Below are 144,179 nucleotides of genomic sequence, written 5' to 3'. Positions count from 1 at the left end.
GCAACGTCTAGTGCACTAAGACAGACAGAATTTCAGCCACAATGCAGAAGTTCCCCCTTTCGGCAGCACTTGTACTTTGTGCAGCATTTGGCAGTTTAATTTTCCTTTGGGGTGTTTTGACACTTGAAAAGGGCGGAAGGGGAAGAAGACAGAAGACAAAAAAAGAATTAAGTGTCCACCCACAGTGGATCTTCCAGACCAGTTACAGACCCTTGCAAATACGGGTTCCCAAGCAGATTGGCCAGATCCTTGGCCTTCACAGAGTTCAGGTGTCATCATCACAATGGTAATGATAAAACACCTTCCAAACTCTGTGCTGGGCCAATGTCACTGGCAGCCGGGGCTATGTCCCTCCTATGTGGACAGAGACGTATCCAGGTGAGTCCCACTAACATTAATGGGAATCCAATAGCTAATCCCCACACATGGCTAAAGACTCATTCTTCCCTCTCTTGCTTCCTGCCACCAGTAACAAGAGCGCAGGGTAAATGCACAGCTGGGACTTCTCACCTTATTCAGTTTTAGAATTGCCATTTAGCTGTAAGAAAAGGCAGCGGTGCCACACAGTGCAGTCCTGGGAATGAGTGATACTTGAGTGTATGAAAGACTCATTATTCACTAAAGATCTGTAATAATCCCCTAGACATTAGCTGAATGGCACATATTTAACCACGCACCAGCGCTGTTTGGGTTCCAGAGTGGCTCACCCACGTACACAGTGGAAGGACAGGCTGGGGTATAATTTCCAGCAGCTCACGTCTGCAAACACATTTTAAACATGAGCAAGCAAAGGGCCCCATTGTATAACCCTCCTGCTGGGTTTGCACTTCATTCTTCCATGCAATCTCAGTTTTCCACCTGTCAATCAAGCTAAGGATTCTACACATACAAGCACCCTACTTACTGATCCATGCATTACTGACACAGGCTGCACCCCAAACCCAGGCATCACCCCTCTTGTATGCTCTTACTCAGGGCTACTCGCACCACTGGCCAATGCCCTGTTGCACAAGAAAACAAGTCTTCAACCAATGATTCCTCTTAGCAACATCTCCCAACATCATCTCTGCTTCCTGCAAGCACTAAATTAGTGGGAAACCAAGCAGATAATGAGAAAGGAAAGTTAAAATAAATAGGGATTTATTTATAAATAGGGAAAATAACTCACTGGGGAAAAAAAACACTAAGGAGAAAGTTATTCATTTCCTACCTGCATGTCCAAACCATGAATGTAGAGGACAACAAAAGCACAGACACTAGTGGTCAAAGAGGGTGGATTCACACAGGGCCGATTGTGGGATCTGTAGGAGTGGCACAGGATTTTTCATGGCATTTGCAGAGAAATCCGATGCTCTGCAAAGCCTGCAGAGCGAGTCCTGCTATACCTTGGAATTCTCCACCCTCCTTGGCCAGCAGTTGACTGGCCACAGAATGGGATACAGTCTAGCCTGGCACGTCTAAGTTCCTGGCTCCAATGCAGTAGGTTGGTTCAAAAGCTGTTATCAGACACCTAATCTGGGGTCTGCCCAGGCAAGATTTCAGAAGGTTGGAAGTGAAACCAAGAACAGCTTCAACAGAAGGCTGGAACTTTGGGAGTTATATTCTTTCTGCATGCACACACACACACACACACACACTCTGGAAAGGGCCTTCCTTGGACTGAGTTAAATATAGGACACGTCATTCAGGGAAGGCAGAGTGGGGGCAGGGCTGTTCCTCGTTAGGATTTGGGAGGGTGGCAGGAGAACACAACCCATGGCAGCCCAGGTGAAAGATGCCGATGTTGTTCCTAATGTTCCTTTGGTGCTAAATTAACACTATGGCTCCACTGATTGCATGGCTCACAGAAAGGGCCAGTTTCATGCGTATCAGAGAAACACACATTTTTTAGTCTCCTTGCTCTCTGTCAGGAAACTCCACTTATCACGCATTCATAACTTCACCTTTCCAAGGGGGGCCAGCTACGAAACCAACTGGACTATGCACATTCTATTAAAAAGGGAGTCTCCTATCAGTCCCCAGAAGGTTGATGTGAGGTTCTGAACCTCTTAGCAAAGCGAAGTGCTTGTAACTCCCTGGGCGCAGCACTGACAAACCCTTTCAAACCGCAGATGCGGTGACAGGGCTCTTCAGTGCTGTCCTCAGCTGATGTAGGAAGGCGGCTCCTCTCACGCTGCCGGCAGGACGCGCGCGAACTGTGAGACGTTTGGCTCTGTGAAAAATCACATCACTGGGAATCATTTTTCAGAAAGAAAAATTGAGGAAAATCAATAGTGGCTTTTCCGCCTTCTGCAGCAGCTACGTGAGAAGCGACACAGGAATTTGCTGTATCCTCCTAGCTTGGGAATAGACGCCAGCCCCCACCAGCCCGCTCTGGAAGCTGGATAGGACTTAGTAACTTGAACTGCAGCAGAGCAGGGAGAAGGAGGGGAGGTGTTTAATCCTGCTCTCCACTCTCGGGAGCCATGTCTTTGTTAGTAGCATTTATTCATATTTCTGTGGCACCCACAGGCCCCAAACGAGCCTGAGCAAAGACGGGCTCTGCCTGGAGAGCTCAAAGGCTAGGATTATGGCAAGATACCACAGGTGGTCAGATAGACAAACATGGGAGGGGCAGCTTCACGGGAGCCACTCCAGCTTTACACCAGTGGAGTAACAGAAGAATCTGGCCCCAAGACCCCAACAATAAGCTTAAAAGCATTTTGTTGCCAAACCTGACAGCTGGGCCAGGTGCCTCTCGGAGTATGGAGCAGCGTCTCCATCACTCACTCTCTCTCCTCACCGGATTTGAGGGCAGCCACTCCCCCCAAGACTGGCCAGGCGGGCAGGCGAGCTGCTGCACCGATCAGGTGCTAGGAAGCACTAAAAACACAGCAGGCACTGCCGGCCAGAGGAAGCCTGCCTGCATTAGCTCTGCCAAGTTTGCCATCTTCAGCTGCTTCGAGCCAGAGATCCAGAATCCCCCGCTGAACATCGCTTCCCCCGACTGCACGGGCAGCAGCTGCCTGGCCAGCAGGGCACTCTTCAGAGGGCAGCAGGAGAAATCCCAGAGCAGGGGTCTGGCAATTATTTTACTCGGGCAACAAGACAAAGCCATCCATCCGGACCCACGGAGGTGAGAACAGACAAGAACAAGCAGATCTTCTCGTAAATGCTGCCTCCATTTCCAATATCCTTAAGTCAGAACACCACCACCACTGGCATGCCCCGTTTAAAAAAAACAAAATGCTTTTGCTCTCTGGCTGCTATAGTTATGGACATGTGACAGAGCTATAGTTATTCTGTACTGTATGGCCATTGCATTACCTGGGCTATATTAGTATTGAGCGGCTACAGCTGCTGTTTTTGCAGAACTCATTAAATATTAAACTTAAATGATGCCAATATTATCCGCTGTGAAAACACACCCCAAAGAGGCTGACGAAACACAGCGACCATTTTAATTATTTAGGCCGTGCCATAACTGCCCCGGCGCTTTAACTCAAGAAGCGATGAAGAGAAACGACAGGCACAAAAGCTCTCCTCTGAATAAACGGAATGTCCTTTGCAACAATGCAACGTCACGGGCGACCTGAGTTCGGGCCCCTTGACCTGTGGGCCAGCAGGGGCAGCTGCCAAGCCCCAAGGAAGGGAGAGGTCCCGATCATTTTAGGCTGAGCTCTGGGCTGGTGGTGTCTTCCTCTCTCCGCAGCCGCTCTGAAAGAGACTGTCAAGAAATACCTTCTCTTGACGTGGGCATTTCTCCAGTAGCCCCTTAGGACACTTTGATTCTGCAGCCGGGAGTAATCAAACAGCTGAGTGAGACTGCTCTCCTCTGTAAAGCACTCTGAGATGCACAGATGAAAGGATCTCTGTAAGAGCCGGTATTAGTGTTATAATAAAGCAGCTTATTCCCATCTTGATACATGCTGCAAACTGCCATATACACAAATGTGTTTCATGTGTGCCTAGAGAATAGAATCACCCTAAGGCTGCAACAGATTCCTCACAGTCATTTACTTTAAACTACTTCCAGTCCAGACAAAATAGCAGCTAAATAGTGCTGGGGTAGGCAGATATTAAGTTACATCTAACTAAATTCACCAGGTGCAACCTCTTCTTTCTGTGGTTCACATGAGTCTGAATAAAGATACAGTGTGTGGAAGCTGCCAAGAATACAAACTTGCCTTTTGTTTGTTAGTTTGGTTTTGGAGGGGAAGGCCCAGAAAAAGAGTAGAAAGAAATTTTTAAAAATGACAGGCTTTTAAGAAACAAATGTTCCTTATTTCAAACATAGAGGTGGAGAGGAGGCCTTCTTTACTGCACGTGGCTGCTAACCAAAACTGCCGAAGCTCTGATGTGTTTGAATGCAGCGCCCATTGCAGCAGTATCAGGGCACTGGAACAATTCAGAGACATCACAGCCTCTCAACCAGAGGCAACCAGTTCATGTCTCTACAGAGCCAAATCCTGCATCCCTGCAGTGTTCATGCTCCCACTGCGGGGAAAAGGATCTGAAGATTTTCACCCCTATGCCTGCTCTGAAATGTAATTAACAGGCTGACTAAGCCAACACAAAGGTGAATCCAAGTGATTTTAGAGTATAGACCATTAAGAGTTTTTACAAAAGCCCATTTTCACTTGCAACAGATTATTGCCTGCTTCAGAAGGGTCCCTATTTTCAGCTCTAGACAGGGAAGGGAAACCCATTCTCAACACCACCATTGTAACCAGCACACGCAGGGAGCCTCATCTCATCCTCACCTGTCCACGAGTGTGAGATGTCACCTACGCTGCAAGAGGAATTCAACGTGCACACTAGATAAGTGGCGAGTCCTTGCTGGCTGAGGAGCACACTAGCTGTAGGAAAGTCTTGTCAGAACCAAAGCTTAGGCTGACATTCATTTCTCAGGTCGGGTGGTCTAAACTGCAATCTACACTGCAGAGGTGCTGTGAATATGCTGACGACAGCAAGAATAGCTGCAGGCTTGTATCTGATTACCGGAGCATTTAACGATCGAGATACACACAGGAGTTTATGGCAGGATGTTCATTTGTGCACACATCGCACTAAGATTATCGGTGGCATGTATTCTTGTAATCTGTACCACCTGCCTCATGGGCTGTGTTTACTTGTGGCAGACTCTGCGTCTCTTGGGTCAGAGCAAAGGCTACCACACACCTCTGAGTCCTTGTTTCTACCCTGGAATCCTTGCTGGAGCCTGGACATTGCCTCTGGGCAAGGCCAACACCAGACAAGCATCATGGAAGTTTTTGTGAGTCTAGAGGGACAATTCCTGGAATCACAGGAGTTACAGATGGAAATGACCTATTAGATCTTCCAGTCCATCTCTGCAAATACAGGACTCTTCCCTATTGTACCTCTTCTAGTGTTTCCTCTAGTTTTACGTCCACGAACTGGCAGTACTTTTACCCCTTCCACTGCAAAGTTATTGGCATCAGTAATGTTGGGCCCCCCTTTGCACAGTGCTTTGAGATCTACAGGGGAAACAGATTCATAGTCTAATCAAGGCCAGAAGGGACTACTAGAATCATCCAGTCTGATCTCCTGCAGAACACAGGCAGTGATTTCACCCAGTTACCTGGTGTTGAGTCCAATAATTGAACATGCGATACAAGTATTATTCATATGTTGTTCCGCAGACCAAGAGAGCTCACTGCTATTAATATTCGTAAACACCCTCCTTCCTCCCACCAATAATTCCTCTACCTCCTTGGCGGACTATCACACCTCACTTGGATTTATCCAAACTGTACATCCTCAACTATATTTATTCTATACTCCTCAGCCAAGCCCCTCGTCTGAGTATCTCTGAGCTCCCACTGGTTTGCCAATATTTCCCAGCAACGCGATGCCCAGAACTGACCCCTGGGCTAGATGTGATTGCACCAGAGCAGCACAGAGCAACCATTGGCTCCTTCCTCCATGCCAGGCTGTCTCTTCACATGCAGCCCCCGGTAACCTGGCCTGCTTGGCAGCCACCCCACAGCACAAACTCCTGTCTCACTGCTCGCCTGCCATCACCCCAACGGTGCGCGCAGCATTTCTGCTTTCCAGCACCAATGTTCCAATTACTCCCCACTGCATTCCTCTCTCCTCCCCATGTTCAGCTCACTTCACTGGCTAGGTTTTTAATCTTTCCATGCCCCGTTTTTTATTTCTCTCTCCTCAAGCATATTCTCAAATGCTCCCAATTAATATCACTGGTACATTTCATTAAGATGCTGTTCACCCTCTTCTAGATCATTCATGAAAATGTTAAACAAGACCACCCCTAGCACTGATTTCTATAACACTAGACAGCGCCCCCCGATTCAATACATCCCCAATTAGCATTGCTCTTTGTTGGTGGCCTTTTAGTCCGTTTTCAATCCACTGGAGTGTGTTATGTGATGAACAGAGCAATATGTGGATTAAAACCAAACAGAACCACATTTAAATGCCTAATTTGTTTACCTCCCACCCTGCTTCCCAAACAATAAACCTTTACATTTTACAGTTATTAAGGGAAATCTGAGTTGCTGTTATTTGGCTCCAATGAGTTAAGTCCTTGAGGGAGGAGTAATGAGAGGAAATCAGTAAAGGGAAGTTTTAAGGCAAGAATGAGGCTGTAAAAGAAACACCCATGGAAATGATAGAAACCCCATTGCCTGAATCCTTTAATGCTAGATCAGACAATAGCCAGACTGTGTAAAAGAGGGCAGTCCAGTGCAATGGGAGGAGGACAGTCTAAAAAGGCCTTTTTAGCATCTAACTTTTCCAATTCTGAACCATGTCTCTGTGGTTATGAATAATTCAACCCTGCCTTCCCAAGGGTTCAAGATTCAATAATTTGGGAGTGAAAATCAAGTGCTGGTTGATATGCTGCAGGGACCTGCAGAAATTAGAGTCTCTGCTTGTTCTGTATAAGAAAGCTTACTAATAGTGCCAAACACCATGCTGTTTGGTCGTGAATACAGAGCACTTCCTGCGAGACATTTCAGACCAGCTAGTTTAGTTTGAACAGGGTGAGATGGAGCTGGATGGGAAGTGTCCTTTTTCCATTTGATGGCTGTCGGTATTTCTAACACACGCTGTTCTCACATACATGTCTGGAGTGTTAGGTTATTTTGCAGCCTTAGCTGAAAATGAGTCAATTATTTGGTAATGGGACTATAGGATCAGAGAAGGTAGAGATGGAAAAGACCTATTAGAGCATCCACTCCAGCACCTGCACTTGCAGAACAGAATCCCTCATCAAAAGCTGTAGGCCACTGACAGCGCCATGGATGCGCCGGACCTGCCAGTTCTCTTGGACAGATGCGGGCGATGTGCCCTGCTGTGCATGCAGCACCTCCTCCCACTCGGTCACTTCGTTCCTGCCAGCAAACAAAGGATGGGAACACACCAGAATCCTAGTCCCCTCTCGGAGGCAGACACGGTCCCTGCCGCAGGGACGAAGCCAGGGCCCCTCACCTGCCCAGCCGCAGCGGGGACAGAGAAGTACAAACCGTTTCCAAACATTTTTTTAAAAATCTCTCTCAAAAGTGGCTAAAAACCAGTTTCGGAAGCGAAATCCAGCAGGTTACTGACCAGAGGGATTTTCTACAGCGAGGTGCCTGAGCTCCTGCAAGCATGAATCCAGCACGCCCTGACAGCCCCCGATTGACATCACTGCAGCTACAGCTGGGTGGCCGGAGTGGGAAGGGAAACAACCCGGCCAAGCCCCGACAAATCTCCGGGGCTCGTGGAGGAGGAAGGCAGCCGGGGAAGCGCTCGGGTTCCAGGCGGGGGTTCCCAGGCGGTAGTCGGGCTGTCCCAGGCAGCCAGCCCCAGGGCACAGGGGCCGGGCGAGTGAAGTCCCCGGGGTAGCCCGGTGCCCAGGTGTGGGCGGAGCCCCGGGCAGGTGTCCAGGTGCACGTGCCACCCCAGAGGGGGGCAGGGCTCGGCGCACCCCCCAGCACCGGGGGCGGGGGGGCGCTGGGTGTCCCCGCCTGTCCAGCGCCAGGGGCGGCCACTCCAGCCCCGTGCTACGCGGGGACGCGCTCCCCCGGCTGCAGCCCCCCGCCCCCGATGCATTCCGCCCCCGAGCCCCGGCGGGCTCCGGCTCTTACCTGGCGGGGCTGGAGCAGCCCGCAGCCCGCTGTCCCGGTGGCCGGGCTCCCGGCTCGGGGCGGGGCGGGGCGGGCAGGCGCATGCCTGGCCGCGCTCCCCGGCTCCGAGCTCCTCCCGCGCCGCGCCGGGGCGGAGCGGGATTCCCCGGCCGCCCCCGCCTGGCTGGGACCCGCGGGCGGAGCGTGTCCCCCGCCGGCTGCTGCCCACGCGCCGCCCGGGGCCGGGCTCTGCAGACACGGGGAGCGCGGCCAGGGGCCCCGGGGCTGCGGGAGGAGCCGGGAGCGCTGAGAGCCCTTGAACCGGACTGTAACCCGGGGTGAGGGACCCCACCAGCCGGGGGTGCGCAGCGCCCCAGCGCCCCCGTCCCAGCCGCTGTGGGTGGGTGGGTGGCCGCGCCCCTAGTCCCCGCCCCCCACTCCCAGCTAGGGTGACCAGATGTCCCGATTTTATAGGGACAGTCCAGATATTTGGGGCTTTTTCTTACCTAGGTGCCCCTGTGTGTGTCCAGCGAGGGTTGGCCGGGGGGGAGGGGGCAGCACCCCAGTCCCAGCCCCTGTGTGGGTGTCCGTCGGGGGGTGGCCAGCAGTGACCTGACTTGGCCAGGGGCAGGGCCCAGCCAGGGCCCGGCTGCATGGGCAGTGGAGGGTGCCCTGGAGTCTCTAGGAATTAAAGATTCTGTCTGGCGATGGCACCTCCCGGAATACGTCCAACCACAACCGGCCGTGCCGGCTCGAAGGGACCCGTGTGCTGGGTCCCACCGGCGGGGACCACGGGAAGGGCAGCTGGGAGTGCTCTGCCTTGTCACACGGACCACAGGAAGCTGGGGTTTGACTGGAGTATCCCGGTTAGAAAGACACCCCCGCCCCCCATCTGACAGTGCATTTATCGCTCTTGGCTATTCCAAGGGCTGCATGACCCTGAGGGCACTGGGCCATGTCTCCAGCCCTCAGATCATGCTCACCTGCGAGCCTGGTGGAGGCCGGATTTAGTGGTCTCTCCCTGTGGAAAATGATCAGATTTCCTCAGCTGTCAAATGTAAATCAGAGCAGAGCCCCTCACACTTCACTGTGTCCTCAGAGCATCCAGGGGAGGCCAGGCCCTTGGCCTCATTATCCCCGGGGGAGGGAGGCACAGGGAGATTAAATGACTTGCCTAAGGGCACACCGGTAGTCACTAGTGCAGGGACGGGAACAGGGATCACCCAGGTGCCAAGACAATGGAGCTAAGCCTGGGCCATCAGCACCTCTGAAGCAGAAAAATCAGCCAGGGAGCCTAGACCAGCAAACAGAGGCAGTGTCCTGCAGGGAGCCATTCTGCACTGTCCCTGCACGGGGACGGGGACACAGACTGGAGGAGCTGACAGAGTTTTTCCATGTGGGTGGCTCTCCCACAGCGACGCGTGAGGACAGGGAAACAGCAGGTAAAACTGGCAAGTCCAAGGCAAGGTGACAGGAAGCTGGATAAACCTGCACACAGTACCCAGCTTTGTAAACCACATTTGCCTGGCTCTGACCCTTCATCCAGACACGAGAGGTGCTAGCCATCCGCCTCTGGCCACCTTGTCTAAACCCCCAAGCAGACTGACCACACTCCAGCTGCTTGTGTCTCCAGTTCTGGGGAGGCTGGAGGGCTCCATGCAGGAGCTGCTGGAACTGTCATTTGAGTCCCAGCCAGAGTCATGGGGTCGGAGTCCGGCAGGGAATCAGTGGGGCTAGTTTAGTGGGTCAGGTGAGCAGGATTTGACCACATTTAATGCCAGGACTGGAGCACGGAGGGGAACTAGCTCGGCTGAGGATGGTGGTGTGAGGTGCTGAATCATGAGTCAGTGTGTGGATTATACGTCACAAGCAGATTTGAATATCATTCCCCCATCACCTACCTGCCAAGCCCAGCCTGCCACATTTCTCCACTCAGCTGAGAGCACCCTGAAAACCTGCATTATGTGCTGCAGACCTGCTGCTCTAGGTGCGGGGAGGGCAGGGGCTTCACAAGAGAGAGAGATTCTGCATTGAAGGCCACATGCTTCCAGCCTACCGACGCTGGGGTTTCTATTGTATCTGTCACTGTGACCAGCCCTAGTACACCCCTCTAGGCAGAACTGCTTGGGGGCAAGGGTGTTCGGAGCTGATTTCACCTTCTCTCCTCTGCTGTTTTCCTGCTGCAATTCAAAAGTCCCCAGCCTGCTAAGATTGGAAAGTGAGAGCTTGGCTAAAGCTCCCATGGGAGAGCCCGTAGGGGTGACCAACGCAGCCCACTGGAGCTCATCACAAAGGGGAGTGAGTCGAGAAGAGGATGGTGATCCCTAGCTAGTCAAGACTCTTCATCTGGCCTGGGTAGAAACCCTCACACCGAGCCCAGGCAGGCCCAGGCTTTGATTTATTTTGTTTCTCTCTCAAATACAGCTAGTGCCCCTGGGGCGTTTCTCCTTTTCCTGCCCACAGCATAACGAATTCACTCGCTTCCTTCCTGCTCTGGAGCGGCAGGAGCCTGATTCCCTGGATGTTCAGCAGCTTAAACTGTCTGCCAGTTGGCGACTGATCGAAGCAATATGTCATTTAAATAGAGAAAAGCGTCAGCAAAAAGCAACAGCTTCATCGCTACTAGCCAGTGTCTCCAGCTCTCTGGGAATGCCACCCCTTCTCGAGGAAGCCATGCCCAACCTCCCAGGAGCAAAGAGCATGGGCTCGCAGTGGGTTTGCTGTTAAAGGCTGTTTATAATGGACTGGAGGGAAGTTGGGAGCCTTCCTTCAACGTAACTTTCTGACACAACCCTATAGCAGGAGTGTGTGTTCTGTGAACAGGGAAAAGCAGTGTGGATTGTTAGTTCAGCTCAGACCTGCTCCAGCTAAGGCAGTAGCAAAATGTATTGAGGTGTGAACAGAGAGAAACTTGAGAGGGTGAGTTTAGTACCTACCTGTTTAGATCATGGGTGGGCAAACTTTTTGGCCTGAGGGCCACATCAGGTTTCCGAAATTGTATGGAGGACTGGTTAGGGGAGGCTGTGCCTCCCCAAACAGCCAGGTGTGGCCTGGCCCTGGCCCCTGCCCCCATCCAACCCCCCCTGCTTCTCACCCCCTGACAGCCCCCCTGGGATCCCTGCCTCATCCACCCCTCCCTGTCCCGACCGTGCCCAGACCTTCCACCCCTGACTACCCCCCGCCACCCCATCCAACCCCTCCTCTCCTTCCTGACTGCCCCCCCAGGATCCCTGCCCCATCCAACCACCCCTTCTCCCTGACTGCCCCCAGAGCCCCTGCCCCAGACTGCCCCCCTCTGCCCCATCCAACCCCCCCCGTCCTTCCTGACTGATCCCCAGGGACCCCTGTCCCCATTCAACCCCCCTATTCGCTGCCCTCTGACTGCCCCACCCCCTATCCACACCCCCGCCCCGTGACCACCACCCCGAACTCCCCTGCTCTTTATCCAACCCCCCCCAAACCTCCTTACCACGCTGCCTGGAGCACCGGTGGCTGGCGGCACTACAGCCCGCGCCGCCCAGAGCAGCAGGACAGGCAGCCACGTTGCCCGGCCAGAGCCAGACACGCCACCATGCAGCACAGAGACCGGGTCAGGCCGGGATCTTCAAGAGCCCCACCGCCCAAAGCATTGCGCCGGCGGCACAGCGAGCTGAGGCTGTGGGGGCGGGGGAACAGCAGGGGAGGGGCCGGGGGCGAGCCTCCCGGGCCAGGAGCTCAGGGGCCGGGCTGGAGGGTCCCGCGGGCTGGATGTGGCCCACGGGCCGTAGTTTACCCACGTCTGGTTTAGATCTTGGAAGGACTAGTAAAGTATTAGCTCACTATACCATGCAGGTGGCTGGAATAGTCTATTTTTGGAACTGGTCAGAAGACAAGAATATGGACCCAAATATTTGTATTCCTCTTCACACAGGTGAGCCCACTGACTGGTTTGGGCTTTGCTCTGAAGATGTGGGCTGGGGAGAGGGAAAGCTATCTGGCTTCATGAAATGTGCCCCATGAAATTTGGACCATTGTAAAATTGACATTCGTTTCTATTTCTGGGTAAGTTGCTGAGAAGCAGGAGTTACCTCTTCCTGCTGAGACACAGGAGACTTGGTATATTGATGTCCCACTACTTTGTGTGTGAGCCACTTTACATAAAGCTTGGTGCAGCATGCACTGGTAAAAGGCTTAACGGCTTTGCTAATCAGGCTCAGGGCATTCCTACGGTGAGCTGGTGGGCAGGGTCACCTGCCAGGGAAGGGAGAGCAAGCTCCAGCCCTCAGTCCTTTTAAGGCTCTTCTGTTGGGCTTGTTTTATTGTCCACACAACTATCCCTGAAAAAAGGAAATCAACCGAGAAACAGAGCAACAATCCCTCAAGACTTTCCTTGCTTCAGCCCGCCAGCCAGGAGCGGGCAGAACACATGGTTCTTCTGCCCTTTTACATTGTGCCCCAACCAGCCATGTGACAGACACCCTGTTAACCCTTTACAGGCTGCAGCACTTTTACTATGCCCATGTGTATTTATATAATTTTATTCTGCCGGTGAAAAAGACCTTGGGCACTAGTAGAAGTCCACAATGCGATCACTTTATCCTAAACTGATGCAAATCTACATTTGTGCAGATTTCGCTCCTGTTTTCTGTTTTGCACTGGTGTTGCCAGTGGTGAAAACTTTTTGCACAATATAGGCCAGAGGGTAGAGAGCCGCTTTGTCATGGAATAAATGCTCTTTACTTCTCTTCAGCTGCTGTCATCTCGGTCCCCTGGCTTGCAGAAGGTGCATTTGCAGGGAGATGGTAGACACTAGTACTGGTGCAGGAGCGAGTGATGCTGGTCTATTGAGCACAGACACATTTTGGCAGAAGGCACACGGCTTGTGATGACTTTCTTCCCACATCCACCAAGATCCCTCCCTGGTTTATTTCTATTTTTCACTTTCCTTCCTCAGAAGCCCCACACTGCAATGGCATTCCTGCTGAACTTGGCTGCGGGAGGCCTCTGCTCAGAGGAAGTTGCTCTTAGAGCAAGCTGGATTACTGCCACCCACCCAGTCAAGGTCAAACCCTTCACACCATGCTCAGGCCCCTGCAGTCTCAGGCAGACGGCGGGTGGGTGGGACACAGCTTGGTCTCTGCACTCTGAACTTCTGTTGCACGCCAGTGGCATTATTGCTAGCTGCCATGGTCAGGACTTTCCTGATTCTGTACCCAGTGTCTGCCTGCTGAGCAGGAGTGCTGCCCTCCTCCCTGGCTCCTGCCTCGTGCCCCCTCATCCTGTAATNCTGAGCAGGAGTGCTGCCCTCCTCCCTGGCTCCTGCCTCGTGCCCCCTCATCCTGTAATAATGCTGTGACCTTTCCTTTATCTGGTTGTCAAGGTATCAACCGCTTTGCGTCGCGTGGCAATCGATGCAGTTTGGGCTCCAGAAGCTGTGTCAGTCTGCGCTAAGGGATTCTAAGTGAATACTAATCCAAATGCTGCTAAACATTTAATCCGAATTGAAAAGCTGACAGCAGTCTGTGTGCATCGGCTGAACCCTCTGCGCCACGGCTGGAGCAGGCAGGTTATAATTTCGTCATTTTATTGAACAAGGTATAGCAGTTACCCTGCTGGAGGCAGAGCCAGTCCCTGCTGGACTATGTGGGAACCTAGAATACTTCAGTTTGTGAAAACGAAGCCCCTCCTTCCCGGGCAGCTGAATGCCCACAGCAGCCAAATCTGCAGTGGGGAGAGGGACGTCTTGCTGATTAGAGACAAAGTGAAGTTGTGGGTTACTAGCAATATTTACAGGCTTGGTTCCCGTGAGAAGAACGGTGCAGCAGTGATTTGGGTTGCTAACTGTCAAAGGCAGCTGGAGTAGAGCAATGGGTACAGGATGGAACTGGAAGGGACTCATAGACACCATATACTGACAAACCCTCTTATAATCAGACAAAAATTAGTGTGCGGTCAAGACCCAGAATTGAACATGTAACTGAATGTAGTGGCTTGGAGAGGTTCCTCCCTGTCTGCGTTAGAGGGAGGCCACGCCGCCTTATTATGCCACCTAGCGGCGGAGAGCTGATCAACAGGGGACCAGCACTCGTAACAGGCTGGGGCAGGCAGCAACACCCTCAGCCTCCGGCTACTGGGCAGGGCCGAGCAATACCAAAGCAGCCTCTGGCCTAGCTCCATGGCTGGGGCAGACAGCAGACAAATGCAGGGCCTAGGGCTTAAGGGGAGTAGGCTGCCACCCCAGCAGTGGGGTAGGCGGTAGGGGGAACTGGGCCCACCCTACTTCACTGGGTTCCAGCCCAGGGCCCTAGCAGTGGCAGGGAATCCCAACACTGGGACAGTGGCGATCCTGCCAAAACACACTGACCATGGTTTCAGCAATACAACCGGACTAATGTCTGGTTTCCCAGGGCTACTTTCTACCCCTACTTGTTTGTAGGGCTTCATTGCTCATGGGCCCTCAGACTCCTCGGCAGTTCCAGCAGCTCCTCCAGAGGCAGGGGTGGATACAGCTCAGGCTCTCGTTCAGGGGCCAGTAGCAGTGTCCAACTCCTTCCCTGGCTCTCCCCAACAGAGCCAGAAGCCCTGCCTCTTATACTTCCTGTTTGGCCCCTCCCCTTCCGGCACAAGGAGTGGCCTGGCTTGGCTCCACCCACCAGGGGGTGGGGAGTAGTTCCTCCCTGTCTGCCTCACTACACTCAGGAAGAATATCTAATTGAACATTCAGATGTGAGTGTGGTGACTGGCTAACGAGCCTAGCTACTGTCCCAGCCCTTGTAAATCAGTGACCAGGGAGATAGAGCCCAAGGGGCCAGCCTGGACAAAGCCATGAATCACAAAGGCCTTGTGTCTCGTCCATGCTCGAACATCAAGAGCAGGGCAGTAGGAATATAGTACTGACCACCTGCCCAGCATGGTGATGGGGACTGTGAAATGCTCAGGGAGATTAGAGAGGCAACAAAAACAGAAAACCCAGTAATGGGGATTTAAATTATCCCCATATTGACTGGGTACATCACCTCAGGATAGGATGCAGAGATCAAATTTCTATACACCATTAATGACTGCTTCTTGGCGCTAGGGTGAGCAGATGTCCTGATAAAATTGGGATTGTCCTGGTGTTTAACTCTTTATCCTGCGTCCTGACCGATGTACGATCAGGACGCCATTTGTCCCCCTATTGTAGGGTTGCCAGGCCTCCGGCTGGTGTACAGCTGACAGGCTCCCTACGTGGCTCCGCCCAGCTCCCCAGAAGTGGTGACATCTCCCTCTGGGTCCTAGGCACAGGGACAGCCGGGGGGCTCTGTAGGCTGCCCCTGCCATGAGCGCCAGCTCCGCAGCTCCGATTGGCCAGGAACCACGGCTAATAGGAGTTGCGGGGGTGGCACTTGTAGATGAGGCAGCACACAGAGCCACCTGGCCACACCTCTACCTAGGACCCAGAGGGAGATGCCAACAGCTCTGGGGAGCTGCCTGAGGTAAGCACCACCCAGAGCTCACCTCCTGCACCCCCTTCCCCAGCCCTGAGGCCCCTCCTGCACCCAAACTCCCTCCTGGTGTCAGCACCCCACACCCCCCTCCTGTGCCACAAACCCCCTGCCCCAGCCCTGAGACACTCCTGCTTGCAGTGGGGGCTGCAGCTGTGGCCATGTGCCCTGCCCTGGGGCATGTGGCGGGGGCCGGGGCTGTGCACCCACGGCTTGTGGCAGAGGCTGGAGCCAGGGCCGTGCGCCCTCCTCCCCATGGCTCTGGTAGGGGCTGTGAGCCTATAGCTGCCCCCTCCTCCTCCCCACACTGGGTCGTGATATTTTACTTTTGCGATCTGGTCACCCTGTTTGGAGCAGTTAGTCCTGGAACTAAGAAGGGGAGAGGCAATTTTGATTTAGTCTTAAGTGGAGCACAGAGTGTGGTCCAAGAGATGAATATAGCTTACCCACTCAGTAATAGCACCCATAAAGTAATGTAATTTAACATAGTTGTAGGAGGGGAAATACCAAAGAAACCCACCACAGTAGCATTTAATGTCAAAAACGAGAACTACAGAAAAAACGAGGAAGCTAGTTAAAAACAGTCAAGTCTGCACGTTGGATGGAAACTATTTACTAACACACCATAATAGAGGTTTCAACTAAATGCATACTCGAAATAAAAAAAACCAAACAAACAGTAAGAGGACCAAAAAAAACCAAACAAAAAAAAAAGATGCCCCCATGGCTAACCAACAGAGTAAAAGAGGTGATCAGAGGCCAAAATACATCCTTAAAAAACACTGGGAGTCAAATCCTAGTGAGGAAAATAGAAAGGAGCATAAACTGTGGCAAGTCAAATGTAAAAGTTTAATTAGGCAGGCCAAAAAAGAATTTGCAGAACAAATAGCAAAAGACAATAACTAACAGCAAAAAAAATGTTTTGGTAAGTACATCAGAAGTAGGAAGGCTGCCAAACAATCAGTGGGGCCACTGGACAATACAGGTGCTAAAGGAGCACTCAAGGAAGACAAGGCCATTGCAGAGACGCTAAATGAATTCTTTGCATCAGTCTTCACTGCAGGGGATGCAAAGGAGATTCCCACAACTGAGCATTCTTTTTAGGGGACAAATTTGAGGATCTGTACAAGATTGAGGTGTCAGTAGAGGAGGTTTGGGACAAATAAGGGCAGATATGATCAAGGTCTATAAAATCATGACTGGTGTGGAGAAAGCATTATTTACCCCTTCATGTAACAAAAGAATCAAAGGTTACCTGATGAAATTAATAGGCAGCAGATTTAAAACAAATGTAAAGAAGCATTTCTTCACACAGCGCACAGTCAACCCATGGAACTCATTGCCAGACAATGTTGTGAAGGCCAAAAGTATAACTGGATTCAAAAAAGAATTAGATAAGTTCCTGGAGGACAGGTCCATTAATGGCTATTAGCCAAGATGGTCAGGGTTGCAGCCCCATGCTCTGGGTGTCCCTAAACCTCTGATTGCCAGAAGCTGGGATTGGACGACAGGGGATGGATCACTCAATGATTGCCCTGTTCTGTGCATTCCCTCTGGGGCACCTAGCACCAGGCATGGTTGGAAGACAGGACACTGGGCTAGATGGACCATTGGTCTGATCCAGTGTCCCCTTTTTCTGTCCTTTATCTTTGTGATGCACTTAAAGGCAAAGTTGACCTTTTAGAGGTTTGATATGAGCCAGAACATGTATTTGGTGCTTAGTTTGGGCTTCAGCACAAGCCAAAGAATATATGGAGATACACCTATCTCTCTCATAGAACTGGAAGGGACCCTGAAAGGTCATCGAGTCCACCCCCTGCCTTCACTAGCAGGACACCAAGTACTGATTTTGCCCCAGATCCCTAAGTGACCCCCTCAAGGATTGAACTCACATCCCTGGGTTTAGCAGGCCAATGCTCAAACCACTGAGCTCTCCCTCCCCCAAAGAAGTTACTGCTGGTGGCCCTGAGTAAGCAGCCTCACTAGCTTGCAGGCTGAATTCTTGCCTGAGACACCACCTGTTTCAAGGACATCACTGTCGGGTGCACATCACCCAAGATAAATGCTAAATGTCACCCCACGCTGCTGTGCCCTCTAGCCTAGAGCAGTCGTCACAGCTGCCACTAGTCTCCTCACCTGCACATCAGGCCGTTTGCTGCCTCTGTACAACTTGGGAGGATGCAGATTTTCCCGAGCTGCCGCCTGAGGATGGAAAGGGTTTGACGTCTCTTTGGCGCTGGTAAAACAGAGGTTCCAGGACACTGCTGGTTATTTCATGTCATTTCCCGGGTAGTCCTAGAAGTCAGGCAAGAATTTCTTTCACATAAGAAACTTTCCAGCACAGGCTTCCAGATCGTTAGCAGAACAGGGCTTCCTAATCTCATTGCCCAGGAAAAACAAGGCCTTGAACCAAAGACCCATTCTGCGAAACCCAAGAGTTTTCGACGTTCTAGAAGCTTTGCAAGCTCCAGAATAGGATGAGGGCTTCCACTCCATGGCCTGAGGGCATCTCCCAGCTGCTAGAGAAAAGCCTTGCGAACATCTGCAGTCACCACAGTGATATTAGTCAGTATTTTAATAGCGGTCAGGAGTTCAGCTCGCAGCTCTCTAGGGGAGGGGAAGGAATTTGTTGAGTCTATTATAGATGTCAGTCCATATCTGGTCCAAAGAAACGTAATAAGGCCATCTATCCTGGAGCCTGCTTTCCATGTCAACCAAGCTGAGATATTCAGAGAGATAGACACTTGACTGATGAGTCCCGAACATCATTCAAACAATGGGTCACTCACTGTTTGGCAGCTGTCAGAGGAAAACTTTCTTTCTTGTCTTTTTGCCAGCCCCAGGCTTGTGTTCCTGGTGATCCCACTGCAGTCACATGCCACATCCTGGAGAGGATTGCTCAGGATGTTTGCCAGACACGTTGCTGCTGAACAACAACAGGAAGGTAGGGAGCACTTGCTTCCCTGCCACGACCACCCTGCTGCTGGTGCAACTGGGGGAGGTGCCCACAGTCCGGGGCCTGATCTGCAACCCAAGAACGCAGCAGGCTCAGCCCAGTATTACAGGCCAAATCCTGCTTGCCCCTCTCTCTCACTGGCTTCAGTGGGGTTATAAGGTGAGCAGGACGTGGCCCTACGCGGGTTAAAAAGAGACGTCCTTGCAGACAAATGAGGATCAGGGCAGGGAATTGACATGCCCTAGAGCTGATGCAGCCGTCGGCCTCTATGACAGAGCTGCAGTAACTACTGGTCCCAGGCTGCACTGCTCGGATCAAGAGGTGGGATCTGTAGTCTCTCTGGACTGAGCATCCCCATTAAATACAAGATCCCACACAATCCACTGTAGAGCTGCATTTCACGTTTGACCTGTCAACAGCACGTAGGTGATTTACCAGAGCTCACAGCGCCAGTCCTCGGCTACGCAGCTCAGAGCGGCTGGGTGCCGTATCAATCTGGGCTGCTCAGAGACAGGGAGATGCCTCTTCAAAGTTGCTGCAATGCACAGCACTGCTACTAGGTGTCACGCACACACCTGTGGGATGTGTGGCTGAATTTGCTCATGGTTACTTAGGGGTCATGGACACTTAGCCAGTCCCACTTGTGTGTGCTAAGGTTCTGCACAAAGTCCTGGGCATTACAGACACTGAGTGTTGAGTCTGGGCTTGGGTATCCATTTTTCACGCTCCAAGGCCAAGGTTGGGGTCGTTCTGGTGCCAGCCAACTTTACAGCTCACAGTGAAGAGCATGGTTCGTGCCAGACTGCATCTGTCCCTACTGATCTACTACTACTGATCTCCAGGGGCCACATCGGTGCTTTGAGAGGCAGGACTTAGCAGATGATTCATTAAGTACAAGGCGAAGGACTCAGCATGAGAGAAGCATAGAAATATTGAGGGATACCAGAGAGCAGGTGCAGGACATGTGCGGTTGAATCAGGAGTGTTTGTGACATCCGAGATGCAGTTGGATTGTGTTGGCAAATCTATGGTCCGTCCTGTCTAAGCAGAACACGGTGCTTCAATGGACACTCGTGAAGACCTTATTTAAACGAAAGTTTGAATTCTTTTTCCTTGGTTTAGAATTTTTCAGAAGTTTGGAAAAGAGGACGCTTCCCCCAGATGGAAGGGTTAACCTGGTTAACCAACACTGTTCCCCTCCCCAGCGAGAGCCGCGGGGGCTGGAGCCCCAACACCGGCCGTTTCTTTACTTCTTCTATAGGGAGCAGCACCAGGCCGAACGCCCTTGTTAGCGGCTTGCTGCAGGACGGGAGCGTGCACTTGCACTGGGATTGCGCCGTGTCCCCCACGGCGGCAGCGTCACCACTACATTATTCGTTAAAGGTGGATTTTGCTTAAAGAACTAGCTCATCAGAGGGGAGATTTTCCGCCAGCGTCTGATCACTTTTACCCAGGACACGCCAGAGGCCTTTGAAACGTGTCTTCGTGTGAAGAAACTGTTGAGTCCTGGAGTCGCTGGACATGGGCAGCCTTCTGCTAGGACAGAACATTCTTCTCTGAGCAGCAAACCTGCCTGAAGCATTCCTCTAGCTAGAAGGCTCTCCAAGCCCCCCCCCCCCATGTTAAACAATTTCAGTCAGGCCCATAAGGCCTAAGAACTTTTATGACACTGTTGACCTGTCCGGAACAAAGGATGTCGCCATTTCAAACTGGAGGGCACGTGCTCTAAAGACTGAGGCCTTTCGACAAAATCCAGCAGCAAGAAACATCCCGGCACATAGAGATGCTGTTTTGAAAGACTAGATTGTGCCTTTTGCCGAGAAAGTGACGAGGTCTGAGCCCCGAGATGCTACACGCCAAGGGCTGCTGCAGGAGAAAACAGGCACCAGGCGCCAGTTCAGCTGCTTGTTAAACATCTGGAACACGACAGATGCAGGATAAGAACCCGACTAGAATGGTGCAAAGGTGCTCAGGCACCCAGCTGTGCGGGGGAGGGGAGCCATGTAAGTACCTGCTGAGATAAAAGGGGGTTAACGATTTCAGAGAGGGTTAAACCCTACCTAAAAAGGAGGCTTCGCTTAGCAGGTCACCCATAGTTCCCTAGCACAGGGGCCTTAATTTGATTGGAGACCTTTAAGTTGGGCTTGGTATAAATAGCATAACTAGCAGTGGGCAGCCGCGGAGCATTATTCATGTAACAGACTGACATTTACGAGTCACACAGCTCTCCCCCCCGATGAATCACAGGAGATTCGGTCCGATTTGGGGACACGTCGCATTAGGTGATGCTAGAGCAGCAGCTGCTATTAGAAGCAAATCCCGCTCTCTGTGATTCTGCACAGAATTACGAGGGGTTCTGTGCCGCATGCCCAGGAGTTCTGCCTCTACCCAGCCTCCCCCTGCAGAAAGAATCCACTCGCATCCTCCTGAATCCTGTCGTGCATTGGCTCTTCCAGAGCCATGGAAAATACCTCGAGTGAAATCCTGTGTCGTCATGAAGCTGGCAGCATTTTTAAAGCAGCTGGGTCCAACCTTTGAGAATGCAGTCTGCTTCGAGGGCTTCTTGTGTCAGCCCGGCCGCCTCATGCTCGGAAGCTTTCAGAAGATGAGTGGATTTCTTTTCCCTTTGTCTCACGCTAGCTGTCCCAGGCTGGGTGCGGTTTGCCTCTGGCAGTGCCATCACTGCTGTTCTCAGGCTACTCTTTCCTCAGTCTGCATCTATGGGAGTAGGTTAAACGCAAATAGAAGAGAGACGTGCTCCCTGCCGGGCCATTATATTCCTGTTTCAGCTTGTTCAATGCTGCTCCAGCACCTGGCACTGCACTGGATTTATAAAATGCCAGCACTTGGACTTCTTGTCCCTTTGATTTCTAGTTTGAAGGCTGCAGCCTGTATTTTTCCAGGGCCTGTCACTGTTACTTTTGTAGTTTAAAGCAAAGGAACCAGGCTATGTAATATGTGCAATGAGCCAAATTTATCCTTGGTGTAATTTCACTCACTTCACGGGAGATACAGGCCAGAGATGATTGTGTCTCCAGGTTTAGATTTACTGTTACCAACAGGCTGGCTCTTTTTTATCCTCAGCACCGTGTTCTGCAGCACAAAGCATTGCGTATGTTGTGTACTGGCAATGGGCTGGTTCCTGCAAGGTGCTTTCCTGCTTTTGCATTGTTACCATTATTTACTGATTTAGATTTTGTTCAGAGTCTATCCCAGAATTAGGCTTTATTAAATCTACAGCATCTTGAATTGCCCATACCAGGCAGCCCAACCCAGGAATCCCCACACTAAACCAAGCTCTCCGGACGGCCCACTCCCCAAATCCCAGAAAGAAAAGGTGAGTTTTGCAGCCTGCCTAGAAAACTAACAAATCTATTTGGATGACACTTTTCCCAAATGCAAGAACTGTTATGGGTCAATAGACCCGCTCAATACGTAGTGATTAACCCCCGTTCTGCAGCACAGACACAGATATTTACAGCGTACCATAGCTCCTGTGTCTACTACACAATCACCCTTCTCTGCAACAGCGAGACATGCTGAACTGCACAAGCCCTGCACTGACCGGTGATCCTCCCTCGAGAGAGCAAGCTTTAATTTAATATTTCCAGGCCCTCTGGAGAGGGCTGTGTCGGTTCCAGACATGCATCAACTGGCAATTTTATCCTGAGGCATCTGCAGGAAAATATTGACATCTTAGACGGCTCGTTCTGTTCTATTCAATTCCACAGAGCCCAGTGCTGCTTTCCCCAGCACTCTCTCTGAAGCTTTGTATCTCCCTCCCTTAATTCATGAAGTGTCCTGGCTTCTGGTTTATTTAGTAACCAGCACTGAAACCTCATTTTTTCCAGAACCTGCTATAGCTATTCAATGGGGTCTTTCCTCCAAAGGCTCAAACTGCCCCAGCCTAGTGAGTGTGCACTAGCCCTGAGCCACTTCCGAGTCAATGCACACGAGCACAAGGAGAACCCGACATTTCAGGTCTGCAACTCGGCCAAGGATCCCAGCTCCGTCTGGCTGATCCTAAACGAAGCAGGTGAGAGCAGCGGTGAGCGTAGCCACGTTCTCTGTTCTGCTCCTTCCTGCATCCACGCCAACCTTGCCATAGCCTCTTGCACTCCTAGGCCAGGCACTGCACTGGCCTCAACAAATCCTTATCTATCCTAGGGATTCACCCCCGTTAAAACCTCACGGCCTCCTTCCAGTGCCTCATGACAGCCATGTTCCACTGCATTTATGGAGCTTCTTCATGTCTGCATCCTTTAGTCCACTCGCCTCGGTTGTTTGGTCCAAATCTCATGGATCTGGACTCGTTCAAAGGCTTTTCCAAACCCAGGACCGCAGAGCTCCCACCCAGGTATAGGACTCCACAGGCAAGCGATGAAATGAGCCCAAATGAACCAGGTCCTGCTTGGCCTGTCCAGGGGTGGCCATGGCCGTCCCTGGGACATTCCTTAGATTTTAAGAAAAAGAAAATCATGGGAACAAATACAAATCAAGTAAGACAGGTGTGTTTTAACTGCTGAGTTAACTGGGCATTGAAAACATGCATGGTAGCAGCTCCATCTGCAAACAATAACCAGGTGCTATTGCATTACACGAGTGCCGTCCAGGCCCAGAGAACAGCATTAATACTGAAATTACAGTAAGGTAACTGTAAATACTTCCTCACTTGCTTGCAGATGCTATTAATGCACCAGATATTGGCTGTCATTCAACAGAACACCTTGTAAATATGCACCATTCACAGCACTCAAACTAGTTCAGTTAGTGGAGTCAATCCCATTGCTTAACCTGTAATGTGTTAACATCCCTGAGGGCTCGCCCAGCCTTGCTATTTGGGTGTTGATCTTACTAATCCTTGTATAAAGGGGACAATCACAGGTTACACAGCAGCTCAGCTTGTTGTCTAGTTTTGTTTCGTATGAAGCTTCTGAATAAATCCTGGCTCAACAAAGACGCTGCTGTATTTATCTGGAAGGATATCTGTATCTTACCCCAACTGAGTTAAAGAATCCACTCCTTTATTTGGCCAACCTGATGGCATGTCCCCTTAGGTCCCTGCTCTCCACTCCGGGTCATGCTTTGTGCAATATGGAATGATTGCCCCTAATGGCAAAGCGATCAATCAATGTGGAACCTACCCAGTTTTTATACCGAAAATTCATTCTGAGGAAAACACATGATCAGTCACTTTGTAGAAAGCTAGCAGGTGTATCTGGGACAGCTATTAAACATTTTGGTAAACTGTTCAGTGATCACCAGAGAATGAGAAAACCCTCTTCTCCAGCCAGAGATCTAGATAAGGACCAAACATATTGAAATGAAACATTAAACAGCCCTGAAACCCAACTGTCTCGGCTAAACTATTTTTGATGTTAAAGAAAAATCAAGTGAGATTTCTCTTCATCTCCCGCCCCTCCTTGTTTGTAATTTACCTGGTTCTCTTCACTCCCCGGCTCTGGCTGAACGCCAACAGGCATAAACAGCCCCTGTTCAAACAGGTCTGAAGATCTCTCATGATGTTCACTCTTTGCTCACGTTTAATGTTGAATTGGGATGGAATTCTGATGGCTATAGAAATGATAAATCCACTCTTAACAAGAGCTCTGGAGTCCCCATCTCAAATTGCTAAAGAAAAATGCATTAGTTTAGGACAACAGAAAATCCAGGGCAACATTCATTGCCAAGGAAGCCAAAAAGTTGGATGGAAGAGTCTATCCAACATGAGAGCTGGGCCACTTGAGATGAATGTACAATAACATGAAAATACCAAAGTGATATTGGTACTTGCTCCACAAAGTAATGCTACTGTATTTCAATTGGTTTAGGTCATAATTTAACTTCTGACTCATTCACTTTAATTGGCATACAACTTCTATACAGCAGTACCTCAGGACTCCATAGAGCAGTGAGATTTAGTGTGCTATAGACTTTAAGGACGTGCCAGGCTTTCTTGTGTAACCCGTACTAAGTATTTATATGGGCCATAAAAATTTGCTCTGACCTGTGACTCCCTGTGCAATTGATGTACTAGTCATTACCTCTGTTCATAATTCTGCTATTACAGCGCTCTATATTAACATCAGGATGGTTCATATCCTTGATCAACCGGACAAAACAAAATATCCAGTAATTTCTAGGAATGTATTGCAGACAACTTTTGGTTTCAGAAGGTGGAGGAAGTAAGGAGGGGGACAGCCATTTTAGACGTAATTCTGACTATCAGGGAGAAACTGGTTGAGAATCTGAAGGAGGAAGACAATTTGGGTGAAGGTGATCACAAGATGAGGATTTCAAGGAAAAGAAGGAGTGAGAGTAGCATAAGGATTTAAAAAAAAGCAAGGTCGGTGAGGTAATATCTTTTATTACTCCAACTTCTAAAGTGGGTCCAATAAAGACATCACCTCACCCGCCTTGTGTGTCTGGGACTAACATGCCTACAACACCACTTAAAAAAGCAGACCAACTCAGAACTGGTAGGTCAGGTCCCAGGGGAAGAAAATCGAAGGGAGAAAGGAGTTCAGAAGAGGTGGCCGTTTCTCAAAGAGACAATATTAAAGGTGCAACAGCAAACGATCCCAATATGAAGGACAGATAGAAAGAATAGTAATAGGGCACTCTAGCATCATTCGGAGCGCTCTAATAACCTGAAAATCAAAAAGGAATCCTATAAAAAGTGGAAACATGGACAAATTGCTGAGAAGTACAAAAGACCAGCAGAAGCATGTAGGGACAAAATCAGAAAGGCTAAGGCACGAAAAGTGTTACACCGAGCAAGGGACATAAAAGGCAATAAGAAGAGGTTCTATAAATACATTAGGCACAAGAGAAAGCCAAAGGGAAGTGTAGGTTCTCTACTTAGTGGGGAAGGAGAGCCAATAATGGACAACATCAAGAAGGCTGAGGTGTTTAATGTATATTTTGCTTCAGTCTTCACTAAAAAGATAAACTGTGACCAGGTACTTAACAAAATAAAAATAAACAAGGAAGAAGGAACACAGCTAAAATAGGGAAAGAAGAGGTTAAAGAGCATTTTGATAAGTTAGCAGGCCCCGATGAAATTCATCCTAGGGTATTTAAGGAACTAGCTCAAGCAATTTTGGAACCACTAGTGATTATCTTTGAGAACTCCTGAAGGACAGGTGAGGTCTCAGAGGACTGGAGAAGAGCAAACATAGCACCTATCTTTAAAAAGGGGAACAAAGAGGACCCAGGAAATTATAGGCCAGCCAGCCTAACTTCAATACCTGGAAAGATACTGCGACAAATTACTGAACAATTGTTTTGTATGCACCTAGAGGATAACAGGATTATAAGTAATTGCCAACATGGATTTTTGTCAAGAACAAATGCCAAACCAACCTAATTTCCTTCTTTGACAGGCTTACTGGCCTAGGTCAGTGCTTCTCAAAGTCGGGCCATCGCTTGTTCAGGGAAAGCTCCTAGTGGTCCGGGCCAGTTTGTTTACCTGCTGTGTCCGCAGGTTCGGCCGATCGCGGCTCCCACTGACCAATGGGGCTGCGGGAAGCAGCGCAGGCCGAAGAATGTGCTGGTCGCCCTTCCCGCAGCCCCCATTGGCCTGGAGCAGCGAACTGCAGCCAGTGAGAACTGCGATCTGCCGAACCTGTGGATGTGGCAGGTACACAAACCGGCCCGGACCGTCAGGGGCTTTCCCTGCACAAGCGGCAGACCAGCTTTGAGAAGAACTGGCCTAGTGGATGTGGGGAAGCTGTACACATGCTTGATTTTAGTCAGGCTTTTGACACAGTCCCACATGATATTCTCATGGACAAACCAGGGAAATGTGGTCTAGATAAAATTACTACAAGGTGGGTGCAAAACTGTTTGAAAGACTATTCGAAGAGTAATCGTCAATGGTTTGCTATCAAACTGGGAGGGGTACTTCAGGGATCTGTCCTGGGTCCAGTTCTAGTCAATATTTTTCATTAATGACTTGGATAATGGAGTGGACACTATTCCTATAAAATCTGCAAAATTTACTTAGGAAGGAAAAAATCAAATGTGCAACTACAAACTGAAGAATAACTGGCTGAGTGTACTATTGCAAAGGATATGAGGGTTATGGTGGATTACCAACTGGATGAGTCAACAATCTGATGCAGTTGCAATAAAGGTGAATATTCGGGGGTGTATTAATGGGATTGTTGTAGGTAAGATGGGAGGTAACTGTCCCACTCTACTCGGCACTGATGAGGCCTCAATTGGAGTCTTGTGTTCTGGGCGCCGCACTGTAGGAAAGAAGTGGACAAACTGGAGAGTCCATAGAAGAGCCCTCCCCCCCCCAAAAAAAGGTGATAAAAGGCTTACAAAACCTGACCCGTGAAGAAAGTTGTATAAAACTGGGCATGGTTAGTCTTGAGAAAACATTGGGAGGGGGGGGAGACACACACTTGCTAACAGTCTTCAAGTATGTCAAGAGAAATTACAAAGTAGATGGTGATCAATTGTTCTTCATGTCTACTGAAGATAGGACAAATCATCAGCGTAATCTGCACCAAGGGAGATTGAGGGGAGATATTCGGAAACTCGCTCACTCTCAGGGGAGTTCAGCTCTGGAGCAGGCGTCCAAGGTTGGGGAATCCCCACCACTGGAGCTTTTAAGAATCGGTTACACAGACACCAGCCAGGGCTGGTTGAGGTTTACATGGTCCTGCCTCAGCGCAGGGGCAGGACTAGATGACCTCTCGAGGCCCCTTCCAGCTCGACATTTCCAGGATTCTCTGACTGGCGCACACACCTGCCAAGGCTGGGTGTTTTCACCTCTTTTACCTGGTTTATTGAGGAGATTAGAGTTATAATTTCGATGCAGCTTCTAATGGGAGCTTCTTAACCCTTAACCACAACATGTAATGACGCTAATGAATTCCACAGGGATTAGCCCAAGACACTCAGCATGAAGAGCACTGCACATTTTAGTCCCGTAGCTTCTGTTCAAGGGGCATTCCCCATTCAATTCAATGGGCACGTTAACCCAACTATAACCCTGAAGAGAAAACTCCTGGCACACCGCCTTGGAATAATTATTTAGGCCACACACAATTTCTGAAAAGAAAATTGACACCCTATTATTTTCTTCAACTGACGACCGACCAACTTTATTTATGTCACAGTGCACCTTAAATAACTTCGATGTGCACATAAATATTACATAGATTTGAATGGAATGACTTGAGAGTCCCATACAATACTGAGTAGCATTTATACTTGAGTATTATAAATAAGCTTTGGTGTACATATTTTAGGACATACTGTAGATCAACACTGCATTACAAAGCGTCAAGGCCCTGTGTATTCTTTGCTATGCCCGTTGCTTTCTGTGCCACTCTATCGATGGCAGACTGGAGCCATTTTATTGAATTGTGTCGGAATAAATAATACACTGTGTACAGTAACCTAGTAGTATTTACTTGGACATTAAATCCAATTTTATGCTGCTCCTACATATTCAATGTGCTTTTAAAAACTGATAACTGTACTGCAGAAATTGGCCTTTGGGAAGCTAGCATGGGCCTTTGGCATCCAGAAAGGCACAGCAGTTTGCCTGGAATTATGGAACAAACATATTAGACTGGATGTTTCTGCTAAACTGATCAATAGTTTAACAATTCAAAAACTGATTTAAACTGGCATCATTACGGTTCAGATTTAACATTCAATTGTGACAAACGGTGGCACAGCTCAGACTTCAGAATGATTGTTTCAGTTTACGTGTGAACGCAAAAAGACAAACACTCCATCTCAACACGAGTCACATCTGAAAGGCTCACTTCCTTAAAAAAAAAAAAAAAAGAAAGTTTATCTTCTGGAGTACAATTCTGCAGCACAGAGTGAATTCTGCATCCATTTGCACAGCTACAGGATCAATGAATACACAGGGCTCTGCGAACACTTCACACAACACTAGTGAAAGGTTTGTTTTATTTGTCCAAGTAAATATTTCTAAAGTGGATATGTTTATTTCTAGGTGGCTCTGCCGTAAATATTTAGGTCCAAGATGAAGGGTCATTGTTGAGTGAGCGGTTGCATCTGCACCTGCCTTTTGGCTTTCGTTTGAAGATATCTCCCTTTTCCGTCTTCAAAACGCCTCTTCTCATCTTCAGTTTCTACCTGTTGATCAGAAAAATCAGAGACTTGAGTATTATTTCTGTTCTATTTTGGATGCTGGCTAGTCTGACAGTGAGCTCTTAGCCGACTTCATAACAATTCAATCAACATTCTAGTCCCCCTTCCAGCCTGGAAGATCCCAAGGACTTTGCAAACTACGGGACGGATTCGGATCTCAGCAGCACCAGGGCAAATCTAGGGTAACTCCACTGAAGTCAAATGGAGTTACTCCCATTTACTCCAGCATAACAGAGTAGAAAGTATCGACAGGAATCCGATCATCCGCCCCAGGTAGAACAAGCACAGGAAATGGCTTGGAGAATTTATGCAGGAATTTAATTCAAAAAAGCTTTTCCATGAACCGTGGGGGTGAGAAATGAGTGCACTGCAAGCCAGAGGTAGCAACAGACAGTCTCTGCCTGGCAGACATGCTTATTTCTCCACAGTTCAGAGATAGAGGATATTCAGCAAACTGATCTACAGCCAACAAGTGCTAAAAGGAGAGCGCCTTCTTAAAGAGACGCTTCCAAGTGAATCGCACAAAAACCGCAGGAGCAATGGAAGGTGCCGGAGTTTCATTAAGTACAGCCCGCAGCCTCCCATGCAGGCAGCAAAGACACTTTTGTTGGAGGGGAATGTTCTGTTTTGAACTAAGATCTGTGGCCCTTCATTGCTTTTTAAAAGTAGATCACCAAATCAAAGCCCTGGAAATCCTGCAGCCGCAAGGAAGCCAGCAGCCTGTGATTCCTGAAGTTAAAAGGCAGCGAGAGTGCAGGTTTGTCAAATGTTACAGGGAATTCACTTATTTATGTACAGAAGTGTTTGTTAAGTGGGTTAGCCAGGAAGGTAAATCAATTTCTCAGACACGTATGGCAGCTTTTAATTTCTTAGCCAAGCACATGCTGCCAAGTCCCTGATGGGATAACATCTTCATGGCCATTCATTTTATAAATTACTGAATGTGTTACACTTTAGGTACAATTTACATGGTTTTATAACCACTCTGCAGAACACTTGGCTGTAAGTAACCCTGCTAATATGATTTGGATGAACAAATTCATTTCAGAATGAAGAAATGCATCAGCAAAGTTCTAAACGATTTTGGGTTACAATCAGAGGCTAGCAGCAAGAGACTATTAAAATCATATTCTCTCTCGTTTATATAGCACCAGGCTGAATGTTGCACTTCTCCAGACAGAGCCAGGCACAACCCCAGACTTTAGGAACTTGCAGTCCAATGACTCAAGCCTGCAAACCCTTATGCACATGTGTAACTTAGTAGCATCATCAACCCATAATGCCTCCCCAGAGCCCCCACCTCTGGCTCCATCAAGTCCTTTAGGACCTTATGGCGCGGTCCACCACATTGATGTTTCTGCTATTGGCTCTACCAGAAACAAGTCAAACCTCTTGGAGCCCAACAAACAGGTTTGTGTACAGTGAAAATATCCTGCAGGAGCTAGGAGACCAAATCAGAGCAGGGAGTTTACTCCCAGATGTTTCAGGGTAAGAGGCTATTGGTAAAAATGACTAGACAGCTTTTGAAGGTACCATTATAGCAAATCCTTCCTCCCATAGACATCTCAAACTGTTCTCTACATGCCCCCAGGTCCAAGCTGTCCATGCCAGGCAGTGTAACAGCAGCTCCAGCGCATTTCAAACGTTGGGGTGAGTTCTCTTTTGAAACGCACGCTAGAACCACATATCTGGAGTTGGTTTTTCCAAGTCGCTTTATTAAGATTTTTCCCCCTTCAGTGTTGTCTATGGGATGGGCATTTTCTTCAGGCTGCTATGTCTGGCCTGGCCCAGTAAATGGGAGTCGAGAGTGGGGCAGAAGCAGGTCGCTTATTTATAAGCTATTGAGTAAAAACCCCTTAAAAGCTTTGGCTTAAGTTTTCAGCCGAAGGCTGATCTAGGCTGTGTCTCTGCAATCCCTTGTCACTTGGATAAACTCATGAGCTTTCCCTCAAGGCTACATCTGCACTGCACCCCACTTTCAGCGGGGTAGCTCCACACCGCAGTGAGAAGCAGGCTAGCTACACGTGCCAGGGAAAGGCTCTGGCAGGGGGGAGGCTGAGCCTTTCCCCACTGTGGGAGTCTTTCCCCCCTGCCAGAGCTGTTCCCGATGCCATGTGCTTTTCCTGGGGTGGGCAAAGGCTCCAGCAGCAGGGAGACAGCAGGACACTACCCAGGTGAAAACAGCCATGCGGATGGGCTGCACGGCTTGGGCAACTGGGGACCACGTAGGTTACAAACCCTTCAGGCGTGTCTGTATTCTACTTGCCTAAGTTATGCCTCACCGTCTACACTGCTACTTAAACTGGGGCTCGGGGCTTCCCAGTACACGCTCTCCCTACCGCCAAAAAAGGTGCAGTGCGGGTGTCACCCAGTAACCAGTGAAATCTCAGACCGGAGTCTCACCCGGCTTTCCCAAGCAACGTACTCCACGCCAAGAGTATCCCAACACCATGTGCAGAGACAAATCTCACATGCCAAGTGTGCCATGGCAGAAAAATCTGTCAGTGCCAGAGACGTGCAGGCCAACCCTTCATGGCTTATTGCAACCGGCAAAGGGGATGTTCATGGATTACATGTATTTATTATGCATCATCTTGGGCCTGTTTTTCAGTGTGACTGGATTGTTGCTTTCGAGGATGCGCCTTGCGGAATCATTAGCCTACATTCATTGTAAACAATGGGAAGCTTTTCCTAGCAATACAGGTAGTAACAGCAACTAATTGACAGGACAGCGGCCCTGGGAAAGAGGAGAGAGACGCTTATTTTCTGCGTGGGCTCTGCTCTCCATTACTGGCTTTCCTGGCTGTAAATGACAAACAAGTAAACAAACATGACTAATTTAGCTGAAGTGCTCTGGGAAGTGAACACTGCTGCACTTGCAGGGAGAACCACTCCTACAGCAGCTTGAGAACAATTAGAGTCACCCACATCTATTCAGAGAAGGAAACTGGATACATCCCTGAGCACTCGGGCTGGAGTGTGGGAAAGGCTGCAGGGCAGCCAAACATGGGTGTCACCATTACAGGGCTAGCTGCAGCTCTGTCCACTCAGAGCTCCGGCCTTGTGCCTTCACCTCTCCTGGGGTGGAATGACGGGGTTCTCCCACTTTCAGACCAGGCCGCGGGCTGCAAAGCGCCCGGTGCATACACCATAGATACCCAGCAGAGCCAGCTGGACTCAGTACCTGCAGTTCTTCCCGTCTGGAGCTTGTGACCAGCAGTAAATGCAGGGGCTCGCCATTCCTTAGCAGAAACTCTAGGCAGGTCTAACTTTCCAGACACCCCAAACTCCACAATCTGGGTTCACTTTTGCTCTCCTCTGTCCTTAAATCCAGACAGCAGCCCTCTGTCTCAGGGCTTGAATACACAAGGGTTGTGTCAGTCTATCTTACGTTGCTTGGGGTGTGAATAAGCCTCTCTTGGGGAGGTGGTTTTATTACGCTGCTGACAGCATTATTCTGTTCTCTGCACAACTGGCGCTTCTAGTGTATACAGGCCCTTAGTTTCCCAGGGTGGGACCTGTTGCCCCAAACCCGTTTCCTCACGGGGGTAGAGTCAAAGCAAAAGGCTCCTGCATTGACTCAAACCACCCCCTGGTATTTGCTGAGAGAGGTCTTATCTCAAGTCATCGTCTTTCCTTCCTGTTCGGTTCCCAGCCCCCCCAGGGGTTTAGTCCAGGACAATCATACAGTAAATATCCCATGGACCAGGTCAAAAAACAGTGTTCTTAGCTTATTACACAGCAGTGCCACCTCTCCCCCAGTGGGAGCCAAATTAAGTCCTGATTTCAGTCCTTTGCCACCAGCCTCATCCGTCTAGCAATTGACTGGACATATCCCTGTGTCTACGCTGCTAATAGCCATTGTGCCTCTGATGGCCACTTACAATTACTTCCCTCACCTCGCCCCAACCTGGGAGGTTGCTAGGGCCTGACAATGCGATCGGGGCAGCACCCTAAGAGGCGTGCCTTCTGCCCCTGCTGCCATCAGCAGTCTGTCAGGGGACAGGTGGGGGAAAACAGAAAGGCCGGCTCGCTGCAGAATCTCACTGGAGAGACCTTGTGTTGCTCTTAAGTCACCGTGTGAGGATTGATGGGAGCCAGCACAACACGCAAGGGCAACAGCAGCTACTAAACACCTTCACAATCTCAGGTAGCTGTTACTCCAGAACCGTTGGGCTGCCCCAGGGCCAGGAGGCAGTGAGCACACAGCCTGCGTGGACAGACGAGCATCTGCATGCTGCTCACCAGGAGACTACTGCAGAACCAGCAGAGAGTTTGAGTTAATGCTGAACAATAAGCGACCTCTCCCCTGAGCTGAAGTTGAGGGGATTAGCCTCCGAGCAACCCTAGAAACATTTCTTCCTACCGCTGGTATCTGAATTATGGAAGGAACTGCCAAGGGCAAAAATCAAACCATGAAGCATCAGTTCAAGGGGGAACTGGAGGCGACTGACTTCACTGCACAGGAAAAGAAACTGCATCTTTAAGGGGAAAATAGTGCACGAGTTTCACAGCGCTTAAGGGTAGAAGGGACCATGAGATCATCTAGTCTGATCTCCTGCCTTTCACAGGCCATAACATGTCACCCCGACGTGGAGCCCAGTGAGGTTTGTTAAACTAACACAATTTAGTCAGCAGGAGAGTAACTGTTGTGTGTCCCAGGCTGAGAACAGGAGAGATTGAGGCCTCAGGAACAGCAAGGGCTCAAATCAGGTGAGATATGCATTGAGGATCCCAGCCTGTGACCCGGGCCTCCCATTGCAGAGGAAGGTGAAAACCCCCAAGGGTCCCTGCCAATATAACCTGGGGGGAAATTCCTTCCTGACCCCAAAACTGGCAGTCAGCTGGACACCGAACATGTGAGCAAGACACCAGCTGGGCAGCTAGAAATAGGATTCTCTGGACTAGCCCAGACCATTGGCCTACCCCAACTGGCATTCTGTCTCTAGCTGTGGACGATCTCGGATGTTTCAGAGAAAGGTGGAAAAAACAACTACCCAGATTGCAAATGTGTGTTTTGGGAGGGGAGGGGGGGAGAAGAGAATTCCTTCCTGACCCTTGCAGGTGACATGCTGAAGCTCTGAAGCTTGAGACTTCAAGGTAGGGTGACCAGACACCAAGTGTGAAAAATCGGGACAGGGGGTGGGGCGTAATAGGAGCCTATATAAGCAAAAGACCCAAAAATTGGGACTGTCCCTATAAAATCGGGACATCTGGTCACCCTACTCCAAGGCCAGATGGGACCACCACAAACATCCAGCCCACACCCATGTCCACCGTCCCCAGACTGCAAACCTCTCCCAGACACAACTTTCGGAAAGATATCTAATCTTGTCATAAAGACTCCAAGAGCTGGTGAGCCCACTGCCTCCCCAGTAAACTGTTCCAATGTTTAATCACCCTCACTGCTAGCAAGCTGCATCTGATATCAAAGTTGAATTGAATTTTCTTGTGCCTTTGTCAGCAAGGTTGAAAAGCTTCTCACTATCAGATCTCTTTTCCATGCGTCAGCAGCACCTATGCACCACGATCAAGTACCTTTTAACCTTCTCTTCAGTACACTGAATACATTTAACTCCTTAAGCCTTCCAGCCCCCGGATCATTTTTGTGGTCCTCCGCTGAACTCTCTCCAGTATCTCCACATCCTTCTTGAAGTGTAATCCCCAGAACTAGACACCGTATCCAAGCAGCAATCTTACCAATGCTGTGTATGGAGGCAAGACCACTTCCCTACCTCGATTCGATGTTCCCTTTTTTTAAATACACCCACGGGCCCCATTAGCCCTTTTCGCCACAACACTGGACTGAAAGCTCACGGTGGGAGGATTATCTACAATGACACTCAAATGCTTTTCTGACTCATTGCTTTCCGAGACAGCCTTCCATCCTGTATCTATAATCAGCATTCTTTGTTCCCCGATGCATTTACCTTGCATTTGCCTATATTAAAGTACATTTTATTGGATTGTGCCATTTAACCAGGTGATTCAATTAATTAACAGTACGCTGTCCTCCTCCTAGAAACAGCCCTGATTATTGATACTTCTCTATAATCATCTACATTTTGGGATTGTCTGTGAGACAATTTTTAATCCATCTAATGTGTTAATTCCATATAATTCAAATTTTTTAATCAAAGTATCATGTGGTATTAGGGCAAATGCCTTGGAGAAACCCAAGTATGCTATATCAGCAGTTACTTCAACAGCCAGATCATGTTTTATTTAAGAATATAAGGTGGGAACAGAAAAGCACTCAGATGCACAAAGAACAACGAAGACTCAGGAGAATAGTGTATGGTCCCACCTGCATGACATTAGGATTTTAACATCAAAGACACTGTTACCTCTCATAGGCGACTGAGAATCACAGGACCTTGAAGGCTTATAAATTAAAGTTCTAACTAGTAATACTAATGGTGGGCATCTGTTACCAACCCCCAAATTCCCTCAACTAGCACATGGCAAAAATTCAAAGGCAATGCAGCACATGGTGCAATTGCCTGGGAGAATCAATTAAAAATGTATAATCCTGAACTACATGGGAACAATGCAGATTAATTATTGAATTGCTGCCCGGAAGATATACATCTGTGTATCTGCCAGTCAGGTCCAGGAGCTGCATCTGACATGGCTGCTCTGGGCCTGCCAGGAAGGGGCACGACTCTGCAGCTGAGACATATGGGGCTGAGATCAATGTGGAATGTCAGAGTCACCCACCAATGACCCGAGAGTGACTCAGAACGCTGCTATCTGCTACAGCACAAGGGGACTTGTCATTCTTTTGCTGTTAAAAGCATCTTCACCCACATATTTTGCTGATGTAACATCTGCCCACACTGCCCCTAATGACCTAGTGTGGAAACTAAATCATGCTTGATGGAACACCTGGAGGTGCTAACTTTTTGTCTCATTTCATTCAAAAGTTAACACCAACTCCAACCACCATTTTGTTTCTCTCTTTGGGCACATTTTAACACACACAGCAGGGCAAGTCCCATATCAGATATAAGGTGAACTCTACAGGTTTTAAGAGTGACTCAGTGGAGATTTGGTGCAAGCACCAGAATCACCTCATCGGCTAAAATGGAAACTCTGGCCTTGGGGTTGCCAGTAGCTCTAGTTAAACTGTAAGCGCTTCAGGGCAAGGACAGGAGGATTGCCACAGAGCAAGAGACATGCTTCCTACACAAACTGCTGGCTAGCCGCAAACATCTGACCTGGAGTGGCAAACTCTGATTCCCTTGCCCGGTAACATACCATGCTACCTCTGTGCCAGAGTCAGCCCAGTGCACTCCAGCACTAGATGGATCACATTCACATTCTCTGCAGTACACAAGGTTTTTGAGGTCCCTTTCCACTGGACAGAATAATACGGATGTAAAAACCAGCTGTTTTATACAAACAATTACCAAGTAAGCGAGAACATTCCTTTCCAGAGCAGATGCTCATTACCGGGGAGCCAAAAAAACCTGGCTCCCCTCTGGATTCCGCATCCTCCCGTGACGGGAGTTTCCGCAGCGCTTCTGAAGCGTCTGGCACACGGGGCCAGCTATACTGCACTCCAGCAGGCTGCTGTTCCAGAGCTGCGTACGCACCTCGACAGGCACCACGGAAGGCCGAGTTTGGGCTGGCTCTCAACTAGTAACATGCTCTGGCTGGAGTGGTATTGGGGGGGGGGGGGCGCGCAGAAGGACACGCAGCCAGGGTACAGCTGAGTCCACACTACAATTTTTCAGACTTGAGGGGAAAAAGGCCTGAGGTGGTGGTAGCTTGGCCTACAGCTGTATCGAGTGGGAGCTAAGGGCCTGAAAATTCCCAGTGCAGGCTAGACCAAGGTCTTCAAAGGCAGCAGGCCGTTTCGTTACTTGGACCCAATAGAGGGAAAGACAGCAGCCCTGCCCTGGCCAGAGCCGCCTGTTTCACCTTGCTGCCCTCCAGGGAGATGGGGGCCAGAATCTGCCCTGTGGGGAGGAGGAGGAAGCTTGGCCTGCGGCACGGACTACATCCTGTTAGCACCTGTGGATATTTTACATTAGTCAAGTGACACTCAGAAGCCACCACTTTGCTGCTGCTTTTCTCTTGCTATACTGACAAAATAATGGGAGATGAAGTGCCACCTCGCAGCCACCCACGCTCCAGCTGGCTCCGGGAGGCCACTCCCCTCCTCCCTATAAAACACACGCTTTTTAGAAGAGACATGCATTTTTAGAATGCCAAGTACAGCTGCAGAGAAAGCAAGCGAAGGAGTCTCTGGACAAGTCCAAGTGTGTCTGGCTAACAGTCCCATGCCGCAGAGAGCACAGCTCATCCCCAGGGCTCTTCATCACAGACCATCTGAGTTGGCTACCATTTGGCAGTTAGGCAGTAAATATACCAGGGAAAAGTATGGGAGGGGGTGGATCTCAAAGTAATACATGGAAATCTACAATTTCACAGACTTTAAGGCCAGAAGGGACCATTATGATAAACTAGTGTGACCTCCTGCATAACACAGACCAGAGTTTCACCCGGTGATTGCTGCATCAAGCCCAACTATTGATGGACAAGTTACAGCATCCTGTAAAGAGCAGACCATCTTGACTTAGACTCCAGGTGGCTGGATTTACCACCTCCCTAGGTAATCTGTTCCAATGGCGGATTTACCCTCACTTAAAAATCTGTGTCTAATTTCCAGTTTGTCAAAGTAAGGGATGGGTAAAATACAGAGCTGCACAGAAAGGCTACAGAACTGCCCACAGTCACAGGACCTAGTGCCAGCAATGGGATCAGAACAAGGGTCCAGACCCAGATGCTGCCCTATCCACTTAACTAAGCTGCCAGCCAAGACTTCCAGACAAGCCCGGGCTGGAGGTTCTAGCGTCTGTTGGTGCTGCCTCCTACAAAGGTCCCTTGAGAGTGCTGTTCAATGCTCCCAGCTCTGCCCCAGGGCTGGAAGGCAGCCTGCTTAGTGAGCGCAGCTGAGTTTGGCCCAGAATTCTCATCTCCCAGATGGTCTCCAGCCTGACCCCACTGCGTGTGGGTGTAAGACTAATCGACAGTAGAAAACACTGTTCTCATTTTCCAATAGGAAACTTGCAAACAAAGCGCTTTGGCATTTGCCTTTCCTGTGCGCGATTTGAGAACACACTCTGATAACTTGGCACATGAAATAAGTAATGAAGTTCACAATTAGCAGAGTCAAGAGCCTGTCTGTTTTAGAATTAATGGCTGTCTAGGCTGATCAGGGCTTCCAGGGGTGGGCAGAACAATTTCCTGTAAGCCTGACAGTTACAGACCTCTTTAATTAGTGAAGTCATGCAGAGAAACCTCACTTGAGTTTATAATGGGAAACATAAGGCGTCTCTGGATGATAATGAGTGCAATTAAAACTTGTGTCCAGATTATTTCAGATATTTAACTGAGAGGGCACGCAAGGCACTGGCCGAGCTCTGCAATGACTTGCACCCTGTGCAAACCTGCTATGCCAGGCAAGAGGCAGGGCAGAATTTAGCCCTATGGCTGCAAATCTGTATTATCACGAGGCACGTGAAATACACGGTGATATCAGCGTTCGGGGGACATAAGCATGCTAGTGATGGTTAGCTGCTGGAAGCCACCATTCCCAGCCAGGACCTATGTGAAAAACTCCGGGCAGAAACTGCCCAAGAGCTTTTGTTTAGCATGCGGTAAAATACCCACTCGTGCCCCTCTGAGGGACAGCAGAGCAGCACTGGACAGTAGATGCCACATCGCTGCCTGCTGAGGCACCAGAATGGACATGGCCGCACCTCTTATAGGAACAAGGGCTAATGAGGCAACATGGAAGATGCTGGAACTCCCTGCTAACGACATTGCTGCACAAATATCCCATTCCCATCACTGTGTAAAGGCTGAATTAAATTGTTCGTATTGGGGACTTTCGAAGCAGAGAAAGAGGCTGATCTCACCATCAACCCAGTTCTTAAAATAAAGATGCTCCTATGAGTGGTAACTAATCTCATATGCCTCATCAGCAACTCTTTTTAAGAAAAGCAGACCCCTGTGAGCAGCCAATGGAGAGAATATGCTGCTGAAATATAAACTCCCACAATAATGAAGTTGTTATTTATATTTCACAAAACAGGCTCCTAATCTGAACACTAAAACCCAACAGACCTTCTGCTCCTCTTCTGGGGTTTTGCTAAAGGAGCCCTGCTCTGAGCTCTGCTGTTGCTGGATGAACGCACCGGTAGTGCTATGCAATGCTCACTTACAGCACTCATTGCTCCTAATCACACCCAAAGAGCCTGCAGGAAGAGAGTACATCTTCTCCAGAATATTTTTATTTTTAAAGTAACGTGCTATGCATGTTTCCAAGGTGGTCCCGCTATCAACAATCCCAGTGGCTAAGCACAGACCAGCGAAACATCTCCTCTTGGGACTTGGAGGAGGGATATGCTGCACATTAAACAACCCAAACACTAGCCAAACAATCCCAGGTGGTTAGTCTTGAGTCTGGGTGGTTAATATTTCTTTTCATGGGCAGAAAGAGACCAAATATGGGCACAGAGTGAAATCCCCCCAAAGCATTGCTTAAATCCCACATGAACCCTCCAAAGAGGGTTTAAGGAGAGCATGGGTCACGTGCAGGCCCTCTGCAGAGTGGGTAATTCCAGCTATTCATCAAGGATAGGGAATGTCTGCTTAGGGGTCTGTGCCAGGATTGGGAGTCAGGGATCCCCAAAATTCTAATCCTGGCTCTCGGTGACAGACACTGAGGCACTCGGCCATCCAGGAAGTGGGGCTAGTAATACAGACCGGCTGCACAGTGTTGGTCTTCTGATCAAATCAGAGAATGGTTGTAAAGTGCTATATAAATGCCATCTATCCGCTCGATAATGACCGTTTGCTATAGAGACTTGAGATGACTGGTGGGGAGAGAAACGGGGAAGGGAGAAGGATCTATTTCCTAAAATGCTCTTTTAGAACGCTCAATGTTCCTAAGTCAGCTACATTTTAAAAAGCCTGTTTCAGAAATTTGAGGGCAGCCCTCTGCTGTATCATGGCACAGGTCAACAGAATGCAAAGAAACTAACTTGACAGAAAAAGGCAAATTCATCCAAATGAAGCTAGTTGGTGCCTAAAATCTCCACAGTTGGTATAGAAGTATTTTCCCTGTGGGAAAACACTGAAAATGTCTGTGCGAGGACCGCCATATCCGACACCCCAGTGATGGCACAGTGTGAAAACACAAACACAACTTGAAATGGCCCCTTTACAACGTAACAGGACAGGCTCATTAGAGCTGGCTGTGCCTCGACAATCTAACAGAAGCTTCATGCGCCCTAGTTGGTGGATTTCATATGAATGCAATTCCTACACAAGTCATATTCTTGATGTATTTTGACCAATGTCTGTTCACGTCATTGGCAGAAAAGGGCCACAGCCAATGATTCTACAAAGGTACTAGCTTCCTGGAAGTACAAGCAGACAAAACTCAGCTTAGGGCAGAAACTCCCTTTCACTCACCTCTGGTGTGCTTCTGTATCATAGAACACCATGAGATCATTCCCCGATTCTCCTCTCACCTTGGGGCAACTCCCTGACTTCACTGGAGGTACTCACTCCTGACGTACACCACTATGGACATGTTCCAATCAAGCCGCTTATAGCTCACTGAAATGCTGGATTTGGGCAGTTTCACACAGCCCCTGAACAGGATTTTAATATACAAGCACAGTGACAAATCTTTTATTTTTAAATCTCAGTTGGAGAAACCCCTCTCAGTTCTGCCTAGAAAGAATTGGCTGATAAAGTACCTCACGGAGCTGCATCCTTTAATGTCCAGCAGGAGCACCACCTTTGTGCAACTGCTAATCAGCATAATTTTAGGAGACCCATTGTGGGTGACAGTGTCAATATAGATAAGGTCACCATTGCATACGATTGCGCATTAAAGGCTTTGCTATGTAAAGAGGTAAAGACGATCTGTACGAGTTGATGGTTTTGAGGGGTGATCCTGCTTCATATGCCCTTGTCTACTCAACATTCTGCAATCCAGAACTCAGGCAGGCAGGATGAGTACGGTGCTGTCTCCCCCACTATCTCTCACGACAGCCAGCTATGCTTTTCCAGCTGGGTGGGGGAAGGGCAGACTATTAGAACTCTGAAATCTAATTAATTGGCTGTTAAGAGTAGTTAAATCTGAGGTTAGAGATGGAAAATAAGATCTGAACAGGACCAGGAAGTTCACATATTCTGTAAAACAGCACTTCTTTTAAAAGTATTAAATATGCAAAAAGAACTTGAAGTAGGAGATCAGTTAGACAACATCAAAAACAGCCTGGGAATCGTTTTCTGTGGGTGTTGATCCAGGCATCAGGATAATGCTCACGGTAGCACAGAGCAAATCATGAGCTTTGTGATGTCAAAATTCTACTAAGTTCCTCTAATATTCAAAGGAAGAAGTTCACAGAAAGTAGCACATTTCAGTCTAGTAACATTTGCATTCCTTCAATGATTCAGCAATTGGAAAAAGATCTCATGGAGTTTAATTTCAGCTAAAGACGGTAACCAGAACAATGCAAAGGTCTGAAGCAAAAACATCAGTGCAACGCTCTGCAAGCAAACCAGAGGGGATTTTTGCAGCCCATTAAGATAAAATTGACCCAATTCTCCCCTCTCACACACTACTTTTCACCAGTGTAACACCACTGCAGTCAGTGGTGAAAATCTTACGGTTCATTCTTTATGCCATACAGTCCTCTACCCTCTCTAAACTGGGCAAGTTAAATCTGCAGTATTGTATCTTCAAGAGGCAAATACATGACTGCAGGATGTCTCGCTACCAGATACTGGAATGTGAGTGTCTAGAATTATATAAAGCCTCTAGATTTAGAGACTGGGAAATAAATTCTTCACTCATTGCCTTTTCTTTCTGATGGACAGGATCACTGAACTGAAAGATGTACAGCTGGCCAGACTACAAACACTTACTGCCCCACAGAAATGGAGTCAAGTATCAGGGGGTAGCCCTGTCAGTCTGTATCCACAAAAACAACAAGGAGTCCGATGGCACCTTAAAAAGACTAACAGATTTATCTGGGCATAAGCTTTCGTGGGTAAAAAACCTCACTTCTTCAGATGCAACTGAAGAAGTGAGGGTTTTTTTTTACCCACGAAAGCTTATGCCCAAATAAATCTGTTAGTCTTTAAGGTGACACCGGACTCCTTGTTGTTTTTATAGAAATGGAGTGTGTCTATTAGTTTTTGTTGTTCATACTTTCTAGCTCTGACTTTACAAAAGCCAGAGCACCCAGGAACTGGTACAGGTGGCTCACCTGTAACAGCAGTGACTCTGTCTTTCCCCTAGAGGGCACTCTGCAAGGCACAGACAAGGAAATGCCTCACTGATCACATGCTGGTGTAATTCTATTTGAGAAAAGAGATTCACTCCAGATTTAAGGGTAAGATATGATCAGACCCTCAGATCATTTCACTTCATTTTATAATAAAGTTCATTTGCCATCACTAGCCTGCAGCTTTTCAAACATTTATTACAGCATTTATATTTCCATCGTGATATTCTGACACCTGCAAGAAATTAGGATGGATGAGATGCTGAGAGCTCCACTGACCTCCGACGATTGCTAGTGCAGAACTACAATATGTCCTCACTTGGGAACCTCCTTTCATTTGCTGCTGGAGGATTTCCCTTCAAGCCCAATAAAGTTCATCGGGAAGTACATGCAGTGAGGTAACTGAAGCACTACAGAGACACACCTTATGGGAACGGAAATCCCTGCAGGCACCAGACACTTTCTGTCCAAAAGCATACAAGCACCATATGATTGATACTTGTTCCTAGTAAACCTGGGCCCAAAGCCTACAAGACTCCTTGCAGTACCCAGTTCCAGCGGGAACAGGACTGATCGAAACCAGCCCAAGATTACAGCATACTCCAGTCACACCCCTCCCCACCTCCAAAATCCCCCTGGATTGGGACTGGGGGTTGTGGTGCCAAAACCAGCTCCAGGCGGTCTGACAGAACCCTCCTGGTAGGGGAACGCTCAGGAGTCCAGACCTGGCAGCGTACTGCATGCTGCTACGGGAGGGCAAGAGGCATTATGGGGTGCAGGGTCACAAGCCAGGCTGACAGCCAGTGCTCCAGGTCTTTTTCAGCAAATGCAGACTCCACACATCTCTCGTTTTGTGGTGCCTGCCCGAGGCCCAACCCTCCATGAGCATGGCTGGCTCCGAATGAACCCAGGCAAGGTGAAAGTGATGTTTGGTGTCCCAGGACACCAGGCGAGTGTCATTCAGTGTCCAACCACCCCACGCTAGGTCCCCTGCTCCAAGCTGCTGTATAGCAAGTTACGAGGTGAGACAGGCGTTTCATTGCTTCCATTTTTTTGTCTTTCAGATAAAACAAACAATATACGGACCCTACAGAAACCTGCCCAGAAATACTATACAGGACCCCTTACACATGTATGTGATAATAGTGATAAACAGAGACCCTCATACCTGTCAATATACAGCTCCACTCAAAGAAAGCATTAGAGAGCAGCAGCTATCAGGAAGTAAAGCTTCTTCCAAGCAGCACATTAAAAATGTATACAACAGGCAAATACAGGTGTGTAAAATATATCAACACTACTCTGCCGGCTAAGTTATAATTAGCCGACAAAATGCTGGAGTACAGGAGGAGATCTACACGGACTAAAATATTAAATCAAGAAATAACTCCAAGTCAGCAGTGCTGCATTATGTGTCAGCAAAGAACCACGGATCAGGAGAGCTAAAAATAGACAGGACGGCTGGAGGAGAATTGACAGTAGCGAATGGGGAAGGGGGTGCTTCGGCATCAACGCACAGACATGGATGAGCTACAGCTCGGGAGGTTCCAGGGGCCAGATTCCTCGCTTCATTCAGACATTCAAATCCCTACGTAAGCTTTTACAATTAACAAGGGAGGAAAGTGAATGAAGCTGAATTCAACAGATTCTCAAAATGTGAAACAATGTTTATATTTCAATCTATTCATTTCGAAGGTTGGCAAGACAGATGCTTGCTCTGGAAACTCTTATTTACGCTTATATTTTTCTGCTGAATAATTGAAGGAAAGAGGAAGGAAAGAGGTCTTGTTGGACAACAAAACCCTAAGGACAGCACATAGAAAGCTGACGTCTATAAGATATTTGGTAGTTAATGAACAAGAAATGAAAAGCTTGTAACCTTGAAGCAACGAGCCGAACATTTGTTTTTAGAAGAGACATGTACTGAAGTGCTGTTTAAAGGCTTTGTGTTAGTTAAGTGTTTAGTAAAGACAAACCTCCCCATAGCATTTCAAGTGAAAGGAACAGCTACAGACACTTCTAAATCCCTTTGTGCTGCAGCAGCGACCCTCCAAGGAGCTCTCGCACCTCTGGAGTCATCCAGATCACAACAGGGAAAATCAAACATTTGAGAGCTTGAGAGCAGGATTAAAATGTCTGACGGGCTGGATGCGACCAGCAGGCTGTAGTTTGCCCACTCCTGGTGTTGGGAGCGTCATCTGTAAATAGCCCCTTTCTTACCTTGCTGCCCGGGGGCTCCAGAAGCTGGCCATCTGTGGGGGGTGGGAGTGGGTGACTACCTGGAGTTGGCTGCGAGTGAGAGATCCCCTTAAAGGTGGATCAAAACACACTGCAAACTCAGCCAGACACCCCCCCCCCACACACACCCACAACAAACCCCCTCAGACTCAGCTTTGGAGAACTGCACAACCTTGGTGTGCCTCCTCTTGGCACAGGTCTCAAGGGAGGACAGTTGCCTTTTGCCTCCCCGGGCATCAAAACTGTGATAGTGAGGCAGCCTGCTGGGACCTTTTTCTACTGTACTCCTTGGTTTCCTAGCAATCACTGTGGCTACGCAGGCCAGTTAGCCAAAGCTGAGTAAATGGCTCCAAATGTGGTCATATTCTATCGCTGATCTCCTGTGTTATTCTACAGTAAAATTACAGGCTTAAGATGGGGAGATGCCAGAAAGGGCCTGTGGGCTTTTGACCAGACCTGCTCAGTCCAGCACAAATACAAGTCTGACCAGAGTAGCTAAGAACAGGAAATGTACAGGAAACATGAAGCCCCCTGGCCAGGCAGGCTCCATCCTCCCTGGCACCATGACTCCCTTGAAAATTGGCTCATTCCAGGGATTCTAGCCTCAGCACAGGAATAGCCCAAATCACCCTTTTGAGGGCAATGGGGGCGACCAGAAAGCACTTGGTAGTTCATTTTGTTAGTGAAGGGAGCAAGACCTTACAATGAGTAATTATTCCTGTGCTGCTCCACTGCCCAGGGCTTCACATTACATAGCACGAAGGTTGAGCTCTTTAAATGAAGAATTCTTACCACCAGCTGTGGAACAGGTAGAGGCTTCCCCTCCTTGCTCAGGGATACATAGGTAAAGAATGCACTGACAGCTCGGTATCTTTCTTTAGGTTCATCAACAAAAGGATCAGCATCAACAAAGACCTCGATCTCCATGGATTTATTGCTCGTGAAGGTCATGCGTCCAGAAATAGTAATGACACAACCTGCAAAACACAGATGGCTTGGTTAATCAGTGGCTCCTACGGTGGCAGCAGGAAACAATAGCCATCCATTACTTAGACTGTTAAAGCACTCCACTGCTAAATGGGCTAACAGGCAGGGTTAGGCACAACTGAAAGGCTAGATTGATTTTTTTGTTATCTAACAAAAAAGGAACAACAAGTCTTGGAATGTTTCTTTCCAACCGTGGATGTTATTTTTGTTTCCCTCTCTCTGGTGGTGGAAATTTCCACACGCCATGATGGCACTAGCCAGCTGAGAGGAGTAACTGATGCCTCGTCTAGTCAGTCTCTATCTGGAATGCCTGCAAACAAATGCCAGTCAATCTAGAGTACCGTATCCTTTTCACAGGGTCAGCAGTACGAACCTCCATTATGGAACACCTTTCACAACAGGCTCTCACTGCACACCGAGCACCTGGGTGAGCTAAGAGAGAGAGATTTCTCCCACCATTGAAACGCATCCATTCTCAGGCTGCTGCTCGCACAAGAGTAACACAATACCAGTTTAAGACAGGAAATGAGGAATCAATTTACAATGGGAAGCTCAGGGGGAATTTAGGGAGGCAAGATATTTGGAATTTGGTCATATCAGGGCAATTCCACTATTTTTACTAAAAGTGCCGTAAGAGCTACAAAGGACCACAAGAGATCAGGACTTTGGTTTTGTATCTTCTCTGTAATATAGCATTGCTTCCCATCACCACGCTGGGGCAATGGCTCAGAGGGAAGAGTAGCACCAACCGAATCCCCAAAACACCTTCCTGGAGCACCCAGCCAGGCAGTGCACTGCTCAGAACAGACCCCACTAAGCCTGTGAGATCAGACTGCATCAAAGCACAGGAGGTATGGAGCATGGCTGGAGGCGTCCCCACACTGACACCAGAGCAGAATAAACATTGGCTACATAATGACATTCGTTTAAATCTGCCGGTAACGTGCTGACCTGAAATGTAACTATTCATTCCAGGGCCAATCACTCTAGATTTTAACCAAAGGCATAGTAGGTAAACAATGTTCCATCCCATGCACTGATATCAAAGTGAGTTAGTTGAGATATGGAGCCTGATACTTCAGCAGAGAAAATGGAGCTGAGCTCTCCCAGGACTGGCATGCTGAGAGGTTTTTCTGGGATGGGAAAGAAGCTGTAGCAGTGTGAGGGACCTTGCTAAGTAGTATATTGAAACATCAGTCCTGTGCTTAAAGGCAGGAAGGGGTTCCTTGCAATGGGTCAGGGTGGCAGGGGCTCCAAGGCACTGAAAAGGGGCCGTGTAGCTTGTAAGATCTCCCCGGGGCTGGTGCACAGATCTATAGCCGTAGTTGGGCAGACACGCGCAGGAGAGATGAGGCATGAAGGCAGCCCTGGACAGGCTGCTGCACACACAGCTGTAACGACAGCGCGTTCAACGTCAAAGCATTGTACAAATGTTCGCCAAACCTCAACTGCCCACTGAGGCGGGTAAGCCAGAACCTCCTTTCAGAGACAGGAAACTGAGGCACAGACACATTAGGTGAAGTCCAGCTCCCCAGAGTTCAGGCCTAGAACTTAGGTGTTCTTGTTTCCCAGTCCTGAGCTCAATCCATTAGACCACTGTGCCGCTGAATACAGCCCTGAGGTCTGGCGCTACAAGAGGAAAAAGGAGATACAGTGTTTGTATAGCAGGACTATGGATGGACTCCCCTACACACTTTAGGCCATGACTGACTTTCTCAAGCAATGAGCATGCACAATATGGCAGCTTTCGGGGGCACAGCCCCATGGAAAGGCCTAAAGTCCTTCTACCCCATCGCCCTGAGAAAGTGTTCTGTTTTGAACACACTTCCCACATTAGGGAAGTTCTTGAAGATACACTTTAATGTAGAGCAAAACGGAACAGGCGGAGATAGATGTGGCAGACTCAGGAGATAGATCTACGTAGCACTTAGAGACTAACGCATTAGTCGTAACGAAAGGTTTGCAGCAGACAGGTCTTTCAGAAAAGTTCCAGTTCACCACAGAATCTGAACTTGGAGTGCTGCAGTGCGTCCCTCTGTTGAGTCTCCCACTGAGCCTACTACTCATTCGTGTTGGCTCGGCCAAATGCAAATGCACTTCCCATTTTTAATAATTAAACTTTTTTTTTTTTTTTGAAGTGTGATTCCACTTTTATTTCAGTACAAAAATACCTTCTCTGCACCTTAAGTAGAAGAACCAATGCAGAGCATGACTAGCAATTTAGGAGAAAAATAGTTAAGATCGGAGATGTGTAGAAAATCATCTACAGATAAATTCACCTAATGAGTGTTGATATTTAAAAGAAAAAACAGCAGGCTCCCCATGCTAATCATTGCCATTATCTATCATTTGAAACCTACTTTATAAGTAGAAATGGATTCCAATATATTTCACTTATAATGGAAAGCAAATATGGTCAAACTCCACAATGAAGATAATCACATTTTCTCAGAACTGTTACAGAGCAGCATAATACATACCAGACTGCAGTAATGCAACTTAAATAGCTCTTGGTGCTAATTTGGCTGCATAATAAACATACTGCAGGTCAGTTGTATTAGAATCTCTTTCTGGACTATGGGGCTCCTGTCTTAGCTTCCTTGTTTTCCTGTACTCCATTACACCATTACTATAACATTTCTGTGCACATCTTGAGACCAAATGAAGGTAGAAACTGCCATATTAGAGCAGGCCCGCGGTCCATAATATCCAGGATCCCACCTCCAGCAAGAGCCAGTAGCTGATGCCTCAGAGGAAACCAAAGTCCAAACTGAACGTGCGCTCTGCTTCACATGGGGGATCAAGCCAACTCTCTGACACATGGGAAAGAATGGCTGCACTATGGTACACTGCATTGCTCCCTCTTTCTTGGGCTCTGAGGTTTGGAGAAGGACAGAGTGCCTTCAGGGTAAACCTAATCAGAAAGCGGAAACACCACAAGGATGGACACCCACAGTCTTCAGCCACATGCCCCTTACCTAAAGGGAGAGAAGTCATCTTGCCTAAATCAAACGATTGCCAGGTAGAAAGCCCAATGGAACTGCACTGCAGAGCTTAAAGCACCACAGTAACACTCAGAGCCTTTCACCAGGGAACAGGGACAACATTTTGGGCCCGTACGGCCTGTTCCCTGTGCGTTGTGCCACAAAAGGGGAGGCACAAATGGCCACTTCATTTCTACCATGCCAAGGTGCCTCGGGGCTGCCGAATCATTTAGGTGTTCATGAAGCGTTTATTGAGCCTATAACGGTGAACTCTCCACAGCTGTCACTGAGTTAATTCACCACCAGCATGAAGAATCATACACACGGACATGCCGGAAAGCGTATTTTGCTTTCAATACGTGTCACTAACAATGGTCTCATTTAGGGATTTATACTCACTGCATTCTTGGTAGGATGTTACAGAAATCCCCCAACAGACAAATCACAGATATGGGGGGGGGGGGGGGGGGGGGGGGGGAGGGGACGACTTTGCTTTTTCAAAGGGCCAATCACACCAAAACGTTTGACACCAAACGAGTCCTGACGACAGCTAACCAAACCTTCACAGGGGAGATACAATCCCATGAGTAGATTTCTTGAAATATTTGCTGCTTAAATGACCTTGGCCTATAGGAAAGATTTTTCTCTGTGAATAAGGGATATGGTAAAGTTACGTGTGTCTGGAGCTGCTGGATTAACATCAATGTTTAATATAAATAATCCACTGCCAAACATGTCAAGACTGTCTGTATTCCTTGACCAAGACTGCAAATCGTTGTAAGAGATCATGCATGTTAACACAACACCTTGAAACCACCCAGACTACATAATAAAGCACCGTAAGTATGTTATTTTGATGGAAATGTGGAACTCCTCCAAAATAGTTACTATAAAAGATAGTAAACTATTCCAAAGGCATTCAAGAACGCCTATGATCTCACTTAGGATTTGAACAAAGGAAACCTACAAAGCCGTGGAATTAAGTCCTTACTTCCCGTAGGAAACATCTCACAGACTCACCATCTTCCACTCCAAGTGCCAGGCACACTTCAACTGTCCTACAGCATGAGCACAAAACAACATGTGCATGACGTATTTACCAAGCCAAAGCCCTACCAGTACAAGACACTCCACTGCACATACAATTCTCCCTCTGTGGAAACGAAGAGAAAGCAAACCACCCGTAACAGGGGTAATCATATTGCTTGATGAGCTACTGGAGGCTCATTGATGAGGTGGTTAGAGACCCCAAACGGAACAGAATTATGCTGTCAGCAGTAGCAGCTGCCCCAAATCACACCTGGAAAAGGAGCAGCAGCTGAAACTGAAGTCTGCTTCTCTTCCACATGACACAATTGGCAGAATATTGATGGCATATCACCAGGTATAAATGCCAAGAGAAGAGTGTAGTTTCTCTCTCTAGCTGGTACAGTCAGTCTTTGTGTAACACATATTATGTGCATGAGGGGATCTTTTATACTTCAAATGAAAAAACTCTGCTTGAGCCACAGGGAGAAAAACTTCATAATTTTCAATGAATTCCTAATTAAAAGCAGACTAAAGTGGAAAAACATGTTGGATCTTGCACTGAAAGAGCTGGGCCCAAGCTGGTCTCATGTGAAGCCTGTCCATGTGGTCGTCATTACTTGAAAAATCATTACAGTGTAAACCCGGTCAGTGGCAGAGCTGCCGCTCGAAGTTCATGTAATTTTAAACTCAGCTGTGAAAGCTGAATCCCCACCGGTTAACAGTTATTCTAGCACAAACAGGTCTCAGGAAGAAGGGGCAGAAAATAGCCACCTCTTTTTCCTTACCCCCACTCAGGGAGACAGACTCTCTCATGCTCACACACACAGAACAGCGGCACGGTTAATCAACTAAGCAATGCCCGCTCAGTCCTAGAAAGACAGTTATTTGGATGAAGAGGTGAAGAATGGAGAGTATGAACCCGGCAGCATCTCTCCCCCTTTTAGTTTGCTGGAATTCGATCTCGACACACCGACAGCTATCAGGGCTAGGACTCTAGGCTCAGCAGTGTCCAATTCTGAGGTCTCTCCACAAGACAGTCTCCAAAGGTAGCTGTGCAAACAAACCCTTCATTTTTGGTTCTCCAGCTAAATCTAAACCGTGTGTCCTGCTTGAACCTTCCCACCCACCTGGTACTTTCACTGCTTTAGGATTCCTTTGCAGCACTGCAAGCAGCATTACTACTGAGACTGGAACAAGGAGTCCAAACCATGGAGAATTCACAGTCCCACCGAATGCAGACAAGCCTTCTTGGGAACCCAGCCTCTCCCAAATGCTCCATTTTGAGCCTTTAGCCAAAATTCTCCACTTGTGACACTGGAATCATTCTCACAGCTGACAAGTCAAACACAGGACTGTGACCTCAGGTGGGGAATAAGCAGGAGCTGAACCTCTCAAAGCACTGAAAAATCATATGCTCCTGCAAATGGGCCTACTGGGGGAAAAAACAGGGAAGAAACAAAGCAGGCCCTGTAGGAGGTAGAGACCCCGTCTGAGCAGGATTTTTTAGGACTCCTCTGTGATGTTAATAATCTGGGATTTTATTGCTCTTACTGGAAAGCTTCTCTGCCTTCATTTTATTTATTTCATTATTTTTTATTACTCTGCACACTTTGCTCCTCCTTCAGCAAATCCCCTGCCTGTGCCAGGCTGCCCTAAATATTGCATGAGTGAGTGACTCAGATGTGCGAGCCGTTTGGCCAAAGCACTGTAAGCTTTTCAACTTGTGAAGAATATAGGATAATAAATAAAGCCGTGTCTCCCCTTGAGCGCCCAGATTAATGGGCATTCCAGATAAGGCCCAGCCATAACTGCCTGGATCCTGCACGAATCCAGATAACTGGACAAGTGGGGTCTGCTATGGAGGACAGGAGAGGGAGCACACCATTGGAGGTGGCTATGGGTGACGGAAAGGGAATGCTCCGCTGGACAATACAAGACTACTCCAGATTAAAATCGTTTATTTACAGTTGTTAAGAATCAAGCCCAGGCTCACAAATCAGCCAGCACTTCACGACTTCCTTCCTCAAGTCTCCAGAGCAAACTCCAGTGGCTCTAGCCATTTGTCACCTGCAGCCAGGTTGAAGGAGCATCAGTGTGAAATCTAGGATTTATATTTAAATAAAGTAACAAGCACTTTCAGTCCATGCATCTGGAGAAGTGAGGTTTTTTACCCACGAAAGCTTATGCCCAAATAAATCTGTTACTCTTTAGGGTGCCACCGGTCTCCTTGTTGTTTTTGTGGATACAGACTAACACAGCTACCCCCGATACTAAGCAGTTTCTGGCACCTCACCAGCCTGAATCCTCCTGCCCAGCCTGTGCTTTTACAAAAGATTTCCTAGTTTTTAAGAGATGTTTCTCTCTCCTCTATTGATGGATGACGAGACTCATACAGGAATAGGGAAACTACTGACCAACTACCCCGGGGAGACAGTGAAACTGGCTACACAACGTGCTGCCAAATGCAGAGTAAACTGAAGAGAGAAATTTTTCTTCTTTAATCCCATCTATAGGAATCCTAGCTGTTAAGTGTAACAATAGTAGGTAAATAATTTGCAGAAAGAGGTGTGATTTCCCTTGGGGCTGTCCCTGTTATATATGATAACAGCTGGAATCTCTTGTAATGTTCTCACTGCAAACCTCTCTTGCTCCTGCACTGAAACAGAGATACTTGCCACAGTGCTGGCACACATGATACAGACTAGACAAGGAACAGGTTTCTTGAAGGGAAGGATGCTCACTGTCAGCATGGGGAAATCATTTAACCTGATCCAATGTGCTTCTGAAAGGTCAATAGTTGTTGCTGCCTCGTGTCTCCTACTGCACCCTCAAAACAAATTCTGACAGAGTCACAGCACTGATTGGACACGTTTATTTCAAGACTGGGTTGGGTTCACTCAGTCCACTCAGAGGATCAGACATGTTAGAGGAATCTCTAAGAGATTTTCACATAGGGTCAAAAACTCAGCTGGCAATCAATTAGCATAGCTCCAGTAAAGCCAACAGAGAACAGAGCTATGACCTATTATCCAGCCCTAGCCTTAGAGGGAGTAAGCATAGGCGGTTACAGTTGTCACCCTGGGAGCAAGGGGGCTGGGTGCACATTCTAACCATTGATTTTAGCTGCTTCGGTTCCACAAACTCTGCTCTGAGCTGCCATAATTTGCTATTAGATGGAACCTGGTACTTAGACATTGCATGGTGCAGTGACAGAGATGACATCTCGGCGCTAAGGAGCACGCAAATGTCTGCAGTTAGAGGTGTCAAGACTCTTCCCTTGAGTGTTTGATCAACAAACTCCCAATGGCAAAAACTCAACCCTGGCTCCTCTCACCAGCCCCTGCTGCACAGGCAAAGTCTGGATAAAAAGATGGGCCACGCATCATGACCTGCAGGTCAAAGCCAAGCCCTCTCAGACCAACAGGGAACAGTCAGGGTCCTTCCAATGAGAATGCCACGAGCCTCTAGCCCCCTTCAATTCTAATATTCCAGTCGGCCGATGGTCCCTAAAGTCACAACAGCACAAAGAGAAAGGTGGGCTCTTCAACAACGGAGCCCAGATCCTGTATGCTTTATAGCCCAAAGTCACCGCTGTGAGTGATTAATTACCGTTATTACAGTAGTGCCCAAACTTGATAGGTGCTGCTTAGACAGATGAGAGACAGCTCTCCAAAGAGCTTATCTCAAAAACCAAAACTCGAACAGACGGTAAGGGAAAGGGATGGATCATTCCAACAGGGCAATCAGTACAGGGACAGGCACATGCCACGTTCGTTTCATGAAAAAAATTAACGTCAGACTCATTTCCTTGCAGCACCAAACTGGACCCAGCGCTGTCTACGTGAAGTGTTCCATACAGCTCAGCACTGAGCGAGCAGGTGGACATGTTCTGTAGTAGCCAAAGTTCGCAAAGTGGTCCTGAAAGGCAGCCCCACGTACAGCATATTGCAGAAATCCAGACTTTACCTCAGAGAGAGATGGACTGTGGTGGCAAAGTCCTTATCTCAGAGAAGTGACCCAACTTCCAGGCTTGGAGAAACTATAAAGAGGCAGTTCAGGCCACTGCCACTACCTGCCATACCATATGAAACCAGGGTTTCAAGAGACATACTGTTCCTATCAAATCCTCTGATAGGTTTCCCTAAATACCAACATCACATCTATGATACAGAAGGTCAGAAGACAGGGTTTCCAGGTTCTCTGTAGCTCTTGGAGACTTCCACAGTGCCCAACAAAGAGATACTAAGACAAATTCAATCCTCGGGTAAGTGGGAGCAAATCTATTAACATGAATGGTGCTGCAGTGCCCCTTACAGCAGGTTTGAATTCAGCCAACTGCTTTTATTGACCTGGAGCCATTGCAGGGCCACTGATGTTCTCCATTTTAAGCACTGGGCAGCAACATGTGAAGAGAAGGCAATTGCTATAGTTCTGAAGGTCTCTCTAACCAGATGGGAATGTCCCCTTTGGGAACTCCAGCTAGATTGTTCATGGAGCGACAATATGCCAAAGGGATGAGGCAGCAAAAAGAAAGAATAAAAAACATTAACTAGCCCTGACCCTGGCCTGATGATGTACATTGGAGACCTCTAACAGCTCGCTATTTGAACTAGATATGCTTCAAGGAATTCTGTCCCAGGAGGTGGCTACGAAACAGAACAAAGGAAACAAGACTGTTGTGTGTTCACGCAAGCACTCTTTCCATCTGAATTTACAGAAATTTTCCACTACGTCCAAACTGCTAATTGAACTGGAAAAGCCTGGGTTTTGGGAGACAGCTTTTCTCCACTCAGGGATGAGGAGATTTGACCCACATTTTCTCCTGTAAATGGCTTAAAAGCTATTTAATGAAATTTAACCTTTTGGTTTTTTAAACATTCCTATACAATTTCAGCACCTTAGGGAAAGGAAGTGTTTTTCTTTATATTTCAGATTTTAAACCAACTGAAGCCAGAAGCAGAGCAAGTGATCTGTATACCAAGTTTACGTTTTGTAGCTTCATGCATTTCCCTTAAGGAAACACATTACAAAAACAGAGTGTGGAGTAAAAGTGATCTCTGAAAGAGCCATGATACAGTAGTAGGTAAAACAAAGGAAATGCCCAAGATGGGGTTGAGATTAAAGGTAACATTTTCTAAAAAGGAGCATTTTTCTTTAATCATAAGAGTGTGTCCAAAAGCACTTGGCCTAACTCTGGAAGCAAAACTCCCCTCGACTTAAACAGAAGCCCCTTCAGTCCTGTAAGCTTAGGCCTGGGTTTGTGGGAGGTTAAATAAGAGCTTCTTCTCATTTTAATGAGAATCCTGAGGGTGCTGCTGACTGGATGGGTCATGCCCTACACATGAAACCCTTGAGTTAGGGAGAGGGAAAGATAGCCAGTTGGCAACTTGGAGGTGTTTTATACTTTGTTATTTAAGGACATTACTCAATGAAGGAAGCTACAGTAGAAGTCCTCATTTCCATTCTGATTTGACACATCAATTTACTAAAATCCAAGAAACTGCATGTTCAGTTGGCATCAACAAAACACAATGCACCAACCTAAAAAGGTTAATTTGAACACATTTTGGGGAGAGAGGTAGAATATTCGGCCACTTCCATTCAGATGTAGAAATGTACGTTAAGATAAGAACATAAAAAGGGCCATACTGGGTTAGTCCAATGGTCCATCTAGCTCAGTATCCTGTCTCCCAACAGTGGCTGATACCAAATGCTTCAGAGGGAATGAACAGAACAGGACAATTATCCAGCGATCCATCCCGTTGTTCAGTCCCAGCTTCTGGCAGTCAGAGGTTTAGGGACACCCAGAGCAGGGGGCTGCATCCCTGACCATCTTGGCCTATAGCCATTGATGGACATATCCTCCAGGAACTTATTTAATTCTTCTTTGAACCCACATACATGTTTGGCCCTTACAATGTTCACTAGCAACAAGTTTCACATGTTGACTGTGCATTATGTGAAATACTTCCTTACGTCTGTTTTAAATCTGCTGCCTATTAATGTCACTGGATGACCCCTGGTTCTTGTGTTAGGGAACTGTTATTTATCCCTTCACATATCAGCTTTCTCCACACCAGTCATGGTTTTATAGACCTCCACTATACCCCCCTGTATCATCTCTTTTCTAAGCTGAACAGTCCCAATCTTTTTCATCTCTCCTCATATGAAAGCTGAGCAGGGCCGCCCGAGCGGAATGGGGGGGGGGCAAGTGGGGCAATTTGCCGCAGGGGCCCCCACAAGAGTTTTTTGGGGCCCCTGGAGCAGGGTCCTTCACTCGCTCCGGGGGCCCTGGAAAAAACTCTCGTGGGGCCCGGGCCCCTGGAGCTTCTTCCGCTCTGGGTCTTCGGTGGCAATTCGGCAGCAGGGGGTCCTTCCGCTCCGGGACCCGCCGCCGAAGCGCCCTGAAGACCCGCGGCGGGGGGGTCCTTCTGCCCCGGGACCTGCCGCTGAAGTGCGAGGCTCCCTGAATCCTCTGGGCGGCCCTGCAGCTGAGTAATTTAATAGCAGAACTTTTAGGACAGCACTTTGTACAAAAGTTCTATGGGGCATTAGGGATTAAAAAAAGTTTTATTCATTTTCAGGAAAGTTATTTCAAATGACTGTAGTTAACATTTAATTGTATACAAGTCATAATTGATCATGATGTACAGAATTTACATACACAGAGCTAGTAGCCTAACCGGGCTATGAACGAGGTATGTTTAGCACCATTAAATGAACATTTAGAAGTTCTCTCTCTCAGAAACCGGTACACGGCATACTAAGATCACAGATATGGAGAGGCCTCATAGCCTATAGCTTCACACATCATAAATACCAGTTGGGATTCATGCACTTCTGGCAAGAGGATAATGGGCTGCAGTTATTGCTATTTCTCTGTAGACCAGCACAGTCCATGTCATAAGCTGATATTCGGTATCTTTAATATGACAGCACTGTAGGATGCTGCTGCTACACTGATCTGATGTACTTCGAGAGGATATTGGGTCACATTAATTCCCCCCACAGAAGTGGCCCATGCACTCTAAGCACTAACCTCAATGGTCAGATGATCTCATTCCTTCACATTCAAGGGAGCTGGCTTCCTGCTGCCACTTAGGCACAGTAATAGCTCAGAGAAGGAAACCAACACCACAAACTACTTTGTATTATGACCTTTGCCAAATGGACTAAAAGCTCGGCCAGGTCCCTTCATTTTTTTGGTCATTTGTGGAAAAAAAAAAAAAAAAACACACTAGGGATTGTTTTTTTTGCCCCCACTTCTCTGCGAGCAACAAGACCCCTAAAAAAAACATTGGCAGAAAGTCTTATGTAGGCACACCACCTTGGAAGATGTTGCACTGGCTTGTGACAGCAACCTCACCTTTCCATTTGCATTACTGCTCCCATCCACAGAGACACTATAGAACAGGCTCTGTAAAATAGCTTTATTCCAAGCAATCTGACTCGCCATTTGGTAGGGGAGAACTTGTAGGTGAGCCACTCATTGGTAATGGCATTTTCTTTGTGACCGGAAAGGCCCTATCTAAATTAGGGTCTCAAACAACTCTGGGCAGACTTTGATAGACACACTCATTCGTTAGGCCAAATCCCCAAGTCTTTACTCAGGCGATGGAGTTTGGATTTCAGAAATGAGTAAGGACTTCATAATGTAGACTCTACCGGTGGTAGTTAGGACTTTAATTTTATTAGTTTTTAAAACAAAGATTTGTTAGAGTTTGTGTCTCCAAAATTACTTTCCTGAACTGAAAACAGTCTGTGTCCAAAGCCGCTCCTAATGGAGGAATAATCCTATTACAATCCTGATTTTTAAATTAATTGCTTGAGAAAGTTCCTTACTCTATTGACGTTCGTATTCATAAAGAATTCCTCTCAAAACCCCAGCACGTTGCACTGTGTAAGTTCAGTCTGAAGGCATCTGCAAACTTTCCCTGGGATGTAACTAGCCAAATCATACTCTAATGACAGGAGTTTACTGGCTATTACATATTCCTTTCCACTCATTTTTAAAACACAACATTGGGTTTATCTGCATTGTTGTTATTGCAGGATATTTTAAACTCATTTTGGCTAGAACCCTAGAAACATCCTGTCTCTCTCCTGAGCAGCTGGATAAAATTTGCAATGGATGGAATATTTTCTAACAAGAACAATCACATTAAATTTACCAACTGCACTCTATACTTTCTAAAATGGTTGTAAAAATCAAGGCTACTAGAAAAAAGATTTTGATTTCATTACTTGTTTAGGAATGTGCAGTTTCTCTGCTCACTGAGGGAACTGTATAATTATAGATTAATGCTGACATTAATCATGCCTCTCTGAGCTGGAATTTTGAGAAGCTGGTATTTCAGAGGTTATGTAATGTTCTGAAATGCACTACCAGCTCAGACCTGAAGAAGAGCTCTGTGTGGCTCGAAAGCTTGTCCCTCTCACCAACAGGAGTTGGTCCAGTAGAAGATATTACCCCACCCACCTTGTCTCTCTACCAGCTGAGAGTAAGACATGAAGGGCTCACGACCAACACTTGTACACATGGTAAAGAAACTGGATCCCTCCAACTTTGGGATTCCATTTCACTTACAAACCAAGAATAACATAGGCCAACTACTTTAACAAACGAGTTAACAATAAGCTTGGGAAGCTTAAACTCATAACTTTGCTAGACACTAAAAATCGTGCTCTTAATAAAAACACTGGATTTATTGCATATTACAACAATAACCTGCTAGCCCCCCCCCCCCTTCTTGTCCGTGGCTGCAGGGTTAACAGGCCACTTCACCTGAACGACCCCTTAGAATGTGTGTTAACTAGTCATGCTAAATGACAGGTTTCAGAGTAACAGCCGTGTTAGTCTGTATCCGCAAAAAGAAGAACAGGAGTACTTGTGGCACCTTAGAGACTAACTAATAAATTTGTTAGTCTCTAAGGTGCCACAAGTACTCCTGTTAGTCATGCTAAACAATCTGTTCCACTTTGCACTTAGCTGCGATTCTGGGAGTACCTTTCCCAGACCGGAAGAAGAGCTCCAAGTGGCTCACAAGCCTGTCTCGTTCATCAACAGAAGCTGGTCCAATACAAGATTGTATCTTACCCACTGCTACAAATTAATGGTGCAAATATCCAATATTTATTTACAATGTAACAGAAGGCAGAATTTCACCTACTCCCTTCAGCATGAAAAAATTACAACCTGGTGTGGGGGTGGACAGTCAGTGAGCTTAAACATAGTTTTACGTCAGCAAATCAGATTTTGGTAAAAATGTGTGGCCTGAAGTGACAACTGAAAATCTCTGCTATCCCAAACAATAACAAAGTCTGCAGCTTGGGGGGCCTGGTCACACTGAGGCCTTGACAGCCTGTGCAGCAATTTAGAATATCCAGGGTTTTCAATTTTAGACAGCAAAGATGAGTGTTAGGCAGACAGAATTTCACTGATCCTGACTGAATACGTATTTCATGGTGCATTTAGCAGTGTCATTTATTTAGGTAATTTGTAACAAAGCTGCACAATGTTAGGCTTTCGTTTCCTTTAATTTAGCACTGGCAGCGAGTACCTGCTGTGTGCAATATGGGAACTGAACTGTATGAACTAAATGTTAAGTCATCTAGGGAGCCAATACCAAGCTCAGTGCTCACAACCAGCCTCAGACATTCTGCTTGCTTCTATGCCCGTGTGCGCTGTTCCATTCAAGCAGATTGGGTTGCATGAACATAAATGAGAGGGAAACTGGCCCATTTAGCCTTTTTCTGGGGTATGCTTTCATCTCAGAGCAAGAAATGCTACAAGCATGACTCTACACACCGCAAGATGGAAACAACTTCATAAATACGTATGTAAACAAGTGCCCAAAGGTGTGGGGGCTGCCTGAACAGGACACCCCCAGAGCTCTGCCTCCAGCACCCACATCCCTAGTACTGGAACTCGCATACAGAAGTATTTTGGGGTGGTTGGGAGATTGGGTTTCCAAGAAAACCCACCAGGAACAAGAGACGCAAGTTGATTTGGTAAAGATGGTTAATGAAGTTCTCTTTTCTCAAGGAGATGAAATATATACACCTCTACCCCGCTGTCCTCGGATCCAAAAAATCTTACCGCGTTATAGGTGAAACCATGTTATATCGAACTTGCTTTGATCCACTGGAGTGCGCAGCCCCGCCCCCCCAAAGCACTGCTTTACCGCGTTGTATCCGAATTCGTGTTATATCGGGTCGCTTTATGTCGGGGTAGAGGTGTATTGTCTGCCTGAAAGCACGTCTATGAACTGCTTTTATCTGACAAGTAGTCTAAATGACCTGTACCGCTCCTTGTGACAGGAACGCCATCCCTATGCATGCATGTGTATATTCCCTATTTTGGCCTTGGAAGCCAATGGAGTGGAATAATATTTCAAGATGATTTCGGCTCAGCTTTACCAAATCAAATCCACTGGGACCAGTCTAGCAGCTAGGGCCCAGCACCAGACTGATTTCTCCAACCCGGTCTCTGTCTCGGTTTCGTTTCTCTGGCCACAGACTGGGCTTCCCCTTCACTTGGCTCCCTAGTGACCAGACACAGGTGTCATGACGGGGTTTAAATAAAACACCACTAAAGTCAGAATCATCTAATGAGAGGCTTATCCCCTTATGCTTAGGACTGGTCCTTTACCTTTTTGGAGCTTCTCATGGAAGTTAATGGCATCCACAGAAGCTGTGACAATGTTGGTCTTACAGTGGCGAGCAGCTACAATTCCAGCTACCTCGTCCATTAACTTCATAGTAACACCTGCAAGGGGAAAAATTACAGATTAGTGATCAAACCGAATGCAGGGTGACTTTCCTAGACCGAAGGTTCTTCTGAAAAACAACAGCAAGATACACTTCAAAGAGGACAAATTGTAAATGAAGAGTTGGCTACTACAATGTTTCCTGCACTCCAAACAGGCATTCACTCTACCCCCATTCTGCAGGAAGCTAAACTCAGAGTAGAGGAAGTCTCTCTGGGAACACGAAGGGCAGCAGACTGCTTTCTCCATTGAGATGCTGGAAACAGCTGACCAGGGTTTGGTCTGGTCTCAGAAGTAACCGACTGGCATGGCCCCTGCCTACAGGCACTTACAATTTAAGTGTAGCATGATGCAATGTGTATGGTTGACAAACCCTAGAAAGGATGGATTGACAAGGAATCGGGATAACAGGAATACTCCCCCACAGCCAACCAGCCTGAAGGCACAGGTATGTTATAACAAACATCTATAAACTGAATCACAGACCCCTTTATTGCAGGCATCCCACAAGGCATGACTGTTCAAGAGGGATTCAGATGAAAGGAAGGTAATGGGTTTGTGGAGCAGGTCAGCAAGGGCATTCCATAGCTGGTTATACTCTGCACGCAGGGCATGTCTGCACTAAAAACTTAAGTCGACCTACAGCCAGCACAGTAATTACTGCATGGTTCATGTCCACACTGCCCTGTCGGTGGTGCACTTCCATTGACAGAGGGGCAGTGTGGGGCCTACCCTGAGGCTCCTGGCTTCCTGCCAGGCTGTTGCCCGGGCTCCCTGCCCCCCGCCGAGGTTCTCAGCTCCCCTCCCCGCGAGCCCGGCAGCTGCCCAGCAGGGAGCAGAGAGGGGCAGCCATGCTCCCAGCCAGGAGCCTCAGTGCAGCCGGGTTCCCGGAGGGGAACGGGGAGCTGGGAGCCCGGGCAGCGGCCTGGCTGAGAGGGGGAGGTAGGCCCCTGGGGGCAGACTGGCTCTAGCTGGAGCCCCTGCCCCACCGGGCTCTGTCATCAATTTCACAACTCTAGTATGGAGCCGTGACATTGACAAGAATGACAGCCAACAGTCAATGTGTCTACCTGGACACTGCATCGCCCCATTACATCGACAAACCCTACGCCTCTCGTGGAGGTGGAGTTATGTCGGTGTAGTAGGGCGCTTACATCGGAGGGAGCAAAGCTGCAGTGTGGACAATGACATAATTAGGTTGAAGTAAGTTGCCTTACGTCAACCTAACGCTGTAATGCAGACCAAGCCTTAGACTTCATTACTAAGCAGTTCAAGCTTTAAAGTCTCATGTGGCATCATTGTATACTGCTCCCCAGCTATCAGAAATCTAATTACATGTAAAGAACACATTCCCTACTGCCTCTCACGGGCTGAAGGATTGTTCATTACACTAGCAAAACACAAGTGAAGGAACCAGTGATCGTCTGCCTGTCTACTCAATGTTTAACCATTACAGACACCTTATTACGTAGCCTTTTGGCCTGACAACAAGGCTTATAACAGCAACACAATATGTGATTGAAAAGAACAGAGATGCAAAGGAGACCCCACCTTGCTAATGGATTATAGTTTATTTTATTAATTCAACTTGTATCACATGTGACCTGTATGGCTCCATTCTGTGGTGATAAAGGGACACCAACACCCAGCTTCTCCAAGCACTGCTCATATGTATGCACACACCAGGGATATTCAGAAGCAAATGGTCTGTGCTACAAGGACATATCGTCTTTAAATCGTAAATTGCAGGTTTCATACCCATCAATTGCTAAAGCTACTGTAGCGGTTTTGTTAAAAGAAGCACTGAGGCAAAGCGTCCTGAAATGTATTTAGCACAGTCTTCAATCAAAGGTAACCTGCACTTCACCTCAAAAGCTCTTATTCCCACTATACCCAGTGGATGTGAAAATGAAACTATCAACCTATTTATCTGCAAGTTGGGTAATTTATGTCTTTTACTTCATGTTTTCACACAATCAGATGACAGATTCATGACCCAGTTGTACAGTACTATAAAGAACAGGCAGAGAAATTTTTTCAGGTACTCCAAGCCGAACCTTCAAGTCACTGCAGGCAGAATAACCCTGTAAAGCAAATGACAGACAAAGATGGACTAGTAGCCACGGAGGATCTTTGTCGCAGGTATTTTGTGAGAGTCAGCACTGTGCTGCATGCTCATTTGGGGACAAAACTACAAACGAACTGGAAGCTTACGGGGGTGACCCTTTTGCCAGACCAATTACATGGCGACATACAGCGGCTGTGCTCTGCTTTGGACACTGACACACTTGTATCCTCTGACTCTGGGGACAGAGGAGAAGGAATTATTTGTATTACAGTGGGACCCCTGATCCCATTGTGCTAGGCCCTGTAGAAACACCCCCGCCCCCGGAGATCTCCTGACCTGAAACACTTGCTATATTACAACTGAACGGTTTGTGATGATAGAATAGAACAGCTCGCAATGCACAACTGTCTGAAGTGCAAATTCCCCTAACCTTATATGGAATTCAGCTGAACAACTCCGTTTTCTGCTGCCCAGCGTATACTAACAGAGAGGGAAATAAAGTAATGAAGTAAAATGAACTGTACCTTTTCAGGCATCACCCCACCCCCAATCCCAGTGCTCCACATGCTCGGCTCTAGGACATTTCTTCCTTCCTGCAGGCGCTGTCTGCTCTGCAACCACTTACAGTCTTTCCAGATGCTCGTGCTTAAAATAAATGGTTCCCAATGGGTTTCTACCAAAATTCCATTCCTGCTCATTCAATTCCATCGAGCACATCCCTTCCACTAGAAAGCTTTTCAGACACCACGCGCCCAGGAAAGGCCTAACAGCGTTTCCACTAACAGAGGGTTGCCACGGTGGCTGAGACTCCTGCACATTGAAGGAGTTACAGAACCAAGCTCTGGGGCACCAAGTTCAGGTCCTAAGTCTCTTTTAACCTCCTTCCCCTGAGCCTCAATTCCCCATCGGTAACATGAGGATAATACCACCCCCTCACCTCAAGGCGGTGTTGTGAAGGTAAGTGTTTGCCAAGAACACAGATACTAGAGCGAGGAGTGCCATACAAAAACCCTTGACGAAACTGATCATTCTGACTTCAGAGCAGAGCTTGAATATTATGCAATAAATAAGGTGCACACACTGACTCATGAGGATAAAACAAGATACTGAATAGCTGCTCACTGAGTAAGCGCCATCCACCCTGTGCACTTAGTGAGGCAGGGGCCTGTGGCAATAATATGGGATGATGTAATTTAGGAGGGTAGCATAATGAATATGCACAAGGGGGCTAAATTAAGGTTGCCTGTGCAACCTTAATTCTTGCATCTCCTAAGTTTTGAGTGCTTGATTGTGCAAGCTTAATACTGTTCTTTTAACAGTTTTTGCATCTGATTTTGTCGATTTTTAAAAAAAGCAAACTGAAAAAACAAATTCCTTCATGTGGAATCATACTGACCCCCATAGGCGCTGACTTTTGGTTTTGCCAGTGGGTGCTTTTGAAGAGGTGTGTGTTGGGGGGAAGCTATTTTCAGCATATTTATATACTACATTCAATAACTAGAATATGAAAGTATGTTTATCATTGAGATCTTTATTTTAATAATGATTCAATGGTTATGAACTACATAACTACATTCTCCTGATTTACAGTATATTAAAATCAGTGCAATCACCTAAAAGCTGTCTTCACTAACAACCCAGTTGAAAGACATTATGTCTCACTGTAGCTTTCTGGATGAAACTGTCAGCAATCGTATTTATGTGTATTTCTTATGCAATCTTATTTCCCTGGTATTGTTTTGATGCACGTTAAGGACAGCTACATTATTCAGTTGCATCTGTCCCACTGATGACTGGAGATAGTTTTAAAGTCTTCTGAAGCTGGAGAATGAGTTCAGGAGGATACAGGCATAGGGAGAAGATTCTTATAGATATGCAGTATTCCAGAAACATAGTGCTTCCAAAGTACTGCAAATTACTCCAGGATCTCTTTCTTGATGGTTAACAGCTAATTTAGGCACCATCATTTTGTATAGATAGTTGGGATTATATTTTGCCATATGCATTACTTTGCATTTAACACTGAATTTCATTTGCCATTTTGTTGCCAAGTCACCCAGTTTTGTGAAAACCCTTTGTAATCCTTTGCAGTCTGTTTTGGACTTAACTATTTTGAGCAATTTTGTATCATCTGCAAACTTTCCCACCTCACTGTTTACTCCTTTTGCAGATCATTTCTGAATATGTTGACAGCACTGGTCCAAAACCAGTACAACCCCCTCGGGAGACACCACTATTTACTTCTCTCCGTTCTGAAAATGGACCATTTATTCCTACGCGTTTTTTCCTATCTTTTAACTGGAGTGCCTGGGAATGCTTTCAGGATCATCGAACAATCCTTAATTTAATAACAATCCCTTTGTTATCTTAATCACCCTGCCTCTGTTTATAAACACAGTCCCTGCCCCAAGGCAGAAGCTACAGCACAGAACTTAGCAGATACCACACAAGCTCTGACTCCTGGGTGCTGAGCACCCACTATTTTTTTTTTCCCCCGTGGGTGTTTGAGCCCCAGAGCACCCACGGAGTTGGCACCTATGCTGACACCCACGTGGTTCATTAGCAGGGTTGGAACCTTTAGATCCACTGCACAGACCTCTGCTATCTGAACTGAGCAACTGATAGCAGTAGTAGGCTGTCGCCCTCTTGTGTACTAGCACTACTGGGAGATGAGACACTCAGGAATTTTGGGTTCCATGCCAGGCTCTAGTGGGGAATGTGCTCTAGGACACAGACTTCTGCCCTTTCCTGCCAAGCTTGATCCCTCCCGCACCCTCTCTTCAGTCTCTTCCCCACCCCCAGCTCCTTGCGCCAGTCCTATTCTCCTTGCCTACCCAGTCCCAGTCCTCCACTACCAGCTCCTGGTCCAATCTGTCTCCCCTCCCCTCTAATCCAACACTTCCTCCCAGGCTCCTCATTCACTCAGTATCTGCTAACCACATCCCTGGCTCCTCCTTTCTGGCTCCTTGCCTCGGTCTCTTTGCCCAGCCAGTCCCAGTTCTCCCCCAACTCATGGGGGGGGGGGGAGGGAGGGGGACACATTCAGCCTGGGGCACACACAGGGCATGCCAAATTTCAGCTCAAACAGCTACAGTTTGCCAAAAAGTTACAAGCACCTGAAAACACAGAAGGTATCAGAAACCTGCTAAAGGAAAAGCTGTTGGCACCCTAACTGTACTAACAATGCAGCAGTTACTACATTTCCTACAACCCACTTGCCACAGATGAAGGCATTTAAAGCATGTTCCCCTTCTTTTGACATCAATATTACTTTAGCACTAGTTTCTCAGACCATTCATTCTACAGAGCTGTCTGGATGTCTGGTGAAGGGAACTGATCTTTCGTGTATAAGCAAAGCTGTTTTATACAGGCAGCATTTATCATATCCTACTGTATGTCAGATGTTATAAATAGCCTAAAGATTCACTAACACAAGGAAAGTCTGCCACGTACAGTTTATTAAATATATCATTTTATGCCACTGGGATTTAGCCCTGCTTGGCCCAAAGCAGAGCACATTGTAAGATTCCACTGACAGACTAAATGTTACTAAAAATAGCACAGCAGTGCAAGCATATGAAAACCGTGACATGCTTTCCAGCTCCTTTTACTGCTTCAAAGAACAGGATGTGAGCTATAAAGTAACAAAATTGCATTTTCCTTCAAACAATAGTTTTTCTACGAACTATGGACAGTTCAGGGAGTAACTTGGAGGTTTAACACCTTTATTTTCCCACCTTGGTATCTGCAAGCTTCTCAGCAGGGCTGCTGGAACAATTTGTAGAGTGGGGGGGGGGGCTGAAAGCCATTGAACCTGTAAATCCTGTATATAATGGAAATCCCTTTAAGCCAAAGGATGCAGCAGCTCCCCGAGCTCCAGCACCTATTAATCCACGTTCCTGACAGCATTGTTGGGACCTTTGACAAAGTGGGGAGCAGAAGTATTTGTGCCTTGTGCATGGCTTTAACCCTCAGTATCTCTGATTAAGCACTAGACCAAGATTCAGAGAGAAGCACAGAATTTACTGTACGCACTGCTGTGTGAACTGTAAGTGTACATATCGCTGTATATGTTTTAATCTGTTTTCCTATTTCATTATGCATATTTGTAGAATACTTTGGGATCCTGAAGGACGGAAGAGGATGTGTACAGCTACACAAAGCCGCACATGAATTCCACACATTATCCTGGGACTGCTCATAGAGCAGACAAAGATTTCCTCCCAACGCCAATATTCTTCTGCCCCAAAATCTCTCTGTACTTTGGATTATGGAACCAGCAACCTAATATTGTATTCCCCACCCCCCACCCCTTTCATACAAGCAAAATCCAGAAAGGTACTAAACTACTTGCATCTCAACGTTCTCTGCATTTGCCCGAAGTGGGAGAGCTCTCCTTTTACATCCCAATTCAATTACATTCTCCAGGCCCACTGCTCCCATTACAACTGTCAAACCGAGTTAGAGCAGAAAATGCCACATCAAGAAACCAAGACTTAAAGACAATATTTATTCTTATAAAATAACCAATCCCTCACTATGTGTCACATCTTCATTCTGGATCTTTGGCTTATGCTGCCCCCTCTATCAGTGCCACAGTAACGGTAGGTTGAGGGGTGTAGGCTGGATGTTACCTACACTTTTGTCCACTGCAGTTAGTATTGATCTGACCTTTTACGTTGTATTTGGGAACTCTCTGATCTACTTTCCCTTTCTGTACACACCTCTTTCCAGGTTCAGACTGTAACCCCTTGCTGTTTTCTTATTGCTCAGACAATGGATGCTGCCAACCAGGGAAACTTTACTTCAGCAAATTACAGTAATTTCATGTTCTGTATTTATAATCTGAGATTTGCAATTTAAAAGATAACATAATTGTAGGATTTACATTTCTCAAATGTGTCACTTTTTTCTTTCCCACATTTAAAAAAAGCAGCCGTGCTTGGCCTAAACGTGAATCGAACATCTGGTACTGCAGATATTTTTGAATGTAACATTTAACGGTCTGTGGATCTTAAGTTTTGACAGCATGTTGACTATCTTTGAAAACATTGCTAAAAATAGATTCTAAAAAAAACAAAACAAAACACTTTTCAAAAGACATCTAATGTATGGCTAGGTCATGTTTTTCTTCAAACAGGAGCTACTGGAGTTGCTGGAGTGTTCTGAATTCATGAAGAATGTCTAACCTTAATTTGCCAACAGCAAAGAAAATCTTCCCCTTTTACCAATCCGAAGTTGGGTAATAGATGAATCGGGAAGTGTGTCACTGTATTATTTGTGTTATAGCAGTGCCTGGTAATTCCAGTCCTGGCCCTACATTCCATGCTGCCAGGTGCTGTACAGACACAGCTTACAGGCTTGGTGTCAGATAGGAAGACAACACAAACAAATGAAGTGGGGGGAATGAGGGAACAGAGCTTAGTGAGGAGGAAGAGGGAGGAGTCTCAGCTCAGCACTTGCCAAGACAAATGCCAGATGGGAGTGATTTGGAGGCATTATGCCAGGGGTCGGGTTCAAGGAGAGCGAGAACTATCGAACCGTAAACATTCTAAAACTGAAGAGTAGGACTGGGTAGAGGGGAGTATTTCATTTATTTGATTCCATTTTTGATTGAAGGGTTTAGTTTTTTAAATTAATAGCCTGATCCAAAGCCCATTGAAGTCAAGAGGAACACTCCTGTTCATGTCAAAGGGGTTTGGCTCAGGCCGTAGAGTAGGGAACAGCACGCTAAAAACCAGAATACCTGCCCCTGATTCTAACATTACACACCAAAATGATTTCAGATTAATTTAAGGCACCCAAAGTGCCTTCTGGGCTTTTAATGGGCGAGTTAAATAAGCCCCTCTGAAGTGGGGCTAAAAGTTTATCAAATGTAATTATCTATTTTTATATATAAATATTTTAAAAGTTATATATAGATAAATATTTGGCTAGATATTTTGATATCTAATTCACAAGAAGTCTTTTCTAGCATATTCTCACTGCTTGCATCTAGGGAATAGTGCAGCATGTTTGTTACAATAAGGAGCCTTGCTGCACTTCTCTCTAAAAGGCTAAGTGGTGCCTGTTCCTGCAGTTAGCAAGCTGAAGGATTCCTACTGCTACAGAGAGGCCACCCCACCAAACAAGGGTTGGCACTTGGCAAGAGTGGGACCTGGGATTTCACTCAAACTCTGAATATTTATTCCAGGTCTCTCCCCACCCCCACCCCCCCCCACCCAGGGGCAGCTCCAGGCATCAGCGCACCAAGCGCATACCTGGGGCAACAAGCCGTGGGGACCGGCCTGCCGGTCACTGTGAGGGCGGCAGTCAGGCTGCCTTCGGCAGCATGTCAGTGGGAGGTCCGCCGGTCCCGCAGTTTTGCCAGTTACCAGCGGATCTCCCGCAGGCTGCCACCGAAAGCCGCCTGACTGGCGTGCTTGGGGCGGCAAAATACATAGAGCCGCACGCGCACACACACACACACACACTCCTCACAGCTGGAGCTGCCACCACAAGGATAGATGGATTGCTAGATTGGCTTAGTTTCATCTTGGTAAGTGCCTCCTTAAACTCAAACAAACTGCCGGTCTCTAACTGGTTAGTGTGATATCCCCACAGCAATAGTACACTTGGGAGATTATTTTACCTTTCTTCAGTAGCAGATCACCACCATGGTTAGAGCTGGACTAAACCTAAACTCTGACTTACCATCTGATTCTCCTTTAAGTATATTATACTACCTATCACTACGCACAGTATCACTGCCATTTGCTGTACATGATATTTACTGTGCATCCTGTTAACTTACTTTTAAAGGGAGATGGGTGGGGGGGGGGGGGAACCTTTGCTGGATTTTCCTTAAACCCAAAATAATCAAGAGAAAAACATTGATTTAGGAACTGAAGAGCTGCCAAGTGCTGACAAAGTTTTGGGCAGGAAAGCTTCCTGTTGGGGAGAACAGAGAAACAATTGTGTAGTTTTTACGTCCAGGAGATACGGAAGTCGTGTCTTCAGGAGTGCTTCCCACTCATCCATAAAATGCACTAGAACTCAGCACCTCTGGAATTAAATGGACACATTCAAGCTGAAAGGACTTTCACTATGTGAGTTTACTTAAAATGGCTAACAAGGAGTCAAAGCCCAACAAGAACTTATACAGCTTGTTACTTAAACAGGTGGCTCAGAGACAATATATATGCATGAAGTGTTAGCTGGTTAAACAGAGGATATTGTGTCTCGAGAACTGACCACACCCCACACTATTCAAGAAGAGTCTCCTGCACCAGATGAGACAGAAATGCCAAACTCAGCATATGCAGCCACTGAAGAGGACTATTAAGGAAATATGGTTGAAATAAGCAATTGGCTGTATGGCTGAGACTCACTACCACCACTCCAGTGGTCCATGGCAAGTGTATAATGGATGTGTCTACTGTGCTGGACAGGTGTCCATCTGCAAAGCCACCATCACAACGGTCACCAGAGGTGGCTTTTGATTTCAGGCTCTCCCAGTGTAGCTTGCAAGGATGAAGAGAAGTGTCATAATGATGTATGGCTTAGCGCTACAGCTGTTTGCTTACATCCCATCCTGTATACTGGCGTTCCAGTTATGAATTCGCTCCACTTCTCATGCCAAGTGATTTAAGTTCTTTCCCACAGAAACACCAGTATTATGTGTACAGTTACTGATAGCAGCAGCAGCAATGTACATGCCCTAGTTGTGGGAGAAGCAGATCCCTCATCCCACATTCTGGTTCTCATCCAGCTCATCTCCTTGATCAGTCAGAACAGGGTTCATTTCCACAGCACAAGGATTGCTCTGGAGAGGGAGATAACAGTTTAGTACAGACTAGCTCTGAAAGAGACATATGTGCATGTCTCTCTGCTTTTCCACGTTAGCCATTATTGCTAGCCTGTCAGAGACAAATGAAATCACATTAACCCTGATTTAGAAGAGGGCTTGAAATGCAGCATCCCATTACTCTTCAGCTAAAGCCAATTAATCACACCCCCACAGGGCCCATCAAGTCCCTTGTTCAAATCACAACAGCTACTTACCAGGAAACAGCTACACACAGAAACCTCAGCCAGTGCCTGTGTGCAAGCAGCTCTGGGTAAAACGAGACACGGACACTCGCAGGGCAACAATGGCTGCACGCAGACAGACTTCCAGCGCTCTGTTCCAGAGCCAAGTGTTGTGACTTAAGTCATCGACACCCAACCCTTACTGTCCAGTCTCTTCAACCCCAGCAAGGCTGGGGAAGGTCAGCGTTATAAGTCTTGACCCTTATTCCATAGATGCCTATGTTGACTGTCTTCCTCTGTGTAGCATCCATCATACTGAGCAACAAGGAAAGGGTCAGCAGACCCCGCTTTTTCGTACCCGATAGGCCTTGCTCTTTCCTTGATCATCAGCCTGCTCTCTTTTGACGCTGGTAAGGAAGCTTCACCTGCTGGAGCCAGCCTTTCCTCCCTTTGATTTCTAATAGAAAGTGGACTCTGATGTGGTCTGGCCAGAGTCTCAGCCACTCCCTATATACATGGAATTTCCTTTGCACTCTGAATTCACAGCCAGCTTCTTCCAGGTGCCGGAGGAGTAAAGAGGAGTCGTGTCCTGTCTGTAGGGAGCCAGATGGTCTTTATGCAGCAGTTTCTCCTCATGAGCAGGCTCCAAACTCCATTAACAGGCAGGAATCTGCCTCTTCTCTCACAGTCCAAGGGTCTAGCAATGAGAGAGTCTTAACTCAACTAGTCCATCTGCAACTCCTCCCTTTGGCCGAAGGAAAGTGATTGCCTACAGTGGGTTGGCTCTAGTTAGACCAGCAAAACAGCTAAAAAGTCAAAGTGGCTCTGATTCCTGGTAATGATGTAAACCTTCCACTAGACTTCCAAGCGATCCGGACTGCCTGAGCAGCAGGCTAGAACCCTTGTTTGCTGAGAAAGCATTTGCAAAGCAAGGTGCAATTTGCCATCAATGTTACTGATTGGAATGTTCTTCAGGGCTACCACTCTGCAGGTCTGATTTGGCCCCACCCGCCGTGAATAACCCCATTCTAGGCAAGTGGGACAATGCACAGCTGAGTATTATTCACTAGAACAAGGATGGCAGAATTAGGCCCTAAGTTTGGCTCTTTACAGGGCTCCCTCTCCCCCTTGCTGGATACACACAACCCATTAACCCTAAAGTTATCCATAGGCAACAGCTCATGTGAGGCCTGAACGGGAGATCAACATCTGTAACAAGTCTGGGAGACAAATACCAAAAGCAACTAGACTAACTCTGCCCAAGTTTAACTCGACAGGAAAGCCACCGTGCAGGGCTATCAACTCGAAGAAGCCTGACAGCCTTTGAACTATGCCTACCCTATTAGAAGTAATGTGATAAAATGTTGTCTCTCTGGGAACATCCCCTTTGCTTTCCTCACTTCCTCCGCACCCACAAAGGGCTCAGCATGCAGGAAGCTCCCTGTGGATGAAGCCATTCCACTGTGCTCAGCATGTCTGCCAGGGAGGTAGGGTCACTTAACCAGTATGCATTCTTCTCTTCCAATCTCCGAACTGAACAAGCTGCTGGCATTGAGTTCTCAGTCACCATTGGCTGAAGAAGAACTGGAGACCCTGTGCTTGCACAGCCATGAGGCTGTCCCCAAACCATTCCACCAACCAGAGCTGAAATAGCGGGTATAGAATGTTTTGGGGGTGGACAGAAGTAGGATGTTGCAAGCTAGGTTGGATCCTGAAGCAAGCAGCCACATGATAAACAGGGCTTTTAAAGCGGGACCTTGACCTGCCTTCCCTTAAACACCAGCATATTCACTTTATAGGAAGTGCTTGTTTTCCCCAGACTGTTTTAATGACAATTCCCGGTGGCAGAGGAATGCTTGGCAATGATGTGTTACTATAGTAATCACTCATTTGATTAACATCACAAATGGTACCGACTCACCTGCTGGAAGATACAAGAGTTCTTCCTTTTTGATTAAGGAACTCTCTCAATAAGGGAATCACCATCACTGCTCTAATCGTTTCAACTTTTACATACACAACTGCAGTTGCGCTGAAGAAACCACGGTTTGATGTTAGCCCTACAGTTACAGGCATTAGCCACTGTGACTCACACATGAACTCGAGCAACTGCAGACCTTACAGTGGCTAACTAACTCTGTCATCCACAGTCCAGCAATATTGCCATCCCCAAGTTTTCAAAGGAGTCATGACGCAGGCTCCCTCAAATCGATATTAGCTTTAAAAGAATTTTAAAATAAATTTTAAGTTTTCATTTGCCTTCTGTTTTACACCTTTCAGCATCACTCAGATCCCATTTTGAAGCTTTTCTCTATAACTATGAGTGCTAGAAATGGACATTTTAAAAGGAAAGCTGAGCTCCACTAGCAACATCATTCTGCATGGAATGGTTATTTACTCCTGTAATACTTCCATTCTCTGATTGTTTGTTTCTGAAGTCAAGAAGGAGCAAACAAACCTTGCAAGAGTTGGCAACACCAGGTAAGGCACCCAGTAAAATCAACGTTCCTGCACACAGCGCCAGAGCAACAGTTCATTTCTCCACTAGCTACAACTGATCACGCAGCAAAGGGTTACTCCTCTAGGAGTGATTACATTCATGTTCCGTTACAAGCTCCCAGCTGCTCACTGAATGCTTTATATGCATTCTCAAAACATGACTTCGCGTTCACAGCCCAAAAGGGCAATAAAAGGCCCCCACTCCTCCCTACAGAAGCAGGCATACAAAGGAACCCTTCTACTGAAGAAACCAGCATGAGAGGCGGGAAAGAGCACTGCCTGCTTTACGTTACTCCCGTTCTTCTGAATTTAGTTTACTCCTTTGAGCCTCCAGAGCCAACCAGCACAGCTCAGTAGTTCAGAAAATGGACGAAGACACCAAGACTGGTCAGACAGCGCAGAGCAAACCCTTGATTTCAAAGCCTCCACACTCACCAAGGCAGAGATGGGAGCAGAAATTCAACCTTGTATGGAAGTATCCTATTAACATTACGTGGGACCCAAATTCTTGTTGACCAAGTGAAGTGAGATCCAAAACTCAATGGCATGTCTGGCTGCCTATCTGTAATGTGATCACTTCTGAATCCAGTACGTGATCAACTCCCAAGTATCAATGAACGTTCTAGGCATCAATGGGAAGGAGCCTGTTGAGTGTGCAGACAGATTTTCATCGTTCCCATTTGGTCATAGGAGCATTGGGAGAAAAGAATACGGCCAGTCACCACTCATTCCCTCATGTTATAAATAAATAAATAAATTAATGGAGATATCCTATCTCCTAGAACTGGAAGGGACCGTGAAAGGTCATCGAGTCCAGCCCCCTGCCTTCATTAGCAGGACCAAGTACTGATTTTGCCCCAGATCCTTAAGTGGCCCCCTCAAGGATTGAACTCACAACCCTGGGTTTAGCAGGCCAATGCTCAAACCACTGAGCTATCCCTCCCCCCAATGTTTGTTTGCATACTTCAATCCCATTGTTTGAAATGAGTCAGCAAATGAAACTGCAGGTGAGGACTGAGTGCTTCGGCAGCGTGGGGGGCAGGGGTACAGGACCGGAATAGCGAGGCCTGCTTCAGATTAGGATCCATGTTGGCTGAGTAGAACAAGGCTGGAAATGTGCATGTCTCCCTTCATGCTATGACTGACATAAGCAAGATCATTTGCCTTTCCAAGCGCTGACATTAATACAGTTGCATACGAAAGAGAAATGAGAACCAAGTACGGCATTGGTTTTCACTCCATTTGAAGGGTATGGAGATGTCTGACAGACAAAGGCAGAGTTAGGAAGCAGAAGCGCTCGTATTACAATGTCTTACAAACAGGGAAAAGTCATTTCAAAAACTCCTCATTTTAATGAGCTTGGGGGAAATGCCTTCACTTCAGATGTATTTATTGAGTAAGAGCAGCAGCTGAAGACATTTGAAAATGCAAAAGCAAATTAGAATGAGTCAGTAAAGTTTCAAATGAATTTTCTTAAGGCAAAAACTTGTAAGTACAGATTAAAGCTAGAGGTTGAATTTAAACAAGGTTCAAACAGTACACTGAACATCACATTTTCACAGCAGACATCACCCCACAGCTTTGGTGGGATTTTTCCAGGACCCTGTGACTTACACGGGGTTTTAAATAGAACATGGTGCTGTGTTTGTTGCAGCATCTGTTGCTTTATGCCACTTAACCCTCACAGCTACTAATTATACCTTGATTTCTGGTGATGATATCCCAGTTATATTTTTGTTTAGAAGAGCAGGAAACTGGATACGTTTGCCTGTACAACCCTATTGAAATTGCAGGTGCTAGGAACTGAAGGCTTTCATTCCACAAGTTCTGGAATCAGACTGTGCACATCTTCACAATGTGCTATCAGCAACCTCATTCTGCATGGAATGGTTATTTACTCCTGTAACACTTCCATTCTCTGATTGCGCATTCTGGATCTTGTCATGAGAGCAATGAATTGGGCCTGATTACATCTGTATACTGGAGAAAGTAGAGCCATCAAGTTTGTTTTGCTTACTAGCAGGTTGGACTTAAATTTCTTAACTCAGAAGTAAGGGTGTTGCTTTCTCCTACAACTCATCCAACAGTCTCCCTTCCGTTACGTGAAGCCAGATTTGATTTGCTCTTATGTGATCAGTACTTAAGGGCACACCTCTTAATTTAAAAACTAAACTCTGCTCTAATTTATTCCCGTCCGCTATCAAATTCTCTTCTACATGGGAGAAACCAAAAGTTTAACTATTCACATCAATTTAATGTGGAGGTATGGCTGACTGCATGTTTCTGCCGTATTCTAGAGCTAGATGTTAGTCACTTCACCTTTGAGTTCCATCTATACAGATGGCATTTACATTTTAGATCTACAACATTGGCAATACTAAGTCTGGTTAAGACATGACTGTGCAGAGCTTTTGTTAGCCAAAGGCACCAGACTGTTTCCCCCTCAATATATACTTCCATTGCCAGAAGCCAGAACCCTTATAAATTAATATGCTATAGTTTATATGCAGATTTCTCCAACGGACAGGCATTGCTGATGACACTGAAGGCGGATCTCATTTGCCTAAGCCTTTGTTTCCCCAATTTTAGCGTTAGCTAACAAAGGAAAACAATTCTTAAATGGACAGACTAATCAAGTCAAAGGACCAGCTTCTTTCATCTTGCAGTAACTTTAGACAAACCCTGACTGAAAATGAGATTCTTAGTGAGCAACATTAACAAACAATTATTTGACATGTAGTAGACAATAAACATAACCAGAATAGTGGCTTGATCCTGTGCTAAGACAGGGTGAAATAAAGGCCGCTATTTTGTTACAATAAACTGGAAACAATCTAACTCCCATTTTCTGTCACCTGCCCAGAAAATTTTTTGGAAAGTTTGATTAGACAGGATTTGATTAAGTTTGAGGGCTAAAAAACCTCGCTCATAAAAAAATCTGACTCTGTTTAAGAGCTGTACAGACACTGCCGGGGTATTTGGAAGAGGACACGTGGCAGGGAGATTGCAATTCTCAGAGGACAGTACAAGTAATTTTGACTTGGCTAAGTTATGACATGTAGAACCCGATTACTGTTTGGGTTATTTTTGTGATCACGCTCACCCAGGGGTTCTCAACCGTTATCGTATCATAACCCCCTTCTGACAACAAAAATTACTACCTGACCCCAGAAGGGGGGACCAAGGCCTGAGGCCCACCACCCCAGGTGTGCGTGGGGGGGTCAAAGCCCAAAGGCTTCACCCCAAGGCAGAGAGGGCTCAGGCTTCGGCTCTGGCTCCGGGCCCCAGCAGCTCTTAGCCAGCCCTGGCGACCCCATTAAAATAGGGGCATGACCCACTTTGGGGTCCTGACCCACAGTTTGAGAACTGCTGCTCTAACCTCAATATACACAGCTAAAGCTACTCTCTGGATGCCTGACTAACTTAAGAGCACATGGAAATGTAGTAGGAAGGTCGACAATAAGTGAGGCTAAGGGCTTCTCCATTTCTTCAATGTGGCTATGCCCCAAATCTAAGACTGGTTCCAGTGTCTGCAACAGGAGGAACACACCTGGTCCCCCAAATTGGGATGAGGTAATGAAGACATTTCATTTGCATAACATGACATTTTAGCAAACAAAGAAGCTAGCTGAATATTCCCATGCACTTTAACACTTTACAAGGAGCGACTCTACACTCCTTCCATGTAGCTAAAGGGGCACGGCCATTTAATGGCTCTGCAAAGAAAGCATTTCTTGAATTACTGCTTCACTGGAGTGTTGGATTTAGTTAGTTTCGGATTCCTTTGCAAGTAAATGAGAAAACTGCACCACTCCATTATCTTGAGACCATTACTCCGTTCATCCAGTCTCAACACTGCCGCACGGCATGCTCTGGTCTCTACTCTAGTAGATAACTGGACGGTGGTGTTAGGCACAGTTTATGAATCAGTCGTATACACAACACACTAAAACAAGTAAATGGAGTATTGTGAAGCTGCTGCTAAACAGATCCCAAATACCAGTTGAAGAGTGAGCATGTCAGTAAAGACTTCTTCGCATAAATTGACAAAAGTGCTGCAATTTGTGGAAAGTTGAAAGTCATTTAGCATCTAAACATTCCTTCCCAGTCTGAATGTGAGTTAGCAGGCACTTGACTGTTATTGATCGTTCCAGAATACCAACAGTAGTGGCTCGTGCAGATATCAAACTCCATATTAGTGAATAAGTTTCACACATTGGTACATTAAAGTTTCAGTCATTTTTGCATGGAAATGACATTATAAAACTACTTTTTGAAGTGAGCCGAATTCCAGAGATCAAGACGCACGAGGGGGTAAGGTAAGGAGAATGTGTCATACAACAGTGTCCAAAGCAACAGGGTCACCAGTTAGGAAATTTTATTGCAGTTGAAGTCACTAAAACTGAAGTACTAGGAAAATCAGAGCTGGAAAAACAGTTTCTTCAATACAAATAAAGTACTTTACAGTACAAGCATTAACTAATCCAATTCCTATAGAAGTACATACCACAAAAATCTATTTAATAACGTAACAATCTGAGCATGTGTGTTTAGAATTGATGCACCACCATGGCTATGCAATACTCTCTCCTTGGGCAGCACTTGCAGAGCTGGTATCACACCCCAATGTAGATGGGAATTTACACACGTCTCTGAGAAGTGCTCATAGGATCTCAAACAATTCTCAGCACGGCCTAATCTAGTCTGGTCTCACGGATTCACTTCGGATCTTCACACAGTGCCTCGCATGAGTGCCTGGGCCACAACAGGGGCTCCTAGGTGCTACCACACTACGAATAAAAAAAAAAATTATATTTTCCCACTTCTGTTCTTCTGTAAGAGGCCCCAAGGGTCCGTTTACACCGCCCACGGCAATGAGCCTCCCAGACTGGGTCGACAGACTTGGGTTGGCAGGACTCGCACTAGCAGTCTAAAAATAGCTGTGCTGACCGCACACCGAAGCTGTGGCTGGGGCCACAGCTTGGGCTCAGAAGCCTAGGGACAGGGCTAGCTTCAGAGCTCGAGCTGCAGCTCAGGCCACAGCTTCAAAGCCCCATTTACAGCTGTTTTTTAGAACACTAGCGCAAGTCCTGCCAACCCCAGGCTGCTGACCCAGGCTGGGAGCGCACTGCCGCGGGCTGTGTAAACGGACCCAATCAGAGCGTGATTTCATTATGCTGGGTATTAAGAGCCTTTAAATCTATTGCATTTTAGTTCTTGCTATGCAATAGCCTGGCGGTTGAGTTCTAAAGTTACACATCACACTTTTATGCAACCAGGGTAAAACCAGAGCTACTCACCTCCATGTACAAATCCATGGAGAGTGCAGTCTGATGGGCCCACCAGATGGATCAGGCTGGACTGGCTATAGCCTACAGTGTACGGCTCTATGGAAAGAAAAAACAGAGGTCAGACCTACTACATAAAGGATTCAGACTCTAATCATCAGAATTCCGAATGACGTACAAGAATGCCATTAAGAGGCTGAAGCAGACTTTTAGCGCACCTTATACAGGACAAAAACTTTGTGCTACCTTATTAAAAATTGTGATGTACATTTAAAGTCAGCAAGTCTTTGAAAAGAGGGAAGGCCATTTGACACACAAAGGTTAGCTGTGGTCAAACTAAACACCTTTAAGCTACAAACTTGGCTTTATTTTTAATCTAGATCTTCACAATAAGCAAACATTTGAAAATCAGTAGTTTTAAAGTGATTCCTATTTCAGTTTGGCAATTGTATCCTGAGCGGAGCCATCTTAACCAAAGCAGCCCTGAATTGAGCCCATTCTTGCCTGCCTGCTGCCTCACACGATACTCCCTGCTCTCAGCCCCACCTCTATTGCCCTTACTGTTCCACCAAACTGCTTCTGGAAAGGTCTTCCAGTTCAAAACGGATCAAAGGCCTGCGAAACGGCTTCAGCAGCCAAACCCAACGTCAACATTTCTAAACCTCAGTTTGGTGGGAGAGAGCAAGAGATTGTGTGCATGTGTGGGGTGGGGGGGTGTCGCTGAATTCAGCGTGTGTTTGTTTCAGTGCCACAGATCATAAAAAAGATTCTGAAAATGTGCTGGGAAACCAATATGCTAAAATCACTGGGCTGTAGGCTGAGTCCAACACTTTCTATTTTTGTACCCACTTGTAACTGCAGGTGCAACTGGTATCTGAACTGATCACTGGTGCTTCATATGCAAGTGCATTGAAATGTCTAAGTGAAAGATTTTGCCCAAATATGATGGCAAAGAAAATTGCATTTAAAAGCCTATGTTCAGTGAGAAGTTTGTACTAACTTTGGCTTATATTTAGAAAAAAGTAAATCTGGTAGATAATTGCTTGTCATTATGGCCTTCAACTCAATAACCCGAATAACAGTAGAACAAATAGCATTTAAAAATCTCTCCTTAATGTGTATTTTCCAGCTACATCCACACAACACAGCGTTAATTAACTGAAATAGCCTTACCTTTATTCTGTCTATCTGTGAGGCAAGGAGAGCAAAGAAAAAAGGTATATAAGCAGCTTTCATTATCTAGGTACCCTCTTTTAGCAAACAGATAATGGAGAAAAGCCGCCCCCCCCCCCCATGTGTGCTAGAACTGCAGGTCTGTAGAGTCCGCATGCATTGTGAAGTTACAGAATTCTATCTTCATGGGCTCCAACAGTAAAGGAATTCAGTGTTGGTAACAGACACTTTATTGGGAGCCCCTGAGAATGAAGTCTATCCACAGAACAGTTACTGCCTAGCAGATGGGCAGACTTCTCCATGCCAGCCCAATGTGGAGGAAATGCCCATGAGTAGCAAGTCAAGTCAGTCTTCATGCCCATTCAGTTCTAGATCTGTTTCAACTCGGGGATTTCCATCAGTGTCTATTGTGACCGTGATGTCTAACGTAGACACTTATCCAATTTCACACAGGAAGCCAAACGATAGTTAATGGCTTTCCATCACTGCCAATGGGGGCCAGATTTGACCCAGAGCCAAAAGGCCAAGGAACAACTCCTATATCACTGTGAATCCCCTGATCTACCCAGGTCCTCACCTCAGACACACACTGAGACAGGCGTTGATACCAGTGTCTAAATGTATGGCTGCCCAACTTGCATTTCCCACTGCTGCCATTTGGGACAGTAGTTGCGGGGACGGGGAGTACAAAACCTGGACATGCCAGCTCCCCCTTCACCTCCGAGCACTGGCAGATATTGTAAGTATTCAGGCTTTCAGAGCAGCTGTGCATGCAGCCAGATGTGTTGCTAACATTCACACTTATTAAAAAGTTACGTTTTCCTGATCTTTAATGAGGAAAGTTTGTCACTGCTGTAAAAATTAACAAGCCATTTCATCTTCACCTGGGTATAGACATGTGGCGTAGCAAGGGAAACGGTTTATAAAACCTATCGGGCTCTGGAACGAGACCAAAGGAACGCAGTTGCCCCTTGTGATTTGTTGCTAGGCAACGATTGTCCAAATGCCTGAAACCGTGTACTGGTCTCAAATTTTAAAGGTAGTTAAAATGAACAAGCTGTAGAGAAAGAGCCTCTATTCAAAATGGCAAAAATAGTCTGCATGTCATCTCTTCCATAACGCCACCTCAGAAAGGGACTTACAAGTTCACTTAGTCACGTGCTCTAGCAGCTTCTCAAATTATATTTCAGATCCCACAACGTTATTTTAGAGTACAGACTTGCAGCCAGAGACACTTGAACAAAGCCAGAATTGTCTTTTCTAATCCACAGATGCACACTCTTGGATTGCACATGCTATGCCACGTGAGGGCTATAAATAGCCGAGCGCAGCAGCTCAGCTCCTCAGTGCTCCGAACTTCCAGTGTCAAACCCAACTGCTCCCTGAAGACAAGCAAGGCAGACGGAGGGGCGGTCTCTGAAGGGGCAAACTCAGGAGGCCTCAGGCTACAGGTAAATAACCTAGTTTAGTCCATTATTAGTTTTCCCACCTGGAGACTAGTCGTCTGGGAGACTGGAAATCACTGCCCTTTTACAGTGATGGGCAGACACACTCCTATCCAAGTGCATGGAGAGATCTGGGTTTCTGATTACAGAAGGCATAAGTCGATAGAAAATTCTCCTGATGGCAATAATGGAGGCAAGAATTCCAGGAGGATAATGGCTTCCTTAAAGTGAGCTCTCTCACCTGGGAAGCGGCACTTTGCAGGAGTGAGGCGGAAACAAGCAGCTCTTATAAAGCACGCAAATAAGGACACAGCATGGGGGGAGCCTTTTAGAATTGCATGAGACGTCACCTGGGCAGAGAGAAATCAGACATGGAACCCAAAGCCGGCTAGCGAGTCAGAATTTCTGAGACGGAGGGGCAGCCAGTATAAGAATGTCCCTCATGGAATGCCAGGAGAATTCCAGATGCTCTTTGATGATCTCCAGACACACCTTGACAACTCCAGCCAAGAGCATTCAATCTCATAGCTACACACTGAAAGGATCTCCAACACTGGCTAGCCGAGTCCAGGAGTTATGTTAAGTGGTATAAGATGGGTTTCTTCAGCAAGTGCACGCAGAGGGAAACCGGATTCTCCAGCAACAGATGAGTAAGATGCGTAAGTCAGTGAGGTCATTCAACCATGCTAACATAACGCCCAACACACAGATTCAGATGACAAAAATGAACGTTTTTCTACGGAAACCAAGCTCTAGGTATTGCAATTCTCACGATTTTATGACTAGCAATTTTGGGGTGTTTTTTACCACCTGTCTTATAAAAAAACATGATGACAGGCCCAACTCACGAATTTTCCAACTCACCAATATTCAAAACGGCCACCATCTCCCATTAACATGTCTGGGGCTGAAGCCAGCAAGATGGCTGGCTGCCACCTCCGACTGTTTTCAATGACATGGAAGCCTTGGCCACAGGCAAAATGGCTGCCACTGTACAGGTCAGGCAGCGGGACAGGACAGACGGAGGAGCAACAGTGATACTGAAAGATGAAAGAGGGAGCAGAGGACATGGTGGGCAGTGGTGGAAGCTGAGGGGGGTGCAGAGAACAGAGATGGGATGGCAGCTCCCACATCTTGGGGGTAGTGGTGGGAAGGAGACTCCCCTCCGAACAGCCAGGGGAAGAGGCAGTGTTTCCAACTCTCAGGAACAGATTGCAAATCACAGGATTTTGGCCCCTGCAGCAGGCACAGTCACCATGACGCAAGAAGATCCTCAGATCCCACAATTTTCAGGGTTGGGCACAGAAGCAGAACTCTGTATGAGAGCCTTGGGGAGGGGACAGATCTGCCCTGCATGCATGGCACTAGATCAGAGAGGGCCCTGGGGCAGCAGGAGGCAGGGGAGGAGGGGGACTCAGGGAAATGGTGTTGCAAGGACACAGGTAAAGACGACCCTGGGCAGAAGGAGGTAGAGAAATGTTGCTGCGAGGTGAAGACAGGAATGTCAGATGGATGTCAGCTTCTCCTATCTCAGGGGTCAGGAAGGGGTAAGTGAAGTCTTTATCTGAGCAGCCAGGGAGAGGTATGCATTTTTGTGCACATTAAAGGTTGACTTTTCAACCTGAAATTCTCTCACACATTGACAGAGGAATAGAGGGGAGTTAAAAAGTCAAGACAATTTAAAAGATACTCATGTTTTTTAGTCTGATTTTTTGGGGTCAATCATGATTGATAGCCTGAGTCATGAGCTTTGATCTCTTGAGGTTGGCAATACCTTATCTTGACAATCTCCAGGGAAAGATCACCACATCCTGGTCTGAACAACCTTTAAAAAGCAGGGGTGTTGGTCAGGGATGAGCAGGGAACCATCCTTAAAAGGTCAGGGTATGGCAGGAATAGAACTAGTCATCCTGACGGTCAGGTACTGATGGGAACGTCTGGGGCCCGGGCTGTAAGAGGCCAGTGTGTCTGGCATAGCTACACGTACATCTGAGTGGAGCGGGCAGCCACGAGGTGTGATGAACACGTCAGGGTGGAAGCTGAACACAGGCTGTTACAATGCCAGTCTTGCAGAAACAGGAAGAGAATGAATTGCAGGGCTGCCTCTCCTGTAGCTAGAACAGGAACCTGTCTATTTGCAGGCATTCCTAGAGCACACATCACCTGCGGGGAATCACAAGGTAACGAGAAGGAATATGGAGCAGTGGTACATCCAGGAAAAGTGTTCTACAACTCCTGGGTTTATGGACTGGGAAGACAGGTGCCACCTGCAGTTTGAGCAGGATCTTGCATGGAAAAAAAAAATTACAAAGAACCAACATGCCAATATTAACCCTAAGAACCATTTTCCTCTACCAGTAAGTCATGGAAGAAGTTCCTCCCAAGCCCTTCTACCAGAGCCAGAGGATGAAGTGAGGGGAAACAGAAAGGTGGGTTGAGGCATTCCATTAATCTTGTGTGTATGAAGAGGTATCCGGCTAGCCTTTAAAACTCTTTGTTCCACACCCTCCGAACTGGATGCCTCACAGTCTGAAGAGGGCAGATAGTGTTGTCTAGTGGATAGAGCAACAGAATTTGACTCTATCCCTGGCTCTGCCACTGGCCAGCTGGGTGACCTTGGGCAAGACACTTCACTTCTGTGCCTCAGTTTCTGTAAGATGGCAGATCTGATCCTTACCTCCTTTGTAAAAGACAGAGATCAATGGATGAAAAGCGCTATATAAAGAATTAGTTATTGGTAATATACCCAGGTAGTGTGTCAACATGTTCTAAGCAGTACGAGGGTAACAAAACAAGGCTGAAAATTCAGAGGAAACTTGGCTCCCTATTAGTAAAGTACAGGTCTCCACCACAGCCCAAAGTCAGCATGTTATAAGAACTTACAGAACAGTTTTTTCAGTTTCTTCCCCAGAGTCCTAAGTTAACCGCCCCACAGAGATGGAGGCCTCAGTCCGACTCTTGGGCTCTCATCCTGGAGTCTGCAAACAAGTTTTGAGGGTTTCAGTCACCCTCTTTTCTTTTAAGCAAACAGGAATGGGGCCCAAAACCTTTTTCAGTTACAACATGGAGTCACGGGACGGACAAGGTGGAGAACTCGTGTTTTGGTGCAGTGAAGACCTTACTCTACCAAGTTAATATTCAGTCTTATCCTACTAGTTTGGAAGCCTGAGATAAGGAGAGAGTGAAGAATTTTGCAAGCTGATTTCTTAAGAAATCACCACTCTGGCTGCCTGCATTACCTGGGTTGAAAACAGGGAAGATGAGGTCTCCATTTCTCTGTTTAGTTACCAGTCGTTCCAGTTTTTGCTCTTCATAGCGTTTCTTTCCTTCCTCCTCCAGCTCTTTCCACGCGTACTGAAGGGAAAAAACACACAGGTCACACAGTGTATTGCTTGGCTAAAAGACAAGTTACGCGCCACAGGAAAGGCCAAGGATGTGTGACTGGGGACCCACAGCTGAACAGGTACTGCCCTCATTACTCTGCCAGATGCTGAGATTTTCCATGGCTGCCCTAGTTATCACATAAAACCAGATCTGCCCAGTGACTATTAGTGCAGGGGCAAAGATGCAGAGCACCAGACTGGCTTGTGAGGGGGGAAATGGGTGATTTGCACAGCCACTCACTTCCTCTTCTATGCCAGAATCTCTAGTGTTTATCAGTCACTTGCTGCCAGGCCTTCTTGCCCTTGGAGGTGTAACAGGTGGAAAGATTCAACAGCCTTCAATGCAGCCTGTCACTTTAGTTCTCAGCCCCTAACTGAGGCCATGCACATCTTGTTCACCACATCCATTCACTCCTGGATGTACATAGACCTTGTTGGTTTTCAGACTGATTGATTTCCTTGCTTCATTTAGGTGACATAAAACTTTGCTACTTTTTCTAAAGAGGACCAAGGCAAGTAAAAAGGAAGGCATAGTTGGTGCACCTGCAGACAGACCACAACCGTTCATTTTTATAAGTTATGTTATCCTAGTGTCCACAAAGCAATGCAACTGTTTCATTATTGTAACAACACACCATCTTTGACTGAATCACTGACCCCTCCATTGGACTGGAATAACTTGAGCACATCTTACACATCTTGTACATGTTCTAACTAGGGCTGTCGATTAATTGCAGTTAAAGCAAGCGATTAACTCAGAAATTAATTGCAATTAGTCGCAGTGTTAAACACTAGAATACCAATTGAAATTTATTAAATATGTTACATGTTTTTCTATATTTTAATATATTTCAATTACAAAGAATACAAAGTGTACAGTGCTCGACTTTATATTACAAATATTTGCACTGTAAAAATAAAATAGTATTTTTCAATTCACCTCATACAAGTACCGTAGTGCAATCTCTATCATGAAAGTGCACCTTACAAATGTAGATTTTGTTACAAAACTGCACTCAAAAACAAAACAATATAAAACTTTAGAGCTACAAGTCCACTCAGTCCTACTTCTTGTTCAGCCAATCAGTAAGATAAACAAGTTTGTTTACATTTATGGGAGATAATGGTCACCTGAAAGTGAGAATAGGTACATGACACTTTTGTAGCCAGAATTGCAAGGTATTTACATGACAAATATGCTAAACATTTGTATGCCCCTTCATGCTTTGACCACAATTTTGGAGGGCATACTTCCATGCTGATGATGCTCGTTAAAAAAATAATACGTTAATTATATTTGTGACTGAACTCCTTGGGGGAGAATTGTATGTCTCCTGCTCTGGGTTTTATCCACATTCTGCCATATATTTCATGTTATAGCAGTCTCGGATGATGACCCAGCATGTTGTTCCTTTTAAGAACACTTTCACTGCAGATTTGACAAAATGCAAAGAAGGTACCAATGTGAAATTTCTAAAGATAGCTACAGCACTCGGCCCAAGGTTTAAGAACCCTAAGTGCCTTCCAAAATCTGAGAGGGACGAGGTGTGGAGCGTGCTTTCAGAAGTCTTAAAAGAGCAACACTCTGATGCAGAAACTACAGAATCCGAACCACCAAAAAAGAAAAATCAACCTTCTGCTGGTGGCATCTGACTCAGATGATGAAAATGAACATGCGTCGGTCTGCAATGCTTCGGATCGTTATTGAGCAGAACCCACCATCAGCATGGATGCATGTCCTCTGGAATGGTGGTTGAAGCATGAAGGGACATATGAACCTTTAGCGCATCTGGCACGTAAATACCTTGCAGCATTGGCTACAACAGTGCCATGTGAACGTCTGTTTTCACTTTCAGCTGACATTGTAAAGAAGAAGCGGGCAGCAATGTCTCCTGCACATGTAAACAAACTTATTTGTCTGAGCGATTGGCTGAACAAGAAGTAGGACTGAGTGGACTTGTAAGCTCTAAAGTTGACATTGCATTCAAAAATAAAACATTTTTTGTGCATAATTCTACATTTTTAAGTTCAACTTTCATGATAAAGAGATTGCACTACAGTATTTGTATTAGGTGAATTGAAAAATATCTTTTCTTTTCTTTTTACAGTGCAAATATTTATAACAAATATAAAGTGAGCACTGTACACTTCATATTCCGTGTTGAAACTGAAATCAACATATTTGAAAATGTGGAAAATATCCAAGAATGTTTAAATAAATGGTATTCTATTACTGATTAATCGCACGACACCCCTAGTTCTAACACATTTTGTTCAACACATAGCTACAACAGAGAGACAAGTATACCTTTCAGGAATCATTCACTGTTATGATGAAATTCTGAAGTATTTTGCTGCTGACATTTCATCTCAAAGTTGAAAGAGAATAAGTTTTAATTATAGACCTGTCAAGTACAGAGTTGCCTGTCCCAGTTGCCTGTCCCAGTGCTCCATGGGGGCAAAGTACTATTAAACTAAAATGGCTTCCTTTCACAGCCAACCACACAAGGGGACAAGTGCTTCCCTGCTTTCGGTATGGCTCTCAATGCCAGGTGGGGCATACACTGCCGCACAGCTGCTGTGCTCCTCAACATGTTGTACAGAACAACTAGGTGGTCTACTAAGTGCAGTGGGGCAAGCGGAAATGTCTCTGCATTATATGTCTGGACCTTCTGGCACTTGGTCAGAATCTTACGTTTTCAGGCATTTCCAAGGTTAACAAGTCTAGCTCTGCCCACTCACAGCTTCAGCAACTAGGATTCTTTGTCCATTTCAGTTACTAAGAACAGGTCCCCAGAAGAAGAAGTAGTAGTGCAAGTGTGTGTTTTTAAAGAACAATGCCCTCACTGCATATTATTCTTCCCAACAATGCAGAAATATCAGTTAAATCTTATAATTTCTGGTTATTACCTCCAGCAAAACATTAGTCCAGGGAGAAGCCCCTTCCCCATAAGAAGCTATTACAGTAACTATACTAACTCTGTTGTAATTAGCTTCATTCCAATGCCTCTCATTATAACTTGGGGTTAGCCTTAGAACCCAAACGCAAAGTCAAAGAGTTTTCTTCCCCTTTAACATTTTAATAAATGTTGTTCAGGAGTTATTGAATTCTCTCCCCAGGGAAAAGCTAAACAAAGCTTTTAAAAGCCACACAGGCAAAATTATTGTTTGCCTGAAGATTGGAGGGGGGTTGTAGGAAGATTAGAGGATACATATGAATATATTAGGTCTGTTGTCCTAGTGCTGTCTAACTAGTTTTCTTTCTACGGTTCTGCTTCCCCCAATAAAGCACAAAGCCACTTTTAATCAGTGCATGAACTTCCTTTCAGAGAAATCGTATTTCCTCATGACAGTGCCCTATCAAACAAAGTCAGTGCTTGTTTACTGGAGGGCAGCAGAATCATCTTATTAGGTGTTCTCTGCTTGGGGGTGCTAGAGAAACCTGTGAGGACTCCAAAGAGAGGTACAACCGTTTAGCACAGTGTTCTAACCGAACTAGCTTTGCAAACTTCTCTCAGCTCCCTAATGGTGGCGGTCATCTTGAAGAAGAGCGACATTTGCCATTCCCAGCATGGAAGAAAGCCCCTGCAGGTCTTATGATGCATCAATAGTGAGTTAACACTAAGAAGTGTTTAATATTTAAAAACAGTGTTCAGACAGAGAAGTGCTTCCCATTTTGAAGCCAGCAGGAAACTGGTGCCCAGCCTCAGCCATTTAGTGGTGGGTGGAACTAGAGTATCACAACAACAAGATTAGAAACTTTCTAATGGAAGTTTACATACTGTCTAACCGAGTAGGTTAGTGAAGAAGTGTTGGTGGCCACTGCATTCCAGATCGGTTTGCTGGCTATAGTGCATACCAGCACTAGAAAGTTACTAGAGAGGACTTTGCCCTATGGCTAGTGAATTTAGCATGACATTTTTAGAGACATGCTCAGAATAGAGCTAAGTGTAACTTTCTCCATAAATTACATGTTAGCAATGGCTATGGAGAAGCCTGGTATCTTTGGTGAGTCAATGAGCATTAACCACATCATAAGACTAGAACTCAGAAAGGAGAACATGGTGGAGTTACACATGGTGCTGACCACTCCTGAAGGAGTCAAGTCCCAGCCCAAGCCATGTTAGAGTGGGTATCTAAACAACAACTGCCACACTTCAGGGTACTCTCTTACAAGCCACTTTCCACACACAACTTCCTGAAGCAGTCACCTTTTAGGTTGAAATTTTCCACACTTGGTCTCCTTGCCTCTCTCGCCCACCCAAAAGAACCAAACAATAAATAAATTGAGCAAAATTACATGAGTACCAGTCCTGAAGAGAAAGCAGCTTAGACAACAGCAGCTTCTCACAGTAAGGAGAGTTTAAGTACTAGGTAGACAGATCGTCCCCTGCCATTTTGATTTGGAGAGCACATTCATTCGTGTGAGGGGAACACGTGAAAGGAAACCTAATGCCCTAATTGACATTTTGCTGGCAGTAGCACATCCATTATCAGGCCAATATCAGCCACAACAATGGCTTTTACTGGAGACTTTAGTACATTATATTAACTCAATTAAAACCAAGACACAGCCGCCAACTCATTCAGACCCCAGAGGCATATCTGTAAAGAACTCAATTAAGTTTGGATGGTGTAACGATGAAACCTCATTTATCATCTAAATGAGGCATCAACCTCTTGTTTCAAATTGTTTTTTGGGCTCTGATCATTCTTCCACTCAAAGATGAGTTTCATGACCCAATTTAAGATTCCAAACTCTGAGTGGACCCTTTCCATGGATTTTCTTTGTACACTTAAGATTCTGCACAAGCAAATGCTCTTCATGACAAGTTACAATTGGTTTTGAAACCTTCTAAAATGACCAAAGACTGAACTTGACAAACTGCATAAAAGATCACAGGAGGAGTGGGATTTTAAGTCCTTTCAGACAGGTTTAGAGGAGAGGAAACTGACTCAAGTCCTTAGTACTCTGGAAGAAAAGTAAAATATCAGATAAATGAACTTATTCCAATTTGGAGGCAGAAAGGAAGAGATGCGTTAGGTGTGAGAGATGTAGCTGGGATCACAGCTCCGTGCTCAACAAATCTTTTCCAGTTAAAAGGAATATGAATCCTCTTTCCTGCCAGATGAAATATTTTTTTCACCAACATATTGGCAGGGGAATTCTCAAGGACTCAGGAGTTCCTGGAAGGAGACATCTGAGTAAAGGGGGAGAGAGAGAAAGAATATGCTACCCGAAGTCTGAAGCAAACAATTGCTGAGTAAAGAACAAAAATATCCTGCTTTAAACTCTCAATTCATTCTGTCCCAGGAATTTTCCTCTAACAAGGTGGAGCAGACCAGACGGAGCAGACCAGACGGAGCAGCTCATTAACAGGATTAACGGTCACCTCTCTTGGCAATGCAAATCCGATGCACTCAGAAATAGAGCAACTCCAATGACTATGTTGGCAGAGCCAATGGCTGAGCTGTGTTGGTGTTCACAGTTCTCGTAAGAGTCTGTTAGGCAACCAATGAGTTTATGTCAAGGCGCCTGACATGCCAAAACATGGAAGATCATTTGAAAGTAAAATTATGCACCAATCATTAGTTATGACAACACAGGTGTGCATTATTCATTAGAGACTGGAAGGAGAGACGCCTCGTGCTATCAGAAAGCAAAATGTAAGAACCACCACCACAAAGGAAAGGTCACTTCACACGTAAAAGTAAGTGGTTCACTACGTGTGGTATTCACCAGTGAATATAAAGACTTCGGCCATTATTGGCCCATAAATCTCACCTTTGAAGTATCCTGCAATTTCACTAGACAGTTACACCTGTTTTCCACATATCTTTTCTTTAGTCTCACCTTCCAATTTTCTTCTTGCTATTCTTAACCTTTAAGAACCTACCTAAATTCCTCACCAAGAGCCTGATCCAATTCCCACTGAAGTCAAAGAAACTCACTGACTCAAACAGGCCAAATTGGATGAGGCCTCAAGTCACAATACTGAGCAAACCAAGTCAACGCTTTGGCACAGAAGAGCTGGGGAGCGGTGGAAAACGTTCCTGAAAACCTGTAGCTCCGGAGAACCCAGGTATTTAAAACCTGACATTTTGGTCACTCAGTGATATATCTGATGGGGGTTATTTATTTATTTATTACACTAGAAGGGGCCAACCAAAAAAATATTTTAGAGGACTGCATACATGTTAGAACTCTGATTGTAGGAGGAGAATTACAGGACACATGGATGGGGTGAAAAGCTAATTGTAACTTGACAAAGTATTTTATGTTGTGATGGGGTGCCTGCCCCACACTGAGCTCTAAGGAGTTAATAGAGCCCTAGGGAGGCTTCGCAGGAGGCAGCCAATCAGAGAAGGGCTGAAGCAAGCAGCCAATCAGGACCAAGCAGGCCCATATAAAGAGGGAGCTGCAGGGCAGAGGAGTTCAGTTCTCTGCTGGGAGCCCAGGAAGGAAGGACTGTGTCTCTGGAGGGCTGAGAGAACTGCCAGCAACCTGGACAGAGCAGTACTATGAGCAGGGACAGGGGGAGTGAGAGACAGCTCCTGGCCAGTTGCTGGAGTTTGCAGGCTGAGGCCTTGAGGCAAGGGCAAAGAGAATGCTGGGGCCACGAGGAAGTGGCCAGACAATTTGCTGCAGTAGCCACTAAGGGAAGTGGCTGAACAGCAGACTGCAGGTCCACCGGAAAGGGGGGAGCACAGTGTGTGGCACAGACAGAGGGCTGTGTCGCTGAAGAGGACGCTGCAGTCCTTGGAGAGACATGGGTTCTAGAGCAGGAGTGATGACAGCAAGACGCCACCTGAAGAGGACGCAGAGCTAATTCCCAAGATAGCCAGGAGGAGGCACCACTGTGGTGAGTGAACCCCGTTACACATGTACACTTAGCAGGTGATTAGTCTAAACCAGCTAGAGAGATTTTCTGGCACACACAAAGCATTTCCCTGAACATACGTTTATTTAGAAGGAGAGTTTATGGTGAGTCTGTCATTTATTTTTACATCCTTATCCCTAAGGATTTGTCACTGTGACACCAAAATACAGACTCCGCTCTTTCATTCCTGCACTTTAATTACTTGAAAGCCAAAGAGTTCTTCTATAGTCATTTTGTTGCTCTTCAAAGCACAGCTATTTTATCCTGTAAATTTAGTACCAGCCTTTTTGTGGGTTGTACACAGGTACTGAACCATTTCCATGTCTATGCATCTTGGTTGCTGTATCTAGTGAAAATAGAGCTCAAAAGTACAGTTTGTGGCCTCTAAGCATCTACAGATCCTTCTGGAAGCAGCCAGCTTGAGTCCTGAAAAGCAATATCCTCTCCTTCCCCAAAGCCAAGTCTGTCAGTTCTCCCACTTAAAGGAGAAGGGAGAGACTTCAATAGCTTAATTTTTGCCTTGCTCTCTTGCATTAACTGGTTACATCCCACTGAGCTATGGAATAAGGAGGTTCATTTTCTGTGGTGCAGTATTTCCTGAGATCACGGCCACCTGCTTCAGTACAGTCAAAAAAGTGGTGAGGATATTTACATTAGTCAGAGCATCTTTTCCTCAAGGAGGGGAGGGAAAACACACAAAACTGCCCACACCCCTGAAATGGGACATCTTAATGGCAAAGCTAGTGTTACTCTGATGCTGCACCTGCTCTGACTGGCCTGGAGGTAGACATGTCAACTTTTCATTTAAAAAAAAAAAAAAAAAATGAACATTAAGGCACTGGAATAAAATACACCCTACTCCAAATCTCTGCAAACGCATACACAAAGTTCTTCTGAATGTGAGGATTCTGAGCTAACATATGTCGTTACCTGAATAGGAGGAACTTCAAGGACTTTGTCCACGTTCTTTAGAGAAAGAGGCACATACCACAGAGTCGCCCTATTAGTCACCCTCTTAGCACCTTAAAAAAAAAAAAAAAAGCAAAAACAGTGTTAATAAAATACAGATACATTGGAAACACGTGACAGTAAAACCCGTGTAGCACTTTAGGAGCATAAATTCTGTACAAGGAAAGTTACACTGCTGAGGATCGGTAACAAAAGCAAGAAGCCCTGAGATAGCAGCTAATTTCTTGGAGATGCACCAAAGAGACTGGAGAATTGCAAAGAGCTGTATAAACCAGTAAGCCTCCTAGGGCCTTTCTCCAATTGATTATTTGGTATTCCCCACATAGCTTCATGCCTTCCCTTCCCCATGCTCATTCTATAGGAATACATAGGGACAGCCTCACTGAGGTCAGGGGCCCCCCCATGACCAGGGAATGGGCTTGAGGAGACTTCTCTAGATGACCCGTGCCAGCATCAGAGAAAGAGCTGAACAAGGGCAAAGAACCACCATGGTTTTGCTTGTGGCTTGTAAGCATGGAACATTTGCTACAGCAGACATCTTTGGCGCCTATCATGTTGGAGCTGCATACTAGTAAGTGACTGTCATGGCCTAAGAGACTGAGGATCAACAGGCCCCAGTACAACATTAGCCCACGCTGTGTTCTGACCCCCAGTCAGTCTACTACGCCACATCGGGTCAGACTGGGGAATTCCAGGACTGTCAGAAATGCGTGCGCCAACCGCTGCATTCGGCAAGAGATAGACAGGAGGCTACCCCGCCAGCAATGCTTGAACCTTCCGTAGCAGCCCTACAGACAGTTAGTGCTTGGTCCTTAAATGTATAAGTGTAGCAGGTTGTTTGAATGACACAGGCCCTCTGACTGCAATGTTACTGCTAAGTGGCACCTTGACCTGCTAGCACGGTGACCTTTTTAAAAGCAGATTTAATTGCTAATGATTGCTAGAAATAATTAGCTGAAACAAGCATCCAGTATAACGCACAAGAGATGGCTTTTATCATCGAGTGCTGCCGGGCTCATTAGCTTCTGCTGAAGGTTTATAAAGCTTAGCATGTGCACTGTACGTGAAACCACCACGGAGGTGAAAGATCATGGTGAGTGTTTAGAGCAGGGGTTGGGAATTCATGTGTTTAATGTTTATTTTGCACAATTTCTAAAAACTCGTGGTTTAGTGAATCCTACCTTTGGGGAAGCTTCTAAACACAATACATACAGGTACAAGGTTAGCTGGTGGAAGGCTACATAGAGCAGATGTGAAAGCAGACCAGACAAGCTCGTGTTGTTCTTCAAAAAACAAGCCATGTTTTCAGAGCCAAATTATCTCTGACATTGAATTTAAAAACTCCAAATATCTTGCCGAAAAACTCTATATCACAAAACATGGAATTCCTTCTGACGGGATTATTTTATGTCTAAATATTTCCACAAGCCAAACCGTCCTCGGAGTCACTGACATCAAGCTCAGAGACTAGCATCTATGGCGCACTCAAACTGTTCAGCGAAGACAGAGCTGTTAGATAAATGGAGGTAATTCACCTCTGGTCTGGGCATTCAATCACATGCACTGGTCTGCTGTCAACACAGCCATTAACAAGCCAGCCAGGGATGGTGACTGATCCTGGGCTGACAGATCTTTAAGTCGGAGACAGGTGAAGCCCATCTACACTAGCCCTGCTGAAGCTGGCTGGGCCATCTCCTTCCAATAATCCCAGCAGCAAGTTCTGCATGTTATAGAACAGGAGAGTTTGTGGCGTGCCAGGCAAACTACATCTAGAATCTGTAGCATTGTGGCCTCCTCATGCAGCATGGGACCCTACGTCATCTCTTCTTCACAGCGGAGCAAGCACTGAATTGTAGATGCAGATTCCCAGGTGGGGATCTCAGCCAACACAAGCTCAAGTGTCAGTCATTTCTGTACTAGAGAAGGGGTCTCATCGGTCTGAAATTTGAAGGGGCAAACTCCAATCTTCCAGCATCCGGATGGGTGCTGGGATTTTGGGAAGCACATCCGTAGCAGTGCAGCTAGCCCCCCTGCCACACACGGCTCACTGTTATAAACCAATGAATTTTAGGCATCTGAAGGTGATGGGGGACATTAGGAGGGAGCTCCGGAGTCAGACACAAAAGAACATGCAATAGGACCTGGCAGTGAAGCAGTGTCTGGGTGGGTGCTCTAAGCACAGACAATCAGACTTCCAGGCACACCCTCCCCTTACTCTCCCTACAAACATTGACTTTCACCATAACAGTTGCTGCTGAGTATTCTTTTAATGCCTGCAACAAATAAGCCNTGACTTTCACCATAACAGTTGCTGCTGAGTATTCTTTTAATGCCTGCAACAAATAAGCCTGTCCCTGTAGCCTGGAGACTAGTCCAAGTCAGCACTAGGTAACTGCATCTCTAGTCCCCTGCAAGACATCTCCCTAAAAAAAAGTGGGAGCTTCAACAAGCATCCCCAGTAAGGCAGAGGGTACCCACACTTCCCAGGCTCACCTTACAAGCCTCTCTCAAACATCGGCTTGGCTTCCTCCAAACCTTCCTGGGCACTAGGAACCTTCCCCTGCAAATCCCAGAGCCTGGTTTCACCCACTGAGCAGATCTGCCACGAAAGCAGGCTACCCACACAAGAGCAAAATACGGGTACAAGAACCCACCGAGCTTGAACAGAAACTGCCAAATCACATTCATTAGGCCAGGTCCTGCCAGGACTGCATATGAACTTCCTGTCACTAATAGAAATGTTGCATTTAGCTATGATTCTGCATCATTTTTCAACTACAGGCAAATAATATGGAAAACATTTCTGCTGCACTTTGACTGAGAGTGGATCTGACAACACGCTTTTGGGAATAAGAGTCACTGTTACACCCAACTAAAACCATCCTGACAAGATGGTTACCATGGCAACCACACGAGCTGACTCTTTACAGGCCTCTGTGAACAATGTGCACTAAATTATGCAAAACAAGTTCATTACAATTTTTTCCACATTCTTTAATAAAAATTACCAGAAGAACCGTAATTCCCAAGGAGTATTTTAAGTCTCAAGAGCTGCGCTTCTCTTCCAGTGCAATTCTCCCCCAATCACATCCATATACATTTAATATTTTGATATTTAATATTACTGTTGCAAAGCTGGCTGTGCTAAATAGAAAGGCATGTGCCCGAACTGACTAGGAAAATGGAAAATCCTGGCATTGTTAGTGCTGCAGGTGAGAGGGAGGGGAGAACTGGGGGAGCAGGTTTTCTTACTTTGCGTGGTATTTATTAGCTGACAATTTGTAGACGAGGAGATTGTTAGGGAGAGGCACATCTATAGGTTCAAATGAATATTTTCTGCAAAGGAATGGGCATGAATTGCCATCGCCAAGAGCAGCCATGCTGACCTCCAAGCCCCATGTAAATTAAATGCCTACAGGGATAATCGAGACACTTAAGTTCTTTCGGAAGCTGGAGGCAGGTACGCATGTAGGTCAGATGTTCCGACGGCTGAGCTGTAACACTTACCGTGCCAAGTCTCCAAGACATCTCCCAACCCTCTCTTCCACTACGTGGTTTATCACCATTATAATTGTCGCCGACAAGAGCCATGTGCTCAGTACAGCATGCTGCAGCAGCTCCCCTTAGCCAGAATTTTCTTTGTGCCAACAGCCGGCATTCAAACCTCTGCTGCCCCTTGTACACTCTGCCACGGCGACCTGCTGCTGCTCAAGTCAGTGACACTCTTGCCATTAAGCTGCTGCTGTTCTTGGGCAGAGCCTGGCTGACTGTTGCTTTTCCCTGCAGGTGCTGCTGAGGTGGTGACCACGCTACTCACCGAGACTCAATGGTGTCTTGTCATTGCCAGACCTGTTTTTACACCTGCCTTCTGTGGGTGGTCTCAGTGCTCCTTCAACAGCAGCAGCAGCTTCGCAGGTGGGTTAATGCCCGAGACTCTGCTGCTGTGTGAAGGAATCTTCAACCCACCTGTGCTTTTCGGTGACCGGTCTCTCTTCCACGGAGAGACAGGACTTTGAGATCGCATAGCCAGGTCTACTTCTAAAACAAGGGGTTTAAGTAAATCAAGGAGATAGATGGGGCTTTCAAGGCTACCGCTATGGATTCTCTAGGCAAATGTCAAAGCAAAATTGTTCATCGTGATGCTCTTGCATGAATGAAGCCACTGGAAACAAGGGTAGACTACAGATCTAACCAAATGTGTTACACAAACTCTGCTTTTGGATGCAAATCTCTGGGACAGCAAGCAGGAAGAAACCTTTACTGCATAAAAGGTAAGGCTCCTATCTTAGGTGTGTGGCCTCCATTATCATTTCTGAATGCCTCAATTTTTAAAGCATTTATCCCCCATCTCTGAGAGGCCTGGAAGTGACATTATCCCCATTGTACAGATGGGGAACTGAGGCACAGAGAGGCTAAGTGACTTGACCAAGATCACACAGGAAGCCTGTGGTGGTGGTGGGGGGGGGGGGGGGGGGGAGAGAGACTTAAATGGAGTCTCCTGAGTTCCAAGCTAGCACCAAAACCACCCTGGACCTTCTTGCTGCCCAGTCTATTCTTCAAAAACTGCAGGTGCCGACTTCAGGGATACTGAGGCACAAATCACTCCAACTGTCAAGGAAACAAGTACTGTAGGGTTTATTTGACCAATACTTATGGTAGCATTTCATTGTTTCAAAGCATCAGGTGAAATAGCCCAAGTGTATTAAGACGAGTGAGAAGAGTTGCTCTTGTAACTTTAGCCTGAAATTTTACATCACATTCACAGCAAGGTGAAATCACTTAAGTATCAATAAAATCAATAAAGGTAGGGTTCCATGACTGTTCCACATACTGCAAGTCAACACGCATCTAGGCCAGTGGCTCATTTACAGAGCTGTGGGTTATTACTATGGACTGTTAGCCTCAGTATAGATAGCCCTGACACAACTTTTCCTGGAGTACCATGGCATTAACACCGAGGTGGCCACACCAATGGTAGTGCTGGTGAACATGAGGCATTGGTGGCTGGCACTTTCTTCCCTTAACCACGTCATCTAGCCTTACTATTAACAAGGTTAAATACAGCAATAGGAACAGTAGTGCCTTGTCTATGCTAGAGATCCTATCGTAGGGCTGCCCAGTGGCAGTGGAACTAGTGGGAAATATTCAGAGAAAGTGCGGTGTAGACACAGCTTTTGACACAATGGAAGGGGAGACCATTCAAGACTATTGAACTAACGTGCACAAACTGTTCCTTAACAGTAATATCCTGTCATCCTAGAAGCTCTCTCACATGAGGCTCTTCAGCTACTTTTAAGACGTATACTAGTTAGGGTCCTGGTGAGCAGTATATGAAAAAACATTCAGGACCTGGTAGCTTAGGCCCTAAATGTAGGCTACATTAATAAAAAGTTTAGCATTTATAAAGAGGTTTCAAAAATTTCCCCTAGAAACAGTTTGATGTTTGGATGTAAACATTCTCTTTCAGTGTCTGCACCTCCGATATGGCAGCATTGGGACAGAACAGGAAAAACAGAAGGTGAAAGCGAGCAACTAATTTTTTACACTTCTCTCAGGCTGGGGAGCGCAGACAAACTGCAGCAGTGGTGAGATAAAGCGTAGGTTTTTCAAATGCTTTTCACTCTGCCCAGCCTGCGTCAGGGAACATGTTACTTTGCAATTCATTGAGCAATGGGGCAAGAAACCACTCTCAACATAAAAGATGCTGAGAGGCTTCTGAATGACTTGCAATATGAAGGCAGCACAAGGCCAGGGAAACTGACTATACAGGTGGTCCACAATCCCACAGCGTGCCACTACAGGCACAAGGGAAGGGGACAAGCCATGAATTGGATGATAAGATGCTCTAATATGCTGCATCCCAGACACAAAAATCCATAGGTTAACATTTAATTAGAGAGGAAAAGCCACCATTAGTTTCTCTTGATCTCTTTCATTGGAGGGACTGGTAGGTTTGCACAGGTCTGGAAGGGTTTGACATTAACGAAAGACGTCAGCTAACAATGTCCACTCAGATTAGCCACCCAAGCCTCACGCAGGCTCAGCCTCAGTGCTACAAGAGGCAACAGGAGACAGGGTATTATACAAACAAGATTTATTTCATCTAGTTGCTACCTTTAAGGGCTGCAATTAGAATAAAGGAAATTTCTGCTCTGCTCAAGAGTTAAACAATGTCCTCCAGGCCTGTTGCAACGTTCTGTTTGAGTATCAACTCCCACCAAGCTCAGATCCAACACCAGAGTTTGTTCTCCGCAACTGTTCACATTACAAGATTGAGTAGCAATTTGTTTGCAAAAAAACTTGCTTAAAAATGGAAATGATTTGACAACCTTTTGATGCAGTTTTTAGTTTAGTCCTTTGCTTCTTTTACAATCAAATGAGGTCAAATCTAATCTATTCATTTGTTATCAACAGCTTAGGCTGAACTGATGGTTCCACTAGTTTCCTCATGCAAAACTGGGGATTTAAATATTTTTGCTGTTTAAAGTCAGATGATGATGAAACCTGGGGGCAAAATATTTTTTTTAAAAAGTCACATTTTGCTGATAAACTGCTGCTTTAAATTGTCAGTCTAAAGTCATTGTACCTAATTGCAAGTTTTACTTTACAGGATTTTTTTGTTTTTGTTTTACCCTGACACAAGTACAACGCACATCTCTGAAAAAATTCACTAGAATAAGTATCCACCTGCTAGAGAAGCGTGGGGGCTGCAACAACAGAACAACTGACACTAAATCATGGTTCTGGGAAGAGGGGGTGGCTCCGAGAGACAGGGCTGGGGGTGGATTAGTCAGACACCAAACTATGGCAATGAACAAGACGAAAGGAAAGTGAGAACAGGAAGACCCTCCCTTCCAAATGGAGTTACTATGTCTAGCCACAGGAGGAGTCCAATGGGGATTGCAACTTTTCCCTTTCCTTAACCCTAAACTGGGATGAAGGGGTGGTCACCGCTATTGGGCCTGGTTGCTAGCACACGCCCAAATCCACACAGCCCTGCTGCTATTTCAGCTCAGTTATCGACTGTCGTTTGCAAACTGGGCTGTTGTCCATTGTGAACTGTACCGAGATCACCAGCATTCCAACGAGAAGGCCAAGAGGCAACAAGTTTTCAAGAAAGCTGCAGACAAGCGCTGGTTGTACCTGTGCCCAGCCGGCCAGCCAGAGCCTTCACAGACAGTGTGCTCTCTTCACTCCCCTGATTGCCCCCCCCCTCCTTCATTCATTCCATGAACAGCCGGGGTCAGACCAACACGGAGGGTCAGAAAGCTAAGAAGTCTAGCCTGAGCCAGCAACACTTCATGTCAGGCCATTCAGAATCCCCAACGTACATGCAAGGGTCCGCAGTTCCCAGGACCGTGTGTTCCATGTAAACAAGCTGTAGTATTAGACAGAATGCAGGAGCTTCTGCACTGCTGAGCCCCTCCCCGCCCAGCCAGCCCCCTTCAGGGCACGTCTTGGGTTTCAGCTTTCGGCGGGCGTTCCGGGGCACTGCACCGTGCAGCACAAGCTGAAGGCGGAGAGTTTCCAAGGTAATGTTAGAACAGATAAGAGCGCCTATCTACCGCCAGCCAGGTGCTACGAGTGACAAGGCAGGAAGGACATAACCATCAGCCATACAAGCTCTCTGCTGATTTTAACAGTTTTCCCCAGAAGCTTTGAGTGCGAAGGAGCCTTCAACAGTTGGCTGGTACCAGGAGATTCTGACATTTGGGTTTGAAAATTGCTGGGTTTTTCCCCTCTTCTTCTATATTGGGAAGAGACCTGTAGGACTTTACCAGAGCACACTGGAACATTCTAGAGCACACAGATTAATAGAAATCTTGGAGTCAATTATAAAAGTCACTTCTCAGAGTGCAAACATGCCAGGTCTGTAGCGCCACTGCCGAGAGATTCTGACAAAGGGAGTGTTGTGCCTATGTCAACGCAAACACCGGTTTAAGAGAAACATAAAAAGCTTGTGCATGCAGCCATCACAACCTCCTGCAGTTGCCATGTGGGAAGATGAAAATGGGTTACCATGGTTACTACTGCCTGGGAAGAGAATATTCAGCTCAAACCAGAGCCAATGGTTCATCCTGTTAAACTACAGACACCATCCTGATTAACTAAAGCCTGATGCTGCAGCCGAGTCTGTAGAATTAGTATTTCTTCTAATGGATCAGAACAACCCTGCTGCAAATTTAAATCAACATACAGCGATGGTTCGAGTTCCAAAACCTAGCACACACACAGGTATTAGAATCCAAGAGCACTGAGTGCAACACAAAGAGGAGACGTGGTACGTACTCCAAACCTAGTGCAGACCAAACATGCTGATGCAGATAGCAGATCAGATGCCAGGGCAACTTAGAGGTGGTGAGAAATCACACTGTCATTAACACACAGCATAAGATGGCAGTAATTTTTTCCTGCCCATCCTCCTCTCATCACTATTAAAATGTAAAACTAAATATTTACTGCATATGCTGTCAACACTCAAGAGTTCTAATTAGATACACAAGTTGAACACTAAGAGCATACCACAATGCAGGGCTGCTTTCTTCAAAGGAACAGAGTATATTTTAAAGAAAATCATAGCACCACATTTAACTGCAGTCTTCGTTTGTGACTATGCATTTAAAACCTTCACTGCACTGAGAAAACAACTGCAACTAGAGCCAAGTGGAGTTCTGATCATTTTAACAGCCCAGAAAGCGTCTGATGTTCACACACTTGGCTTAGCCTGAATGCGTACTTCCCGAATGGTTACATAAACACGGATTGCTAGATGCTCTTTATGTATCACCAAACTACATTTAAAGACTTCAAGCAAAACTTGTCAGAGCTAAAGAGACTCGTAAGGCACAGGTATCACCCCCCACTATGTCCCTACTGCAAGTCAGGCAGGCTTAGAAAGAGAAACAAGGAACGTTTCCTTCTCCACCAATGAGGAGAAAATTCTTACTACCAGGAAAAAAAAGCAAGCAAGCAACAGGTATTCAAAACCCGAGAGATCACCACACCTGAACCAGGCAAGAGGGAGAAGACAACAAAGAGGCACTCCAATCACTTTTACAGCAAAAGAAGGCTTTCTTCAGAGTTCAGTGTTTTGTAAAGCACTGCTCCCCTCCCACTCTGCTCTAGCTCGAAGTCCCAAGCTGACTTCATCAGCCAGGTTATTCTTGCCACATGGCCAGCATGTTCTGCCAGAGTAACTCTCACTGCAAAGCCCATCTGTACAACCGTATCATTCTCCTTACAGTTGTATAATCACGTAGTCGGTTACTTCACAGCCTACACACGGAAGCACACACAACCAAAGGGGCCTGACTTGCATAGCACATCTTTCTTCATAGACACAGCACTAAGTCTTAGTTATCATGCAGAAGTATAATGCTGACATCACAGCAGAGCTGCCACCCTGCCTTCTAGAGACGTGTGTGTGTGTGTGTGTGTGTGTGTGTGTGTGTGTGTGTGTAGTAATAGCTTTTATTGGACAACTTTTGTCGGCGAAAGAGAGAAGCTTTTGAGCTACCCAGAGCTCTTCTTCAGGTCCCAGGTCTAGCCGTTGTGTCTCTAATATCCTGGGACCTACGTAGTTACAAGACTGCAAACCACCCGGTCTTCTAGGCTTTTATCTAGTCATCTGCTAGCTATAGTCTTAGATTGCGTCAGTATTACTGGCAACCTAGCTAACAAGAATAGACTCAGGATGACCCTACAGCATGCTGCTGCTGTCATGCTACATCCTAGTTCTTCCGTACCTCTGAAGATAGGTTGGAGCCTTTCCTAGGAAAACGTGAGCCAGAAAAACTTAATACTGGTTACAGAGCTTCCCCATGGATCACACTAGCACAAGAACATAGAAGTCGTTCTGTCTTGGGGCTAGTCTACCACTAGGATTGCTCACACAAAATATGCCTTTGTTAGCTCAAGTATCTTCAATCTGAAACTTGAGGAGATTGCAGAGACAATGGCAGAAGTTATCACTGGAACCTTGGATAGTTCCAAGACGTTAGCGTGGCTACAAGACATGGTTAAGGTTCCAGCTATGCTACTTTTTGGCATCATGTTGTAACTAAGTCAGAGGACAACGACATATTTACCAAACCTCCTGAGGTCCATAGTGTAGGCAGGTCCTTATCAGAACCTTTTACACACATTTCCACACCCTGTAAGGAGATCACCGAGAGCCAGGGAGAGGAGGAAGGGAAGCCACCAATGGGAATAGGGAGCTTGCCACAGACCCCTATTTAAAATGCTTCACAGGCCACACAGATTCCACACTGGCCACACGTAAAGGAAAAACCTGTCACCTTGGGAATAGCTCGGCACTACTGCCAGAGTGCTGGGAGCACTCAACGGAGGAAGAACGGGGGTTATGTGATTGCTCCCCTCCTGCAAATACGGACTGAAGCACCCAGGAAACCCTGACTGGCGAGTTCTGGGAACTGCTCAGGAGGCCTCAGTGCAGAACTCGTAGCAATGACATGAGGGTTACACAGATCCTAGCAAGAGTCTGCCTGGGTGTTGTCCAGAAATTCCAAACAAGTCAAAACTGCCCTTTCACTCTTCGCTGAACTGGCCCAGCCACCTGGAAACCAGCTCTGTAGTTATCACTGCACAGATTCCGGGTAGAGGCAAATCAGGAGGCAGCTACTGCACAATGGCCCTCATCTCCGAAAGGGGAGTTCACCTTTCCCAGAGCGCCCACGCACAGACTGCCACAAGCCATCCTGCTAGACTTCTCCAGAGGCGCGATCCCGGTTAGAGAAAGTTAACTTAGCTGTTCATTACTGTCCAAGACCTTCCTTACCAGGCCATTCAGCCTTTGCCTATTAGTCTCCAGATTCATTACCTAGGTTCCCCTTGCTCCAGGATCCCCTCCCCAAGGTGAGCTGCGTGGGTCTGGCGTTTCGCATCTCACCACAGTGTTCCGAGCGCAGCAAGGGAAAGCCCATACCACCTGACGGGGACTGGTAGATTACTACCAGCGACGACAGATTATCAGAGAAGGATGTTGTCAGACAGATGGAAAGCCCACACAGCCATCCAGTATTCAGTTGCTGATTGGTGGACAGACAGAAAGATCTGGAGAGCACCCATCGTTTTTAATTGGCTTTCCAAATATGAAACTGAGGAGAGATTTTTCAACGATCCCTCAATACAGAGCTGGAAATCAGGCTCTTAGGGCCCCATAAGGCAAGAGCAACACTCCTGCCAATTAATCTGCTTTGCTTTGGGGAAGTTTGTTTGTTCCCTGGGAAAGCCAGAAGCAAACGGAGCATGGCAGCATCAGGAGTTACCTGTGAGGATGTTTTCAGACAGCACGTTGACTTGAACTTCCACGGAATGTTTGGAGGTGTAAGTGATTTCCGCACTCACGTGAGCCACTTCGCCAATGCACATGGGCGAGAGGAAGTCTGTACGCTCCACACGGGCCAGCGCAGCTACACAGTGCTCCTACAAATTGCAGACGAATCATGGTTAGATAGCGTCCAGTGCACCAAACCCAGAGTCGTAACAGAACGGTGTACTCTCAACACCAGCTAGGCCCAATGGCAGAAGAAGAGCTTGGAATACCTCTGAAAGGCAGAAGCTTGTCACACGACACACCGTATTAAGTTAGGACAACAACTAACTAGGAGCTCTTTACAAAGTCTGCACCATCCACAGTGCTGCTAAGGGCTCTCTGCGCTTCATCAATGCAGACTGATAACCAGTATTGGAATTTGGAGTGGGGGCAAGAGACCCACTGTTTAATTGAGCCAGACTTTCCACTATGAGAGGGACACCACCTAAATTCCAGACTCATTTAATCTAATCTCCCCTCATTATCTTGGTCCTGGCATATTCCAACTCTTTAGAACACAGCCAAAATATAAAATCAGTCCTGGTTAAATCTTGGCAAATGATCTCTCAGTCCAGTAGAAATATTTGACTTAGGTTAATCCTTTCACTCATTAAACACAAACATCAAAATGTTTGCTGTCCTGGGACACTGCCAAACATTTCTTGTTTAGTTAGGGGGATTGTTTTTTGGGGGGTTGGGTTTGTTTTTTTGTTTTGTTTTTTAAATTCTGGCTCAGAACTAGCTTTGAACTAAGATTTACAGTTGGACTGAATTTGGTGGCTGCTGAATGAAGAGATTAAATAAAATTTGTGGACTCTGTGCACACAACTCAGGTTTTGTTTTGCCACTGAGTTCTCAATACTTCTATAAGAGAAAACTAATGGTGGGAACAGGTGCCCAATGTAACTTAAGTGTTAAACACATGTACAAGAGAGGATGGCTGCATGCTACATTTACCAGAGAGCTGGCTGCTGTAAATACACTTAAACCCTTGTGATTTGTATTGGGGCTAGAAGGGGTTTTTCTGAACCCAGAACATGGAAACGAAACAAGCCAGGGAAATCAAGCTGCTTAGAGAGACAGAGGAACACAGAAGCCTACCCCCATCGAGCCAGCCAGGGGAACAGAGAAGAGTCATTTTGCTTTACTATTCAGGGTGTTTAAGTTGCCACAATTTATACAATAAGCATTTATCCAGTCTCAAGAGCCTTCCTGGAGTACGCACATGTAGAGAGAGGAACAGAATTCATTGCTCTGGTTTTGCTCAAAACGCCCTATTCCATGAGCAAAGTGAGGGGCTGCAGTGCCACCTGCTGGCAACTCAGTAAAGGAAAAGGATTTTGTAGGATTGACAATATTTTTATTTGGCCAAACTAAGAAACACCCACTGACTGTGGGTGCTAAAATGGAGACTCATTTTTCAGAGGTGCTGCAAGCCTGCAGCTAACATGGACCCCAGCTGGAATTGTGGATGCTCTGACTTCCAGAGGTGCTGATCCTAGGTCTCAAAAGGGGTATCCCTAAGATTAAGGCACCCAAAGTCAGTGGATGCTTTTGAAAGTCTGGATCGTAGAATTGTGAAACTGAACTATCTCCACCTCCAAAAGCAAGCTCAGTCATCTAGGAGTTATTAGCTAATTCCTATTGCCTACCTCAGAGCCTGTCCTGCCTTGTGGTAAGGAGACAGACAATCAGGGTTGGAAGGGACCTCAGGAGGTCATCTAGTCCAATCCCCTGCTCAAAGCAGGACCAATCCCCAACTAAATTATCCAAGACCTTCATTCCTACACAGCAGTTTTGTCTGCACTTAAATTATCAGTGTCACTTGTATACAGCAGCCTGGCTCCAAATGCAGACCTCCATCCCTCGTGAGAGAAAGACTCATGCTCCACTAGATCCCACCAGCACCTGCGTTAAACAGGTTCAGCAACAGGCCGAGCAGCCCGTTAGTGCTGTATAACTAGGCTCAGCAGAACCCCTTTTTTGAGGGGGGGAAGGGGCATGCAATTGATTTTAATTTTTCCAATATAAAATTTTTTTTACAGTTGCAAAAAATGAAGGGGGGGGTCAGAGCTGAGGTTAGGCAGAGCTCGCTGCAGGGCTACAGAGGGTTCCCAGCCTGACAACAGTGCTGTAGGGGGCTCCCCCATGACGGAGGCTGCATTTGTGCTGATTGTTCCCAGTGAATTTTTTCATCCATTTCAGTGTGGGTGGGCTGAAACTGACATGTATATCAAACCCTGCCAGTCCTCTGTCTAACCCATCTCAGCCAGCGTTCATTCAGTGCCACTCTGATTTCTGAGATTCTCCAAGCCCACTGCTAAGGCAGCCTGCTCTGTGCATGCCTGGCCAGCTGTCTGTGGGAGCAAGAGACCAGTTAGGGGGAGCTGGTCAGGCTTTTAGGGCAAAGGTGACAGACCAATGTTGCTTAATGAAAAAAATGAGAGTCCATGTCACTTTTAATAAAAAAAAATAAAGGACATGAAACATCTCTAACATTAAACAAAGTATAAAGCAATACAACTATCAAATCACCAAGTTAATTCCACTCCAGTATCAGAACTAAGCCGAATTAATGCTAAAAGTCATCAATCCTTATATAAATTCCAGGAAGGAGTCTTCTGTGGTTGCTGACTATTTGGTTATAGAGCCCAACTAAAGAATGTTACCAAATATATAATCTGAAGGGTTAAAAATCTTAACCCTGAAACCAAACCCTCTAATGTCTGACCCACAACACCAAAGAATTATGAAGCTTTCTTCTTAGACTTCATTTTGCGTGATGGCTAACACTGCCCTCCTATTCTCTCCCCCCCCCACCCCCAATATTATAATATAGACCAACAGAACATGCCTGATAAGAAGAAGTTTGACAACTCATTTAGCAGACAGATAACCTCAAGTCTCAGGACATTTAGACACAGCACACACTTTAATAAGTTCCTTTATGAGACAATGTTTAGGGCTGTTTAAAACCTGGACACACTTTCAGGTGTGGATTTTAGGGATGGCGTCACACATAGGCATGCACACCACCTTTTACTTCTAGGGTCTGGAAGGGACAAGGGGGAAAAGATACAGAAGATAACTGAGTTCAGCCTCTTCAGCTCTCGCAGGTTCCTGGACACGCAGAGTGGGAGATGGAACTGCAGCCAAGGAGTGAGATGCTGATGTTCTGCGGGCACAGTGCTTCTTGCTAGAGTGCATCCTTCCAGTGCAGGGAGAGATGGGTCACAGGCTGGCATGGCTCGTTCCATGTCGTGACTTGCTCTCCGCAAGGAGATCAGTCTTGGAGACTGAGATTCCAGAATCTCTCAGATGTTGACTAAAAAGGCTTCTTGGCCTTACCCTTGATTCTTACAGTTTGTAAACTTCCCCTGTAGCACCTCCTTCCAAGGCCTTCAGACAAATCAGGCGCAAGGCAGACCTCCTGACTAACAGGTTAATCCAATCAGGTTTGAATCAGACCATCCTAGAAAGCACGAGTTTGGAAAAGGCTCACTTAAATCAGCAACTTAAAAAATATTCAAGGTTTTACCACAGACACATTATGTCTGACTACACCCCCTCCCTGCAACAACAAAAATCCAAATACTTGAGGCCACTTTTGAGGAAAGTGGCAGAGTCTTAAAATGACATTATGTCACCAGTTTATGGAAGTTCAATATACCAACAGCTAATTGGAAAAATGCTAGCAACAAAGCCAGTCACTCAACGTTCCCTCATCAGCAAAGTTCAAACTGATCAGTTTAATCATCTCTAGTTTCTTCTTCCACCTTCCTATTGTAGAACTGGGCTGTATGTCAAATAGCTTATCTGAAATCTTCATCTCATTAGAGGAAAGTTGCTTTGAAGTCTACCAAGATGAAACACAACCTGTGAGGTGCTATGCAGGATCCGTATTCCTATAGAAGCTAGTTGTCTCCAGAGGAGAGGTATTTCGGAAGGGCAGGGGGGCAGACCAAGTTGCTGTACATCTTTCAGAAAAAGGGGCCCCATTCAGATGCACCCTAGGAGCTGCATCGCTCCCATGTTTAAACAGAAGAGGGGTGTGCAGTCAGACTCTGAGCCTATAATTGGAGTCATCCAGGTAGACTTGTGCCCAACAAGTCAACAGCAGTGCAAAGATCCGCCCCCACGCATTAGATTGCAGAATCAAGCCCCACGGGGCAGGCTGCTCCATTGGCATCTAGCCAAACAGCTCCAGGTTAAGGGGTCTGCAGTTCCTGAACCTGCCTTCTGCCTGGAGTCGCCAGAGCTAAGATTTGGTGATTAGGGCATGCTGCAAGGAGCCCCTTCTCCCTCTGCCCTGCCTAAAACGCTCTGGGGCTGGTGCACTAAGTGAAGGCTGGGGAGACATTAGGTAGTGTTTCCAAAGGAGGCTTTGCTGGGGCTGAGAAGGGTTTCTGGATGCTTGTTTGTAATCATGTATTTTGTTACCATTTGTAGGTTTACTTAGTCTCTACAGGCCACAATCAGGACTAGAGCCCCATCCTGCGAGGACTGCATTCACAGGCCGAGAAGGGACTGACCTGAAGTAGCTAGCTGAAGTCATTCATTTACATAAGGTGGCTAAGATGCGACTGCTTCAGTTAAAGTCAGAGACAAATAATCAGCAACACCCACAGGAAGTCTCTAGCTGGTAATTCCAGACAGTGTTTCCCTCAGTCGCTGATAGGCCTCTTAAACTTGTAGTTATTGCTTTTCATAGAAGTGACTTATGGCCTCTGGTATACACACTAGTGATCAATGCTACAAGACACTATAGATGGGCAAAGACTGTTGAAGGATATAGTACATATTGTATTTGAGAGTGACTAGGAACCTGTAGAGAGGATATTGTAACACAAAGATAGGCAGAGTTATGACAACAACATCTCAGACATGTCTCTACACAGAGAGACAGCCAGGAACGTTACTCAGAACTAACTAAAAATACAAATTTGAAGTAGATAACTTAAACCACAATAAACCCATGTAAACACCCTAATTCCGTTTAGCTTTCAATTGACTCTGAACAGGGCCACCCAGAGGATTCAGGGGGCCTGGGGCAAAGCGGGGGAGCGGACATAAAAAAAGGCGCCACCCGCTGCGGCGCTCATACTCACCGGGCGGCGCTCCGAGTCTGCGGAGGTGGCAGGTCCTTCAGTCGCTCCGCGTCTTCGGCAGCACCGAAGGGTCCCCTGCCACCGGGTGAATAGCCAGGGAAGGGATTCTCGGCCAGGGCTCGCGGGGCCCCTGTGGGGCCCGGGCCAAACTGCCCCACTTGCTGCCGCCCCCCCCCGGGCGGCCCTGACTCTGAATGTCAATTAAGCTAAACTGAAGGAAGTTAACCTAATGTAATTAATTTAAATCAGCATAGACTTATAGAAAATAGACCATGTCACACTAGCTTGATATATTTTTCTGATGCAATTATAAGTTTGGTAGATAAGGTAATAGTGTTGAAATACCTTACAGAAGTTTGGTACATGACTTAGTACCAGGACATTTTGATTAAAAACTACAATGATATAATGTGAACAGGGCGCACGTTAAATGAATTAACAATTGGCTCACGGATAGGTGTTAATGTAACTGTCAATCAGGAATCATCATTGAATGGGCATGTTTCCAGTGGGGTCCCACAGGGATTGGTTCTTGGCCCTACACTACTTAACATTTGTATCAATGACCTGGAAGAAAACACAAGATCACTGATAAAGTTTGCAAACAACATAAAATTTGGGGGACTGGTAAATAATGAAGAGAACGGGTCACTGACTCAGAATGATCTGCATTGCATGGTAAACCAGGCACAAGCAAACCATGCACTTTAATACAGCTAAATGTAAATGTATACCTCTAGAGAAACAGAATGCAGGCCATACTGACAGGATAGGGGACTCTATCCCGGGAAGCAGTGATGGAAAAAGATTTGGGGATTGTGGTGGATAATCAGCTGAACATGAGCTCCCAGTGTGATGCTGTGGCTAAAAACTAATGTGATCCTGGAATGCCTAAACAGCGGACTCTAAAGTAGGAGTAGGGAGGTTATTTTACCTCTGTATTCAGCACTTGTCTGACCGCTGCTGGAATCCTATTTCCAGTTCTGGTGCCCACGGTTCAGGAAGGATGTTGATAAATTGGAGACCGTTTCAGAGAAGAGCCACGAGAATGATTAAAGGATTAGAAAACCTGCCCTTATATTGACAGACTCATGGAGCTCAATCTATTTAACTTAACAGAGACAGTTAAGGGATAACGTGATGTACCTACATAGGGAACAAATATTTAATGATGGGCTCTTCAATCTAGCAAAGAAAAGTCTAACAAACCACTGGTTGGAAGCAGAAGCTAGACAAATTCAAACTAGAAATAAGTTGTACATTTTTAATGATGAGTGGTTGACCACTGGAACGATCTCCCAAGGGGTCATGGCAGATTCTCCATCCCTGACAGATATTATGCAAAGGACAGCAGACCACATGCACTCTGTAACAAGTTATGGAAACATCTCTGCTAACAGCAATTTAAAAGAATAGGAATGTACTAAATCTGACACAACACTGCTCAAAGATACACTACATTCCAATGGCTTATTTCCCCAACACCCACCTTTGAATAGTCCAAGTTTGAAAGGTGACAAAAGGTACCTTGAAGTCCAAGACAGCCCTTTAAAGACCTCAGAAGACAGGCCCTTTTGGAATATCAATAGAAAGATCACAGATAAGCTGCAAGTCTTGGAAGGCATCAGTCCAGTCTGGCTTTGGGCATATCAGTGCTCTGTTAAATAGAGACAGAACTTCTGTTTCCAAAGTGGGGGGAAAAGGGGAAGAGAAGAGGCTGAGTGTGAGAGAAGTACAGTGCTTCTCTCTCCAAGAAATCTCAAAGCTTGGGAGGTAACTCACTAACCGAGTGTGCTCCCAGCCACTCACAAGTTTTAGGTTTTCCAAACTACAAGAAACACAGGGCCATTCATTTTTAAATGAAATGGAAAGAGGAAGGAAATTGCTAGTTTCACCCCTAGCATGCCAATAGAAAGTGCTGACATCTGAAATTTCCCAGGGTTTTCCACTAGATGGCATTTCTAAAGAAAATGACACCGAAATACCCGATCAGACACCTGTCTATGTATTGTACACAGAGTTAAGGGCCAGGTTCCTCACTCACATTTACTGCCCTGGGACTGATCATGCAAGAAACAGGAGCTAAGGCTGCATGACTAAGTGAAGAGAAGCCGGAAATGCAAAGGTGAAGGTTCCAACAGCAACACAGCCACAGTAAACATCCTGTACAACATCAACCACATACAAACGTCATCATTTACAGAGAACAACCACAGGAATGGAAAAGGCACACACGCTATGTGAGATGGGGACACTAATGTCGGTTACTGCCATGATTTTCTCCCCCCATCCTTGCAGTTCTCTTCATGTTTCATTGAAAATCACAAGGACAGACTCAATTGGGTCCCTTCCAAGTTGTTAGTAAATAACATGGGGTTGGGCATTTGACCCTGTGTCAACAGCTGCAGCGAGAATGGACATGCTCCAGCCGCAACAGTACGTACCCCTGACTGGGAATTGCAATGCCGGGTGCTGATGATGGCACCTGCCTCCTCGATCATTTTCAGGATGGTCCCCCCATGGACGTTCCCTGCGATGTTTGCATCATCCGGACGCATTATCCTGCAATGGACGAGGAAAGATTTAATATCTCAAACTTCAATTCTTATCCCACCCCCCTTGCCTAGAGAGTTGCTGGAGAGTCAGCCAGCCTGAAGAACATCACAGCACAGCTAATCCCTTCACTTCCCGTCCAACTCCAGCCATGGTGCCTTCCCCAGCAAGAGAAGTGCAGCAAGCCAGCCCCTGAAGTGAGCACAATCTAACCGGGGACAATAGGACTGAAGGCAGCAATTCAGAATGCAGTGGATGGGGCAGGCCACCAGAGCTTCCTGTTAATTTCTCTTCCTGCTTCTTTTACAACTAATTTAGTGCTGGTGAAAGGGGCCAACATCCAGCCCTCCTCACCCCAACCCCATTTGTCAGAGGATCTTGAAGTGCTTTACAAATGGTAATTAACCAGGCATGCTCATTCAGCACAATCCCCATTTCGCAGCAGGGTTAATGAGGCCCAGGGCCCACAGGGGCCTAGCCCCATATCAGTTAGTGACAGAAGTAAGAGCACCCAGATGGCTTAACTCCCACTCCCCAATTGACCATGCTCCCTTCCCAAGAGTCAGGGGGAGTTCGTTTCTGCTTCTACATGATTCCCGACAGACTGTTCAGAGAAAGCAAGACCCCTCAAAAATAGCATCGCTAACAGGACAAGTAGCCTCCGGCAAAGCCTACAGGTCAGGTACACAGTCGTCAACAGGCCTCCCTGAAAGACCATCTGTCCACACTAGGAGCGTGGCCGAAAGACGACAATGGTCAGCAGGAACAGCCACCTCGCCCCCACCAAGTGGTGTCAAAAATGGCTTAATTGTGAGCAGAGGGGACCAAAAGCATTGTCAGCACCACGTCCTACCACGACTTGGCCTCGCCCTCCATAACAAGGCGGGACAGCAGAGCTCAACAAGCTGAGGGGGGCACTGCTAGCAGTGGGGAATTCTGAGAGTGTGTCCCCTGTCGAAAGTCACCTATAGGTTTCACAATGACGATTCGAGTCTTTGCAACCCCAACTTAGCTAGGGGCTTCTTCCATCACGGCTTTGAGACAGACCACACATTTCATGAAAGCCACCCAGAATGTCACTACATAACAAGAAAGCCCCACTCCTCCACATCCTCCCAGGGAGGAGAATTCCAGAGAGTGGTCAACATAATTGCCCCTGTACTCCTGCAGTCCAGATGGCAACAGTGCTGTGAGGGATCACAACTGCTGTGCCCATCCCTGCTAAATTTAAAACACTGCAAAGTAAAATCCATGGTAACCATATCTTTTCCCCTCCCTTACCATAACCATGGTTACCAAACCACAAAGCCATGTTAGAGACAGAGTGTCAAACACAGGGATAGTTAGGAAGTTTGACACCCACACACACGGCAGATGTGATGAATCAACAATTCAACCTCGTTCCAGGCAGGAAGAGGTGTGATGGTCTCTCACCATAAGCCAGAGTGAAGTCAAATGTGGCATCCCCTGCAGAGTTATGGGTAACGGAGCAGCCTCCCTGGCTTCCTGTGCCATCACTCTCTTCAAACCCCAGCTGAATGCTCACCTTCGTGAGGTCTCAGACTGATCCTCTCACCAATGCTGTCTCTGCACCAGGGGCGGCAGACTCAGGGATAGAGGATGCTAGACCCCCCACTATGGAAATACTGTGGGGACTCCGCTCCTGCTGGCCGGAGAGGGGCAAAGGGGAGAGCAGGACCCAGAGGGGCAGGAGGAGCTGCCATAGCACCCAGGACCTGGAGAGGGCCCGGGAGCAGGTAGGAGTCCCTGGGATGATACTCCACCGCTGGGAGCCAGCAGCCTATCAACCACATACACCCGCCAAGTCTCAGAACCTCCCCTCACCCCCTTCCTATCCCTCTGGCCCCCATTCACAGGGAGCCTCCTCCCTGACTGCTCTGACCTGTCACCTCTCAATCTGTTGGAAAGCTCTTCAGGGCAGGGAACCCCTCCCATGGTCTGTTTTAAGGCACAACATCAGGCCATCACCTGCACAGCAGACCAGCTTTTAAAGACCCTGAAAAACTAAAGCTGTACCAAGCACCACTAGCAACTCCAGCATCTCATGCCCTGATCAGACTTCTGCATGACGAAGCAGATGTAAGCTGCGATAGCCAGTTCCAGGCAGCCTTATCTGGACATACTATATAAAACACAACAGTTATTTCTCTTTTTAACAGCTGCATAGCTGGCAGTTTTTTTATTATTAGTTATGATTATACAATAATAGTTTCCAAAAAAGGTTCTGTTAAAAGAAAACTAATCCACTAGACTAATTGTGGATTACTGGGTTGATGGGTTTAGGAGGTAGGGGATTATCCCAGGGCATGGCTGGGTTAGGCCTCAGGTGCAGAAGTCAATTCAAGATGCAGTTACTTCTCTGCAATTTGGGTCATATGTACTGGAAAGACAGAACCTTAGAGAGATGGACCATTGACCCATCCGATCTGTTGCAAACACTTCCTATATTCATAGGAATTAGCATAACGTAATAACAGAACAAACCCACTAGCACAATATTTGTTACTAGAGCAGCAGCTGGTGTGGGGCACTGCTAAGTCATAAAGAATTGAAATAAAGTGCAGACGACTTCCAAACCCACAGCAATTGCTCTACAATTCCAGCTGGATTTCAGGGCAGGCCGTCTCTTATAAAGAGCTGTCCCCTTTGAGGCGGAGAGCAGGATGAATAATTGATTTTTTTTTTTAATTTAATATCAGTTCCAAAAAATTCAGGTCAAACCAAGTTCAGATCTTTTGGGAATTTTCAGCACATCAAAAACAATCAATTCTGGATCGAATGAAACAAGCTGACTGATCCGAAACATTTTGTTTCCAGGTATTTTTAAAGGACTAGATTCCCAAAACAGGTGGTGGTGGTGCCTGGCATGTAACCTTTAGCCCAGTGGTTAGGGCATTCACCTGGGGTGTGGAAGACCCAGGTCCAAAGCACCAGGCTATTGTGCGCCTCACTAGCCCAATGAATAATTCAAGTATTTTATATGAAGCCCCCTCCCCACCCAGAATGCCCAATAGCCTGGTGGTCAAAGCGCTCACTGGGGGGAAGGGGGGGGAAGACTCCATTCAAATCCCTGTTGCAGAGGGGGGTTCAAACCTGGGGGAGTGCCCTATGCCCTGGGCTAAAGGTTGTCAAAAGGGCGGCACCACCACCTTGTCCTCTGGCTGTGGTGAGGATGGAAACCGAGTCCCCTTGTGAATCTAGTTCCCCCTCCCAACTATTTGAGAAATGTGTCAAATTCACAAATACCTCCAGGACAACCAAAACGGTTTTACTGGGGGGTAAATAATCTTAATCTGAACAAACCTGCCCAGCTCTTGTGAGCACATGGAACAATCCCCTCCCTCCGCACACACTGCCAAGTATAGATTTATATGCAGCCTGACAGTCTAATCTGCTACAGCCACATGGCCTAGAGACAAGGCTGCTGCAGACAACTTCCTCCTCGAGACCAGCCAGAGCTAGACTAGTCCTGACAGCTTTCTATTGTCCTTGCCTAGGAGACTCGCACATTGTAGTTTCCACTCATACTTCCAGTTACTAGGCAGCATTCAGACAAACACACACCGTATACAAGAGAAGCATAAACGTCCCATACCCAATAAGCTGATAGGCCATCCTTGTGTGGAACAGACCGAGCCCTTGAGTCTGTGTGTAACTCCCCAGAGCTAGCCCGGCGACCAGGCCTGGAGTTACCTCATTCATTATTTGCATCACACACCACAGCTCGTGATGTCATTTCTGCTGCTCCAGCTCAGCCACAAATACCAAATGAAGAGCCGAGTGGCTTCCTATGTTGCTCAATCAAAAAGAAGACGACGGGTCCTTAGCCAATCAGAATGACTCGTTTAAAACTAGCTGTGATGGAAATCCTTATGTGATAAACAATTACAAAAGAGAGTCACTCCCCAAAGCTGCTACATCCGGTAGGAGATGCTGTCCCTACCAGACTCCAATCCGCTGGCTGCCGTGCCGAACATGTTGCCTTCCCAGGAAATGCAAACAAGGGCCTGACAGGAGTCTGCCAGGAGTCCTCCTACGCATTTCCCAGGGCCACCTCCACTTTGCACCTGAAGTTTAGTCAAAAGCCTTGCTACATTTGCCTCTGGGACTGCGTTGATGGATGAACAGAAATCATTGCCTGTTTGTGTCCAGTCAGCTAGCTCTGTCCTCAGCCGGCAGATCCAGGGAGGGGGGCTTGAAGGCTGCAGGGCTACACAGTTCACATTGGCTCCTCAGCACCAGAGATCCATGTGGAACAAGCTCCCCACATCCATGTGCACAGAGCACTGGCTTCCTCCATTCTAGGAGTTATGCCCCCACTCCGGGCTATTCCTCCGACAGCAGCGGAGACTGCCCCAAGACAGCAACCCATCCCAGTTCTCAACATTAAAGGGGTGCAGGGAGAGGATGGAGGGACTGGATCAACAACGTTAATGTTCTTTAAAGGCTGCAGAGTGCAGAGACTCGTAGAAGGGACCTGGATTCCTCACATCCTCCGTTTGGTTTGAAGTCCAAGCACAGCCCTGCCAGAGCAGACCATTGGCCCAACTAGTTTAGTACTGGCCATTGCCAGGGGCAAGGAACGAGACAGACACACATATGGCACCACGTCAGTTGGACTATTCTGCAAGTTCCTCCCCAGCCTTGTGGTGAGGCACTTCTGCCCAGAAGCACTAAATGACAAGTCCCCACAAAAGAATTCACCCCTCTTAGACTGGGCCTGATCCCTGCATGGATCCTGCCACTCCCACTGATGATGGGGATGTTCAGCCCCTCACAGGATCAGACCCTCGTGAGACAGAGAAGGAGCAATGAGGAAAAAACAGTTTTCCTTTTCCTAGATTGCAGTCACTCAGCAAGAGGAACAATCTGTTGTGTTCAGCCACTAGTGAGCTTCCTTAAACCAGGGGTAGGGAAAAGACGGTTACTCACCGTTGTAACTGTTGTTCTTCGAGATGTGTTGCTCATATCCATTCCATTAGGTGTGCGCGCGCCGCGTGCACGATCGTCGGAAGATTTTTACCCTAGCAACACCGGCGGGTCGGCTGTGGAGCCCCCTAGAGTGGCGCCTTCATGGCGCTGAATATATACCCCAGCCGACCCGGCGCCCCCTCAGTTCCTTCTTGCCGGCTACTCCGACAGCGGGGACGGGGGGCGGGTTTGGAATGGATATGAGCAACACATCTCGAAGAACAACAGTTACAACGGTGAGTAACCGTCTTTTCTTCTTCGAGTGCTTGCTCATATCCATTCCATTAGGTGACTCCCAAGCCCAACTTAGGTGGTGGGGTCGGAGTGAGACAATGCTGTGTGCAAAACCGCTGATCCGAAGGCAGCATCGTCCCTGGACTGCTGCACTAGTGCATAGTGAGCTGTAAACGTGTGGACTGATGACCAAACCGCCGCTCTACAAATGTCCTGTATCGGAACATGTGCCAGGAAAGCAGTCGAGGAGGCTTGGGCCCTCGTGGAGTGAGCGGTGAGGTGTGGTGCTGAGACACCTGCCAGGTCATAGCAAGTCCGGATGCAAGACGTAATCCAGGAGGATAGGCGTTGTGAGGAGACCGGTGAGCCTTTCATTCGGTCGGCCACTGCAACGAAGAGTTGCGTCGTCTTTCTAAAGTGCTTTGTGCGGTCAATATAGAAGGCCAGGGCCCTTCGTACGTCCAGGGAATGCAAACGTTGGTCCTGGCGAGTGGCATGTGGTTTGGGATAAAAGACCGGGAGAAATATGTCCTGGTTGATATGAAAAGGAGAAACCACCTTAGGGAGAAAGGCAGGATGTGGACGAAGCTGCACTTTATCCTTATGGAAAACTGTATAAGGGGGCTCGGATGTAAGCGCCCTGAGTTCAGAAACGCGCCTTGCTGAGGTGATGGCTACGAGGAAGGCTGTCTTCCAGGATAGGTACAAAAGTGAACAGGTGGCTAGTGGTTCGAATGGAGGACCTGTGAGCTTGGAGAGAACCAGGTTGAGGTCCCACGTCGGGACGGGCTGACGTTGTTGAGGGTACGTCCGGTCTAAGCCCTTGAGGAATCTAACGACCATCGGGTTAGAGAATACCGAGGACGCGAGTTCCCCTGGGTGAAAGGCCGATATAGCGGCCAGGTGAACTCTAATTGAGGAAATCGCCAACCCCTGTTGTTTTAGGGAGAGGAGATAGTCCAAAATGAGGGGAATGGGTGCCTGCAACGGGGATGTGGCTCGTTGTTCGCACCAACAGGTGAACCGCTTCCATTTGGCCAGGTACGTGGTCCGTGTTGAGGGCTTCCTACTGCTCAGTAGAATCTGTTGCACAGAGTGCGAGCATTGCTGCTCTGCCTGGGTGAACCATGGAGCAGCCACGCCGTGAGGTGGAGTGATTGGAGGTCGGGGTGACGCAACCGGCCGTGGTCCTGAGAGATGAGATCCGGATCCAACGGAAGCGGGATCGGTGTCTGAACCGAGAGCTCCAACAGTGTGGTGTACCAATGTTGTCTCGGCCACGCAGGAGCGATCAGAATTACCCGTGCCTGGTCTCTGCGCAGTTTGAGCAGTACCTTGTGGACCAGAGGAAACGGAGGGAAGGCATAAAACAGGTGGTCTTTCCAGGGAAGCAGAAAGGCGTCCGAGAGGGAGCCCGGAGCTCGACCTTGTAGGGAGCAGAACACGTGGCACTTCCTGTTGTCTCGAGATGCAAACAGGTCTATCTGGGGAAACCCCCACCTCTGGAAGATGGAATGTATGATGTCCGGACGGATAGACCACTCGTGCGTTTGGAAGGACCTGCTGAGCCGGTCCGCTAGAGTGTTCTGGACTCCAGGGAGGAACGATGCCGTGAGATGGATTGAGTGGGCGATGCAGAAGTCCCACAGGCGAATGGCCTCTTGGCACAGAATTGACGAACGTGCTCCTCCTTGTTTGTTGATGTAGAACATGGCCGTGGTGTTGTCGATGAGAACTAACACACAGCGGCCACGTAGGAGACTGAGGAATGCCTGGCACGCCAGGCGTACCGCCATCAGTTCCCGAACATTGATGTGTAGGGCTAACTGGGATGCAGTCCACAGGCCCTGGGTATGGTGTTTGTTGAGATGGGCGCCCCACCCCAGAGATGACTCGTCTGTGACCAGGTGCAGGGAGGGTTGTGGGGCGTGAAATGGCATCCCCTCGCAGACCACATTGTGATCTAGCCACCAGGTGAGGGAGGCCAGGATCGAGTTCGGGACCGTGACCACCATGTTCAGGCTGTCCCGATGTGGACGGTATATTGATGACACCCAAGTTTGAAGCGGGCGAAGTCGAAGTCTGGCATGCCTGGTTACGTACGTGCAGGAAGCCATGTGACCCAGCAGGGTGAGGCACGACCTCACCGTGGTAGTTGGGAAGGCCTTGAGCCCTTGAATGAGGTTCGTGATGGTGCCAAAGCGATTGTCTGGCAGGATGGCTTGTGCACGACTGGAGTCTAGAACTGCGCCGATGAATTCTATTCTCTGGGTAGGTTCTAGAGTGGATTTGTCCTTGTTGAGTAGGATGCCCAACTCGCTGAATGTGTGCACTATTTTGTGGACGTAAGCTTGAACCTGTCCCTTGGTGCGACCGCGCACCAACCAGTCGTCTAGGTACGGGAACACCTGTATCCCTTGCCGACGAAGGTACGCTGCCACGACCGCCATACATTTCGTGAACACCCTTGGGGCCGAGGATAGGCCGAAGGGAAGTACTGTAAATTGGTAGTGCACCGTGTTTACCACGAATCGCAGGAAACGTCTGTGAGGTGGGTAAATTGAGATATGAAAGTATGCGTCTTTCATGTCGAGGGCGGCGAACCAGTCTCCAGGATCGAGGGAAGGGATGATGGCCCCCAAAGAGACCATGCGGAACTTCAACTTTACTACGAATTTGTTGAGTCCGCGCAAGTCCAAGATGGGCCGCAGACCTCCTTTGGACTTGGGGATCAGGAAGTAACGGGAATAAAATCCCCTGCCCCTTAACTCTATCGGAACCTCCTCTATAGCCCCCATGGCCAGGAGCGTAGAAACCTCCTGCATAAGAAGTTGCTCGTGAGAAGGGTCCCTGAAGAGGGACGGGGAAGGGGGGTGGGAGGGGGGGATAGAAGAAAACTGGATAGCGTATCCCCTCTCCACCGTGCGGAGGACCCAACGGTCCGAAGTTATAAGGGACCAAGCACGGTGGAAGTGGGAGAGGCGATCCCGAAAGGAGGGAGCTGGATCCTGGGGGATGACTGGAGCGTCGTCCTCGACCGCACCTTCAAAAGTTCTGTCTCGGACCTGAAGGTGGTCTTGGTGGCCCTTGGTTTTGACCAGGTTGAGGGCCAGCCCATCTTCTCCTACCACCTCGCCCTCGCCTTCTGGCAGGGTCCTGTCTCTGACGAGGTGGAGGGGGGTAAAACCGTTGAGGCTGGGGCCTAAATGGTCTGCGCTGGGGATCCGCAACATGCATCCCCAAGGAGCGCATGATTGTCCTGGAGTCTTTGAGGCTCTGTAATCGAGAGTCCGTCTTCTCCGAGAACAGCCCCTGTCCTTCAAAGGGCAAATCCTGTAGGGTCTGCTGTAATTCAGGGGGCAAACCCGAAACTTGGAGCCAGGAGGTCCTACGCATAGTGATACCTGTGGCCAGGGTCCTTGCGGCCGAGTCCGCTATGTCCAGGGAGGCCTGTAAGGAGGTCCGAGCCACCTTCTTACCCTCCTCAACCATGGCTCCAAACTCTTCCCTGGACTCTTGGGGAATCAACTCCTTAAACTTCCCCATAGAGTTCCAGGAGTTGAAATTGTAGCGGCTCAGTAGCGCTTGTTGATTCGCCGCTCTAAGTTGTAGCCCTCCGGCTGAGTAAACCTTACGGCCGAACAGATCAAGCCGCTTAGCCTCTTTTGATTTTGGCGCTGCAGCCTGCTGGCCGTGGCGCTCTCGTGCATTCACTGATTCCACCACCAGTGAGCACGGTTGGGGGTGTGTGTACAAATACCCATAATCTTTAGATGGGACAAAGTATTTCCTTTCCACCCCTCTCGCAGTGGGTGGAATGGAGGCAGGAGTCTGCCATATCGTATCCGCGTTCGTTTGGATCGTGCGGATCAAGGGTAACGCCACCCTCGATGGGGCATCCGATCCAAGGATGTTCACGATCGGGTCGTGCACCTCCACTATCTCCTCCGTCTGCAGGTCCATGTTACGGGCCATTCTGCGCAGGAGATCCTGGTGAGCCCGAAGATCTATCGGAGGGGGACCCGTGCATGAAGTGCCCGCCACTGCCTCATCCGGAGAGGAGGAGGAGGACGCCTCTGGTGGTAGTGGATCCAAGGGGGGGTCCCGGTCCCCTTGGTCTTGGGTCGGAGCATCACCGGCACTTGGGTCCACGGTGTCGGGTGGTGTGGACACAGAAGCCTCTACGCCTCCAGGCGGAGGCCGAGAGATGGTGGATTCTGGGGCCCTTCTGACCGAGTGACCCGAGCGAGAGGTCGATGGTAACGAAGCCCCTTGCTCCTGGTGGTACGCCCACGGGGTCCAAAACGACCAGTGAGATGGTCCATGAGGGTGGTCCTCTGCCCTCTCCTGCCAATGGCCCAACTCTCGTTCCTCGGCCTGCCCCTGAGGGGGGTATGCCGATCTCGACAGGTCCTCTGAGGATCGAGACGCTGATCTTGACGGCCATGGCGGTGCCGTGAAAGATGGGACGATCCCCGTGGTCTGCGGTGCCGCACGGTGCCGGTCCGGAGATGATCTATCTCTGTGCGGTGCCGGCGATCGGTGCCGGGACCGCGACCGGTGCCGATGACCTCGTCGGTGCCGGGAATCGGATCTGGACCTCGACGAGGACCTAGAGTATGCCCGGTGCCGGGATCGGCCCCTCGGCGTCGAGCGTCGAGCGTGGCGGTGCCGAGAACTACGTCTCGACGTTGACCGGTGCCGACGATCATATCGGTGCCGAGACGTAGAGCGGTGCCGCGAAGAAGATCTTGACCGCGAGTACGACCGGTGCCGAGACGTTCGGTGCCGGGACTGCGAGCGGCGTGGGGATCTGCTTCGGGACCTGGATCGGCGCCGAGGTTCCAGCCCTTGTGATGGAGGGCGCATCAAGGCAGGTTTCCCTCTTGACTGTACCGGGCGAGTCAACGGTGCAGTCGGTGCCGGTGGTTGAGGCGGTGCCGGCTCCGTGAGAGCTATCAAGTCTCTCGCCGCCGCGAAGGTCTCTGGAGTCGACGGGAGACACTGTATCACCGCCGGCCTCGGTGGAGACGCTATTTGCACCGGACTCGACGGCCTCGGCGCCGGAGTCGACGGTGCTGGAGGAGCCTGTTTCCGATGCTCCATCGGCGGACGCGGCTCTACCCCCGGCACTGGGGGAGCCGGCGTCTTCGGCGCGGACGTCCCCGTCTTATGGGCTTTTTTATGCCCTGGGGATAATGACCGGCGCCGCGGCACTTGCTGTGTTTGCGGTGCCGACGAGGTCCGGTGCCGGGGAGGCTTGTCTGACGCCACTCGCGTGGTCGTCATAGCCGGTGCCGCCGGGGCACTGCGCACCGAAGTGCTAGGCGCCGGAGTCTGGCCCGTGGAAGGAGTGTCCGGGCTAAGTGCCGCCTCCATTAGGAGTTGCCTGAGCCGAAAGTCCCGCTCCTTCTTGGTTCTTGGTTTGAAGGCCTTACAGATCTTGCATTTGTCTGTTTGGTGGGACTCTCCCAGGCACTTCAAACAGGAGTCATGAGGGTCGCTCGTTGGCATAGGTTTAGCGCAGGAGGCGCACTGCTTGAAGCCGGGAGCGTTGGGCATGAGCCCGGGCCCGCGGCCGGGGGAGAAAGGGGGAGACGACCCCCTTAACCCCCTGAACTACAATGCAACTATAACAACTTTAAAAACTATTTAACTATAAACACTAGAACTACAACTATAACTATAACTCTGAATGATCAAGTAAGCTAGGGAGAGTGGAGAACAGCTACGCCGCGCTCCACAGTTCCAACGACCGTCAGGGGCGGTAAGAAGGAACTGAGGGGGCGCCGGGTCGGCTGGGGTATATATTCAGCGCCATGAAGGCGCCACTCTAGGGGGCTCCACAGCCGACCCGCCGGTGTTGCTAGGGTAAAAATCTTCCGACGATCGTGCACGCGGCGCGCGCACACCTAATGGAATGGATATGAGCAAGCACTCGAAGAAGAACCTACAGCTCATTTTCATTCAGCCTGCAGGCCACACACGTTCAACTCACCTGCCGGGGAGTGCTGGCTCACCCTGCCGTCTCAGCATCCCCCCCGCCCCACCCCGGGGCAGGTAAGTTGAACATGTGCAGCCCGCCACTGATTTTTTCAGTGGGTCAATGGCCCAATACAAAAAAGGTTCCCCGCCCTTGCCTTAAACTCACCCAATAGTTCCAAGTAATCGGTGACAAGTTTGGAAGCAAAGTTTATATGGGCATGGAAGTAAGAGACAGGCTTTTCACAGAGGCTACATGAAATGATTAATTTCCCTCTGCATCAGACTAACCGACCAAAAAAAAAAAAAAAAAAAAAAAGATTTATTCCTGCAAAGGTACTGCCTAGCTAGAAACGTCAGCCTTACTAGAGCAGGCGAAGTGATGACCGGTTTAAGGGCTGCATGTCAAACATTTCCTCTTTCCTATCATTTTCTAGCTGGAGAACTAGCACTCCACCCCACACTTTTACAGTGGAAACAAAGCCAGGGCTACAACTAACACGTAGGTCACCCTAACTACTTTGCTCATGGGGGTAAGATTCACACCCCTGATGTCTACACTACAAGTGCTACGGTGGAAGAATTCTCCATCATCCCAGCTACTGCCAAGCGAGGGGTGGATTTACCAAAGTGACAGGAAAAACCACTTTCGTCGCTGCAGCAAGGGTCTATATTATAGTTCGACAGCAGCATAGCTCCAAAGCCATCACTGCACCACTTCTAGTGTGGACATGCACCAGTCTTCAAGTCCTCTTACATAAGGAATGAGCTAGAGTCCAGTGGAACACAGTACCACGTGCAGCTCCATCTCCTTAGTGAGGCCTGTCTGCAGACTCTTCTCAGCTCTTCCCCCGTGTCATGGGTTTAACCAAAAAGCTAAAGAACTCCAGACTTTGCGAGAGCCCGAGGTATGCCGGAGACGACAAATGAGACTAAAGTCATTCTGCCTGGATGCAGCTATGCTGAGAAAGTCACTGGATTACACAGCACTTCTCATTTGTTAATCTGTACCTCTCGCGTGACCCAATAATTTCAGACTGGCTGCCCTGGATACCTGCAGTATCAGAGTTCAGAAGTCAGCAGGGTGGAGTAGAGCAGTAGAACTGCTTGTAAATACTTCAAGAGTCTCTATTTCACGGACACGCTCTAGCAAGTCTAGCATGGGACCCCAGGAAATTATCCCCTAATCTCACTAGTTAGAGTGCCTACCTGGCACAGCATCCTTGTCACAGGCAGTGACCCCTACTGCTAAATGCAATGGGAAAAACAAAGCATCACACATAATCCCACCTCCCTCACCCACGAGAGACCTGCTGATCTAATAGACCAAGTATTGAATTAGCTAGCCGGAAGTCGGAGGGAAGCTGCCGGCAGCTCACTTGCTCCATCCCAGTTGTTCCAATCCTGCTCTTCAACCATTTCATATCCATGAATAAAGCTGTACAAATAACTGTACAACTACGCTAACCAGTTACAATCTGCCATAGTCCAACTACAATTGCCATTTGAGAGCCATCAAAAACAAATTTAGTGTCACATTTTACATTTAGTAAGGCAAAAGACCAGACCAACCTATAGCGTTGGCTACATTAAAGCAGTCTGTACATTTCAGAAACTTAATCCACTTGTAACCTTTTCTCTGCAGCTTTATCAGGCAACCCCAAAGGGAGCTCTCGCTTCAGCAGCGCTACCCAGAGCCACAGGAAGCTGCTGTAGGCATCTCAGACAAGACCTCCGGTATCTCAATGAAAACTAGGGAACATCTCCCACTCACCTTTTGGGATTCATGCTAATATGCAAAAGTTTCACTCCTTTCTGAAGGGTACGTATGGATAGCTGTACCTGCAGCATTCTTGCATTAGATCAGTGACCGATTTCAGCATAGGAAATGCACGCAAATGAAGTCCTAGAGAATTCTGTGGTTGAGCAGAGCCCCTATCTGCTTATGAGTGATCACATGAAATTGTGTATAGAACATTCCAAGTCATCCATGAAGACTATGTATTTAGAGATTAACATGTTCTGCTCTAGTTAGAGCTTGACAATACATGTCCTGGGAAGAGGGATTCCTCTGAAGCTAGACAACAGAACTTAAAGCAGCAATTAAAAATATTTTACATATTTATAGCGGGGAGAGGGAGCTTTCACCATCTATTTCCTCGGGTGGGGGAGCAGAGAGGGTATTTAGACAAATGCTTTTAACTTAGAATTATTTGTAATAATTTTCTTTAGACTACATAGAGAGATCGTCCCCCTCCATATCACTGCACTCTGGAAGATAAGCGTCCATCATTCTGGGGGAGGGAGGAGCAAAGTTCCTTAGGAGCCAGAAGATCCTTCCAGAGTTTAACAATGCGTAGATCCGCAAGTTGCAGGCATTCGGGGGTGTATTTTTTTGTGAAAAAGCTATTCACAAATTTTCACTCCAATGTAGTTTTAGATGGTTTTACACACTGGAATGAGAGTTCTTCCTTATAGCCCCGTAAGCCACACGCCCTTGTTTTCACAAGCGACGGATCATTGCGCAGTTTTTTATAAAACGTACAAGTTAAACCAAAGTTTCATTTACACCCATGAGCCAATAATGCAGATTCCATTAGTCACTGGACTTTAAGACACTGCTTTTAACTTCCACTCTGCTTTGTACTGGCTGATCTCTTCAGTAGGACTGAAAACATTTGGTGCTTCTGTAAATAACTATCAGTTTATCATCGAAGCAGCCAGTGCCAAGAGGTGCAGGTTCCTTTCCGCCTCGTGTATCTGCTCCGTCCAGTCACCTCTGCTGTCCAGGCCGTGGCACAGCCCGTTAGAGGGGCTAGAGGGCTCTATCTGCGAGTCCTGAGGCGCTGGAAACATCGACAAAGGCGACGAAGGGTTTGTGCCACTGCACCAGTGGCCCCTGTGTCACAAAAGGGAGTGACCATGTATAAAGCATCACAGGCTGCAGCGCAGGATGTATACTTATCTCCCTCCAGTGGGGATGGATCAGCAACCTTTCAAAAGAGCAGTGCATCAGTCGGTCTATAAATGCTAGGCAGTGTCTGTCAGGGGCACAGCCACCCAGGCCCACGCAGACCTGAGCAGGGGTGCAGTGCTGTCGCAGCAGCCCGGAGCGTCACTCGGGCACCTGAGATGCAGGACGGAGCTCTGCGCCCGCCCTTCAGAAAGCTACGCTCCAGCAGCTCTGCCTTGCCATTGTCTGAGCCACCCCGTGCATGTGCCCAGCTCGGCAGGGGACGCCCTGTGTCTGGGGGCACCAGGACTAGGAACAGGGTGTGGCAGCAGGGGAGATATATATATATATATGGAGATATACCTATCTCATGGAACTGGAAGGGACCCTGAAAGGTCATAGAGTCCAGCCCCCTACCTTCACTAGCAGGACCAAGTACTTATTTTTGCCCCAGATCCCTAGGTGGCCCCCTCAAGGATTGAACTCACAACCCTGGGTTTAGCAGGCCAATGCTCAAACGACTGAGCTATCCCTTCCCCCTAGGGGAGAAGATGAGCTAGCAGTCTGTCATTGCCCAGTCACCCGAAAGTTGGGGTCCCCCCAAATTTCCACTCCTAGCTACAACACTATCTTTCACCCTTGGGGCACCTTATTAAAAATAGGGGGAAGTTTGTTGAAATAAAAGATAACCTAGACTCAAACTACTTACCAAGCGAGCCCAGCAGCAGCATGTGATTTGTTCCGGTCTAGGGCACAAAGATCACTTGTTGGACCATCCTGGATAGACAGGACACTAGTATCCAGTACTGCAGCGAAAGAATTAGCTCAGCCCGTTTCCCCAGTGACACCTGCCAGGAAGCAACCTCCCTCCACATGCAGAGCACTATCAGAATCTTATTTGTGGTGACTACATTTAAGCCAACTGCCCTAGCAGCATCTACACCATTTCTGAGGACTACACACTGAACCACTACAGCTCACTGCACCGCCGCCCTTTTCAACACGAGATGAAGGTCTGTCCCTGGCCTTTTAACATAAATGCTATCATAGTGTGGCCATGCACATAAGCAAACCTGGAGGACACTTGAAGCAGAGATAGAAAGCCAGTCTCCTTTATTCAATCCTCACAAACCCCATCCACACTCCTAGCAGGCCCTCTACTTTACCACCCTCATTTCCACCTGGCCTCCATCAGCTACTGCCATCACACATACACATCCAGTATGTCTCTTATTCCAACGTAAGATGCCCACCAAACCTTCAGCAAAGGGCCATAAGGGACTCAGGACATTTCATTCCAGAGCCTACTGGAAGCGCTCTCCAAAGCTAGCTAACTAAGGTAATGTCAAGCAGAGTCATTCCTTGTGTCAAGGAGGAGCATTGCCAGGTTAAAAATCTCTTAAAAACAAGTTTGCTCACCTTAGACTACTGAAATCAAGTTTTTAGGACCAGTCCCTTCCCATTGTTTATGATGCCACTGGTTTATGTTCTCCATGTCACTCAGATTTACCCATGAATGCTGATTAGTTAGTTTCACTTTTAGAGTGTCACCAATGTTGGTGGTGCAAGTATTGCAGGGAAACATTAGCAAACAGTTTTCTTGTACCAGAGTTCCCATATTAAAAATCAAAATTTTATTTATTTTATGCACCCAAACCTCATCCATGACTCAAAATGGACCCTGACCCTTTAACAGTACAATACCTGTGTGTAAAGGAGCAATTCCACTGAGATTTGTAACAGAGACTAGCATGGCACAGCATGAGAGGGCATTAATCCAAGAAAAGCTTCTCCACCCTCCCTACTTCTGAGGGCTATTGACATGCTACCAGTAGAGATTCGATACAAAGTTCAAACACATGCAGCTGAAGCATGGAGTCCAACATGCAGAGAACGTGCCAGCAGCTTAGTGGTTGCAAAAGTTACACTAGAAGTTTATTCACTTCCAATTCTCCCTGTGTCACATTGTCAATACCTGCAAGGAACAGGAAAGTTGCAGAGTACCTGCTGCACTGAGATAATGCTGAACTCCACCCATCCTGATCAGGTTCACCCTCACTGCCCCAGCTATGTTTGATCTGAAAACAAACTTATGAAAATACTGGGATTCTTTATACCAGCAGGTACAGTACTAAAGATCTCTCAGCCCCCCCCCCAGCGCCCCGGCCCTGCACAGCTCGGGCCCGCGGGGGCTCCCCCGGGACAGGGCCCGGCCCGCCCGCAGCGCACGGGCAGGTGCTGAGGCAGGGCCCCGGCGGCCCCGGCCCGTTACCTGCTGAGCTGGATGGCGGCCGGGCCGGCGCCCGCGGGCCCCCGCGCGGACATGGCGGCGGAGCTGGGCCGGACCTGGGCGCGCCGCGGATGCACTTGCAGCCGGCGGCGATGAATGGGGACGGGGACGGGGGCGGGGCCTGCGCGGGCCCCGCCCCTGTTGGCTCTGAGCGCCCAGGAGTCCCGCCCCGCCCCGCGCAGCATGAGGTCACGGTGCTGCGTCATCACCTCCCCGCTGTGACGTCACAATCCATTGGTTGACACCACACGTGCTCCTTGCCCTCCCAGTCGCTTTGTACGTGCCTGGCCCCGTCCACCAGGCTGGTGGGCCCAGCCTCTGCCCATTCCCCTAGAACGGGACTAGGGGGTAAAAGTGACACCCTTCAACACTGGGGGGAGAATCCTAGTCGTTGCCCTAGATTCACTCGTGATCCCCCTGCACTGCCCTGGTTTGCATGGAGAGACAATCGTTTGTTTTTGTAAGAGCTGTCAGTCAACCGTGAGAAGTGCGATAGCCCAGGAGAGATTTTATTCGGCACTTACATTCACTGGCTTTGTGTTAAATATTTAAAAAAAAAAAAGAAAGAAAGAAAAACTGCACAGCACAGTCAGAGAACATAAAAGTGAACCCTCGGTGAAATTCTGCACCCTTTGCTCAGCGACTTTAGGGGAAAGTCAGCAATTTAGGGTCCATGATTAGCTCCTTTTAGAATGCAACCCTAACTATGGAAAGACTGCTGCCTTCATAGTAATTAGATATCAGACACCCAAACGGGCAGGTGGTTTCCAGAAGACGCACAAAGCAAGGGGCCTTGCTCTGAATTGCTTAGAGTCCAACTCTAGAAATGGTGGAAGAGTAAAGGCTGTCTAGGCTGGAAACTCACACTGGCACAGTTCATTTCTCAGAAGTGTGGAAAACCCACCCCCCACCAGACGTAGTTAAGCAGACCTAACGGCTGGTGTAGACAGCATTAGGTTGATAGAGAGGAGGTAGATTAACTACAGGAACAGTAAAAACTCCTCCCCTCACTGGAGCAAGTGTCTATATTGAAGCGCTACAGCAGTGCAGCTGCAGCTATGCCATTGTGGGGTTTTAAGTGTAAACACAGCCTAACCTGCGGGGGAAGGAATGAGAAGGAGGCATAGTCATGAGGACCCACCGTTACCCTGTTGTGATTCATGGACCTCTTGATCATTCCATTACAGGTAATGTTTTAGTGGTAAATTGCTTCATATAGCAACACAACCTCACTCCCCATACAGCAGGTCTGTCTATCTAATCAATGTATCTGTCTCTCTAGCCACTCCATCAAAGGTAGCTATTGAGGGTGCTTGTCACTGTGACTTCCAGGCACCAGTGTCCTTTGGCAGCCCTACCTCTCCCCCCGCAAAGCCCAAATGTGGAACAAAGACACAAACTGAGGGGGATGCAGACAATTCTTCATGCAGGAGAATGAAGATGGTGTGGGATTCTTCCCTGTGGTGTAAGTAGCTCCAACCCATTAGTCTTTATATCTGATGTAAAACATGTCAGCCATAAAAGTGAAGGGAGAGTAGATCTGTGTCACACCTGGGTGGCTGCACCAAATGACATGTGAGAGGCAGGACTGCAGCTAGACAATTTACAACTAGAGCAGATTAGAAACTTTTCACTGAACCAGGTATTCATCAGACAAAATTATTTCAACAAACCCAGCTTTGTTTGTGTAATTGTCTCCCCGTCCATGACATTTCCCACCAAACAGAAATTCTAAGTTTTGACCAACTTCATTAATAACACAAAATTGTCATTCTTAGAGAGGCGTCAAGTTCTGGCCCTGTTCTCCTCCCGGCACTGAAAGGGTGGCAGTTGCCAGTCATTTTTCAGCCAACGTGGAGTGCAGGGAGCTACTTCAGGTGATATGGTCCAACAGAGACACCTAGAGTCGGATCTCATACCTGTGTGAAATGTCACTGCTGCCATCTGAACTGTGTGACCTGTGCTCCCAGGATACAGAGTGATCTCATCAGGGTGAAGCACAATGCTCTGGTTCCAAGAACAAGAAAGAAAAGTGAATGATTCACTCTGGGGATTAAATTCCTGCCACTCCAAGTTCTTGAGTGTTTTCAGGAAAGTCACCATACAGCTCAGGGCTGCTCTTCTTGGGATTAACTTTTCAGATCACAAGTCAAACACTAACAAGATGCTTCTGTTTTTTCTTGGAACATAGCAACACGACCCACATGACTAGAACCAAGAGTGGGAATTTAATGTTCTTAATTGTCTGGCAGACAAAGAACACTACTACATAGGAATTCCAAATTGACAGTCATTAATTGCTTCTTGGTGTCTAGCTGACCTATTGTCATTTCATAACTGACACCAGTTTTCAATAACTAGGAGGAATAGTTTAGAGACTCCAGTGACTTTAATGGGGTTATTCCAGTTTCACACCAGTGCGAGAGCAGATTCTATCCTTAAGTGCACTTGGTGCTGAATTGTCATTGTTGAAAGTGATTGAAATTTGATTTCAAACTCAGAGATAGCAGGAATATGAGGTGCCATGTAGACTTGTTAAGCATTCCTGCTCAAGGCCTAAGAGACTCATACTCCAAACCATAACACAGGCAGCTCTATAGGGATTCAGCATCAGGGAGCAGGTGAAGACCAGAAGAAAAATTTTGTGTTTATATTTCCAGAATGATAACTGGCCCCTGCTGGAAAGCAATGTGAAGGACAGTAGTATTATGCTCTCCAGATCCTCAGACTGGCTGAATCCACTATGACATCTTGTACATGGCCACAAAAGAGACCAACACAGTCATTTTTCCAGAGTTGTAGTTTATATTACAATACCAATAGCACTGGCATTAGTTAACAGCCAATTCTGCAAGCCTGGCTGAGTCTGGGTAATGATCACTCTTACAAGTGAGCTGTCCACTGACACCAGTGCAACTAAGTGCTACTTACAGTGACTAACTGTTGCAGAAATGGGCCATGAGGTGACTGAATGGAACAGATTTTTAGAGAAATTAAATGGATATTTCCATCTAAAGCTAATGTCTCCTTCCAAACGTAGCTGGGAACTCTCCCTTTCTGCTCATCTCACTCACATTAGACTCTTGTAACTGGACTATGAAATGACGAACACCATTCCCTCCCTCTTTTCTACATTTCTGGGGGCTTGGTTCACCACTCCTTTACTCCAGTTTTACATCAATGTAACTCCAGTGGGGTACCACCGCAGTGAACCAGGCCCTGCAGTTAGAACATTTTACTTCTGTCTATCAAGTATGATCCCTGGGCAGAAGAGAGACCAGGCTTTATGATTATTGTTTATAAGTACTTGCCCTCTGCAAATCACTTGCACAAGGTTAGCTTTCTTGTGCTATGCTGTATCCTCAGCAGCAATGACTTGGCAATCTGTCTCCATCTTGTGTTAAAACTGCACTTCTCTTCCATGTCTATTTGGGGATTTTTCTCTGCCTCATCTATTATTTAAGGACAAAGTGGTTCTTGAATTTTCAAAAATGCCAATTATTTATACTGATTCATAGCTGGTCTGATTTCATTTGCATTAGGATGACCAGACAGCAAGTGTGAAAAATTGGGACAGGGAGTAGGGGGTAATAGGACTCTATATAAGACAAAACCCCAAATATCAGGACTGTCCCTATAAAATTGGGACCATCCGGTCACCCTCATTTGCATGGTTTGCATTTTATTTAAGACTAAGAACATCAGTGAACAGATCCATGGGAAAGAAGCAGAACCTACACCCCTCACAGTATATCTGTCTATGTGCCGGTCTAGCTTACTGCGTTGCACTGCTGCCTATCACCAGAGTATTTGAGCGCCTTCCACAGAAAGTGACAGTTAAGTCCATGGAGTGACACGTCTCACCTTTGGGGTAAAAACTCTGCATGGGGGAGGTTCTGAGTTTGTACATTTTATTCACGTACTTTGGGGGGGATTGGCTGGGCTTTGGGGGGCACAAGGGGGATCTTCCTCTCACTTACTGTTTCAGCTGAATGCCAGGAATCAGCCTGGGGTCTCAGCATGTTAGTCTGTTCCTAACCCTGGAAAGGGGAGGAGCAAAGAATTAATGTGCTTAGTAACACACAGCTCCACCGATGGACTAGGCATTGGCCTAACTTCATTCAGAAAATCAAGTTGCCTGAAGCAGAGGGAGTAAAAAGCTTCTGGGATTTATAGTGGCACAGGGAACTGGCAGCCTTTGTGAAATGAGTCGGTGGTCTCAGCACACTTCTTATTGAGCAGCTGCCCATAACAGTAAAAACCCATTACCACAGGCCTCTTTACATGTTAGCAAGAGAGGCTGACTAAAACGCGGTGGGAAGAAAAGGAAGCAGCTGCCTCTCCAGAGCTCTGGCATGGCTCCTGGGAGCCACCAGCAGGAATTCTGGCTCCAAAATCTAGTATTCCTCAGAGGGCCTCCAGCCCCGTCCCTCAATGCTCTTGACTGGGGCACCTGTGGGGACTCAAGGCAGGATCTTGCCCTTGGTTAGGCAGATACTGAGCTAAACCAGAAGGATAATCATCACACATGAGAAGCAGGAAACAGAGGAGAGGTCGTCAGAGTGAAGAGATCCAGAATTTCTGGCTTGGGAATGGCAGGAATGAAACAAATCTGCACTGGAGAGGCAGGAGAGAAATCTCCCAAGTCAGCAGCTGTAGGGAATCTCCAGGGCCATCTTAAAAGGCTAACTAGTCTGAGCAGCGACTGGAGACTGGTACTGCCAGGCAATCAAGAATGAACCGTAAGCTGGCCTGGGAAATAAAATATTTATAGGGAATCAGCCATTCCTCCTGAAAATAGGAGAACTGGCTGACCGTGCAGCTGATACAGTGCAGAGGGTTTGGTTAGAAGCGTTGGATGGAAGTGGGGGGTCCTGTATCTGCTTCTTGGCAGCTACTGGGATTCATTGATTGGTGGTGTGGTTGTGGGGAGGACTTCAACACCCAAGCGCCAGGAGGAGAGGAGATGGGTATTTTCAGAAGCCCCTCCTTTGGGAGTTGACTCTCAACAATGCATATTTCAGGGATCAATCTGAAAAGCTGCTGGTTTTTCCTTGACTTGATAGAACATGCATTATCTCACTAATCCATCTCACCCAAGTGTTCAGGGCACCCTAGCATTGCATCTTCATCAGAATGAATCATAATGCAGTAGGATAAAATACACCTATCTATGCTGAAGTCATCTGGAGAAAAGTGTGGTATTTCTATGCGGCATGCCAAGGAATCAGAGATGTGGGCAACACACAGAAAGATATTTTGTACTTAGGTGCACCCCAACATAGGGGACTTTCAATGCAAACCCTTTTGTGATTAAAGCAAACAGCTTAAGAATTATAGATAAATTAAATGCCAAAAACCCCTTGAGCTGGGGGGAGGAGGAGGAAGGTCCAGAAATAGAAAGGTGAAGTTTCCAGCAAAGTTATCAGAGATGCGTCCCAGATGACATGTGTTTCACTGGGGGGCTGTAGAACAAACAGTAAAACATTAAAGTACTTTTAAAAAAAAAAATCCTGAGAAGACATGTTATATGCACAACCGGGTGAGTGAACATACTGAACTTTCCTCTGGGTTTCACAAGGAGATTTACAGATGTAAAGAAATAGGGAAAAATAAGTGAGTTTCAGTGCAATACAGTACACTTAGCCACATGAGAATAAAGGGACTCTCTGCCAAGTCTGCAGCCTTACATGCTAAGTTGTATTCTGTCCTGTCTTATTGTTATACACCTACAGGAAACTCATGAGCAGGGCTAATTTGCTGCTAAACATTCCACATTAAATGTACTTTTCAGGTTCCATTTTCAGTCCCACTGCAAACAAATGTCATTGAGACGACCGGAAATACAATTTCTCCTAATACTTAAAGAAAGAGCCTCCACTAGGTGTGCTTGCAAAGGAACATGGCAAATTCTGCAACCTGCTGAACCTTGGAAGTGCCACATCTACTGTACTGTGAGTCATGTATCAAATCTAAATCGCCAGGAGCTCTGGCAGATGATTCTCTACAAATTGCCAAGTCTCTCTTCTGGCTGAATCACTCAAGGAGAAATTTGCCCACTGGTTCCACCCGTCTTACCAAACGTGGCCAGCTCGTGTCCTGATTGACAACACCTAGAGGCGTACTGGTTAGCATGCACCCAAATCCACTGGGACTGTTTGGACATGCAGACTTACTCGTACACAAATTTTCCTTCTATAGGGAATGAAATAGCACCATCCAAACCTTTTAAGCAATTTACCAGTCTTATTACATTTCATTGGTTATCAGACCATTCTTGGAAGGGCACACACTTACAATCAAACCCAGATTGTCAAGCATTAGTGGCCAAAGGGATTTGGCCCAGATCACATAGTGATTACCAGAGCCAAGAACTCCACCCAGGAGTTCCGATTCCCAACTCTGGCCCCTGCTCTAATCACATTCTATCCCTAGGTTATAATGCATTAGCACTTAGCAGAAAGCATAGAAAAACCTCACTTTTCCTCAACAAAAAATTCACACTGTTGCTGTCAGTGTTTCAGCTCCATGACTGGTATCAATGGTGGCAGCGCTAACGCACACAGGGGTCCTGCAGGCATTTTTACCACCATGCTCAGGGAGGTAAAAATGCCAGCATCTGATCTATACTAGGGCTCCCTCTACTGCTACTCCAGTGGAGCAAAACTGGTGGCAGCAAAAGAAAGGTGAGAGGGAGGAAAGCTAGTCTAGATAAGGCCAAAAAAAGTCATTTAACTGCCAGCGAACAAAACAGGCTCAAGAATGATGCAAGCACAAAGGGAAAAGCAATCCATGTAATTGAGATTCTGGAGGGACCAGACCCTGGTGGATCATTGCACCATCAATGCACACACCGCTGATCAAAGAAACATCCCAGACCTTGACCTTTTCCAGAGCACCATTAGCAGACCTGGCTTTATCTGCCTTGCAGGGTTCACTCTAGCTACAGGCAAACTAGGCAGCTGCCTAGGTGGGCATATTGTCTCGGGCAGCCTCTGACTGCATGACTGGGAGAAGAGACCATTACGGAGACTTTAAAGGTGATCAGTGAAATTTCTGGCCTACCCACCTTGACAGCATCTCCCTGTCACTCTTTCACACCTGGAAATCATTGTTAAAAGGAAACACAAATGTAAGGCTCATTCTAAATTTCCCACGTCTCGCCTTGTGTTAGACGAGCAGAGGCGAGGTGTAATTATATCGTTTGAGTGCCCTTAGGGCAAGCTGACATAGGCTTCGTGCTCCAACTCATTACAGTTTGAACTCCTGGAGGGATCTCATTTGTTAAAGCTGTTTGCATTGAGTTTCAGATGCATTAATGGATTATGAAAGAGACACCAGACCGAAACTGTGATCCCAGCTCCACCCGCCGGCTCAGGAAGACGCTGTCAAGCTGCAGGGGTTATGCACAGAGACGGTGTGATGCTCATTATGGGAGTTTTCCTGGCAGGAGATTTCCGGGTCAGGCTCCAACTTTGTTCCTTTGAACTTCAATTTTTTTTTTATTCCTTTGCCCCATGGCAGGAGCTGGGAACCCACTGATTTTCCTCCCCACACTTCAGGGCATAATATGGCAAAGGCTCTGGCTTAGCAACGGGAAAAGTTCAGATTACTGTGGATAAGCACTCAAAAATCCCAGCACTTCTCTTAACTTTAGCTAAAGTTCTCCAGCGTCGGCTTGGGGCTGGAGATGCCTGAGCTTAGGTTTTGTCTGGAGATTTCTGCCACTTCCATTTCTGGTCCAGCTGGAAACTAGCAGAGAAAACATCCCAGCATTTCAGACCCATGACCAAGGTTTAGCTCAGGTTTGGGGGAGGAGTAGGAAGCCATTTTCCATGACACATTTGTTCTCCTGCCCCTAGATCACTGGGATCATATGGGGATTGGGGCTCACTCTCTGCATACCAGCCCAACCCCCTTCCAACGAAAGGCGTGCAGGAGGGGAAAGAAATCCCTGTGATTTCCCCCACAGGAGTCAGGTTCATATCTCCTGCGGAACAAGCAGGGGCTTCCATTCCCCAGAACCCCAGGGGACCACAGAAATCCTTGGGGACCCCGGCCATCAGCATGGGGACCCCAAAGTCCAGCTCCATAGTGCTAAGGAACTCCCCTGCTCACTGCTCTGCAGAAAGCCACCCCACAGCAGCCATGTCAGTATTTCAGCGGTCACTACTGCTCCCGGGGCAGGATGCTGGGTAGAGGGGCACATACGTCCCCCGGCCAGCTCATCTCCACCCACCCAGGAGCCCCAGGAGTCTGTCACAGAGACAAGCCATGCTGTGGTAGCAGCTGGCTCCCCGGGCTCCAGGAGTGGATCCCGGTGCTGCGGGGACCGTCACCTCCCACGTATTCGCAGACTTGCTAAGAGGCTCTTGCTTTGTAGCCCTTCCAGGGAGCAGGAGCTGCAGTATCTGGAGCCGGGCTTGGCTGTCTCTGCAGCACATTGAATCCAGGCCAGGCAGAGGGGGCAGGTCCCTGTGGGGCAGGGTGCTGGGCTGGAGCTGCCCAGCAGGCAGAGACACGGCACTTTCCAGCCAGTGCTGCTGTTGTGTGTGTTACACTAGGACCGAGAAGCCCCCCAACGCGCAGACACATAGTAAGAGGCAAGCCCCACGCTGAGGAGCTTACAATCTGCACAGCTCTTCCCAGGCCTGCGTCCCAAGGGCTCTGCAGTGGATGCTGATCAGACAGGAGCTGGGAACCCAGCTGCCAGATCCGTGTCTGATGAGCAGTTCCGCTGCAACATTGCCACAGTCTCGCTGGGATTTGTGTGCGGCAGGAGCTAGCCTGTGACACTGCTCTGCCCTAGTGCTGCCAAGTGCAGTGCTCACCTGCGGCTTCCTGCAGGAGCGAGACGTGCACACCCAGACACGTGTGTGTGTCTGGGCCAAGTCCCCTCACTCCTTTCCCACGCTGCTGAGGCGGTAATCGAAAGGCTTGTTACCAATCCCTGCAATGCCTGAGGCGTGGCCCGGAACCCTGGAAATGTCGAGCGAAACTGCTTACTCCCTGGGAGCCACCGTGGGTGGCTGAGCTGCCTCTCTGTGCCGCAAGTCTGGGCAGCTCTCCGGAGCCCTGCAGCCCTGAACAGAGCGCCGCTGCCACCCAGCAGATCCCTCAGCCAGAGCCACACAGACACTCGGCGACAGAGACAGACCCACACGTGCCCCTCTTTTACAGAGGCTGAGAGACAGCCCCAGTGCAGACAGGGAAGTTCTGGTTTGTCTTGACATTTGTCCGAGCTGTAGGAAATGAGAGAGGGTTGGAGTCCTCGGTATATGGAGGATTCCCCCAGTCAGAGTGCAGACTCCACGTGCATTCAGTCCGGGTGCAAGTGCGCTGCAATCCCATTGCCCCAGGAGGTCATAGCTGAATGGAAAGAGGGCAGGCTGTAGCCATTCCTTTTCAGGGGAAGTCTCGCATGTGGACTGAGTGCACGCCCTGGGATTGCAGAGGTGGTTATACCCAGTGTCGGACAGAGGGATTGTAGAGTTTATTAAAGGAATATAAGGTTAAATTCTGCTATGGGTTACAATAGGGTGAATTCAGAGTATCCCCCCTGAAGGCAGTAAGAGACGAGATAGAACTTGGGGCAGAATTTGCCCAGTTAGCCCCAGTAATTAGGTGTGCATAAAATGGGTAAATAGCTCAAGACACTCATATTGTGACCTCTCCCACCCTTTGCCGGAGTCAGGCTAACAGGTGCAAACACGCAGTGCATCTGAATTTGGCAGGCAGCACTTCAGAGAAGCAGTTTCACTTGTACATTCCTTTATTCCTGCACAATCTGTTTGACCTTCTGGATCATTGGTGCAGGGAGACATATCCCAAGAATCATCTGATTAGGTGATTGTGGGGCCCTGGGCCAGAGCAAGTGGGGGTCCCTCCCCAGCCCTTCTACCTGCAGTCCCATCCCCTCCCCCCCCCAGCGCTCCTGCTAGGGAAGTGGGGTCAGGGCATGGGGGCTTCCTCTGCCCAGCACTCCTGCCAGGGAGCGGGGGCTTGCTATGCTCAGCTCACCTGGAGATCATGCTGGGGAGCGGGGGTGGGGGCTTCCACCCACTCCGCGGCAGGAGCTCCAGGCAGAGCGGGTCAGGGAGGCACCCATTTTTTTGGGGGGCCCCCAGGGATGGGCCCCAGTGGCTAATCCGCCACTGGCAGGAGAGAACGGAACAGCAGAAACCCAGTGACTGTCCAACAGGGAGGAGTGCAGCTGCATTGCTGTTGACATGTGGAACAAAACCTCTGTTTTATATTCCAGCAATATAGTCCTTCAGTACAAAGCCCACATCACACTAGCCTCTCAAGGGATGCAAAGAAACCCTGAGCTAGGAGGTGGGACTTGGTGGCTTCCTTTGCAGTGTGTGAGACAAAGGCTCACCCCAGGAACAAGCCTGTGTAAGAGCTGCGTTTGCCTGGGATGCTGGGTAAAAAGCAGGTGCCAGAAAAACAATAAGGATGAAATATTCCTGCAGAAACAGCCTCTCCCTGTCTTGGGAAGATTCCCAGCTGTCAATTTCCAGAGAATATTTCAGATTCCCTGGGAGAGGCTGAACATTCAGCTGGGAATACCAGCCGTGTCCCACAGGTCACCGCTCCAGGCAGAGCTGCCATGCCTGCCGGTCCAGGCAGTGTGTTGGGCACTGGCCTGCTGTATGGATTTAGTTGGGGATTGGTCCTGCTTTGAGCAGGGGGTTGGATTAGAGGACCCCCTGCGGTCCCTTCCAACCCTGAGATTCTATGATTCTATAGGGCTCTTGGGCTGGCAGAATAAATGGGCTTTGTGGCCTTGCTCCAAACAACTGGCAGCATTCCAGACACACAGGTGACTCCGGGCTTAGTTGTCAGCGATGTCACAACCACGGCAGACATGCCTGCGACACCCAGCACACGGCTGGAGCTGACCTCTCTCCTCAGGGGCTTTGTATCAGCAGAGGAGGTGGCACTCCCCATTTCTGGAGAGTAAGTGGTCTTTTGTGCTCGGCTGATGAAAGTTACTTGGCCTTCAGCTCCATGCCTTGTAATGCCACCCAAGGCCTCCAGCGGTGGCCTCTCCCTGCCGTGTCTCATTGTTAATTAAGAGTTTCCATTGTCTGCAGAAACACCCTGCACTGAACAAAACCTTTTGGCTAATGAGTCTAAACCGCCACTAGTGTTTCATTGTCAGAAATGATGCAGCTCCCAGAGCAGCAACAGAAGCACTGTCAGGCCTAGGGAAGATGGGCTAAAGTTTCCCCCCATTTCTCCCCTGGCTCAGCAGGTGTCCACAACGAGGCCTGGCTTTCAAAGGTGCCGAGCACCTACCTGCAGGTCCTCAGAGTCAGCTGGAGTTTTGCATACCCAGCCCCCGGGAACGTCAGGCTCAAATTGAAGAGATCCTGAGCATGGCATTTACATGGGCAGCAACAGCTAGTGTCCTGCCTGCACTAAGGCCTCCAAGATCGCTACCACCAACGCTGGCAACCGTGGGAATTTTTTGCAGAATTTCTCCTGTGTAGACAAGGCTAAGACACAGACACTCTGAACAGACAAGGAACCAGAGTTCAAGCTGGTAAAACACAGAGGTGTTAACTTTCTCCTGGCAGGCTTCTCTCTTCCCCTCCCTCCCCCTCCTGTTTGTCTTAGGTTGAGCAATGGCTTTGCAACAGGTCCTGGTTTTCAGGAATGGGTGGAAGTGATGAGAACAACCCATCATTAAGTTAAGCTGTAGTTGATGCAGTTACTCCGGTAGGTGCTCAGATTTTCCCAGTGGTTAGTGAATGGGAACTAAAGGATGGGGGTTCCCAGTGCTCTGGTCATCCTTTTTAGGGGGCAGGGGCACTTGGAATTTACAGGTGAAAATCTGTACAGAGGGAATGATTGGCATGTTCCCTGTTCCATCCTTCTCCCCCCAAGGCTGCTCACAGGAAAGTAGGTCAGTCACCTGCCCTAGAAACAATAACATACAGGGAGCTGTACAGATGGCAAGCTAGCACAGGACAGCTGTGCTCCTCCGACCATTTCAGATTTGAGGGTTTAGTTGTTCACTCCTGGGCTGGCAGAGCCTGGCGTTTCTGAGGAAGAAACCTTGGGACAGTGAGGACAAATTTAGCATCACTGTGCTATGAGACTGCTTGCTGATCTAGAGTACAACGGGCTCTGGCCAGCCTGTCCCAACTGGCAGGAAGATGGTCTGGTGCAGGACCTGGGATGGATGTGGTGGGAGAGGATGTAACCTGAAGAGGAAGAGATAGATGCAGGGAGCAGTGGCCATGCATGAAGTGACTGGGTGACTCCTGAATTCCTGCAAACCTAGAAAACCTTGCACTCCACTACTGCACTTGGGATCATTGACACCATTGTGAGTGTTCATGTTAGAATCAGAGAATCTCAGGGTTGGAAGGGACCTCAGGAGGTATCTAGTCTAACTTCCTGCTCAAAGCAGGACCAACACCAACTAAATCATCCCAGCCAGGGCTTTGTCAAGCCTGACCTTAAAAATCTCTGAGGAAGGAGATTCCACCACCTCCCTAGGTAACCCATTCCAGTGCTTCACCACCCTCCTAGTGAAAAAGTTTTTCCTAATATCCAACCTAAATCTCTCCCACAGCAACTTGAGACCATTACTTCTTGTTCTGTCATCTGCTACCACTGAGAACAGTCTAGATCCATCCTCTTTGGAACCCCCTTTCAGGTAGGGGAAAGCAGCTATCAAATTGCCCCTCATTCTTCTCTTCTACAGACTAAATCCCAGTTCCCTCAGCCTCTCCTCATAAGTCATATGCTCCAGCCCCCTAATCATTTTTGTTGCCCTCCTCTGGACTCTATTTTTTCCCACCTCCTTCTTGTAGTGTGGGGCCTAAAACTGGACACAGTAGTCCAGATGAGGCCTCACCAATGTTGAGTAGAGGGAGACTACCTTTGTAGGCCCTGAATCTCCACCAGCCTGCTCAGAGTGGTAGTTGTGATGCTAGCAAACCAGGTGCCAGCTCATGCCAAGCCCTGCTTCAGGGGAACCCTGACAAATACCTGGCTGGAATCAGTCTGGCTCACCTGTGGGGTAGCATTTTTAAAGTAGGTGTTAGAATGATAAGAATGGGTTTAGACTTTATGGAATGCTTGTGCGTTGCTGCCTGCGTTAATCTCACTGGTAACATTGGTATCCCATGTTGTAAGGTAATATCCGAGATTCGCTTTGTAACTGTGTAAATCAGACAGGAGAGAGACATTAACTAGTGCGAAATGCTGAAGCTGTTATGTCCAGCCTGACCAGACAGGCCCATGGCACCACGTGGACTAGAGTGGAAAATTAAAGAGGACAAGAGACTTAATTGTTTACTTCCTCCCTCCCCCACATGAAGATGAATCTTGCAAGTGAATTCTGCCCGTCAGCAGAGTTGGCAGCGCAAAGCAGAAGGGGGTGGGAAGAGGGAATAAAAACCCATCACAAGGAGGAACTGGATCTTCATGCTGCTTGGGCTCTGGGGGGGGGCAAGGACGAAGCAGCATAAGCAAGAGTCCCCCAGTTCTTGGCCTGGGTTAGCCATAAAGAACTTGCTTATTAGAAAGCAACAGAGGGTCCTGGGGCACCTTTAAGACTAACAGAAGTATTGGGAGCATAAGCTTTTGTGGGTAAGAACCTCACTTCTTGCCTTGCATCTGAAGAAGTGAGGTTCTTACCCACAAAAGCTTATGCTCCCAATACTTGTGTTAGTCTTAAAGGTGCCCCAGGACCCTCTGTTGCTTTTTACAGATTCAGACTAACACTGCTACCCCTCTGATACTTGCTTATTAGAGATGCTTCTATTTCTTTTGGAAAGAGAAGATTGTGTTTCTCCAGGTTTACCTGCTTTAACCCTGTAAATAACTGTTTCCTTTTCCTATATAATAAATCCTGATAGAGAATCCGATGATAAACTAAAAGCAGTCTCTTTGGTGTGAGCTCTAAAGTGCAATTGACCTGGGGTAAGTGACTAGTGCTTTGAGACTGGGAGTAACCTGAATTATTGCTGTAAGCCTTGATGTAAGGGACTTTCTATCACACAGGTAAGATTAGCCCAGGTGGCAAGACAGACGGGAGTACCTAAGGGCACTGTCTGTGACTCATGGTTAGGCTGTTTGGGAGCCTGAAGAGTTTACACTTGATAATTGGTTGGTGAAATCTAAGTACAGAACTTACCACTAATTTGGGGGTTGTGCCCTGGTTCTTAGCAGTCTGCCCTGAGGTTGGTATTCATGCTCTTGAATCACCCCAGGGCATCTTGACAGTAGGACAAGCTTTCTACTTGTAAATGGCAATGAGCAGCAATCCTTCTTAAGGGTAAAGAAATAAAATGATCGGAGAACACTCAAAGCTTCTGAGAATGATAAATTCTTAACCAAGTGCTAATTCACATTAGAACCATTTACCTGTGTCTGGCAAGTGGGCTGTGGCCTCTAACACTAGGTAGCATTTTTTGCTTCAAAACACTTTACAAACATTAACCAACACCCACAACACTGCTGGGAGGTAGGCAAGTCTCATTCTCCTTTTACTGAAGCAGAGCCAGTAAGTGATGCCAACACCAGAGAGGGAAGTCAGTGTCCGAGCTGGGGTTAGAACTCCAGTGTGCTGGCTCCCAGGTCTGGGACTGAACGAGGACTTTGCAGCGCATCAGTAAGGAAGCAACAACCAGCTGTGTGGGCTGGATTCCCCCCCCCGCCCCCCCAATCATGGCTACATAAGCGCCTATGTTATTTACTGGCCAGGAGCAAATCAGTCAGAACTCAGTCTAAAGAGGCTCTGCATCGCCCATCTTCAAGCAGGCAGATTGTATCGCACAATTCATTGTTGGGAGTGGCTGACAGCAGCCTACAGGAGAAGGATCTCTCTCTGCATTTCCAATCAGCTGTTCAAATACCTGACTGTCTAGTGAGCAAGCAAATTCAGAGATACCCATAGGGGAATTCTCCTCTGTGTCTAGGTCACTTTCTCAAGCTCTGCCAAGATCCATTTCTAGGATGTGAATGCTCTAAAGCCGGATAACATCATCCCACATGAAATGATACTTGGCCAGCCAGGGTCAGTCTGCATGGAGAGTAGCTATTCTAGCCTTCACCATGGTGCCCTGCATTTAAATGGAATAAACACTCTCCTCTCAAAGAGATCAACTCCTCTCATTGCAGAGCCCAGCCAAATGCAAAAGCCCTTTTACTGGCTTTTATTTGATAGCACCTGCACTGAGCCCAGACCAAGTGGGCCCAGCTTGGGGAGATGGTTAGGGTTTGATTTTTCAGAAGCCCTGAGCACCTTTAATGCTACTTGGAGCCAAAGGGAGCTGCACATGTTCACACCTCAGAGGAAAAAAAATAATAATCAGACCCTTGGTGCATATTCAGGGACAGTAACTCAGAGCAAGGGGCCATGATGGGGAGGGCCTTGAGAAGATGTGCCTTTTCTCCTGGCACCTTCCCTGGGGTGCTGTGCTGCCTTATTCATCCTGCTTCTAGCTTTTCTCCCTCCAGCTTGCTGTGTTCGCACCAGGCCTTTCCCTCTGAGCCACAACACAGCACCGGTGCCACTGCCAAGTGGGAAGGGCAGTGGTAGCAAGAGCCCCCTCGGAGGCTAGTGCCAGTTCCAGCCCCCTGCATGGTGCAATGCACAACCTTGCCCAGTGCCCTGCAGCCTAGCCTGCCTGTGACAGGCATTTCCCTGCAGCAAGACACTCAGCCCATAGACAGCAGGAGAGTCACCCACAGATGGTCCATAGGAAGGCAGATTCCTTGAGTTCCTGTCACATCTGGGGCTCATATGTTTGCTATTTATCCCAGTAGCACCTAGAGGTTCCAGGTGAGATCTGGCCCCTGCAGTGCAGAGTGCTGTACAGCCTTCCCCAGACAGCTTGCACTCAGAATACACCAGCCACACTAAGGGTGGGAGGATCCTTATTGCTGTGTGCAAATGCCCTGCCTGGGGTGCTCTCCTGCAGCAAGCCTTGACATCACAGGACCACCTGCCTCAGTTTCCCCTTGTTTGCCCATTAAGGGGCAGCATCTCAGTCTCCAATATAATGTCTTATCTCTGGGCATAGTTTATTCACATATGCCAGCTCCCCACACCTTTGTGGTAACACCACTCTTGACAAGCCCACACTGAACATACAAGGTACAACAGTTCCTCTCTTCAGAGACAACACCTCCAGGTCTCCTATCCAACAGTTAATAGCAGCACTGTGATCCCCCTCCCTTTTACACCGATCCAGGGCCTCACACTCCAGGCTGCCCACCAGAGAGTGACCACTCTCCTGACTCTTACCACACTCCCCCCCCCAAAAGAGGGGCCCCCCCCTCTGTTCCATTCCCCAGACCACCCTGTCTGAGACTCCTCCCGCTGCTCAGAGCGCAGCCCTCCAGAGACAGCCTCTTGCTTCAAGGCTCAGCTTCCCCCAACCTTTTGTCCAGGGCCACAGGTTGAACCTTCCACTCAGCAGAGGACCCCAACATCAGTCAGTTCTCACCAGCAGCTCAGTTTCAGACCCCATCCAACCTCAGCTCCCTCTTCTACATCTCCAGTCTCTTTCTCCCAAGCAATTCTCCACAGCACTCACCCATTGCTGTCTAACTCTCCTGCCCACCAACACCTCTTGCCCTGCTAAACTCCTCACCCTACAGCCCAAATGCCCTCTTTTAAGCTCGATTGGAGGGGTCAGCTGACCAGTCACAGGTGCACTGGCCTCTTCCCTTTTAAAGGGCCAGTGTCACCCTCTGACATCCCATTTGACAGGTGAGGAACTGAGTCCCAGGGTGGTGGAGTGATTTGGTGTGATGATCTGGGGAATCTGTCTGTACAACTTAAGATATTGTGCAGTTGTCCTTATGAAAACTAATGTAACATAAAATGCCTCTATGTCTAGATGTATCCACCATTGCTGACAAGCCTGAAAGTATGTTTCTCCCAGACTAGATAATGGAGCATAGTTAGACGTAATGACTATTCTCTGACAGGTCAATAGGTATACTAAGGACGTTGGCTGAAGCTGGGAAAAGCCACTTCCTCCAGCTTGACTGTAGAGGGAGGGTTAGAATTGGGGGGGGGG

General features: G+C 47.5%; 2 protein-coding genes and 1 long non-coding RNA gene across 6 annotated transcripts in view; 1 reads left to right on the top strand and 2 right to left on the bottom strand.

Moving 5' to 3' along the window:
• GPR153 (G protein-coupled receptor 153) overlaps positions 1-8,164 on the bottom strand; it is a 44,635-nt gene extending 36,471 nt beyond the window's left edge. The window contains exon 1 of the mRNA XM_034753594.1: positions 8,094-8,164. The gene's annotated coding sequence lies outside the window, so the exon portion shown is untranslated. The remainder of the gene's footprint in view (positions 1-8,093) is intronic.
• A 19,413-nt stretch (positions 8,165-27,577) lies between these two features.
• On the bottom strand, positions 27,578-127,227 carry ACOT7 (acyl-CoA thioesterase 7). Of its 3 annotated transcripts, none has more exons than XM_034753180.1 (10): positions 127,108-127,227; positions 110,566-110,683; positions 102,967-103,123; positions 91,640-91,731; positions 83,685-83,799; positions 79,001-79,015; positions 77,840-77,926; positions 59,845-59,961; positions 44,986-45,170; positions 27,578-28,621 (listed from the first exon to the last, which is right to left on the bottom strand). In XM_034753180.1, exons 1-10 carry the CDS (start codon positions 127,158-127,160, stop codon positions 28,517-28,519), a joined length of 1,044 nt encoding a protein of 347 aa, XP_034609071.1. In that variant the 5' UTR covers positions 127,161-127,227; the 3' UTR covers positions 27,578-28,516. The 3 variants fall into 3 exon arrangements, with proteins under 3 accessions (XP_034609071.1, XP_034609068.1, XP_034609070.1); XM_034753177.1 differs by lacking the exon at positions 127,108-127,227 and adding an exon at positions 114,291-114,394; XM_034753179.1 differs by lacking the exons at positions 79,001-79,015; positions 127,108-127,227 and adding an exon at positions 114,291-114,389.
• LOC117867835 lies at positions 79,680-101,152 on the top strand. Of its 2 annotated transcripts, XR_004643524.1 has the most exons (5): positions 79,680-79,739; positions 80,272-80,451; positions 95,465-95,949; positions 97,146-97,263; positions 98,289-101,152. It is a non-coding gene; the product is annotated as an uncharacterized LOC117867835 (long non-coding RNA). The 2 variants fall into 2 exon arrangements; XR_004643523.1 differs by lacking the exon at positions 98,289-101,152 and having other exon boundaries at positions 97,146-98,281.
• Positions 127,228-144,179: the final 16,952 nt, after the last annotated feature.

This window comes from Trachemys scripta, chromosome 19, assembly GCF_013100865.1.
Source record: "Trachemys scripta elegans isolate TJP31775 chromosome 19, CAS_Tse_1.0, whole genome shotgun sequence".
In the NCBI taxonomy this organism is placed as follows: Eukaryota; Metazoa; Chordata; order Testudines; family Emydidae; genus Trachemys; species Trachemys scripta.
This window is presented reverse-complemented; position numbering and strand designations above follow the sequence as displayed.

Coding starts and splice junctions, on each gene's coding strand:
- ACOT7 (XM_034753180.1), bottom strand. CDS start 127,160: ATGTCCGCGCGGGGGCCCGCGGGCGCCGGCCCGGCCGCCATCCAGCTC. Junction 83,800..91,639: donor TTGAAGTTCCTCCTATTCAG/GTAACGACATAT, acceptor TTTTCCCTTCAG/TACGCGTGGAAAGAGCTGGA. Junction 59,962..77,839: donor CCATGGATTTGTACATGGAG/GTGAGTAGCTCT, acceptor TTCCCCTTGCAG/GTGTTACTATGAAGTTAATG.